Here is a 136,610-nt window from a genome sequence, read left to right on the forward strand (position 1 = left end):
GCTGTCTCTGATCATCCCACCCTGTCCTCCAAAGAGAGAGTGCCTCTGGCTGTGCGTCAGTTTCCTTGTCTGTAAGATGGGAGGAATCCTGTAGATGGGAGAGGTTCAGGGAGCATTCTTGGCACAAAGCAAGTGCATAATTAACATTGTCTGAGAGTCGGGCACCGTGGCTCATGCCTGTAATCCCAACACTTTGGGAGGCTGAGGCAGGAGGATCACTTGAGAGCAGGAGTTCAAGACCAGCCTGGGCAACATAGCAAGACCCCCTGTTTCTACAAAAATAGGAAAATTGACCAAGCATGGTGGCACACACCTATGGTCCCAGCTACTTGGGAGGCTGAGGCAGGAGGATCAATTGAACCCAGGAGGTTGAGGCTACAGTGAGCTAAGATCACACTGGTGCTCTCCAAGGCTCTGGGCAGCCACAGAGTGAGACACTGTCTCTTAAATAGGCCGGGTAGGGTGGCTCATGCCTATAATCCCAGCACTTCGGGAGGCCGAGGCAGGTGGATCATTTGAGGTCAGGAGTTCAAGACCAGCCTGGCCAACATGGTGAAACCCCGTCTCCACTAAAAATACAAAAATTAGCCAGGCGGTAGTGGTGTGCACGTGTAATCCCTGCTACTTGGGAGGCTGAGGCAGGAGAATCGCTTGAGCCTGGGAGGCGGAGGTTGTGATGAGCCCAGATTGTACCACTGCATTCCAATCTGGGTGACAGAGTGAGACCCTGTATCAAAACAAAACAAAACAAAAACAACAAAAACGTCAGCTGTAGGAAGGAAGGATGATTCTAGGAGTTGGGGCATCAAATGGGGGCAGAGGTGGCTGCAGCACCTGCCCTGTCTGGCTACAAACAGCCCAGGGACTTCCCAGCCCTTCATGTCTTCTCCCTTGCAGGTCTTAGCACCTAGGCTGTAAATTCAGAGACCACACCTGCCCAATGGGGCCCTGGGTGTCAGAGAGTAGTGGCATCCATGGGGCCACTGGGTGTCAGACATCCACGGGGCCCTGGGTGTCAGAGCTGAGCTTTATAGAGGTGACAAAATCAAAATCTGTTTGCCACCACCTCCTCATAATGTAGCCTAATCTGGGCATGGGTACTTCCCTGTCTGATAAGTGGCGGGTACATGGCACCTCCTAGTAGCTTTTATTTGCCTTCCTCGGGACACAAATGAGGCTGGGCACCTTTTAAAATGAAGAAGGCATCTGGGCATGGTGACTCATGCCTGTAATTCCAGCACTCTGGGAGGCCAAGGCCTCTCACTCTGGGAGGCCACTCTGGGAGGTGGATCACTTGAGGTCAGGAATTCGAGACCAGCCTGGCCAACATGATAAAACCCCATCTCTACTAAAAATACAAAAATAAGCCAGGCGTGGTGGTGGGCGCCTGTAATCCCAGCTATTCGGGAGGTTGAGGCAGGAGAATCTCTGGAGCCCAGGAGGAGGAGGTTGCAGTGAGCTGAGAACATGCCACTGCACTCCAGCCTGGGAGACAGACTCCATCTCAAAAAAGAAACCAAACAAACAGGGCTGGGCGCATTGGCTCACGCCTGTAATCCCAGCACTTTGGGAGGCCCAGGCCGGTGGATCACTTGAGGCCAGGAGTTCGAGACTAGCCTGGCCAACATGGTGAAACCCCATCTCTACTAAGAAAACAAAAATTAGCTGGGTGTGGTGGCAAGTGCCTGTAATCTCAGCTACTCGGGAGGCTGAGGCAGGAGAATTGCTTGAACCTGGCAGGCAGAGGTTTCAGTGAGCCAAGATGGCGCAGCTGCACTCCAGCCTTGGTGACAGAGCAAGACTCCGTCTTAAACAAACAAAAACAACAACAAAAAAAAAACACACAAGCAAACAAAAAAGCGCAGAAGGCACTTTTCCCAGGTGTGGCCTCCTAACTGCCCAGCCTTCCAGAGCAGGTGTGACGTGACCTATCTCAGAAGAGTGAATTCCAAGAGAGGGCGCGGAACCCGTTAAACCTGCCAACCCCGGCAGGCGTGATGCCATTATGCAGTTTACATGCCCTGGTCTCTTCCACCCGGGTGGCCTTAAAACCTCAGCTGTGGTACAGAGTGATCCATTGGCACAGCACCATCAACTGGGCCACGTGTCAGAGGCCACCCCCAGCTGATAAGTGGCCTAATTGGATTTTCTTTTGAGCTGAAATTCACAAAACAAAAAATGAACCACTTTAAAATGAACAATTCAGTGAGTTTCAGTATATTCATAATATTGTGCAACCACACCCTTTATCTAATTTGTGCACATTTTCATCCCCTCCGAAAGGAAACCCTGTCCCCTTCAGCAGTCATGCCCCATTTCCCCTTCCACAGCCGCTGGCAACCACTAATTAGCTTCCTGTCTCTGGATTTGCCTGTTCTGGGCATTTCATATAAATGGAATCATACAACATGTGGCCTTTTGCGTCTGGCTTCTTTCACTCAGCATCGTGTTTTTTATTTCATCCCTGTTGTAGCAGGGATCAGGACTTCAATCTCTTATCAGGACTTCAATCTCTCTTTTTTTTTTTTTTTTTGAGACAGAGTCTCGCTCTGTCATCCAGGCTGGAGTGCAGTGGCATGATCTCGGCTCACTGCAACCTCTGCTTCCTGGATTTGAGCAGTTCTCCTGCCTCAGCTCCCCGAGTAGCTGGGATTACAAGCATGCGCCACCATGCCCAACTAATTTTTGTATTTTTAGTAGAGAGGGATTTTGCCATGTTGGCCAGGCTGGTCTCGAACTCTTGACCTCAAGTGATCTGCCTGCCTCAGCCTCCCAAAGTGCTGGGATTACAGGCGTGAGCTACTGGCCAGGACTTCAGTCTTTCTGATGGCTGAAAAAGACTCCAGGCAGGGCACAGTGGCTCACACCTGTAACCCCAGCACTTTGGGAGGCTGAGGCAGGTGGATTGCTTGAGGTCAGGGGTTCAAGACCAGCCTGGGCAACATGGTGAAACCCCCGTCTCTACTGAAAATACAAAAAGTAGCCAGGCGTGGTGGCAGGTGCCTATAACCCCAGCTACTCGGGAGGCTGAGACAAGAGAGTTGCTTGAACCTGGGAGGTGGAGGTTGCAGTGAGCCAAGATCCTGCCACTGCACTCCAGCCTGGGCGACAGAGCGAGACTCTGTCTCAAAAAAAAAAAAAAAAAAAGACTCAAGACTCCACTGATGGACCACATGTTGTTTATCCATTCATCCACTGGACACTTAGGTGGGTTATCACCACCCAAGCAGCTGAAAAGAACACTGTGAATCATGCTGCTATGAACTTCCCTATGCAAGCATTTGTTTCAACACCTGTTTTCAACTCCTTTGGGTAGATACCTACGAGGGCAATGGCGGGATCATAGGGTCATTCTAGTCCGGATTTGAACCCGGGCCCTCCAGCACCAGAATTCACTCTATTGCGTCCAGTGAACCCCGGAAGCACCCGGTTTAAAAGGGCTGGGGGCTCAGGTTGTCTGTATGTCTTACACATGGGAAAAGGGTGGGAGGGTTCAGTTTCCCTGGGTGCGTGGGGCGGGGCTAGAGCTCACATCCTCCCAGCAGCCTGAATTCTGGAGGGCCAGTACCTGGTGGAGGAGGGGATGGGTGGGGACCCTGTCACAGGATGGTACTTTTTTTTTTTTTTTTGAGATGGAGTCTCGCTCTGTCGCCCAGGCTGGAGTGCAGTGGTGCGATCTTGGCTCACTGCAACCTCTGCCTCCCAGGTTCAAGTGATTCTCCTGCCTCAGCCTCCTGAGTAGCTGGGATTACAGGCGCCCGCCACCACACCTGGCTAATTTTTTTGTTTTTTGTTTTTTTTTGAGATGGAGTCTCACTCTATATCCCAGACTGGAGTGCAGTGGCATGATCTCTGCTCACTGCAACCTCTACCTCCTGGGTTTGAGTGATTCTCCTGCCTCAGCCTCCCGAGTAGGTGGGATTACAGGCACCCGCCAGTATGCCTGGCTAATTTTTGTATGTTTTAGTGGAGACGGGGTTTCGTCATGTTGGCCAGGCTGGTCTCAAAGTCCTGACCTCAGGTGATCCACTCACTTTGGCCTTTGGAAGGTGCTGGGATTACCGGCATGATCTGCCCACCTCGGCCTTCCAAAATGCTGAGATTATAGGGGTGAGCCACCCCGCCCGCCCAGGATGGGACTTTTGGTTCCGGCTCCTTCCCGGCCGACAGATCCCTTCCTGGGGCCATGACTTGGTGAACCCAGGGACCCAACAGGGTGAGCATAGACTCTGAATCAAACTCCAAGGATGTACCACAGTAAGAAAGTGTGTGCATCCGGAACCGAGGCCAGTAGTGCCACATTTGACACTATGACATTTCCGGTAATTGCCCTCCATACAGTTTTAATCATGCATTTGCTCTGAGGGTTCACTCCCCAGACCTCTCCCATCTAGAGGACCCAGGAGCTATTTCTTACATTTTACAGGTGAGGAAACTGAGGCACAGCCAGGCCACATATACACCTCGGCTTCCTCCTCGGGAAGAAACAGGGATGAAGGCGGAAGGAGGGGTTTCCTGAAACCATAGCCCAGCTCACACACCTGGACTTCCCCAACCCCGGAGCTCCCAACGCTGGGTCCAGGCTAGAATCTCCTAGAGATTCAGAGGCAGCACAGGGCAGGGTTCGAATCCTAGCCAACCCCAACCCTAAAAATCTACAAATCTGAGGCCAGGTGCAGTGGCTCACATCTATAATCCAGCACCTTGGGGATCTGAGGCAGGCGGGTCACTTGAGGCCCACAGTTAAGACCAGCCTGGGCAACATATCAAAACCCCATATCTAGAAAAATGACAAAAATTAGCCAGGCATGCTGGCAGGTGCCTGTAGTCCCAGCTACTTGGGAGGCTGAGGTGGGAGGATCGCTTGAACTGGGGAGGTCGACATTGTAGCGAGCCAAGATCACACCACTGTACTCTAGCCTGGGTGACAAAGCGAGATCCTGTCTCTCAAAACAAGAAAAAAAGAAAAAGAAAAGACTACAAATCTGTCTGATTGTTGACTTCCAGAACCCTTCCAAATGCCAGCAGGTGGCATCTGGATGTCTGGGGGCACATCGTAGGTTTTCGGGTCCTGGAATTATTTTAAATATAGAGATGGAATCTCACTATGTTGCCCAGGCTGGTCTCAAACTCCTGGGTTCCAGCGATCCGTCCCCCTCAGCCTCTGGAAGTACAGGAGTGAGCCACTGCGCCGACCCCAGCTTCAGGAATCTTTGAACTCCCGGCAGAGAGCAGAGGTGCCGCAAGGTTTGACCTGCCTCCCTCCCTCCTTATCGCCATGGCCTTATCCAATCATTTCTTCACGGAACGCACGTGGGCCAACGCTGACCGGGCTCTGTGCCAGGAACCCGCAAGGCGCTGCTTGTTCATCTCCAGCCACGGGGAGCTCATTCCCTAGCAGCGGGCCAGACCCAGGGTGGGGTCGTGAGCCCCGAGAGGGGCGAGGGTGGCAAGAGCGGGATGGCAGAGGTGGCAGCCGGGACCGGAGAGGGGAAGAGGCGTGGCCGGGGAGGGAGGAGCCGGCAGAGAACTTGGCCTGGGCCACCAGGAAACTCAGCCGAGCTGGGAAGAGGGGGACTGGCAAGCGGCCAAGGCGGAGGGAGGCAGGAAGGCGTGAGGCCAGGTGGGAGGGAGGAAGCGGGAGAGGGGCGGGAGCTCTGGCTCAGGTAAAAACTCTTTCTTCGGCTCGCGAGCGGAGAGGAGCAGGTAGAGGGGCAGAGGCGGGACTGTCGTCTGGGGGTGAGTGTCGGCAGCCCCCGGAGGATCTGGCGGACCCCAATGGTGGGGGTTTGGGGGTGGGGAAGTTGGGGCTCTGGAGAAGCCCCTGCCGGTCTCCACCGCGCATACCCTGCAGATGTGGGAACATTCGGGAGCCCCGAGTCTCGAGAACCCGGTTGCCCTCACCCATCCGTAATTGTCTCCGGCGTTCCCAAGGCCAGCTCGGACCTGGGTCGGGGAGGAAGCCTCCCCCACAGCTGGCGACCCGGGACCCCGGCGCACCTCCCAGACTGGGCGGGATCAGACCCCCGAGGCGGATGCCGCTTAGTCAGCCTTGGCTGTTACTGTTACCTGTGTTGTTGAGATTATTGGCCCCTTGGTTGGGAGTATCTGGGCAAGCCAGCGCTGGGGTCCCCGGTTGGGTTTGGGAACTCCGGGTGACCCCCAGTCTCTCCCTGCGGTTCCGGTGCTGCAGGCCCTGCCAGGTGGCTGGGCGGCATTCCAGGGTCCCTGGCTGCGTGGCATGGACACATTGCTGTTGGTCTCTGAACCGGCCTCAGTTTCCCCTCCGTGAGGTGGAACAATGAACCAGCTGGGATGAGGATGCCCGAAGCCTTTAGTCAAAGGAAATTTTTGTGATGAGGTGTGCTGCTGGCCACTGGGGGCCCTCGCGTGACTGGCGTTAGGTCTCTGAGCCTCAGTTTCCCTGTGTGTTAAGGGGGGGGTCTCATGGCATGGGACCTTGGCGAGGATGAGTTGAGTGGATCAGAGCTGTGGCCACTCAGTGGGTGCCCAGGGACAGTCAGCTGTCATCATAATTGTATTAATTATGTCTGTAGCCGCTGTTCAGATTCATTCCTGCTCCAAGAATCCTGACCATCTTTTCCTCTGGGTCAGATTTAAACTTTTTGTTTGTTTGTTTTATTTGTAGAGGTGGGGGTCTCACTTTGTCACCCAGGCTGGAGTACAGTGGCTCCATGCACTGTACTCACTGCAGCCTCAACCTCCTAGGCTCAAGTGATCCTCCCACCTCAGCCTCCCGAGTAGCTGGGACTACAGGTGCACACCACAGGCAGCTAATTTTAACATTTTTTTGTGTGTGGAGACGGGGTCTCACTATGTTGTCCAGGCTGGTCTCAAACTCCTGGGCCCAAGCAATCCTCCTGCCTTGGCATCCGAAAGTGCTGGGATTTCAGGCATGAGCCACCATGCCCAGCTCTGATTTTTTCTAATGGACACTTCTCAAGAGGAAACTGAGGTCCCCCCTCAACTTGGGCCGGGGACTCCTGCAGTCCAGATCTGGGATTCAGGGCCCAGGGGAAGCCACCTGGCTGTCTAGGTCTGGGGCCAGCCCTGGGGGCTGTCACTTCCTCCCACTGGCCTGTTCTCAAGGTGACACCAGGCAGGGCTGGTATCAGGAGGAAGAGGTGTGGCCCCCAGGTCAGGCAGCTGGGCCCCCACATGGCCTAGGTGAGCAGTTGGGTGTTTGCTCAGTCCAGCCTGGACACCCTCCCTCACTCTCACCCCTAGGGTGTGGCAGTTCCTGGCAGGTGCTCTGGGTGTGGGAGAACCAAAAGGGGGCCTTGGTGCTTCTCTGTTCCAGGCCGGAGTTCAGGAATCCAGACAAGCTAGGTCAGCCCAGGAGGAGCAAGTAAGGGCTCACTGAGTGACATTTCCTCCTGCCACCAGCCTCTGAGGCCCAGAGCAAGCAGGAATTTGCTCACTCCCCCAACCCCATGAGCCAGGGAGGATGCCTATTGCGGACCCTCTTCCTGGTGGGAATCTGGCTTGCCTTGATTGCTCCTCATGATGGTGAGCTCACTACCAACGTGGCAAACTAAAGGAAATCTCATCAGCTGGGAGTTAAAGACAGGAACTAGGCTCCCACCCAACCTTTCTTAGGTGGATTTCTAGGCCTCTTTGTGCCTCAATTTTCCTATCCATAAAAATGGAGCTAATGCAGCCCTACTTCTCAGCACAGATATAGAGTTTAGATGGACAGACGGTGGCCAGGCTGCACACAGGACCTGGCATATTGATCCTAGTCCTAATTATGCAGCTCATTATGTTCTCATTTATAACATGTATCTTTGCACACAGAGATAATATCATGAATCTTTCTGAGCTCTAAGTACAAGACTTGGAGAAGAGCTCTGACCAGCCTGAGGGTGTGGGGGTCCAGGAAGTCCCCAGAGGAGGGGCCCAGGTGACCTCAGTTCCCCCATCACTCCTGGATTGTGGGAAGGGTCTGAGGTTGAACTGCGATGCACAGCCTGGCTTCCCAGCCTGTTTCCCCACCTATGGAGTGAGCCCAGAGATGCCCTTTGAGACTCCACTGGGCCAGGGCTGGTGTTATTCAGGGGCCCCTTTCCAGTCTCACATAGGTGCCCCAGGCAGTTCCTGCAATGGGGTAGGGCTGGCATGGATGACATACAATTAGTCATCCATGACAGAGCCTCGGGACCTAGAAACCCGGGACACCAAGGTCTAAAGCGCATGTGTCACCCTGCCCAACCCCACCCCTTTTTCCATACCCAGGCACTCCCTGGTGCAGTTATTGAGTATATATTGACAGAGAACTCACTAGTACACGTGGTTTCACTAAAGCAGGGTCCGGCCATTGTGAACCTAAAGGATTTACTGGGCTATTTCTTCTTCTTTTCTTCCCCTTCTATTTGCAAAAGCAACTCCTGCTCCTTGTAAAAAGGGACCAGCCTATCATTACTGGGAAACCCAAACTGGTAAGAACTGGTGAGGAACCACCCACAGGGGCTGGCAGATCAGGGTTCAAATCCCACCAACCCGCCCTGGCCTCAGTCGGCTGTGTGACCTTGGACAGAGGTGCACCCTCTCTGCACAGATCGTCCACCTGGACCCTAGGCTCCCCTCTGGAAGGCTCAGTGAGACTCCTTGGGTTCCTCCACAGGCCAGGGGCTCACACCCTCTCCTGCAAGCGTCCCCAACTTCCACCCTGGAGTTTCTTCACCGCTAGAGGTTGCACTCCTCTGGAAAATTGTCCTGTTTGCCACTTCTCTGTCCCCTGTTAGTGGTGTATCAGCGTCCTGGGCACACGAGTGTTTCTCTCCATCATCTTGGCTGTGTCCTCGGAACCTAGACCCAGATGTGGCATACGCTAGGTGCTCAGCACTTGCTCAGAGCAGTCACAACTCTGCAGGTGATAAGGGTGGTGGCAGCTGCTATTAAATCTCATCGTGGCTGGGCGTGGTGGCTAACACCTGTATTCCCAGCACTTTGGGAGGCCGAGGCGGGCGGATCACCTGAGGTCAGGAGTTTGAGACCAGCCTAGGTGACGTGGTGAAACCCCATCTCTACTAAAAATACAAAAATTAGCTGGGCATGGTAACGCACACCTGTAATCCCAGCTTCTCTGGAGGCTGAGACAGGAGAATCGCTTGAACCCTGGAGGCAGAGGTTGCAGTGAGCCAAGATAGCACCAGTGCACTCCAGCCTGGGCAACAGAGTGCGACTCTGTCTCCAAAAAAAAAAAAAAAATCTAACTGTGGCTGGGTGCAGTGGCTCACAACTGTAATCCCTGCACTTTGGGAGGCTGAGGTGGGAGGATCACTTGAGCCCAGGAGTTGGAGACCAGCCTGGGCAACATAGCGAGACCCATCTCTACAAAAATGAAATTAGCCAGGGGTGGTGATGCATGCCTGTGGTCCCGGCTACTCAGGAGGCTGAGGCAAGAGGATCAGTTGAGCCCTGGAGTTGGAGGCTGCAGTGAGCTATGATCGTGCCACTGCACCACTCCAGCCTGGGTGACAGAGCAAGATCCTGTCTCAAGAAAAGAAAAAAAAAATCTCATTGTTGGCACTTCACATATGTGCCACTTGGAGAAAAGGCCACTGCTTGGAGCTACCACTTGACCCTCTAGCCTTTCCCAGGACTCAAATCCTTATGTATTCAAACAGGATTCTTCCAGAAGCTTCTCTCACCCTCCACCTCTTGCCTTGCCTTTTGGCGGCCTCAGAATGTTCCACACCTCCATCCAAATCCCAATTTAGGATTGGTGAGAACTGGAGAAACAGAGGCCACACAATGCTGATAGTCAGTTGGTGGTTCTGCCACCATTCCAGCTTTTTTTTTTTTTTTTGAGATAGAGTCTCATTTACCAGGGCTGGAATGCAGTGGCGCAATCTCGGCTCACTGCAACCTCCGCCTCCTGGGTTCAAGCAATTCTCCTGCCTCAGGCTCCTGAGTAGTTGGGATTACAGGCGCCCTCCACTATACCTAGCTAATTTTTTGTATTTTTAGTAGAAATGGGGTTTCACCATGTTGGCCAGGCTGGTCTCAAACTCCTAATCTCAGGTGATCTACCCACCTCAGCCTCCCAAAGTGCTGGGATTACAGGTGTGAGCCACCGAGCCCGGCTGACCATCCTAGCTTTGCAGAGGAGGATGCTAAGGTCTGGGTGGCCCCAGCTACTCGGCCCAGGTCCCATGGAAGGTCAGTAGCTGGGTCAGAAGGCCCTTCCTCAAGGGCTGTCGGGGATCCCCATGGCTGCTTCAAAGGCATCAGCTTACAGACCAGTCCTCCCAGCTGCAGGCAAGGCAGAGACTGAGAGCCAGCGACCAGGCTGGTTAGGGGTATCCAGGCCTGGGAGTCCCTGAAGAGCGATCCAGAAGTAGTCCTATCTGGGCCTCAGTTTCCTCATCTGGAAAGTGGGAGTTTCACAGGGAGAATTACCTTAATGCTATGGAGACCTCTGAGTCAGTGTCAGGCAGGACATCCCCCGCCCCCTGTGCCACTCCCCATCACCTGTGGTCTCCAAATAGTCCTGGGAGTGAGGGGGGCAGATCTAGCCCTAGGTGGTGCCAGCAGGGTCCTTGATGGCTTTCACATGCCCCACATCTCTTGCAGACAGTGACAAGAACAGGGTTGAGACTGGGCGCAGTGGCTCACTCCTGTAATCTCAGCACTTTGGGAGGCCGAGGCGGGCAGATCACTTGAGGTCAGGAGTTTGAGACCAGCCTGGCCAACGCGGTGAAACCCCGTCTCTACTAAATATACAAAAATTAGCTGGGTGTGGTGGCTCACACTTGTAATCTCAGCTACTTGGGAGGCTGAGGCAGGAGGATCACTTGAAACCAGGAGGCGGAAGTTGCAGTGAGCCAAGATCACACCACTGCACTTCAGCCTGGGGGGACACAGCGAGCGAGACTCTGTCTCCAGAATAAAACCAAAAAAACAGGGCTGACGGCGACAGAGGTGCCTGGAGCCACTTGCACCTGGGGCAAGGGCCCAGCCTTGACTGCCCCCTGGGAGTGGCAGAGGACATTGGGCCAGGGTGCAGCTGCCAATGCCTACGATTCTGCTGAGCAGACAACCCTTCTGCATATTTAGTGGTCATTAATTTTCAGTGAGTCATTAATACTTAGTATCACCTGTGCATTGAAGCATGAATATTCAGTGACCATGAATATTTAGTATCTGAAGACTGTTTGTGGCTTGTTAATATTCCTCATGATACTATTAGGCCGGGCGAGGTGGCTCATGCCTCTAATCCCAGCACTTTGGGAGGCTGAGGTGGGTAGATCACCTGAGATTAGGAGTTTGAGACCAGCCTGGCCAACATGGTGAAACTCTGTCTCTACTAAAAATACAAAAATTAGGCGGGTGTGGTGGTACCTGCCTGTAATCCCTGCTACTCAGGAGGCTGAGGCAGGAGAATCACTTGAACCCAGGAGGGTGCAACCTCCAGGGTGCAGTGAGCTGAGATCATGGCGCTGCACTCCAGCCTGGGCGACAGAGGTTCTATCTAATATATATATATATATATATATATATTCCTCATGATAATATTCAAGTATCATGTATGTGACTTGCAACTTTAAAAAAAATTCAGTATATTTGGGCACAACTTGCAACTTTTCATTATTGCTTTGCAACTATTTTGTATATGACGAATAGTAGGCACCTCCTCTGTAGTTAATGGATTGTTAATGCTCAGTACTTCACTAACACGCAGCACTTTTTTTGTTTGTTTGTTTGTTTTGTTTTTGAGACAGGGTCTTGCTCTGTTCCCCAGGCTGGAGTACTGTGGCGAGATCATGGCTCACTGCAGCCTTGACCTCCTGGGCTCAAGCGATCCTCCCACCTCAGCCTCCCAAGTAGCCAGGACTACAGGCGCACACCACCATGCCTGGCTAACTTTTGTATTTTTTGTAGAGATGGGGTTTTGCCATCTTGCCCAAACTCTTGGGCTCAAGTGATCCTTCCTTCTCAGCCTCTCAAACAGCTGGGATTATAGGTACAAGCCACCACACCCAGCTGTTTTTTTGTTTTTTTGTTTTGAGACAGGATCTTGCTCTGTTGCCCAGGCTGGAGTGCAGTGGTGCTATCATAGCTCACTGCAGCCTTGAACTCCTGGGCTCAAGCGATTCTCCTGCCTCAGCTTCCCAAGTAGCTGGGACTACAGGTGCACGCCACCACACCTGGCTAATTTTTACACTTTTTGTAGAGACAGAGTCTCACCATGTTGCCCAGGCTGGTCTTGAACTCTTGGGCTCAAGTGATCCTCCCACCTCAGCCTCCTGAGTAGCTGGGACTATAGGCACTCACCACCACCACACCAGGCTAATTAAAAAAATTTTTTTTGGCTGGGCATGGTGGCTCACGCCTGTAATCCCAACACTTTGGGCGGCTGAGGTGGGCGGATCACTTGAGGTCAGGAGTTTGAGACCAGCCTGCCCAACATGGTGAAACCCCGTCTTTACTAAAAATAACAAAAGTAGCCAGGCGTGGTGGCACATGCCTGTAGTCCCAGCTATTCAGGAGACTGAGGCAGGATAATCGCTTGAACCTGGGAAGCGGGGGTTGCAGGGGGCTGAGATCATGCCATTGCACTCCATCCTGGGTGACCTAGAAAGATTCTGTCTCCAAAAAAAAAAAAAAAAAATCATTGTAGAGACAGGGTCTTGCTGTGTTACCCAGGCTGGTCTTGAGCACCTAAGCTCAAGTGATCCTCCTGCCTCGGCCTCCTAAAGCACTGGGATTACAGGTGACTTATCTTGACTCAATCACGGGTGCCCAAGGCTTACTAGTCTCCCAAGCTATAAATCTGTCTTCTGAGGTAGAACGTGTGCAGCAGGGGACTGTGGCTGCTGCCTCGTGGAGTGGGGGCGAGGCTGCAGTGAGATAGGAGGTGATGGCTATCGTACTTTTTCCCTTCTGCAACAAACTAGGTAGCATCCTGTGGGAGCACAGTTGCAGGAGATAAGATGCCCAGCCCTGGGGCTTCAGGCTGGCTGGGCAGATGGACAGGAGAGAAGCGAAGAGATTTCCCGTGTCTGATGGTGGTGAATGCTACAGACATCAGCAGTGCTGGGGCTAGGTGTTTTAGCCGGGAGGTCGAAGCCTCTCGGAGGTGACATTTCAGGGGAAGCCTAAATATGAAGACTACGGAAAGAGCTGGAAAGGAAGGGGGTCCTAGGTGGAGGCAGTGGCAGGTGCAAAGGCCCTGAGGCAGGGCTGAGTTTGGGTGGTTTTTGTTTGTTTTGAGAAAGGGTCTCGCTTTGCCACCAGGCTGGAAGTGTGATCACAGCTCCCTGCAGCCTCCACTTCCAGGGCTCAAGTGATCCTCCCACCTCAGCCTCCCGAGTAGCTGGGACTAAAGGCATACACCACCATACTCAGCTAATTTTTTTACATTTTTTTTTAATTTTTAGCACAGACAGGGTCTCCCTTTTTTGCCCAGGCTGGTCTTGAACTCCTAGGCTCAAGCAACCCTCTTGCTTCAGCCTCCTAAAGTGCAAAGATTATAGGCATGAGCTACTGCATCCAGCCTGAGCCTGGGTGTTAAAGGATTTTTTTTTTTGAGACAGAATCTGGCTATATTGCCCAGGCTGGCGTGCAGTGGCACGATCTCGGCTCACTGCAACCTCCACCTCCTGGATTCAAGTGATTCTCCTGCCTCAGCCTCCTGAGTAGCTGGGATTACAGGCGCGTGCCACCACACCTGGCTAATTTTTGTATTTTTAGTAGAGACAGAGTTTCACCATGTTGGCCAGGCTGGTCTCAAACTCCTGACCTCAGGTGATCTGCCCTCCTTGACCTCCCAAAGTGCCGGGATTACAGACGTGAGCCACCGCTCCCGGCCATGTTTAAGGAGGCTGGTGCAGCTGGAGCAGATGAGTGAGGGCAGAGATTGTGTGGGAAAGATGGCAGCAGAGAGGACCCACATCCTGCAGCCACACCCCAGGCGGCGGCTTCTGGGTCTTGGCAGGGGAAATAAATGGCTTTTCTGTGCATTTGAGGAAGTGGGTTCTGGAGGATGGCAAAATCGCACTGGCACGTGAAGTGCAAACAGCTCCAGGCAGGACCGACTGGTCTGGCAGCGGGCGGCCAGGCGAGGGTCCCCAAGAGTCAGCCTGGATGTCACTGCTGGACACTGGTGGCACCGTGTCTGGCTTGGGGTGAAGTTTTTTCACCCACCTTGAACAGGAGTGCAGGGGAGGCGCTGTAACATGCAGGGAACATATGACAATTGCCTGTTGGCGCCGGGCGTGGTGACTGGTGCCTGTGGTCGCAGCTACTCGAGAGGCTAAGGCAGGAGGATCACTTGAGCCCAGGAGCTGGAGGCTGCAGTGAGCTATGATCGCCACTGCACTCCAGCCTGGACAACAGAGCAAGTGAGATCCTATCACTAAAAAAAAAAAAAAATTTTTAAATTAGCTGGCAAGGTGGCTTATGTCTGTAATCCCAGCACTTTGGGAAGCCAAGGCAAGAGGATTGCTTGAGGCCAGGAATTCAAGACCAGCCTGGACAACACAGTGAGACCCTGTCTCTTAAAACACAGCACACACAATCAATACCTGTTGGGCCTTCCTGGCTTATAGGCCATGGTGTGCCAACAGCTCTCACCTGGATACCAGACTGAGCCTCCCACTGCCCAGAGGTTCCTCACATTCTGCTCCTTCTGCTCCTTCTTTTTCCACCCCCTAACATCTGGGCTGTAATCGAAACATTGATGACTTTCTTCATCTTATTTTCCTTTTTTTTTTTCTTTTCTTTCTTTCTTTCTTTCTTTTTTTTTTTTTTTGAGACAGAGTCTTGTTCTATCGCCCAGGCTGGAGTACAATGGCGTGATCTTGGCTCACTGCAACCTCCGCCTCCCAGATTCAAGCGATTCTACTGTCTCAGCCTCCTGAGTAGCTGGGATTACAGACACACACCACCACACCCGGGTAATTTTTGTATTTTTAGTAGAGACGGGGTTTTGCCATGTTGGCCAGGCTGATCTCGAACTCCTGAGCTCAAGTGATTGCCTCGGCTTCCCAAAGTGCTGAGATTACAGGCGTGAGCCACCGTGCCCAGCTTTTTTTTTTGAGACATAGTCTTGCTCTGTTGCCCAGGCTGGAGTGCAGTGGTGTGATCTTGGCTCACTGCAACCTCCGCCTCCTGGGTTCAAGCGATTTTCCTTCCTCAGCCTCCTGAGTAGCTGGGATTACAGGCATGAGCCATGAGCCACCACGCCCTGCTAATTTTTGTATCTAATATTTTGTATTTAGTAGAGACGGGGGTTTCACCATGTTGGCCAGGCTGGTCTCGAACTCCTGGCCTCAGGTGATCCACCCACTTTGGCCTCCCAAAGTGCTGGGATGACAGCTGTGAGCCACTGCACCCAGCCCTTCACCTTATTTTCTAAACCTGCCTACTCTCCTATACCCCAGCAGTCAGCCTCTGTCTAGGCCACCAAACTCTTCCACCTAGATGTTACCCAATCTCCCCCCACCCAGCCTCCTGAGTAGCTGGGACTACAGGTGTACACCACCACACTCAGCTAATTTTGTTTCATTTTTTTATTTTTAGCAGAGACAGGGTCTCCCTTACTTGCCCTGCCCTGATTGAAATGTCCCTAATCCCTTAGTGACCACAGGGAATTTTTTTTTTTTTAAATGACAGTCTCTCTCTGTTGCCCAGGCTGGAGTGGTGTGATTATAGCTCACTGCAGCCTCAAACTCCTGGGATCAGGCAATCCTCCCACCTCAACCTCCCGAATAGCTAGGACTGCAAGTATGCATCATCACGCCGGCTAATCTTTGTATTTTGGGTAGAGATGGGGTTTCACCATGTTGCCCAGGCTGGTCTCAAACTCCTAAGCTCAAGCGATCCTCCTACCTCAGCCTCCCAGAGTGCTGGGATTATAGGCCTGAGCCACCTTGCCCAGCCCACAGGGGACTTCTTAAAGGCATAAATCAATCTGATCCCTCCCCTGCTCATAGACCCTCCATGGCTCCTCATTGCTTCTCACAGGAAACATAAGACATTCTTTCTGGCCTGCCCATTCTATTCTTGTACCCTAGCAGGGTCCCATAACTCCATCATCACCTCCTTTCTCTCCCCCTGTCCCAACCACATCAGCCTCCTCGCTCTGCCACCAGCACCCTAAATTTGTATCCATCTCAGGGCCTTTGCACGTGCTCCACTCTGGAATGCCCTTCCCCACAGTCTGCCCAAGTGAATCCCCATCATCCTTCAGGACCTCCCTGATCCTAGGTTGCTCAGGTCCCCTCTGGACCTGCCTCAGTAGCAATTAGTATGGCTGTCACTAATTGTTAGTATCATTTACATTTTTTTTTTTTTGAGACAGCATCTTGCTCTGTTGCCCAGGCTGGAGTGCAGTGGTGTGATCATAGCTCACTGCAGCCTTGAACTCCTGGGCTCTGGTGATCCTCCCACCTCAGCCTCCCAAGTAACTGAGACCTCAAGCACATGCTACCACAGCCTGCTAATTTTTTGTTTTGTTTTGTTTTGAGACAGAGTCTTTCTCTGTCATCCAGGCTGGAGTGCAATGGTGTGATCATAGCTCACTGCAGCCTCCACCTCCTGGGTTCAAGTGATTTTCCTGCCTCAGCCTCCTGAGTAGTTGGGACTACAGGCGCCCATCACCATGCCTGGCTAATTTTTGTATTTTTTTTTTTTTTTTTGTAGAGAGTGGGTTTCCCCATGTTGGCCAGGCTGGTGTTGAACTCCTGACCTCAAGTAATCCACCTGCCTTGGCTTCCTAAAGTGTGGGGATTATGGGTGTGAGCCACTGCGCCCAGCCCAATTTTTGTGTTTTTTGTAGAGACAGGGTTTCACCATGCTGCCCAAGCTGTTCTACTTATTATTATATTGAGGGCAGGGCTGGCTTGGTCACAGCTGTATCCCCAGCATCTAGCATACAGTAGGTGCTCAGTTAACACTCTAGGGCTGATGAGTCACTGTGACAGTTAACAGGATTGGACTCATGCACGTTCACGGATATTCACCTGTCTGTGCCCCAGGTGGCCGAGAGTTGGCCAGGTTCTCTTTGAGGGATGTTTGGTGCCATCCATGACGCAGTCCCTTGTGACAGATTCTGGGAGGCCCTGAGGTCTTGGAAGGGAGTCTCCCAGTGACCCCGAGTTGAGGGATGTATGAGATGGGCATACTGCACCCATCAAAGTTCTGGGTTCCGGCTGGGGACGGTGGCTCATGCCTGTAATCCCAGCACTTTGGAAGGCTAAGGTGGGCAGATCATGAGGTCAGGAGATCGAGACCATCCTGGCCAACACGGTGAAACCTTGTCTCTCCTAAAAATACAAAAATTAACTGGGTGTGGTGGCGCGTGCCTGTAGTCCCAGCTACTCCGGAAGATGAGGCAGGAGGATCGCTCGTATGCAGGAGGCGGAGGTTGAAGTGAGCTGAGATTGTGCCACTGTATTCCAGCCTGGGCAACTCCATCTCAAAAAAAAAAAAAAAAAAAAGTCCTGGGTTCTGATACAGCTCCATGCTGAGCCTCAATGTCCCTGTCTGTAAGTGGGAATAGCTGGGGAATCAAGGTAGCCAGGATGGTGGACTCATGGTCACTGAGGCGGTCACCACACAGCTAATATGCATCAAGCCCTTTTGCAGTCAGGGAGCAGTGGCCCCTGCGTGTGTGTGTGTGTGTGTGTGTGTGTGTATTGGAGCAGGGAACCTCGGCACCCCCATGTCCTAATAAGGAAACTAAGACTTCACACAGAAAGGCAGGGCACAGTGACTCATGCCTGTCATCCCAGCCCTTTGGGAGGCCGAGGCAGGTGGATCACTTGAGGTCAGGAGTTCAAGACCAGCCTGGCCAACATGGTAAAACCCCGTCTCTACTAAAAATACAAAAAAATTAGCCAGGCATGGTGGCTCACACCTGTAATCCCAGCTACTCAGGAGGCTGAGGCAGGAGGATCGCTTGAACCCATGAGGTGGAGGCTGCAGTAAGCTGAAATTACACCACTGCACTCCAGCCTGGGCAACAGAATGAGAGAGAGAGAGAGAGACGCTGTCTCAATAAATAAATAAATAAATAAATAATTTAAAAAATTAATCCCCAGCAGGGAGGGCCAGGGCACCTGTCAGAGCCAACAGGGGTTGGAGTGCTTTGAAATGGGTCTTGCAAGGGGTGGAGGAGTTAAGTGGGGGGTGAATTTCAATATTTTGCCAACCTGAGCAACTGTACAGGTGCAACCAGATGTTGGGGGCCACAGGAAAAGCGCCTTGCTCATGGTGAGTGTTCAGCGAGTTTTGTTTTCCACAGGAGCCGCCCAGGAGGCTCCTCAGGCCGACCCCAGACCCTGGCTGGCCAGGATGAGGTATCTCCGGCACCTGCGGCCCAATGCCACCCTCATTCTGGCCATCGGTGCTTTCACCCTCCTCCTCTTCAGTCTGCTAGTGTCACCACCCACCTGCAAGGTCCAGGAGCAGCCACCGGCGATCCCCGAGGCCCTGGCCTGGCCCACTCCACCCACCCGCCCAGCCCCGGCCCCGTGCCATGCCAACACCTCTATGGTCACCCACCCGGACTTCGCCACGCAGCCGCAGCACGTTCAGAACTTCCTCCTGTACAGACACTGCCGCCACTTTCCCCTGCTGCAGGACGTGCCCCCCTCTAAGTGCGCGCAGCCGGTCTTCCTGCTGCTGGTGATCAAGTCCTCCCCTAGCAACTATGTGCGCCGCGAGCTGCTGCGGCGCACGTGGGGCCGCGAGCGCAAGGTGCGGGGTTTGCAGCTGCGCCTCCTCTTCCTGGTGGGCACAGCCTTCAACCCGCACGAGGCCCGCAAGGTCAACCGGCTGCTGGAGCTGGAGGCACGGACTCACGGAGACATCCTGCAGTGGGACTTCCACGACTCCTTCTTCAACCTCACGCTCAAGCAGGTGCGCTGGACTGGGGTCACCTGATCGGGGCCACCTGTCCTTCTTGTCCAAATTACCACCCACTCCTGAGGGACCCAGGGGACCAGAAACCCTCGTCAGTCCATCACAGCCCATTCTGCCCCTCTGCTGTCCTCACCAGCCTCGTGGAGACCCAAAATGGTCTGCTTCTAGAGGAGGCTAGGGGGAAGGGCAGAGGAGCTAGGTTACTAGCACAGAGCTCAAGCCTGATGATGCGGGTTTGAATCCAAGCTCTGCCTCTTACTTGGTGTTCGACCTTGGAGGAGTTCATTCACCTCTCTGTGCCTCAGTTTTCTCACCTGGAAAATGGGATGTGAATGAGTCCCACCCACCTCTGAGGGCTACTGTGAGGTTTACAGGAGATGGAGTTTATAAGGCACCCAGACCAGTGCTGGATGTCCAACTCAACTTGGCAATGACGGGGGACACATCTCCTTGTTTATTTTTATGTTTATTTATTTTTAATGGAGTCTTGCTCTGTTGCCCAGGCTGGAGTGCAGTGGTGCGATCTGGGCTCGCTGCAACCACCTCCTGGTTTCCAGCAATCCTACTGCCTCAGCCTCCCAAGTAGCTGGGATTACAGGCACTCACCATGCCCAGCTAATTTTTGTATTTTGAGTAGAGACGGGGTTTCACCCTGTTGGCCAGGGTAATCTCGAACTCCTGACCTCAGGTGATCTTCCCGCCTCGGCCTCCCAAAGTGCTGGGATTACAGGCGTGAGCCACTGCGCCCGGCCAACATCTCCTTGTTTATTTGTTCCGGTTCTGTCTCCCCATGAGGCTGGGGGCCTTGTCTGTTTCACTCACTGCTGTGCCCCTAATGCCTAGAATAGATTCAGGTGCACAGCATGTGCTCAGTCAAGACCTTTTTGATGGACAAGAACCCATGAGAGGTAGCTAGGCTTGGTGGCTCATGCCTGTAATCCCAGCACTTTGGGAAGCTGAGGAGGGAGGATCGCTTGAGCCCAAGAGTTTGAGGCCAGCCTGAGCTGCATAGCGAGACCTCATCTTTTTTAAAAAAAACATTTAATTAATTAATTTTTATGTTTTTTTAATTAATTTTTTTTTTTTAGATGGAGTCTGGCTCTGTCCCCCAGGCTGGAGTGCAGTGGTGCAATCTCGGCTCACTGCAACCTCCACCTCCCAGGTTCAAGTGATTCTGCCTCAGCCTCCTGAGTAGCTGGGAATACAGGTGCATGCCACTATGCCCAGCTAATTTTTTTGTACTTTTAGCAGAGATGAGGTTTCACCATGTTGGCCAGGCTGGTCTCAAACTCCTGACCTCAAGTGATCCTCCTGCCTTGGCCTCCCAAAGTGCTGGGATTACAGGTATGAGCCACCACGCACAGCCTCGTCTCTAATTTTTTAAAAAAAGAAGCCATGAGAGGTGAGAAAATCCTGCCCATCTGCAGATGAGGAAATGGAGGGGCTCTAAGAACCCCTCCTAGGTCCTCGAGTAGAGCAAGACAAGTAGAGACAACATTTTCAAGGAGGAACAGGGAACTCTGCAGGTTCCTGCTCATAGGAGGTACAGACAGGCCTGGGTTCAAGGCCTCTGGTAGCTGTTTCTCTGCGGGTGACCTCACTGCAGTTTTCTCTGGAGAGCCTCTGTTCCCTCATCTGTAAATAAGATTGAGGACCACTTCTGCCTCCTAAGGGTGCATTCAGGATTCAAGGTAGGGTAAGCACCAAGCACAGCGCCCGGCAACAAACAGATACCCAGCCTGTGTAGGTTACCATAGGGGAAACTGAGGCTGAGGCGGGTAGGGGCCATGGCCTTTTAACATGCTGTGTTCTGAAAACACAAAAGTGGCCAGGCACAGTGGCTCACGCCTATAATCCCAGCACTTTGGGAGGCCGAGGTGGGCGGATGACTTGAGACCAGAAGTTCGAGACCAGCTTCTTGGGAGGCTAAGGCAGCAGGATCGCTTGAACCCTGGAGGCGGAGGTTGGAGTGAGTCAAGATTGTGCCACTGCACTCCAGCCTGGGTGACAGAGTGAGACTCTGTCTCAAAAACAAAAACAAAAAACCCTTTAAAAGTGTGTGATAAACATCAGCTTCACAAATATGAACCCAGTACCCGTGAAGCACCGGCACTATGCTGGGTGCTGAGGGAGATGGCATGAATAGAAAAGAGACACAGGCCCAAGGAGGGAAGCCCAGTGTTTGGTGGGAGAGGTGGATGTTAACAATCACACAGGTCAGGCACGGTGGCTCACACCTGTAATCCCAGCACTTTGGGAGGCTGAGGCAGGTGGATCACCTGAGGTCAGGAGTTCAAGACCAGCCTGACCAACATGGTGAAACCCTGTCTCTACTAAATACAAAAAATTAGCCAGGTGTGGTGGTGCATGCCTGTAATCCCAGCTACTTGGGAGGCTGAGGCAGAAGAATTGCTTGAACCTGAAAGGCGGAGGTTGCAGTGAGCCGAGATTGCACCACTCCACTCCAGCCTGGGCAACAAAAGCGAAAACTCCATCTCCAAAAAAAAAAAAATAATAATAATAATAAAATAAAAGTCACACAAAGGCCAGGAGTGGTGGCTCATGCTTGTAAGGTCAGCATTTTGGGAGGCTGAGGTAGGAGGATCCTTTGAGGTCTGGAGTCTGAGACCAGCCTGGGTAGCATAGCAAGATCCCATCTCTTAAAAAAAAAAAAAATTATTAGCCAGGAGTAAGTAGTGGCATGTGTCTGTAGTACCAGCTACTTGGGAGGTTGAGGTGGAAGGATCACCTGAGCCCAGGAATTTGAGGCTGCAATGAACTATGATCATACCGCTACACTCTAGCCTGGGCAATAGAGCAAGACCCTGTCTCAGAAATAAACAAAATTCATACAAATGATTATTTAACAACAGGGCTTGGCCAGGCAGAGTTGGAAGGAACAGCAATACATGTAAATGTAACAATTTTCCAGCATTTCTTGGTGCTTCATGGAGCATGGTCTCCATGGATTCCCCAACACTCCTAGAGGCACATGATAAGGCCTGTTTGGAGAGTTGAAACCAAGGCACAGAGAGGGTTTCCCAAGTAACCCCACAGGGCAGGGCCTTAAACCCAGGCTGGATTGTGGACACTTCCTTTCCTGGGCTCAGTGGGCTGGAGTGGCTAACAGAGACCCAAGGCCAATTTCTCCAGCCCTCAAGCAAGCATGCCCTGTCCACCCTGCCTGCAGGTGCTGTTCTTACAGTGGCAGGAGACAAGGTGCGCCAACGCCAGCTTCGTGCTCAACGGGGATGATGACGTCTTTGCACACACAGACAACATGGTCTCCTACCTGCAGGACCATGACCCTGGCCGCCACCTCTTCGTGGGGCAACTGATCCAAAACGTGGGCCCCATCCGGGCTTTTTGGAGCAAGTACTATGTGCCAGAGGTGGTGACTCAAAATGAGCGGTACCCACCCTATTGTGGGGGTGGTGGCTTCCTGCTGTCCCGCTTCACGGCCGCTGCCCTGCGCCGTGCTGCCCATGTCTTGGACATCTTCCCCATTGATGATGTCTTCCTGGGTATGTGTCTGGAGCTTGAGGGACTGAAGCCTGCCTCCCACAGCGGCATCCGCACGTCTGGCGTGTGGGCTCCATCGCAACGCCTGTCCTCCTTTGACCCCTGCTTCTACCGGGACCTGCTGCTGGTGCACCGCTTCCTACCTTATGAGATGCTGCTCATGTGGGATGCGCTGAACCAGCCCAACCTCACCTGCGGCAATCAGACACAGATCTACTGAGTCAGCATCAGGGTCCCCAGCCTCTGGGCTCCTGTTTCCATAGGAAGGGGCGACACCTTCCTCCCAGGAAGCTGAGACCTTTGTGGTCTGAGCATAAGGGAGTGCCAGGGAAGGTTTGAGGTTTGATGAGTGAATATTCTGGCTGGCGAACTCCTACACATCCTTCAAAACCCACCTGGTAACGTTCCAGCATCTTCCCTGGATGGCTGGAGGAACTCCAGAAAATATCCGTCTTCTTTTTGTGGCTGCTAATGGCAGAAGTGCCTGTGCTAGAGTTCCAACTGTGGATGCATCTGTCCCGTTTGAGTCAAAGTCTTACTTCCCTGCTCTCACCTACTCACAGACAGGATGCTAAGCAGTGCACCTGCAGTGGTTTAATGGCAGATAAGCTCTGTCTGCAGTTCCAGGCCAGCCAGAAACTCCTGTGTCCACATAGAGCTGACGTGAGAAATATCTTTCAGCCCAGGAGAGAGGGGTCCTGATCTTAACCCTTTCCTGGGTCTCAGAGAACTCAGAAGGGTGGGGGGATACCAGAGAGGTGGTGGAATAGGACCGCCCCCTCCTTACTTGTGGGATCAAATGCTGTAATGGTGGAGGTGTGGGCAGAGGAGGGAGGCAAGTGTCCTTTGAAAGGTGTGAGAGCTCAGAGTTTCTGGGGTCCTCATTAGGAGCCCCCATCCCTGTGTTCCCCAAGAATTCAGAGAACAGCACTGGGGCTGGAATGATCTTTAATGGGCCCAAGGCCAACAGGCATATGCCTCACTACTGCCTGGAGAAGGGAGAGATTCAGGTCCTCCAGCGGCCTCCCCCACCCAGTATGTTTTACAGATTACAGGGGGACTGGGTGAGCCAGTGACCCCCTGCAGCCCCCAGCTTCAGGCCTCAGTGTCTGCCAGTCAAGCTTCACAGGCATTGTGATGGGGCAGCCTTGGGGAATACAAAATTTTGTGAAGACTTGGAGATCTTTTTTTTTTAAGCAAATTTACAAGTTTTAACAGACAAGTCCACATTCATCCCTAAAAGTCTCATTTTCCAGTAGAAAATATACACTGGTAAAAACGGGGCATGGGGCCGTGGCTCAGGGCTGTAATTCTAGCACATTGGGAGACCAAAGTGGGAGGATCACTTGAGCCCAGGAGTTCTGGATCCTGTCTCTGCACAAAATAAAAAATTACTGAGGCGTGGTGGTGCTCACATGCCTGTAGTCCCAGCTATACTTGGGAGGCTGAGGCGAGAGGATCGCTTGAGCCCAGGAGTTGGAGGCTGCAGTGAACCATGATTGTGCCACTGTACTCCACTGGGCAGCAATAAGAAGACAAAAACGTAAAACAGGACATGTGTGAGGCAAAAGCTGCAGGAATTTCTATCAGGCAGATCTGACCTCATCCCACCCACCCCCTGCTCAGATACCCTTCATAGCTCCTTATTGCTTTCAGCTCATATCCCCACATATCCCCAAAGACAGATTCTTTTTTTCTTTTTTTTTTTAAGACGGATTCTCATTCTGTTGCCCAAGCTGGAGTGTAGTGGCGTGATCTCAGCTCATTGCAACCTCCGCCTCCCAGATTCAAACAATTCTCCTGCCTCAGCCTCCCAAGTAGCTGGGATTACAGGTTACAGGCATGTGCCACCATGTCCAGCTAATTTTTGTATTTTTGATAGAGACGGCATTTCACCATGTTGCCCAGGATGGTCTCAAACTCCTGACCTCAAGTGATCCACCCGCTGGCCTCCCAAAGATGCTGGGATTACAGGCGTGAGCCACAGTGCCTGGCCAGCCAAAGATAGATTCTTGCTTCCAGGTTGTCAGCAGACTCAGGAGTGGGAGGTACAGGGTGAGATGCTCTTAGCTGGATTGGATGCTGGGCCCACCTTGGCCTCCTGCTTCCAGCAAGGCCCCCTCTGAATACCATCCCAGCCACCAGCAGCCTCCCTCTCCTTACCAGGCTTGCCTTCCCTGGTTGGAACCTCAGATCTACTGCTCTCTGTAGCTCATCCTTTCCTCCCCTCCTCAAGTACTTATTATGCACCTGCCGTGTGCTACATGCCTTGCCCTGTACTCCTCCTCCCTCCTGTGGGAAGCGTCAGCTGATACAGACCCACCTTATGATGAGGAAACAAACCTGAAAACGATCAAATGGGAAGTTCCCAGGAGCAATAAGAGCTTTGAACAGAATTTTTTTTTAATTTAATTTAATTTTATTTTATTTTATTTATTTTTGAGACAGAGTCTCGCTCTGTTGCCCAGGCTGGAGTGTGGTGGCACGATCTCATCTCACTGCAACCTCCGCCTCCTGAGTTCAAGTGATTCTCATGCCTCAGCCTCCCAAGTTGCTGGGATTACAGGCATGCGCCACCACGCCTGGCTAATTTTTGTATTTGTAGTACAGACAGGGTTTCACCATGTTTTCCAGGCTGATCTCGAACTCCTGGCCTCAAGGGATCCACCTGCCTCAGCCTCCCAAAGTGTTGGGATTAGAGGCATAAGCCACTGCACCAGCCTGAGCAGAATTTAAATGGGATAACAGGGCCAAACACAGTGACTCATGCCTATAATTCCAGGGCTTTGGGAGGCAGAGGTGGGAGGATCACCTGAGCCCAGGAGTTCGAGACCAGCCTGGGCAACATAGCGAGACCCTGTCTCTACAGAAAAAAAAATTAGCCCGGTGTGGTAGTGCCCACTTATGGTCCCAGCTACTCGGAAAGCTGAGGTGGGAGGATCACTTGAGCCTGGGAGGTTGAGGTTGCAGTGAGCCAGGACCATACCACTGCACTCCAGCCTGGGTGAGAGAGAGACCTTGTTTCAAAAATAAAATAAGGCTGGGCATGGTGGCTCACGATTGTAATCCCAGCAGTTTGGGAGGCCGAGGTGGGCGGATCACCTGAAGTCAGGAGTCCAAGACCAGCCTAGACAAGGCGAAACCCCATCTCTACTAAAAATACCAAAATTAGCAGAGTGTGGTGGCATATGCCTGTAATCCCAGCTACCTGAGAGGCTGAGGGAGGAGAATCACTTGAACCTGGGAGACGGAGGTTGCAGTGAGCTGAGATTGAGCCACTGCACTCCAGCCTGGGTGACAGAGTGAGAATCTATCTCAAAAAAAAGAAAAAAAAAATAGGCCAGCCATGGTGGCTCACACCTGTAATCCCAGCACTTTGGGAGGCCGAGGTGGGTGGATCACGAGGTCAGAAGACTGAGACCATTCTGGCCAACATGGTGAAACCTTGTCTCTACTAAAAATATGAAAATTAGCCAGGTGTGGTGGTGTGCACTTGTAGTCCCAGCTACTCAGGAGGCTGAGGGCAAAAGAATCGCTTGAACTCGGGAGGCGGAGGTTGCAGTGAGCCGAGATCATGCCACTGCACTCCAGCCTGGGCGACAGAGTGAGACTCAGTCTCCAAAAAAAAAAAAAAAAAAAAAAAAGAGGTGGTTAAAAATGGCTGCTCTGGGGACTGGAGGGAGCTGGGAGGCTGAGACACCATCCTGCAAATCAGGCCTGGATGAGATGGGGCTGCAGGGCTTTCTGACAGGCACATCTGACCTCATTCTGCCCCTGCTCACACAGCCTCTGTGGCTCCCTATTGCCATCAGGGGAGAGTCCCAGCTCCCCTGCTCCACTGGATTGAGTAGTGTCTGGCAAGAATTCATGTCTGAGAATCCATATTCATATTCTGAGAATTCATATTCTGAGAATTCACCTCAGAATATGGGCTTATTTGGAAATAGGGTCTTTGTAGACAGACATGAGGTTATCATGGATTAGGGTGGACCCTAAATCCGATGACTGGGCCAGGCACAGTGGCTCATGCCTGTAATCTCAACACTTTGGGAGGCCGAGGTGGGCGGATCACCTGAGTTCACGAGTTCAAGACCAGCCTGGCCAACATGGTGAAACCCCGTCTCTACTAAAAATGCAAAAATTAGCTGGGTGTGGTGGCGGGTGCCTGTAATCCCAGCTACTTAGGAGACTGAAGTGGGAGGATCACTTCAGCCCAGGAGTTGGAGGCTGCAGTAAGCTATGATTGTGCCACTGCACTCCAGCCTGGGCAACAGAGTGAGACCCTGTCTCAAAAAAAAAAAAAAAAAAAAAGACTAATGTGTTTTGTGATGATCATTTTCAGACATTTGTTTTGTGTCTAATGTCTACCATTCTAAGTCCTCAATGCTAAGGACTCCCATGAGCCTTGGTAGAGACCTTGGTTCAAGTCCTGCACTTACCCTTCCCTGTCTGACCTTGGCAAGCAGCCCTCTCCCTGGGCCTCAGTTTCCCCACTTTGCGTTGCAATGCCTCTCTAGTTATCAAGCTCCTGGAAGTGCCGGTGGGTGCATGGCTGCTGGGGGACAAGCCCACACAGGGACTGACTGAGGCTTGTCCCTTTTTCTAGAGAAAATGCAGGAAGCTGCTTTGGGTCGTTTATTTACTAAGAGACAGCAAGAAGGGGTGTTACACATGCAGGGAGCGGAGCGTCTGGGGCTCCTCTGGAGTGAGGACATTTGGCTGTCAGTGTCCAGCATCTGTGAAAGCGGGAATCCTCCAAGCCAGGGCTAGGGTGTGATTTATTCTGCAGTTGACTCCACAGGCCGCAGGTGTCATTGGCCTGGGGTAGATAGTGAGCACCCCATCCCAGGAGGTAATCAAAGGCCTGCAGACGCGAGACTTTATGGTGCTGTGTGGCCTCAGGAGCTCACCAGACCAGACCCTCTGGGCCTCAGGCCACTCTGAGGCTGCACCCAAGGAGGAATCAGTAGGGACAGAGGGTCAGCAGGTCTTGTTGGGTACAGCCACTGAGGCAGCAGTAGCGTGCAGGGTTGGTGGCAGCTGCACGGTGGTGGCGGTGATGGTGAGAGGTCTGGGGCAGGGGCTGCAGGCCAGTTCCCAGTGTGAGATTACTGTCGGCCACCAGCCCATGGAGCAGATGTCGTCTCTCCAGCCACTGTAGCATCTCACCTGGGGACAGAGTGAAACTCAGCTGGAACGGAAACGACAGAGGACATGCTACCCCATGCTGCATGTGCACGAATCCACACACATCCCACTGAGTAACCCACCAAACACTCATGCATGCAAATAAAAAGTGAGCACTGGCTGGGTGCAGTGGCTTACACCTGTAATCCCAGCACTTTGGGAGGCCGAGGTGGGCGGATCACGAGGTCAGGAGTTTGAGACCATCCTGGCTAACACAGTGAAACCCCTTCTCTACTAAAAAAAAAAAAAAATACAAAAAATTAGCCGGGTGTGGTGGCGGGCGCCTGTAGTCCCAGCTACTCAGGAGGCTGAGGCAGGAGAATGGCATGAACCCAGGAGGCAGAGCTTGCAGTGAGCCGAGATCATGCCACTGCACTCCAGCCTGGGCGACAGAGTGAGACTCTGTCTCAAAAAAAAAAAAAAAAATGAGCACTGGCCGGGCTCAGTGGTTCACGCCTGTAATCCCAGCACTTTGGGAGGCCGAGGTGGGTGGATCACTATCACTTGAGGTCAGGAGTTTGAGATCAGCCTGGCCAACATGGTGAAAACCTGTCTCTACTAAAAAATACAAAAATTAGTCAGGCATGGTGGTGGGCGCCTGTAATCCCAGCTACTGGGGAGGCTGGGGTGGGAGAATCACTTGAACCCAGGAGGTGGAGGTTGCAGGGAGCTGGGATCATGCCATTGCACTCCAGCCTAGGTGACAAGAATGAAACTCCATCTCAAAAAAAAAAAAAAAGCAAGCACTTATTAAGCACCTACTGTACGCCAGGCACCTGGTTAATCCTCTCATCCACTCAACTCATGTCCACACTCACATCCCCAGCTGCGTGGGTCCCCATATGCCACCTGAGTGCCCCATGCCCTGCCCAGGGAGTGTCGGGGATCTTGGAGCTACAGATGGTGTCAGTTTCCCCAACAGGTCCAAGAGTCCATGAGACACCCAGAGCAGGTCAGAGACCCACCCACAGACTCCTCGTGGTACAGAGACATGCAGGGGTGTACCTGTGTCTGTGGGTCCACTTCCTGGTCACCCACGCATGTGTGGTGGACCCACAGACACACACACACCCCTCCGAGGACACACCCTTGCAGACCGCCTCCCCTGGATCCCTAACACCACAAGTGGAGTGGCACACAGAGACATGTGGACACGTGTTAACACATCTGCACAAACTTGTCTTATATCCCTGCACCAGGGCCAGGACTAGGGTACGGACAGGGAGGCACGAAGCCATCAGGATATTTTTTTGAGGCCAGGCACCGTGGCTCACACCTGTCATCCCAGCATTTTGGGAAGCCTAGGTGGGTACCTTGCTTGAGCCCAGGAGTTCATGACCAGCCTTGGCAATACAGCAAAACCTCGTCTCTGCAGAAAATACAAAAATTAGCTGGGCATAGTTCTGCATGCCTGTAGTCCCAGCTACTTGGGAGGCTGAGGTGGGAGGATCGCTTGAGCCTGGGAAGGCAAGGCTGCAGTGACCCGAGATTGTGCCACTGCACTCCAGCCTGAGTGACAGAGCAAGACTGTCTCAAAAGAAAAAAAAAGGACTTATGAAAATTTAGAGGGTTGTTTACGCTCTACCCAATCTGCAGTTTACAATGGACACCAGTGGTTCTCAAACCAGGGTGATTTTGTTTCCAGGGGATACTTGTCTGGGGAAAGTTTTAGATGTCACAACTTGGGTGGGGTGTGAGGCTATTCATGGCATTAGGGGGCAGAAGACAGAGATGTTATCTAACACCCTACAATATACAGGACAGCCCCACTACCATATACATCCCCAAATGTCATCATCAGCTTTTTTTTTTTTTGAGATGGAGTTGCCAAGCTGGAGTGCAGTGGCGTGATCTTGGCTCACTGCAACCTCCACCTCCCGGGTTCAAGTGATTCTCCTGCCTCAGCCTCCTGAGTAGCTGAGACTACAGGTGTGCGCCACAACGCCCGGCTAATTTTTGTACTTTTAGTACAGACGGGGTTTCACCATGTTGGCCAGGATGGTCTCGATCTCTTGACCTCAGATCCGCCTGCCTGGGTCTCCCAAAATGCTGGGATTACAGGCATGAGCCACCGTGCCCAGCCAGCCTTAGCTTTTTTAAATAAAATAGAGATGGGGTCTCCCTATGTTGGCCAGGCTGCTTTTGAACTCCTGGGTTCAAGTGACCCCCACCTCCTCAGCCTTCCAAAGTGTTGGGATTACAGGCATGAGGTCGGGAGTTCAAGACCAGCCTGACCAACATGGAGAAACCCCTTCTCTACTAAAAATACAAAATTAGCCAGGCATGGTGGCACATGCCTATAATCCCTACTACTGGGGAGGCTGAAGCAGGAGAATCGTTTGAACCCGGGAGGCAGAGGTTGTGGTGAGCCGAGATTGCACCATTGCACTCTAGCCTGGGCAACAAGATTGAAACTCCGTCTGAAAAACAAAAAAACAAAAAAACAAACTTGGTGGCCAGGCCTTGTAATCCCAAGCCTTTGGGAGGCTAAGGTAGGCAGACTGCCTGAGCTCAGGAGTTTGAGACCAGCCTAGGCAACATGGTGAAACCCCCATCGCTACTAACAATATAAAAATTGGCCAAACATGGTGACATGTGCCTATAGTCCCAGCTAGTCAGGAGGCTGAGGTGGGCAGATTGCTTGAGCCTTGGAGGCAGAGGTTGCAATGAGCCGAGATCATGCCACTGCACTCCAGCCTGGGTGATAGAGTGAGACCCTGTCTCAAAATATATATATATAATAATAATAATATTAATATTTTTCCTTTTTTCTAGACAAGGGTCTCTGTCTCAGGCTGAGTCTCATATTGCCCAGGTTGGTCTCAAACTCCTGGCCTCAAGTGATCTTCCCTCCTAGCCTCCTGAGTAGCAGGGATTACAGGCATGAGCCACCACGTCCAGCAAGATAAGTATTTTAATGCAATACTTTTAAAATAAAATTTAAAATATTTGTAAAAAGGCCAGGCACAGCGGCTCACGCTTGTAATCCCAACACTTTGGGAGGCTGAGGCGGGCAGATCACCTGAGGTCAGGAGTTCAAGACCAGCCTGGCCCGGGCACAGTGGCTCATGCCTGTAATCCCAGCCCTTTGGGAGGCCGAGGCAGGTGGATCACGAGATCAGGAGATTGAGACCATCCTTGCTAACATGGTGAAACCCCATCTCTACTAAAAATACAAAAAAATTAGCTTGGCGTGGTGGCAGGCGCCTGCAGTCCCAGCTACTCAGGAGGCTGAGGCAGGAGAATGGCGTGAACCCGGGAGGCGGAGCTTGCAGTGAGCCGAGATCACACCACTGCACTCCAGCCTGGGGGACAGAGCGAGACTCAATATCAAAACAAAACAAAACAAAACAAGACCAGACTGGCCAACATGGTGAAACCTGTTGTTTCACCTGTTCACCTGTCTCTACTAAAAATACCAAAAAAAAAAAAATCAGCTGGGCATGGTAGTGGGTGACCTGGGGAGTGGCCTGTAATCCCAGCTACTTGGAAGGCTGAGGCAGGAGAATTGCTTGAACTCAGGAGGCGGAGGTTGCAGTGAGCTGAGATCGTGCCACTGCACTTCAGCCCGGGTGACAGAGCGAGACTCCATCTCAAACAAACAAACAAAATACAGAAATTAGCCAGGTGTGGTGCGTGCCCACAGTCCCAGCTACTCTGGAGGCTGAGGCAGGAAAATTGCTGGAACCCGGGAGGCAGAGGTTGCAGTGAGACGAGATCACGTCACAGCACTCTGGTTTGGGTGACAGAGTGAGGCTATGTCTCAAAATAAATAAATAAAAATAAAATAATAAAATAAAGTAAAATAATTGTGAAAAGCAATACTTTTCAAAAGCAATACTTTTAAATACTTTTAAGGCTGGACACAGTGACTCAGTTGCTAATCCCAACACTTTGGAAGGTCAAGGTGGGAGGATTACTTGAGCTCAGGAGTTTGAGACCAGCCTGGGAAACAGAGTGAGACTCCCTCTCTACGAAAAAGAAAAAAAAAATTAGCCGGGTGTGGTGGCAGCACCTGTATCCCAGCCACTCCGGAGGCTGAGGCAGGAGGATGGTTTGAGCCCAGGAGGTTGAGCCTGCAGTGAGCCGAGATCTCACCACTGCACTCCAGCCTGGGCGTCAGAGTGAGACCCTGTCTCAAAAAACAAACAAACAAACAAAGCAAAATTAAGGCAAAAATTCATGAAGATCAAAATATTGAAATTTTAAGACAGGATCTCACCATGTACTTGCAAGAGCCTACCTCTCCTGCCTCACTCTGTTTCTGGCCCCTCAGGGGACTCATGCTCTGGGGACTTTCTTTTTTTTTTTTTTTGAGACGGAGTTTCACTCTGTCGCCCAGGCTGGAGTGCAATGGCATGATGTCGGCCCACTGCAACCTCTGCCTTCCGGGTTCAAGCGATTCTCCTGCCTTGGACTCCCAAGTAGCTGGGATTACAGATGTGCATCATTACCCCCGGCTAATTTTTTTTAAAATTATTTGTAGTATAGATGGGGGTTTCACCATTTTGGCCAGGCTGGTCTCGAACTCCTGACCTCTGGGGATCCACCCGCCTCAGCCTCCCAAAGTGCTGGGATTGCAGGCGTGAGCCACCGCGCCTGGCTAATGGCTCCGGGGACTTTCACACGCGCGCTCACACACACTCCAGTGCGGACCCACGATCTGTGCACGCAGCCGGCAGGTGAGCCCTGGGCACATGCATGCAAACCTGCCCACCTCCCTGCACGTGTGCATCTGCGCCTGCGTGCACCTGCCCCACCTCGGCTTCCCAGAGCGCTGTCCCTGCCCGTCCCCACTCACGGTCGCCTCCGGCCGCAGGCCTCCTGGCTTCGGTGGACCAGCGGGGGCCCCCGCACACGCGCACCAGCGCGCGTACAAAGTGGTGGCCGCACAACTTCTCACGCATCTCTGGGGTGGGCGCGGGGCCCAACGCGAACACCAGGGCAGGGCCCAGCAGCACCAGCGCCCAGGCGGGCAGACGGGGGTCCATGGTGGTGGGTGGCGCCGGGGCCAAGCAGGGACCCCCTTTATAGGCGCCTGGGCCGTCCCAGCTGGGGGCCTTGGAGAAGGGACAGAACATTCTTCAGGACCGCCCAGGAAAAAGATCAAGGGTGGGGTTAGTGCCAGGGCCTTTCTCCCAGGGCCAGGGCCTTGGATGTACTTCTCCCAGAGGGAGCACTGGGCAACGAGTCTTTCTTTTTTATTTTCTTCTTCTTTTTTTTTTTTTTTTTGAGATGGAGTCTCACTCTGTCACCCAGGTTGGAGTGCAGTGACTTGATCTCGGCTCACTGCAACTTCTGACACCCGGGTTCAAGCGATTCTCCTGCCTCAGCCTCCTGAGTAGCTGGGATTACAGGTGCGCACCAATATGCCTGGCTAATTTTTTTTTTTTTTTTAGTAGAGACTGGGGTTCGCCATGTTGGCCAGGCTGGTCTCCAACTCCTGACCTCAAGCGATCCATCTGCCTCGGCCTCCCAAAGTGCTGGGATTACAGGCATGAGCTGTGCCTGGACTATTATTATTTTTATTATTATTATTGAAACAAAGTCTTGCTCTGTCTTCCGGGCTGGAGTGCAGTGATGCGATCTCGGCTCACTGCAACCTCCACCTCCTGGGTTCAAGTGATTCTCCCACCTCAGCCTCCCAAGTAGCTGGGATGACAGGTGTGAGCCACCACGCCCAGCCACCTATTTTTATTTTTTATTTTTGAGATGAGGTCTTGCTCTGTTACCCTGGCTGGAGTGCAGTGGCACGATATGGGCTCACTGCCACCTCCCTATCCCTGACTCAAGCAATTCTCCCACCTCAGCCTCCTGAGTAGCTGGGACTACAGGCCCATGCCACCACACCTGGCTAATTTTTTGTATTTTTTTGTAGAGATGGGGTTTTGCCATGTTGCCCAGGCTGGTCTCAAACTCCTGGACTCAAGTCATCTTCCCGCCTCAGCCTCCCAAAGTCCTGGGATCACAGGCGAGAGCGACCACACCAGGCTATTTATTCATTTTTGACATAGGATCTCTCTGGGTTGGCCTGTAATGGCAGGATCATAGCTCACTGTAACCTCATTCCCCTTGGCTCAAGCAATCCTTCAGCCTCTGCCTCCTGAGTAGCTGGGACTACAGGCCTGCAATACAATGCCCAGCTAATTTTCAATTTTTTTTTATTTTTATCTTTTTAGACAGAGTCTTACTCTGTCACCCAGGCTGGAGTACAGTGGTGCAATCTCGACTCACTGCAACCTTTGCCTCCTGGGTTCAAGCGATTCTCCTGCCTCAGCCTCCTGAGTAGCTGGGATTACAGGCGCCCACCACCAAGCCTGGCTAATTTTTGTATTTTTAGCAGAGACGGGGTTTCACCATGTTGGCCAGGCTGATCTCAAACTCCTGACCTCAAGTGATCCACCCGCCTCGGCCTCCCAAAGTGCTGGGATTACAGGCGTGCACCAATGCGCCCGGCCATTTTTAATTTTTTAATTGTAGAGGCAGGGGTCTTGCTATGTTGCCCAGGCTCATCTAGAACTCAAGTGGTTCTCCCTACTCGGCCTTCCAAAATGCTGGGATTACAGGTGTGAGGCACCACACACGGCCAAGTCTTCGCTATTGTCTTAACCATTTTAAAGAGATGAAATAGATTAACTGAAAAGTAATAATCCTGCATTTTCTGGGGGGCAGGGGGGAAGACAGCGGGCATCTTCCAAGACCAGAAATGTTCAGAATTTTGTTGTTTCTATTACTGTACAAATGAGAAAACTGGGGCACACAGGCCAGGTGCAGTGGCTCATGCCTGTAATGCAAGCACTTTGGGAAGATGGGGCAGGTGGATCACTTGAGGTCAAGAGTTCGAGACCAGCCTGCCCAATATGGTGAAACTCTGTCTCTACTAAAAATACAAAAATTAGCCAGATATGGTGGTGCATGCCTATAATCCCAGCTACTCGGGAGGCTGAGTCAGGAGAATCACTTGAACCCAGGAGGCGGAGATTGCAGTGAGCCGAGATGGTGCCGCTGCACACCAGCCTGGGGGACAGAGACTCCGTCCCCTCACCAGAAAAAAAGAAAGAAAAGAAAAAGAGAAAAAGAAAACTGAGGCACAGAGAAAGGACCCCAAACTTGCCCAAGGTCACAGGAGGCCAAGCAGAGCCCGAGTCTTCTCAAGGCGCCTGACACGCAGGGCTGGGGGTGTCCCATCCGAAGCTCTGTCTCCCCAACACGGTTGTCCCCTCTGGGTGAGCAGGGGCTGGGGGACCCAGAATAGAGCAGGATTTATTTGTTCAGCGGATGCTTGGCCCCCGCTTCATGCCTAGGGGGTCTTATAGCTTTGTTTTCCCAAGGAGGGAATCTGAGGCTGAGAGAGGGAAGGATGCTTGACCCTAGGCAGGAGAGAACCTGGGCTGGAACTAGAGTCTTGCTTGACCCCAGAGCAGCTCCCTCCCTATTTCTACCAAATTAGGGGGCCCTCTGGGGCTAAGAGAGCAGGGACAGGGATCTCTCTCTCTCTCTCTCTGAGTCTCTCTCGGCCTTCATCTCTCAGTTTCCTTCTGTATGTCTGTCTTTGTCCGCGTTTTTCTTTTTTTTGAAACGGAGTCGCTCTGTCGCCCAGGCTGGAGTGCAATGGCATGATCTCAGCTCACTGCAACCTCCACATCCCAGTTTCAAGCAATTCTTCTGCCTCAGCCTCCTGAGTAGCTGGGATTACAGGCATGTGCCAGAACACCAGGCTAATTTTTGTATTTTTAGTAGAGACGGTTTCGCCATGTTGGCCAGGCTGATCTCATACTCCTGACCTCAAGTGATCCTCCTGCCTTGGCCTCTTAAAGTGCTGGGATTACAGACGTGAGCCACTGAGCCTGGCCACTCTCCACATCTTTCCAGCAGTTATGAGGTGCATATGACGGGGGCCGGTCGGTGGGGAGGTGGTCCGGCCCCAGTGATGCTGGTCCTCTCCCCACAGCCTCGCTCCCCCAACCTGGCCTTGTCCTCTGACCACCGGGAGAGCATCCTGTTCCTTCCCCACCCACAGAGAGCCTGTAATCAGCTCCCCCAGGCTGCAGCCAAGGCCAGCAGCTGGGGCTGGGAGTGAGGGGGCTCTGTCCTCGAGGGCCCCAGCCAAGCCCCACCCAGTGGTCCTCCTCCACCAGCCTGCCCTGGGGCCCCCACTGTGGCTCCCTGAGAGGTCTCTGGCCCACAGCTCTAACCACATCCCTCCCAGCTCACACACCCTCTGAGGCTCCCCATCGCCCCAAGTCCAGCACAAAGCATCTTTTCCACTGAATTCCTTTATTCAGTCAACAAACACTTCCAGAGCCCCCTCTGTATTGAGGCCTCAGCCCAGCCCCCAAGGAACCCTGAGGTCAGGGGAGACAGCTGGACACAGACACTTCCCCAGCCCCAGGGTCAGAGTGGGGCTGGAGGGAAGGACAGGGCTACAGTAGTAGTGGGGGTATATGAGGGAAGGCTGCAAGGATGTGGTAACTGGAGTTTTGAGAGACGGATAAGAGTTTTCCAAGGAGGCAAAAGTGGCAGAAAAGCTTTGCAGGTGAGGAGGAGCAGCAGAAGCTTAACCTGCATGAGAATCCCTCTCACCAGTCAGAAAGTTGACCCTGCACAGCCAAGGGGTAAGCTCTGACCATTTTGCAGGGGACAGAACTGAGACCCAGAGAGGGAAAGGAACTTGCCCACTGTCACACTGCATGGAAGGGGCAAAACTGTAGGCTCCAATACTTGGGCTCTTAACCTCCTTACTCTGAGCCTTCTCACGCTTGGCATGCTGTTCCCTCTGCCAGGAATGCCTTTCCTTCCCTTGATTGCGTGAAAAGTTCCTGCCAGGTTTGGTGTCATCCCTTTGTGCCCCTTGTAGGGTGAGGACAGAAAGGGTCCCATTGGACAGGTGGGAAAACTGAAGCCCTAGGACACTCAGATACCATTAGGGTGGACTGGGACCCCAGCCTTTCCTGCCCCCTTTCAGGATCCCAAAGAGATACACGGGCTCCCCTAAAAGGCAGAGTCCCAGCCACAGCAACTGCTCTTGTCCTTGGCTTCCTTCAGAGAAACAGAGATCGGGGAGCAGAAGTCAGATCATACATTTAAAGCTACATGAGGGCCAGGCGCGGTGCCTCATGCCTGTAATCCCAGCACTTTGGGAGGCCGAGACGGGCAGATCACGAGGTCAGGAGATGGAAACCATCCTGGCTAACAAGGTGAAACCCCGTCTCTACTAAAAATACAAAAAATTAGCTGGGTGTGGTGGCGGGCGCCTGTAGTCCCAGCTACTCGGGAGGCTGAGGCGAGAGAATGGTGTGAACCCAGGAGGCGGAGCTTGCAGTGAGCCGAGATTGCGCCACTGCACTCCAGCCTGGGCGACAGAGCGAGACTCCGTCTCAAAAAAAAAAAAAAAAAGCTACATGAATATCCCCATTGGAAATAAGACAGGAAACTCAAAACTAGGTGCCTGTAGTCCCAGCTATTTGGGAGGATAAGGCAGGAGGATCACTGTAGCCCAGGAGTTCAAGACCAGCCTGGGCAATGTAGCAAGATCCTGTCTCTTAAAAATAATAATAATAAATTTAAAAAAATAAAAGCCTGGGTGTGGTGGCTCATGCCTATTATTCCAACACTTTGGGAGGCTGAGGTGGGAGGATCACTTGAGGTTGGGAGTTCGAGATCAGCCTGGCCATCATGGTGAAACCTCATCTCTATTATAAAAAAAATTAGCTGGGTGTGGTGGTGCACACCTGTAATCCCAGCTACTTGGGAGGCTGAGGCAGGAGAATCGCTTGAACCTGGGAAGCAGAGGTCGCACTGAGCCGAGATCGCACCACTGCACTCCACCCTGGGTAACAGAGCGAGGCTCTGTCTCAAAAATAAAAATAAAAATAAAAAAAATAAAAAGAGACAGAGAGAAAAGGAAACTCAGGGGACCAGGGCTTAAGGGGTTGGGAAGATGCGAGAGTCTTAAATTTGGTTCCTTGCTTCTTTGGGCCAGGACTCAGAGAGCCCCACTGACACATATGCCCATCTGTCTTGAACCTTAACAAACTGCAAAGGCCACAGGCTATTCTACAGGCCACGGGAGCCCCCCCAAATGCAATGTCATGGGGGTGTTCCTGAAGTAGAGGACCCTCATAAGGCCTCCGAGGCCCAGAGAGGGGCAGCTCCCTGCCTAAGGTCACACAGCCAGTCAACAGAGACCTAATCCAGAGGTCTGCAGGCAGGAGCTATGAAAAGGACAGGGAGTGGTGTTTGCCCTCTGGGTGAGCAGTGAAGGCATGAGTCTCACACCCCCGTCTTCCGCTCCACAGCATGTCCAGCTGGGGGCCCAGGGCACTGAATGATGGCCGGTCCTGTGGGCTAGGGGCCCAGCACAGCTTCATGAGCTCGTGAACCTGAGGGGCGGGGGACAGATAATGGGGTCGTGCCTGAGCAGTCCAAAGGACACAACTCCCATTCAGTGTATTTGTTTTTGTTTTTTGAGACGGAGTCTAGCTCTCTTGTCCAGGCTGGAGTGCAATGGCATGATCTCGGCTCACTGCAACCTCCGCCTCCCGGGTTCAAGCAATTATCCTGCCTCAGCCTCCTGAGTAGCTGGGATTATAGGCATGTGCCACCACGCCTGGCTAATTTTGTATTTTTAGTAGAGACAGGGTTTCACCATGTTGGCCAGGTTGGTCTCAAATTCCTGACCTCAGGTGATCCACCTGTCTCAGCCTCCCAAAGTGCTGGGATTATAGGCATGAGCCACCGCACCCATTCAGTTTTAAAACACAAATTAAATTCCATCCCATCTCTGCAACAAAAACTCCCATGGCTCCCTATGGATCTTATTTATTTATTTATTTGAGATAAAGTTTCGCTCTTGTTGCCCAGGCTGGAATGCAGTGGTGCGATCTCGGCTCACTGCAACCTCTGCCTCCTGGGTTCAAGCGATTCTCCTGCCTCAGCCTCCCAAGTAGCTGGGATTACATGCACACACCACCACACCTGGCTAAGTCTGTATTTTTAGTAGAGATGGGGTTTCACCATGTTGGTCAGGCTGGTCTTGAACTCCTGACCTCATGTAATCCACCCACCTCGGCCTCCCAAAGGGCTGGGATTACAGGTGTGAGCCACCGTGCCCAGCCCCTATGGATTTTACAACACACTTCTCCTTTCGAGACCACCCTGACCAACATGGAGAAACCCCATCTTAACTAAAAAAAAAAAAAAAAAAATTACAGGTGGCGTGTGCCTGTAATCCCAGCTACTGCGGAGTCTAAGGCAGGAGAATTGCTTGAACCTGGGAGGCGGAAGTTGTGGTGAGCCGAGATTGCGCCATTGCACTCCAGCCTGGGCAACAAGAGCAAAACCACGTCTCAAAAAAAAAAAAAACCACCTCTCCCTGATGCCCTCCTTCGCTCATCTCCATCCCTCCCTCCCTCATTTGTTCCAGGCAGTCACACCTGCCTCCATCGCACTGGTGCTTAAAGGCACCCAGCTCATTACCTCCCCAAGGCCTTTGTCCCTTCCGTGTCCTCCACTGGAAATTTCTTCTCCTAGCTTTACTCATGTGTAGGCTCCTCCTCCTTCCGGCGTCGGCCCCGTAAGAGGCCCTCTTTGACCACCCCACCCCGCCATTTCCCTCTGTTCATCTCTTTCAAGGCACTTATCACTACCAGATTTTTGGTTTTTTTGTTTTGTTTTGTTTTGTTTTGAGACAGGGTGTCACTCTGTTGTCCAGGCTGGAGTGCAGTGGTATAATAATGGCTCACTGCAGCCTTAACCTCCTGGGCTCAAGCAATCCTCCTGCCTCAGCCTTCCTGGTAGCCGAAACCACAGGTGCATGTCACCACACCGGCTATTGCTTGTATTGTTTGTAGAGACAAGGTCTCACTATGTTGCCCAGGCTGGTCTTGAACTCCTGGGCTCCAGTGATCCTCCTGCCTCAGCCTCCCAAAGTGTTGGGATTATAGGCATGAGCCATCGCACCCAGCCTAGAATGTTCTTATCAGATTTTGCTAGTTACTGGGAGGACAGGGTCTTCAGCACCCAACAAGTCCTGGCACACAGTTGGCACTCAATAAATGTTTTTGGCCTGAGCGAATTAATTTATCAATGACCAACTGCATGTCAGACACTTCCACAAAGGTTATGATTATATGATTATAAACCATGAGAGGGTGGGATGTGGTGGCTCACGTCTGTAATCCCAGCACTTTGGGAGGCCGAGGCAGGAGGATCACTTGACCCCACGAGCTCAAGACCAGCCTAGGCAACACAGAGAGACCCCATCTCTTTAAAAAATTTTTTTAAATTAGCCAGGCACAGTGGCTTATGCCTGTAAATCTCAGCACTTTGGGAGGCCAAGGCAGGAGGATCGCTTGAGCCCAGGAGTTCAAGACCAGCCTGGGCAACATAGTGAGACCTTGTCTCTTAAAAAAATTATTTTTATTTGTTTATTTATTTATTTATTTATTTTGAGATGGAATCTTGCTCTGTCGCCCGGGCTGGAGTGCAGTGGCATGATCTCGGCTCACTGAAACCTTCCCCTCCCAGGTTCAAGCAATTCTCCTGCCTCAGCCTCCCAAGTAGCTGAGGTCACACGCACCTACACATGGGTAATTTTTGTATTTTTAGTAGAGACAGGGTGTCACCATGTTGGCCAGGCTAGTCTCGAACTCCTGACCTCCGGTGATCTGACCGCCTCAGCCTTCAAAAGTGCTGGGTTTACAGGTGTGAGCCACCACACCTGGCCAAAATTACTTTTAAATTAGCCAGGCATGGTGATGTACACCTATAGTCCCAGCACTTTGGGAGGCTGAGGCAGGAGAATCGCTTGAGCCCACGAGTTCAAGACCAGCCTGGGCAATATAGTGAGGCTCCCATCTCTAAAAAATTATTTTTAAATTAGCCAAGTGTGGTGGTGTACACCTGTAGCCCCTGCTACTAGAGACACTGAACTAGGGGGATCACTTGAGCTCAGGAGTTGGAGGCTGCAGTGAGCTATAATTGCGCCCCAGCCTGGGCAACAGAGTGAGCCCACATCTATTAAAAAAAAAAAAAAAGAAAAAAAAAACCATGAACTTCACCACCATTTATGGAGCATCGACTGTGTGCTCGGCTTTGAGCTGAGCCCTCACAGGCACAGGTGTTCAGGAGTTTGATCTTCCCTCACCCTATAAGGCATTACTATTCTCATTTTGGAAAAGGGTAAACTGAGGCTCTGAAAGTGCTCTGACTTGCCACACAGTGAGAGAGTAGCCAAGTGGGGGCCAGGATCCTCATCGGCCTCACACTCTAGCCTTTCTTCTCAGTACAGAGACTCAGGCGCCAGCTGGCTTGCCCGAGACCCCGGCCCAATCTACAGACTGGGAAACTGAGGCTAGCCCTGCGGCGCTCACCTCAGCAGGGCAGGCAGGAGGCGCCGGCAGCCTCTGGCCCTCCTCCAGCAGTTCCAGGAGGCGGCAGAGGGCGGGGACATCCCGCTCACATCCCATCATCCGCAGGAACTCCTGGAGCCAATGTGGAGCGCATGTGGTGGGGGAGGGGCCTCCGTGGGTGGAGGGGGAGGGGCCACCCGTGGTGGGGGTAGGGGCCATCTGTGATGGAGCGGGGAGGGGCTGCCTGCACCGTGAAGGGGTCAGAAAGGTGAGGAAGGGTCCTCCCCACTGGGGCCTATGATGCTGGGACCAGGTGACCCCATGCTAAAGAGGGACGCAGGCGCAGACAGGTTGGAGATTGGCCACGAGGGGCGTGGAGGGAGAAGAAGGCTGGGGGCCCTGGGAAGCCGACTCACGGCCGAGGGGCTGCAGCTTTTGTCGCAGTAGGTGAAGAGCTCGTACAGGACGACCCCGAAGCTCCAGACGTCTGACTGGCGAGAGAAGATGTTGTCCGAGAGGGATTCGGGGGCATACCTGGAGAGGGGACAAGGTCTTGAGATGCGACGGTGGGGAAAGGACAGGAAGAGGGGGGCAGCCTTGGAATGGGGAACTAGTCAGGGTAGGTGGGGACTGTGAGCAGGTCAGTCCCGTCTCCAGGGTCTCGGTTTCCCTGGCTGTGGGATAGGTGGATTCTCCAGCCCTGGGAGGTGCCTGGGAAGAGCTAAGGCTGTGGGGAGGAGGCGGGGGCAGCACGGAGGGGCGGAGATGGGGCGGGGCCAGAGCCGTGGGAGGGGGAGGGGCCAGAACTGGGCGGGGGGAAGGGCGGAACTAAGAGGGGGGCCAGCCCTGAGGGGCGGAGCCAGGGTGTTGGAGGGGTGGGGTTCTGAAGCTTGGGCGGGGCGAGAGCTGAGAGAAGGGCGGGGCTAAGGCTGGGGGCCGCTGACAGCAGGGCAGCGGGAGACTGAGGAGCCAGTGCTGTTGAGGGGGCGGGGCTCTGGGGAGTGGGAGGGGCCAAAGCTGCAGCGGAGGAAGGGCGGGGCTAATGCTGGGGAGCAAAGCAGCGGGAGGGGGCGGGGGCATGTCTGGGGGCGGAGCCAGAGCAGTGGGGAGTAGGGGCGGAGCCTGGGCGCGGGTTCCCCACCAGAAAATGGGGCTCTGGCCCGGCTCGCGAACCACGTAGTAGTCTTTGTCAAGCGGCAGCAGCTTAGCTAGGCCGAAGTCAGCGATCTTGACGTGTGCCTCGCTCTCCACGAGGATGTTTCGGGCAGCCAGGTCGCGGTGCACGCAGCGGCGGGAGCCCAGGTACTCCATGCCCTGCGGGCGGGCGGTGTGAGCGTGCAGAGAGGATCCCAGGATAATCCGGCAGGTACCCCAAGCGTGACCTGGCACCCCAACCCAGACCCCAACTATCACCCTACCCCCGAGCCATCCTCCACTGAAGTTCTGATCCTGAGCCCTAAGCCAACCCCACCACCCCCGAGACCTGGACCCCAAACCACTCCTCAGCCTTCACCGCGACCTCCAAGCAGACCCCTGCCCAGGCCGAGCCAGCTGAATCCCCACAAGTCCCGGGGCGCCCCCTCGCACCTTGCAGATCTGCGAGGAATAGAGAAGGAGGCGGCTGGCATCGAGGCGCGCGCGGTGCCGCTGCAGGAAGTCGCGCAAGCAGCCGCTGGGCAGGTACTCCATGACCAGCCGCAGGCTCTGGCGGCCTGGAGAAGGCAGGAGCTGTCACAGCAGGGCCCAGCCCTGCTCGTCCCCCCATTCTTCCCCCCTTTCACAGTGGGACCTTGTGTCCCTCTCGACCTCAGTTTTGCTGACTGTAATATGGGAACCGCAACAATGGCACATTGTTAATATCTCTTGAGTACTTTCTACAACATACATTGATGTGTTTATATATCACGGCCAGGTGCAGTGGCTCACGCCTGCAATCCCAGCACTTTGGAAGCCTCACTTGAGGTCAGGAGTTCAAGACCAGCCTGGCCAACATGGTGAAAACCCATCTCCACTAAAAACACAAAAATTAGCCGGGTGTGGTGGCACGCTCCTGTAATCCCAGCTACTCTGGAGGCTGAGGCAGGAGAATCACTTGAACTTGGAAGGCAGAGGTTGCAGTGAGCCGAGATTGAGCCACTGCTTCCAGCCTGGGTGACAGAGCGAGACTCTGTCTCAAAAAAACAAACAACAACAACAACAAAGTGAATATCACAATGGCCCATTTTTCAGCTGGAGAAACTGAGGCTCAGAAAAGTTAAGGTTTCACAACTGGTAAGGGGTAGAGTCAGGATTCAAACCTGTAACCCATGTGAATCTGGATCAATAATCACGTTCCCAGCCCACCTAAAGTGGCCTGGCAGGAGGGTAAGAATGTGCACTTTGAAAAGCACCCATACGTCTTGGTTCACTCATCCGGGAGCTGGCTCACCCGGGCCATAGCTGACACCACGATACTTGACAATGAAATCACTGTGCAGTGCTTTGAGGATCTGAATCTCCCGCTGAAAGTCCCTCTGCTGGTCTGGCCCGCTGTGCTGCAGCTGTTTCACGGCCACCAGGGCACCTGTATTGTCGCCTAGCGGGTCATAGCGGCACAGCTCCACGCTGCCAAAGTTGCCCTGGGGGATAGCGGGACTGATGTCCAGGCACCTGGATGCTGCCCTGCCCTCTCTAGCCCACCCTGGCCCTGCCCACCTTACCTTGCCCAGCTGTGAGATGTACTTGAGGTGTCTCTCCTCGAAGATCGTGGGGTCTTGGCAGGCATAGAGCTGGGCACCATTCCACAGCCCATCACGAGGTGCCAGGGCACCAGGTGTGGGGTCTGAGAGGAGCTCATAGTCTGGGGTGGGGGCATGGGCAATGGTAAGCAGCGCCTCTCATCCTGGGCCCCACTCCTGAGTTGACTTGCTGTGCAACCTCCATCTGCATATTGACCCTCTCTGTGCATTATGGCAGGGCCATTGCAAGCCAAAGGGTACCTTGTGGAGACTGGAAAAAGGTGTCTCCCACTCCGTCCCAGGCAAAGGAAGCCTCCTTGTGCAGTGCACACCCTGTGCAACTCCACATGGCTACAAAGATGGAGGACATGATGAGAACTCATTTCCCCAGTTCCACTGCTATGAGATGTGGCCACATGACTGAGCTCAGGCTGATGGACAAGATATGCTGGGTGCCCCTCCAGTCCTGACCCATGGAAACCTAATACGGGGCCCTCCACACTCTCTCTTTTATCTGCAGAGGATCCAACGGGGACCCAACGCCTGCGGTGAGTGCAGCCACTAAGTGAGAGGTTCCTGTGGGCCTGGACACCCTCATTGAATGAAGACTAAATATCACACTGGGCATGGTTGTGTGTGCCTGTAATCCCAGCTATTTGGGAGACTAAGGCAGGAGGATTGCTTGAGCCAGTAATTCAAGACCAGCCTGGGGAACATAGCAAAACCCCATCACAGAAAAAAAAAAAAAAATCCAGCCTGGTGTGGTGGCTCATGCCTGTAATCCCAGCACTGGGAGGCTGAGGTGGATGGATCTCTTTGAGACCGGGAGTTCAAGACTAGCCCAGCCAACATGGCAAAACCCTGTCTTTACGAAAAAATACAAAAATTTAGCCGTGTTTGGTGGCACACCCTTGTAATCCTAGCTACTTGGGAGTCTGAGGTGGGAGAATTGCTTGAACCAGGGAGGCAGAGGTTGCAGTGAGCCACGATCACGCCACTGCACTCCAGCCTAGGTGACAGAGGGAGATAGTGTCTCAAAAATATAAAATAAAATAAAATAAAAATGCATACAGGCATGCATCACCATGCCTGGCTAATTTTTTGTTTGTTTGTTTGTAGAGATGGAGTTTTGCCATGTTGCCCAGGCTGGTCTTGAACTCCTGGGCTCAAGCGATCCACCTACCTATAGCTGGAACTATAGGCATGAGCCACTGTGCCCCGCCAAACATTTTTTTAAAAGAATGAAATAGACCAGACACGGTGGCTCACACCTGTAATCCCAGCACTTTAGGAGGTAGAGGTGGGTGGATCACCTGAGGTCAGGAGTTCGAGACCAGCCTAGCCAATATGGTGAAACCCCATATCTGCCAAAAATACAAAAATTAGCTGGACGTGGTGGCACACACTGTAATCCCAGCTACTCAGGAGGCTGAGGCAGGAGAATCGCTTGAACTAGAGGTTCAAGGAGGTAGAGGTTGCAGTGAGCCGAAATTGTGCCACTGCACTCCAGCCTAGGCAACAGAGCAAGACTCTGTCTCAAAAATAAATAAATAAATAAAATTTCATCATGTTGAACCTTGAACTGAGGGGACTGTTCGTTACAGTAGCCGTTGAAGCTCACACTGACTGTCACAGTCACCAACCCCTCCAACCTCGCCAGACACACAGGGCGTGGCCTGCTGCAAACCACGCTCCTTCCACTGGGCCCAATATGACATCACAGCCCTTCCCACCCAACCCGTCCCAGCGGGCACCTGAAGAGATGAGGCTATTGAGGTCACGAATGACGGCTCGGAAGGAGGGCCTCTGGACCGGCTCATAGGCCATGCACTGTTGAATCAGCAGGGCCAGCTCTGTCCACTTGGGGGCCGGCAGCTGCTGCCGGTCCTCATAAAATTGGAGTTTCTGAGGTGAGAGGAGGAGTCGGTAATCCCCAACCCAACAGACCCACCCCAATCTCCCCAGACTGGATGTCAGTCTGCCCTTCTGTCAAAGTGGGGGTTCGGAGACCGATGCCAGGTGAGGGGCTCTGACCTTAGCAGGATCCAGGGCACTGATGGGCATGGTGACGCCACTAAACACTTCCCAGACCGTGGCGCCGAAGCCCCACTTGTCAGCTTCCAAGCTAAGTGTCTGGGCCTCCCGGAGACACTCGGGGGCCACCCAGGGGATCCTGTCGGTGAGCACTGAGGGAATGAAAGTGGGATCAGGGATCCACTTCCTTGCCCTGCTCAGCCCCTCCCTCCTCCGCCTCCAGGAACTTACTCTCCAGGCTTAACACAGCGGGGCTGACCCCAGGGTCACTCAGCTTGATGAAGGGCGGGCTCCCATCAGCCCCCTCCCGAGCCAGGAGCACCTTCCGGGCAGAGACATTGCCATGGGGGAGGCCTTTGTCCTCCTAAGGGGGCCAGGCACAGGAAAATGCCCGGGAGGGTTTGATGAATGAAGAGTCTGTTTGGCAAACTCCTATACACCCTTCAAAACCCACTTGGTACTGCTCAGACATGCTCCAGCATCGTCCCTGACTCCTGACATCCTGTCTTGCCCCTCTAGTTCACCCCCTACACTGACCTGGCTATGTCCCTCCCCTTCTCAAACACCACCCCATCCTGTGACTCCCCAGTGCCTTTGACACAAAGTGAAATCTCCTCAGCCTGGCATTCAAGGCCCTTGCGCAAGCTTCCAATGAACTTCCATTCCACACTTGCACCCTGGTCTCCTGCCAACAGAACTGCCTGATAGGCCCCAGGGGATGCAACACACTATTTAGCCTGCAGGCCTTTGCCTAGGCTGTTCCCTCAGCCTGACATTCCTTCCTTCCTTTCTTCTCTTGATGAACTTCTACTCAACTTTCAAGGCCCTATCTCCAGTGTTCCTTCTTCTAGGAAGCCTTTCTTCCTGCCCAGCCTCATCATTCACTACACGCCCTGACATCCAAGAATGACTTGTTCTCTTCTAGTGTTCTCACAACCTCAACCTAAAATGCCCTCCCCTCGAACCCTTACCAAACTCCTATGCATACTACAGAGCCCACTCCCAATTCCTCTTCCACCCAGAGAAAGCCTTCCCTGGGAATGGAGGGTGGAGCAGGCAGAGGAGCACTCACCAGATAGTTGAGGGCGTAGGCCAGCTGTTTGACCACCTGCAGTTTCCAGCTGGCTGGCACCAGGTGGCCACGTTTTCGCAGATACATGTCTATGGCCCCCAGGTGTACAAATTCCTGCACCATGGTGCCTGGTTGGCAGCAGGGAGAGGCGGGGTTGGGAGACTGAACTGCACTTGTGTTGAGCAGGTTCTGCCAACACCCTGGCTCTCAGGGTCTCTCAAACTCTCATCTCTGTCTGTTCCCTCCCCTGCTGCCTCTGTTCATACAGTACTCACCTCTCCTCCCACCTGATCTCTGAATGATTTGCCTGGAATGCCTGGAAGGTGCTGAGCCCTGTCTGTATCTGTATCTCACTTTTTTTTTTCTTTTTTCTTTTGAGACAGAGTCTTACTCTGTTGCCCAGGCTGGAGTGCAGTGGTGCGATCTCAGCTTACTGCAACCTCTGCCTCCCGGGTTCAAGCGATTCTCCTGTCTCAGCCTCCTAAGTAGCTGGAACTACAGGCGCATGCCACCACACCCGGCTGATTTTGTATTTTTAGTAGAGACGGGGTCTTGCCATGTTGGCCAGACTGGTCTTGAACTCCTGATCTCAGGTGATCCACTCACCTCGGCTTTTCAATTACAGGCATGAGCCACCATGCCCAGCCTCTGTATCTCACTTCTAACCCTTTGCATGTTCTGTGTCCTCTGCCTAGAACATCCCTCTTCCTTTCCTAATCCACACCTGTCCTTATCTTTCCAGGTTAGAATGCATCTCTGTCTTCCCACAAGCATTGCCCAACCCCCAGCCTGGCCCAGCAGCCTCTCTGACCATCCACAATGCTCTGTGCTGCCCTCCTCACACCTCATCACACCCTGCCTGTCATATTCTAGGCTCTGTCCCCAGCTCCTGGCCCATCCTGGACTCCCAACCAATGAAACCAAGGCTCAGAAAGGCTACGTGACCCGTACAAAGCTGCAGAGATTAGAAAGCCAGGTTTGTCTGACTTCAGGTCATTCTGGGGCTGGATATGGGTGGGAACCTGGAGCCGCTTTCCAAGGAGTGATGATGGAGAGACATAAATAAAGGGTAATGAACACGGCTCCCATCCAGGGTGGCCCAGTGTGTTGCTGGTGCTGTCATATAGCGGCTCAGAACAGAGGTGGGAAGAACAGCCTGGACTTGGGTGAGGCAGGGGTGGGGTGGGTGGGTGGGGGGCTCTCACTGTCTCCAGCCATGCACACGCCGTGGAGCAGCACGAGATGCCGGTATGACACTTGGCTCATCAAGCTCGCTGCTTCCAGGAATGACTGGGGAAGGTGGGAAGGGAGAGAAGATGCGTGGGTTTCTTCCACTCCAATAATCCCAAATTTTGTGCTCACAGACCTGCCTTAGGGGAACACCTGGCCACAGGTCACCTTTGGCCCTGGAGTCTGCCATTAGTGCACACAGTACTACCATGATTTTCTGATACGGGACAGAAGTTCCCACTATCATCTATGGTGTTTTTTTTGTTTTTGTTTTGAGACAGAGTCTCCCTCTGTCACCCAGGCTGGAGTGCGGTGGTGCAATCTTGGCTCACTGCAACCTCCGCTTCCCAGGTTCAAGCGATTCTCCTGCCTCAGCCTCCCGAGTAGCTGGGATTACAGGCATGCACCACCATGCCCGGCTAATTTTGTATTTTTAGTAGAGATGGGGTTTCTCCATGTTGGTCAGGCTGGTCTCGAACTCCCGACCTCAGATGATCTGCCCGCCTCAGCCTCCCAAAGTGCTGGGATTACAGGCGTGAGCCACCGCGCCCGGCCTAAAATTTTTTTGTAAAGACGAGGTCTCGCTATGTTGCCTAGGCTGTTCTTGAACTCCTGGCTTCAAACCATCCTCCTGCCTCAGCCTCCCAAAGTGCTGGGATTACAGGCATGAGCCACCACGCCCAGGTCCCCGTGTGTTTTTAAATTTCTCTGCATCCACGACCCCCTCTCCAGCCAGCCCTGACTCCAAAAGTCTGGTCCCCATCGCTCTCACCTCCATGCAGTTCTTGTGCTTGGCATCCATCACCTTCAGCAGCACCTCTGTCTTTCGGGCCTCCCCATCCACCACCTCATGGCGGCAGCCCCGGTAAATCTTGGTGAAGGACCCATGGCCCAGGTTCTCATGCTGAATGGTGAGGGGACAGCAGAAGAGGCCAGTGAGGGGGTTCCTGCAGGATCCCAGCCCAAGCGAGACATAGCTGCTGGCCCCATTTTACAGATGGGAAAACCGAGGCAAGGTAAAATTATAGCATATGCCTGAGGCCACACATCTGAGTCTCTGGACCCCAGACTGAGGTATCACCTCATTTCCCAGGGCCTCTTACCCACTCCAGGCTGTCAGCAGGGATCTTGTGAAATGTCATCTGACTCAGCTGGTATTGGGATTGGGGCTGAACCAAGGATGATGTGGGTGGGCTGTGACCTCTCTGGACCACGATCAGGTTGGACTTTTCTATGGGGAGAGGATGAGGGAGAAAAACCAGAAATCAGAGGTGAAAAGTCCCCAAGGGTTAGCTAACTCATGCCTTAGTTTGAGGTACCCTCTGGAAGCCGACCCTGAGATGAAGACTTCAGGGCACATGGCTTTTTGTTGTTGTTTTTGTTTTGTTGTTGCTGCTGCTGTTGAGACGGAGTCTCACTCTGTCACCCAGGCTGGGTGGGCAGTGGTGCGATCTCAGCTCACTGCAACCTCCACCTCCCAAGTTCAAGCGATTCTCCTGCCTCGGCCTCCCGAATAGCTGGGACTACAGGTGTGTGCCACCGTGCCCGGCTAATTTTTTTTTTTTTTTTTTTTTTGAGACAGAGTCTCGCTCTGTCACCCAGGCTGGAGTGCAGTGGTGCGATCTCGGCTCACTGCAACCTCTGCCTCCTGGGTTCAAGTAATTCTCCTGCCTCAGCCTCCCGAGTAGCTGGGACTACAGGAGTGTGCCAGCACACCCGGCTAATTTTTGTATTTTTAGTAGAGATGGAGTTTCACCATGTTGGCCACGCTGGTCTCAAACTCCTGACCTCAAGTGATCCATCTGCCTCAGCCTCTCGAAGTGCTGGTATTACAGACGTGAGCCACTGTGCCTGGCTGGCACATGGTTTATTTGAAAGGAGATCCAGAAAGCCCCCATAGGGATTTGGGATGAGCGACAAGGAAGGAAGGAGCCCTGCAGGGGGCTTTAATGAGCAAGTGGCACTGTGGACAACCAGGGATCGGTTCTACTAGGGATTCTGGGAGACTCAGAAGAACTCACATCTCAGAATTGTCCCATCAGAGGGGTTTGTCCAGGAGTGAAATTCACCCAGAGGAAGAGCTGAGAGCTGGAGAGAGACTAGGTGCAGATGACATGGCTCACATCTAGCTGTGCCTAGATCAAGCCAGACCTAAAGGTTATATATCTCTAACTTCCTGAGCCAACAAATCACCTTTTCTTCCCTAACCCACCTTGACCTGCAGTTTCTGCCACTTGCCACCCACACAGGAGCTGTCACAGACATAGAAAGCCAGGGTCCCAGATCAGCCACTCATTTCGGGGGAGGAAGGGGCTCACCTTTGGGTCTGGGGATACAGCAGGAAGTGAGGGTCACTGCCACCCCATCTACGTGCAGCCCCCCATCCCAGCAGGTTGCCAGGAGCTCTCGAAGACTGCTGTGGGGTCGGCTGAGGCCAACCAGAAGGAAGGTTCCTGTGGGGCTGCGCCGGATGAGGCAGCCCTTATAATCAGGACCAAGGGGTGTCTGCAAAGAAGAGTGGCCCCTGAGTGGGACTGAGCAACACTCTCCCTCTCAGTCCTTCTTCCTTTTTTTTCTCTTTTTTTTTTTTTTTTTTTGGAGACAGAGTCTGGTTCTGTCACCCAGGCTGGAGTGCAATGGCGTGACCTTGGCTCACTGCAACCTCTGCCTCCCAGGTTCAAGCGATTCTCCTGCCTCAGCCTCCCAAGTAGCTGGGACTACAGGTGCCCACTACCACGCCCAGCTAAGTTTTATATTTTTAGTAGAGACAGGGTTTCACCATTTTGGCCAGGATGGTTTCGATCTCTTGATCTCGTGATCTGCCTACCTCGGCCTCCCAAAGTGCTGGGATTACAGGCATGAGCCACCGTGCCCGGCCTTTTTTTTTTTTTTGAGACAGAGTCTCGCTCTGTTGCCCCAAGCTGCAGTGCAATAGCGCGAACTCTGTTCACTGCAATCTCCATCTCCCAGGTTCAAGTGATTCTCCTGCCTCAGCCTCCCGAGTAGCTGGGATTACAGGCTTGCGCCACCATGCCCAGCTAATTTTTGTATTTTTAGTAGAGACGGGGTTTCACTATGTTGGCCAGGCTGGTCTCGAACTCCTGACCTCAAGTGATCTGCCTGCCTTGGCCTCCCGAAGGCTGGGATTACAGGCGTGAGCCACCGTGCCCAGCCTCAGTCCTTCCTCCTAAAGCACCATGAACTCATTCCAGTCTTTAGACCTTTGAATATGCTGTTCTGTTCACCGGGGGTGTCTTTTCCCTCCTATTCTTCAGGAACCAAATGCTGACTGATCTTTTAAATCTCAACTCAAACGTCACCTCCTCCAGGCAGCCCTCCACTACCCACCCTAGCAGTAGACCGACCTGGACACAGACAGTGAGGAGGAAGCTGTCAAAGTCCTGGGGGCTGCGGCGGAGAACATAGGAGCCAGGACGTGAGCCCCCAGTCTTGAGCTTGTTGATGGCAAAGTCCAGACTGTGGGGGAAGGTGAGAGGGAATGGGGAGGAGTCAGAGATAGAAGACAGAGAGACCTGGGCTCAAATTCAGGTACCTCTGTAGCCCTGGGATCCTTGCCAGGTGACACCCTCCCCCCATTTATAAAATCAGCCATGGGCCAGGCGCGGTGGCTCACGCCTGTAATCCCAGCACTTTGGGAGGCCGAGGCAGGTGGATCACGAGGTCAGGAGATCAACACCATCCTGGCTAACACCGTGAAACCCCGTCGCTACTGAAAATACAAAAAATTAGCCGGGCGTGGTGGCGAGCACCTGTAGTCCCAGCTACTCGGGAGGCTGAGGCAGGAGAATGGCGTGACCCTGGGAAGCAGAGGTTGCATTGAGCCGAGATCGTGCCACTGCACTCCAGCCTGGGCGACAGAGCCAGACTCCGTCTCAAAAAAAAAAAAAAAAAAAAAAAAAGAAAATCAGCTGTAAGTCTTGGCCTCTTCTGGGAGATTGTTTGTTTGTTTGTTTTAATAGAGACAGGGTCTTGCTTGGTTGCCCAGGCTGGAGTGCAATCTCAGCTCACTGCAGCCTCCAACTCCTGGGCTCAAGTGATCCTCCTGCCTCAGCCTCCAGAGTCGCTGGGACTACAGGTCAACCACCACATCCAGCTATTTTTTTTTTTCTTTTTTTGTAGAGATGGGGTCTCTCCTGTTGCCTAGACTGGTCTCCAACTCCTGAGTTCAAACAATCCTCACGCCTTGGCCCCTCAAAGCGCTGCGATTGCAGGTGTGCCCCACTATGCCTGGCCCTTCCTGGGAGATTAAACAAGAGGCTGTAGGTGAAGGTGGGCGACTTGTCCATCTCCAGGAAATGGCCCTGGGGTCAGAGAGAGAGAGAGTAGTGGTCGCCCTGTGAAGCAGAAGGAATACTTCAGCTTCACTGAGTGCTGACTGTGCGGCAGGTGTGGTTTGAAAACTTGACCCCTGTCCAGGGCTCCTGGAAGGTGAGGACACCGAGGCATAGAGAAGGGGAGGGGCCCTGAGAGGCCACAGAGGCCGGGAATGGGGGACAGGTCCTTACGTGATGGGGCCGTGGCACTGCTCGGCCACTTCCTCCAGCAGCCTCGGCGGTGCCACCTCCTTGCAGAAGAAGTGCTGGGAGTCCGTGGTCAGCCGGAAGTAGCCGTCCACGAGCGCCACGAACGACAGAGCCTCGGGCAGCCCTGGGAACTCGGCCTCCTGCGAGGGACAAGCGTCAGAGCCCAGTGAAACCCGAGGGTGCCGGTCCCGCCCTCGGGGTAAGGCTGGAGGGGAGGGGAATCCTGCACCCACTAAAATCTGGTTGTCTGTCCTGGTAACAGTGACCAGGCGGTGCTCCCCGGCCGGGCCAACGCGCGGGGCCTGCTTGATGCTAATGTCTACGATTTCTGGAAAGTCGCAGAAGGGCTGGAGGACCTGGGAAGGAGGGGGAGTACCGAAGTGGGGGCCCTGCTGGACCCCGCCAAACCACGCCCATGAACCCACCCCCAAGCCACACCATCCACTCCCTATCCCTTTCCCACTCAACCCTTCCAAGCCGCGCCCCCTCCTATCAACTCCAACCTCTCAACACCTCCCCTACCCATCCCCAAACATCTCCCACCCCCTCTGCCAATCCCCGCCTCCTTCTCTCTGCCGGACCCCGCCCCTTGATCCCTGCCCCGCTTTGCAGCCTCCCAGCTCTCGGAGCCTCACTCTGTCTCTCAGTCTTGCCTCGTTCCAGCGCCCACCCACCCACTCCTCAACCCCTCCCATTTTCATTCCCGGGTCGCTCAGCCCAACCCTTCACTCAGTTTGCCCCTCCCACTCCCGCAGTCTCCTCCCTCACTAAGCCCCGCCCCTCATTAAGCCTCGCCCACTTCCCCATGTCTTTCGTTTTGGCTCCGCCCCACATCCCCTACCACTCTCCGGCCCCTCCCCGAGCCCCGCCCCCACGTTGGCCCCGCCCAGCGGGGGAGTCCGCCCTCACCTCCTGTTCTCCCTGGGTCCAGGCGATGCCGCCGTCACCAGCCACGCGGAGCAGCCCCAGCCCGTCGTGGCCACCAAGGGCCCCAGGGAGGCCCACGTGGAAGGTCTCGGCGGCCCCGGCTGGATCCAGCCGCTCCAGGTCCATGATGTACTTGGCCATGAGCGAGTGCCGGTCTGCCTGGCAGGCGGCCACGCGGCGCAGGGCTCTGCGCACCGTCCTCCGAATACGCCTCCGCGTCACGAAGCTCAGGCCCTGGATCAGGTCGCGCAGGCTTGGGGGTAGGCAGGCCTTGTAGCTGCAGGGGTTGGAGGGGAGGGAGCCGGCCCTCAGCGTCTGGAGGGGTCCCCGCGGGGACACACACAAACCCAGGCTTTAGCCCAGGGGCTGGGGTGCTGCCCTAGTTGGGGCATGAGGCACACACAGACTCTCATTCAGGGTCAGGTATGAGGACCGGACCTCAGAGTAGGGGAGGGCCATTGGCGCCCACAGGTCGGACAGGGACCCCACAGGCCTTTTAGCTGGGGGAGGTCAGGTGTCTGTCCAGCTGGAGCCTGGGGGTGGAGAGGGCTGGGTTCGTGGGAGGCCCTGGGTCATAGGAACACCCTGAAAGCTTGCAGGAGAACTCCATGGTGGGAGCCCGGCAAAGCCCCGATGGAGCCCACGTTGCTCATCCCAAGCAGAGGCCGTCCCCACAGCCTGGTGGCTCTCACCTGACAGTCTTCAGCAGCTCTCCCGGCCGCTGGGCCTGCTCTCGCGCCATCCGGGCCAGGTCCAACACGGCCAGGCTGAGACACTCACCCTGCTCCTTGAGACTGAGGCCCACGGGGAGGCGCCCACTCACCAGGTCACTGCGGTGCTGGGGGGCCGCCACGGGGAGCATCAGCTGAGGCCACCCAACTTCAAGCCCTGTTGTTAACCTGCAGACCCCCCTAATCCTGGGCTGACCCCCACCCCTGGACTGCCACAGGGAGGGTCAGAAGAGGCCCCACCTGATTGCATGCCAGCCCTGATGTTGCCCCTTGGGCCCCCAACCCCCTGGGTCAAACCCCAGGCAGAGCCCCACCTGGGCAAAGAGGTGCTCCAGGACTGGCAGGTCAAGGATAGCGCTGGCCAAATCCTTGCGTAGCCCGAAGCGGTGGCACTTCTCCAGCCCAAACCAATTGGGGAAGTAAAAGCTGTGAGGAGAGGAGAGAACCCTGGGATGAAAGTGCAACCCAACCTCAGTAGGAGTGACATTATGGTGGGGGCAAGGGACAGATTCTGCGGAGTCCTCACAGAGCCCAGCTTGTACCTTTAACTTGCTGTGTGACCTTGGGCAGGTGACCCACCCTCTCTGGTCTGTTTCCTCACCTGAGAAATGGGTAGTGATCATACCTCCCTGGGGCAGGGGTGTGGGCACCTCGAAATGCAAGGAGATGATAAAATTGTACAATCCCTGGGGGCTGGGGGGCACTTCCTACCGAATCCTGTAGAGCAGGACTTGGGTGCTGGCATCCTCCACGGAGAAGATGTGGCTCGGGGGGAACCAGCAGGACAGGTCCTCCGTGGCCAGAGCAAAAAGGGAGTGGTACACAGGCAGGATGCCTACAGGGGATGGTCCCATCAGCTCCCTCCTGAGTCACCCCATCTGTGCCCTTCAGGAGTGCCAGCATCATACCCAACCGTCCAGATCCTTCCATACCTCAAGGTATGACCAGCTGTTCCCTTCATGTGCCGTCACACCTCTCCGTCTGCACAGGCCATTCCCTCTGCCTCAGAAGCCAACCCTGCACACCTTTCTCCATTACCAAACTCCTACTCATCCCCCAAAGCCCCAGCTCCAATGCTGACTTCTGCAGGCAACTATTCCAGCTTCCAGTCTTGGCCCCACACAGCCCTATCCTTCCCTCTGGCCCGATCCACTAGGGATGCACTCACCGCTGGCCTTGGCAGCCTGCACGCACAGGTCCTCAGCCAAGTGGTCCCCAAAGGAGAAAGATAGGCGCTGGGGGGGCCCGGGGCCCCGAGCGGGCAGCAGCACATGCAGGGCACCAGCCTCCGTGGACAAGAGGCTGCATGAACGCTGAGGGATCAGGGGCGTCTCTTCACTTGGAGGTGCCATGAGTGCAACTTGCCTGGGGCACAGAGAGAAAAAGCCCCTCAGTCCTGGTCAGAGGGGATTGGACTTCTGAGCAGGGAGGGCATGGAAAGGAGTGCTGGAGGCCGGGTGCGGTGGCTTATGCCTGTAATCACAGCATTTTGGGAGGCCGAGGCGGGAGGATCACTTGAGGTCAGGAGTTTGAGACCTGCCTGGCCAACATGGCGAAACCCTGCCTCTAAAAAGTGCAAAACTTAGCCGGGTGTGGTGGCGCGTTCCTGTAATCCCAGCAACTCGGGAGGCTGAGGCAGGACAGTCACTTGAACCTGGGAGGCAGAGGTTGCAGTGAGCCAAGATTGCACCACTGCACTCCAGCCTGGACAACAGAGTCAGACTCTGTCTCAAAAAAAAAAAAAAAGAAAGAAAGAAAGAAAGAAGGAAAGCCTCCCTGGGATGGGCCCAGGAGGAAACTGGCCCCCTGCTTCCAGCCCCCAACACCTCCCACCCGCTCGCTCACTTGCTCTGAGAAACCTCAGCACTCAGGGCCCTCAGCTGGGTGGGGCAAGGGGTGGGGCTTCGAGTCCCCTGAGAAAAATTGGGGAGAAAAAGGAGGTCACTCAAATTGACCTGAATGAAGAAGATCTGAAGAAAATGTTGGGAAAAACAAACACAAACAAACAAAAACCTAAGTTCCAGCAGGGCGCGGTGGCTCATGTCTGTAATCCCATCACTTCCGGAGGCCAAGAAGGAAGGATAGCTTGAGACCAGGAGTTTGTTTTATGTTTTTTGCTTTTTTGAGACAGAGTCTCACGCTGTCACCCAGGCTGGAGTGCAGTGGCGCAATCTCAGCTCACTGCAACCTCCGCCTCCCAAGTTCAAGAGATTCTCGTGCCTCAGCCACCCCAGTAGCTGGGATTACAGGTGGGCACCATCACGCCCAGCTAATTTTCTTGTATTTTTAGTAGAGATGGGGTTTCGCTGGTCTCAAACTCCTGGCCTCAAGTGATCAGCCTGCCTCAGCCTCCCAAAATGCTGGATTACATGTGTGAGCCACCGCGCCTGGCCGAGACCAGGAGTTTGAAACCAGACTGGGCAATATAGCGAGACCTCCTCTCAAAAAGAAAAAAAAAGCCTTGTAATCCCAGCACTTTGACAGGCCGAGGCAGGTGGATCACTTGAGGCTAGGATTTTGAGACCTCATCTCTAAAAAATTAGCAGGGCATGGTGGCACACCCCCATAGTCCTAGCTACTTGGGAGGCTGAGGCAGGAGGATGCCTTCAGCTCTGCAGGTTGAGGCTGCATTGAGCTATGATCACACCACTGCACTCCAGCCTGGGCGACAGAGCAAGACCTTATCTCTAGAAAAAAAACACAATACAAAAACTATGATCCAAAATAATGCCCCGTGGCTGGGGTGGGGCAGCATTAATGAGGGTTTTTTTGTTTTTGTTTTTGTTTTGAGACAGAGTCTAGCTCTGTCGCCCAGGCTGGAGTGCAGTGGCACAATCTCGGCTTACTCTGCATCCTGGGTTCAAGTGATTCTCCTGCCTCAGCCTCCCAAGTAGCTGGGATTACAGGGGCACGCCACCATGCCCAGCTAATTTTTGTATTTTTGGTAGAGACGGGGTTTCATCATGTTGGTGAGGCTGGTCTGGAACTCCTGACCTCGAGTGATCCTCCTGCCTCGGACTCCCAAAATGTTGGGATTACCGGTGTGAGAAACTGCGCCCGGCCTAATGAGGTTTAAGACAATCAGAGGACTAGGACCCCTAGGACTCAGCCTTCGCAGCTGTGAAATGGGCTGACTCCCCAGCATCCTCATTGAGGTGGTTTGCTGAGTGCAATCCAGGCCTAAAGTGTCAACTCAATTAATGTGCATTAATTTGTATATTTCTTGATGATGTGCCGGTAAGTGATCAACAAACGCCTGTTAAACCAAACAGGAAGGGCAATTGGCACAGTGGTGTGGTGGTTACCGTGGGAAGGGAAGTCTTGTGGGGGAAAGAACCTTACCAAAGGGACACTTTGATGTCACCGATGCCCAGACCAAGAATGAGCACATTCCTAGTCCCAGGAACCTTGGAGGAGCCCCATCTCTCCCACAGAGAGATTGATGCCTAGTTTTGCCCTTTATAGAAATAAAATCACACAGCATAGCCTCTCTATCGTCCCCTCAACATCAGCCAATCAAGTTTGTTTGTTTGTTTGTTTGAGACGGAGTCTCGCACTGTCACCCAGGCTGGAGCGCAGTCGCACGATCTTGGCTCACTGTAGCCTCTGCCTCCTGGGTTCAAGCGATTCTCATGCCTCAGCTTCCCAAGTGGCTGGGATTACAGGCGTGCAGCACAGCGCCCAGCTAATTTTTCTATTTTTAGTAGAGACGGAGTTTCACCATGTTGGCCAGGCTGGTCTCAAACTCCTGGCCTCAGGTAATTCGCCTGCCTTGGCCTCCCAAAGTGCTGCGATTACACACGTGAGCCACATTGCCCAGCCTTTTTTTTTTTTTTTTTTTTTGTAGGGGGGAGGACGGATTCTTGTTCTGTCTCCCAGGCTGGAGCGCAGTGGCATGATCTCGGCTCACTGCAAACTCCACCTCCCAGGTTCAAGCGATTCTCCTGCCTTAGCCTCCTGAGTAGCTGGAATTACAGGCACCCGCCACCAAGCCTGACTAATTTTTGTGTTTTTAGTAGAGATAGGGTTTCACCATGTTGACCAGGCTGATCTCGAACTCCTGACCTCCAGTGATCCGCTGGCCTCAGCCTCCCAAGGTGTTGGGATTAAAGGCATAAGCCACTGTGCCCAGCCCCAATCGAGTTTAAAATAAGGCTTCGGTGGCAGTGGCGCCCCACTGCAATCCCAGCTACTCAGGGGGCTGAGGCAGCAGGATAGCTTGAGGCCAGGGGTTAGAGACCTGCCTGAACAACATAGCAAGACCCCCATCTCCAAAACAACAACAAAAAAATCTTAACAAAATATTATTATTTTGTAATATTGAACAAAAAAAAAAAAAAGAAAAGTCAGAGGTGATGTTTGGTCCCAGAAAACGCCATAGTTTTTTTGGTTTTTTAAAAATGTTTGTAGAAATGGAGGTCTGGCTATGTTGCCCAGGCTGGCCTTGAACTCCTGGCCTCAAGCTATCCTCCCGCCTTGGCATCCCCTGTTTATAATCCTCAACGTTCTGCATCCTGGCATGGTCGGGTACCCTGTGTCTGGACCGGGAAGGCCTGGAGGGTAGGGGCTGGGAACTCCGCCCCCCAATCCCTCCTCCCCAATCCCTCTTCCCCACCCCCCAACCCCGCAGCCCCCGTCGCGCATGCGCAGTGACTCCTCCAGGTCCGCAAGGCAGGCGTCTCCCGGCCTTAGTCAAAGCTGAAGCCCAGAGAAGCGAGCGATCAGAGGACGCGAGTCTCGGCTCACGTCTGTCTCGCAGCTTTCCTCCGAGGCCTGGAAGGCGAGCTAGCCTTTGCCCTGGCAGCACCCTGCCCCAGCCCAGCCATCCCCAGCCACCACCATCCTCCCCCAGTGTCTGGGCAGAGCCCTGCGGCATCGCCAGCTCTTACCTAGCGGGCAGGGACCCTGGACCTTCGAAGGGAGGGCAGAGCCGGGAGGCAGCGAGAGGAAAGTCCCACTCGGCTCCTTCCTGTGTGGGCCCCTTGGTTTCCTGAGCCACTGTCATTTACCGAAAGTCAGGGCCCTGCGGGAGCCGGGGGCGGGGAGGCGGGCAAGGAGGGGCAGAAAGTTCCGGAAGCCTCTGCATCAGCCGCCCCGTTCAGACAGGCTGCTTGAGACCCCTAAGCCAAAGGAACTGATGATAGCACAGAGAAGGGTCTGGGTCACACCAGGGGCTCAGCCGACTCTAGACCCACTTGTTAAGTGGGGCTCTGGCCCGGCCCTTATTGCCTCAGTTTACCCATCTGTAGCATGTGTGTGTTGGGCACCCAGTGGAACTAATTTTGCACCCAGGGAAGGAAACCAGGCTGGATTTGCCCAGGAGGGAAGCAGGGAAGTTGCCCCAGAGGAAGGTCAAGTTCTTCTTTGAGGTATTTCTCCCTTAAGACTCAGGGAGACGCTGGGCGCAGTGGCTCACGCCTGTCATCCCAGCATTTTGGGAGGCTGAGGCGGGCGATCACTTGAGGTCAGGAGTTTGAGACCAGCCTAGCCAACATGGCGAAACTCCGTCTCTACTAAAAATACAAAAATTAGCCAGGCGTGGTGGCCTGTAATTGCAGCACTTTGGGAGGCTGAGGCGGGCGGATGACTTGAAGTCAGGAGTTTGAGACCAGCCTGGCCAACATGATGAAACCCTGTCTCTACTAAAAACAGGAAAATTAGCCAGGCCTGGTGATGCCTGTAATCCTAGGTACTCAGGAGGCTGAGGTGGGAGGATTGCTTGAATCTAGGAGGCGGATGTTACAGTGAGACGAGATGGCGCCACTGCACTCCAGCCTGGCAACAGAGCGGGACTTCGTTTAAAAAAAAAAGAAAAGACTCGGAGAGATAATGACCCATTTCTGCCTGTGGTGCCCTGGGCCCAGCCCTAAAAAACCAGGTGGATCCGGCCTGGCCTCTTGGAACTTGTGATCTGGCGCTGAGACAATGAGCAAATGAAGGAGCCAAATCATCGCAGACAACAAAGAAAGCCAGGGTGTCAGGACAGGCACAGACTGGAACTTGGACCCGAGGCAGGACAGGGAGCTGGCCAGGGAAAGGGTGCTCCAGGAGGAGGGCACAGGATGGGCAAAGACCTTGAGAGGGCAGTGATCTTAGCAGCTTGAAGAGCAGTCAGGAGGCCAGGGGCAGGGGTGAGATGAGGGGGAAGGGGACTGCAGGGCGGTCAACAGGGGCAAGATTGTGGGGGGACAGGGGGATCAGGGTCTTTGGGAGAAGGGTGGGTTTTGCCCGGAGCATAATCTGGAGCCACAGGAGTGTTGGAAGTAGGAGCTGTTATAAATGGAAGAGGCAGAAGGCCCGGGCAGCATCCAGATGCAAAGAGACTTGGGCCAGTGTTCTTAGGATAATAGGATCAGAGCCCCGGAAGTAGAGCTTCAGGAATAGACTGATAAAGTGGTGACCAGGTGCAGTGGCTCACATCTGTAATTCCAGCACTTTGGAAGGCCCAGGTGGGAAGATTGCTTGAGCCTAGGAGTTCGAGACCAGCCTGGCCAACATGGTGAAACCCCATCTCTACTAAAAATATAAAAATTAGCTGGGCGTGGTGGCAAGTGCCTGTAATCCCAGCTACTTGGGAGGCTGAGGCAGGAGAATCACTGGAACCCAGGAGGCAGGCGGAGGTTGTAGTGAGCTGAGATTGTGCCACCGCACTCCAGCCTGGGCGACGGAGCGATACTCTGTCTCAAAAAAAAAAAAAAAAAAAAAAAGGAATAGATTTAAGAAGTTGTGGCCAAGAGCAGTGGCTGACACCTGTAATCCCAGCACTTTGGGAGGCTCAGGCAGGAGGATGGCTTGAACCCAGGTGTTTGAGACCAGCCTGGGCAACATGGTGAAACCCTGTCTCTACAAAAAATACAACAACAACAACAAAATAATAAGCTGGATGTGGTGGCATGTGCCTGTAGTCCCAGCTACTAGGGGAGGCTGAGGTGGGAGGATCACCTGAGCCCAGGAAGTTGAGGCTGCAGTTAGCTGTGGTCATGCCACTGCACTCCAGCCTGGGCAATGGGAGTGAGACCCCGCCTCAAAAAAAAAAAGACTTTTCATCTCTGTATCACCATCACAAGTCTTAACACAAAATGGTTTGGTAAGTATTTTGTTGATCTTAGCTGTTCAATCAGCCAGAGATGCTTATTGGGCACAGCCTGTGTGCAGGGAATCGGGGACAATGCAGACCCAATCCCTGTCCAGGGGAGCTGACAGTCCAGCAGGGGAGATGGCAATAAACAAGCTATTGCCCAATAATTATATCAGTTGCCCCTGGGACCAGTCTGCTAAGAGAGATGACTGGATCTGGGAGGGCTTCCTGGAGGAGGTGGCTTTGATACTGAAATCCAACAACAAGTGGGACTAGCCAGAGAGTGACCTGAGAATGTGGGAGTGTGGGCAGTTCTGGCAGGCAGAACAGCCCAGGCAAAGGCCGGGAGGCTTCACGAATTCACAGTGTTCCTGAGAAGAGCAGGATGTCAGGGACACAGGGGGGCTGAGACTCATTTGATGGCGTGGGTAGGGCCGCGTGGGTCAAGGGAAAGAGATATAGATATATCTATATCTCTAGAGATATAGATTGTGTCCTCAGCTTAGTGGAGCCACAGCTGACCTGCGGCAGGAAGTGCCAAGCAGAAGCTTAGTTGTAGTGTTTTCTTTCACTTCCTGGGTGGCTTCAGCAGACAGGAATGCAACCTTATGTTCTCATCCTTGGCCTGAGACTGAAGCCTCTGCTTTCCGGAAGTACAGTGAGTTTCTGGGTCTCTGCTACCTCCAGTGTGATGGTTTCTGCAATATTCTGAGAATAAGTAAGAGGAGATTGGGGTGAGGACCAAAGTGGTACCTTCAGCCCCAGAGAAGGGCATGTGAAGGCACTAAAAGGAAGTTCTGGCCGGGCGCGGTGGCTCACGCCTATAATCCCAGCACTTTGGGAGGCCGAGGCGGGCGGATCGCCTGAGGTTAGGAGTTCGAGACCGGCCTTGCCAACCTGGTGAAACCCCATCTCTACTAAAAATACAAAACGCAGCTGGGTGTGGTGGCGGGCGCCTGCAGTCCCAGCTACTCAGGAGGCTGAGGCAAGAGAATCACTTGAACCTGGGAGGCGGAGGTTGCAGTGAGCCGAGATCGTGCCACTGCACTCCAGCCTGGGCGACAGAGCAAGACTCCGTATCAAAAAATAAATAAATAAATAAATAAATAAATAAATAATTTTTTTTTAAAAAAGGAAGTTCTGGGGACAGAACCCAGAACTTGCCCGAGAAAAATGGGGCACGTCAGTGATGCAAACCCCCACATTTTTCTGCTGACAAGAAGTCCATAAATACAATCAAAGAATAAAATACAATCAAAGTGTAACTGGAAACAAAATTGAACTCATGGATAAAATATCCTCGTTATATAAGTAACATCTAGAAAGCAGTAAGAAAATGCCAACCACTTAGGCGGATATGAATCCAGAAGTCAGAGAAAATGGAGGACAAATAGCTCTTAAACCCAGAAAAAGTTCCTCAGCTTCACTTGCCAAATGAAAATTAAGAGTACAGTGAGGCAGGGCCGGGCGCGGTGGCTCATGCCTGTAATCTGAGCACTTTGGGAAGTCAACGTGGGAGGATCATTTGAGCTCAGGAGTTGGAGATTAGCCTGGGCAACATGGTGAGATCCGTCTCTACAAAACATACAAAAATTAGCCAGGCATGGTGGTGTGCACCTGTAGTCTCAGCTACTTGGAAGACTGAAGTGGGAGGATGGCTTGAGTCCAGGAGGCAGAGGTTGCAGGGAGCCAAGATTGTGCCACTGTACTCCAGTCTGGGCGACAGAGCGAGACTCCATCTCAAAAACAAAAACAAAAATGGTACAAGACTGAATAACTTCCTCCTGAGATTGGGAACAAGACAAGGATGTCCATTTTGACCACCTCTATTCAACATTGTTCTGGTGATGTTAGCCACTGTAATAAGAAAAGAAAAAGCAGGCCGAGGCAGGAGAATCGTGTGAACCAGGGAGGCGGAGCTTGCAGTGAGCCAAGATCGAGCCACTGCACTCCAGCCTGGGTGACAGAGTGAGACTCCGTCTAAAAAAAAAGAAAAAAAGAAAGAAAGAAAAGAAAAGAAAAGCTGGGCATGGTGGCTCACGCCTGTAATCCCAGCACTTCAAGAAGCCATAGTGGGAGGATCGCTTGACCCCAGGAATTGGATACCAGCCTGGGCAATATAATGAGACCCCATCTTTACAAAAAATTTAAAAATTGCTGGGTGTAGTGGCTCACACCTGTACTCCCAGCACTTTGGGAGGCCGAGGTGGGCAGATCATTGGAGGTCAGGAGTTCAAGACAAGCCTGGCCAATATGATGAAACCCCGTTTCTACTAAAAATACAAACATTAGCCCAGCGTGGTGGCACATGCTTGTGATCCCAGCTACTCAGGAGGCTGAGGCATGAGAATGGCTTGAACTGACAAGGTGGAAGTTGCAGTGAGCCGAGATCATGCCACTGCACTCCAGCCTGGGCTGGGCAACAGAGCAATACTCTGTCTCAGAAAAAAAAAAAAAAGGCCAGGCACGGTGGCTCACGCCTGTAATCCCAGCACTTTGGGAGGCTGAGGTGGGAGAATCACAAGGTCAGGAGTTCAAGACCAGCCTGATCAACATGGTGAAACCCCATCTCTACTAAAAATACAAAAATTAGCCAGGCATGGTAAAAATACAAAAATTAGCCAGGCGAGGTGATGCGCGCCTGTAATCCCAGCTACTCAGGAGGCTGAGGCGGGAGAATCGCTTGAACCCAGGAGGTGAAGGTTGCAGTGAGCCAAGATCGCGCCACTGCACTCCAGCCTAGGTGACAGAGGGAGACTCTGTCTCAAAATAAGAAAAAAATAAATAAAAATTGGCAGGGTGTGATAGCTCACACCTGTTGTCCCAGCTATTTGGGAGGCTGAGGATTGCTTGAGTCAGGGAGGACAAGGCTGCAGTAAGCCATCATCACACCATTACACTCCAGTCTGGGCAACAGAGCGAGATCCTGTCTTAAAAAAAAAAATAGATGAGAAAAATAAACAAGTCAGGTGTGGCTGGGCATGGTGATACATGCTTGTAGCCTCAGCTACTGGAGAAGCTGAAATGGGAGCCCAGGAATTTAAAGGCAACATAGCAAGATTCTGTATCAAGCGAAACAGAACAAAATAACTAATAAAAAAAAGTAAATAAAACTGTTGCTATTTGCTGATGATATGATTGTTTATGTCAAAAACCCAAGGGAATCTATAAGACAACTACTGAAATTAATACATAAATTCAGCAAGTTACCAGGTTTAAAAAGTCCGTTGAATTCAATACAAAAGTCAATTGAATTTTTATACACCAGCAGCAAACAATTGGAACATAAAAAAATTTTGAAAAATTTCCTTTGCAGCAGCACTGAAAAAGATAAAATACTGTGATGGTCTGAGAGTTTGCGTCTCCCCAAAATTAACACATTGAAATCCTAACCTCGAAGGCGATGGTATTCAGAAGCGGAACCTTTTAAGAGGTGATTAGATCATGAGGGTTGAGCTCTCATGAATGGGATTAATGCCCTTATAAAAGAGGCCCCTAGGCTGGGCATGGTAGCTCACGCCTGTAATCCCAGCACCCTGGGAGAATTGCAGGCTGGTCTCTGACAAACAACTTGTGTTTGAGACCAGCCTGGGCAATGTGGCAAAACACCACCTCTACCAAAAAAAACACAAAAATTAGCTGGGCATGGTGGTGCACACCTGTAGTCCCAGGTCAGGAGTTTGAGGCCAGCCTGACCAACGTGGAGAAACCCCATCTCCACTGAAAAAACAAAATTAGCCGGATGTGGTGGTGCATGCCTGTAATCCCAGCTACTTGGGAGGCTGAGGCGGGAGAATTGCTTGAACCCAGGAGGTGGAGGCTGCGGTAAGCCGAGATCGCACCATTGCACTCCAGCCTGGGCAACAAGAGCAAAACTCTGTCTCAAAAAAAGAAAAAAAAAAAAAAAAAAAAGGCCGGGTGCAGTGGCTCATGCCTGTAATCTTAGCACTTCGGGAGGCCAAGGTGGGTGGATCACCTCAGGTCAGGAGTTCAAGACCAGCCTGGCCAACATGGTAAAACCCCATCTCTGCTAAAAATACAAAAATTAGCTGGGTGTGGTGGCGCACGCCTATAATCCCAGCTACTCGGGAGGCTGAGGAAGGAGAATCGCTTGAACTTGGGAGGTGGAGGTTGCAGTGAGCTGAGATCGCGCCACTGCATTGCACTCAAGGTTGCGTGACAGGAAAGAGGCTACATCTCAAAAAAAAAAAAAAAAAAAAAAGAAGGCCAGGGACCTGGAGTCCGGAGTGCATACAAGTGGGTGGCTTTGCAGTGTTTTGAGGACAAAGGGTCAGAAACCAAGATTTGGGTGTCTTGGGCCCAGCCTTGGGAAGGCACTGGTGCCAGTAACTGAGATGAGGGAGAGAGTGGGAAGGATGAGGCAGATCAGCATTGTGAACGCTCCGTGATCCAAGCTGTGGCTTGGCCCAGGATCCTGGATGAACAAACTGGTGCCTTCAAAGTCCCTGGGAAAAAGACAGGGGGGACAGGGGTGCCCTTGGACAGCCCTGCCAACCAGGAACTCCTCGCCTGGGCCCCACTGGATGGTGATAACAGAGACACAGAGTAGCCCAGGACCAGCCTGCTCAGGTCAGATTCCTGCATGGCCCGAGGTGGGGGCAGAGGAATCCTGCCGGGCCAGGTGTGTCACCAGGAAGCCAGGGCCACGGCATCACTCAGGCATCGACAACATGTAAAAAAAAGAAAAATAATAAAGCTTTTTTTTTTCTTTTAAATTAAGACAGTTTCACTCTGTTGCCCAGGATGGAGTGCAGCGGCATGATCTTGGTTCACTGCAACCTCCGCCTCCAGGGTTCAGGTGATTCTCGTGCCTCAGCCTCCCGAGTAGCTGGGATTACAGGTGTGTGTCACTGCACCCAGCTAATTTTTGTATTTTTAGTAGAGACGGGGTTTCACCATGTTGGCCAGGCTGGTCTTGACTCCTGACCTCAAGTGACCTGCCCTCTTCAGCCTCCCAAAGTGCTGGGGTTACAGATATGAGCCACTGTGCCCAACCAAAAAGAAAAATAATAAAGCTCTGGGCCGGGCGCGGTGGCTCACGCCTGTAATCCCAGCATTTTGGGAGGCTGAGGTGGGCGGATTATCTGAGGTCAGGAGTTCAAGACCAGTCTGGCCAACGTGGTGAAACCCCGTCTCTACTAAAATTACAAAAATTAGCCGGGCGTGGAGGCAGATGCCTGTAATCCCAGCTACTCAGGAGGCTGAGGCAGGAGAGGATGGCTTGAACCCGGGAGGCAGAGGCTGCAGTGAACTGAGATTGTGCCACTGCATTCCAGCCTTGGCAATGGAGTGAGACTCCGTCTCAAAAAAAAAAAAAAAAAAAAAAAAGAAACAAGAAACCCTGTCTCTACAAAAATTAGCCAGGCATGATGATGGGTGCCTGTAATCCCAGCTACTCTGGAGGGCGAGGCAGGAGAATCGCTTGAACCTGGGAGGCAGAGGCTATGGTGAGCTGAGATCATGCCATTGCATTCCAGCCTGGGGAACAGAGTGAGACTCCATCTCAAAAAAAAAAAAAAAGAAACTAAAGAAACATAATAAAGCTTTGAAACAAACAGTCAGCACATCACAACCCGTGCCCTTCCCCACCCTGGCATGCCCCTCCCTCCGCCCAACCCAGGCCTTGAAGGCAGAAGCACGAGGCCCCAAGGCCAGGGCTGGGTCTCAGGGATCTCCCTCTCGTCTTCTTCCTCCTCCCCTGTCCTCCCTAAATTCCTTTTCCTGCCCCTCTCCTGCTGTCCCAGGATCCAATTTGTGCTCCAGGCTGCGCTCTGCCCTTTCCAGGATCTCTTTCCACCTGCTTGTAGCCGCTCAGCACTTTGGGGAAACTGAGGCCAGAGCGGTGAGTTCCAGCACAGAGGGAAGGGCAGGGCCTCAACCTTCCCAGTCCAAACAATCATGCGCCATTTAAATCTCACAACAACCCTAAAAGCTGGCGACTATTATTGGCCTCATTTTGTGGAAGGGGAAACTGAGGCCCAGAGCGGCAACGCGGCCAGCGAACCATCGGTAAGATTTGAACCTGGTTGTGTGTCATTCAACGGTCTCGCGCTTGGCCTCAGCTGGGCCACCGCAGATGGGACATGGTTCTGCTGCCACCTGGTGGACACTCGCGGCAGCGCTGTTGGGATAGAGCCGCCTCTCACCTGACGTCCTGCCCCGAAAACCCCAGCCAGAGGAGGGCTGACCTGCTCCCCTAGCCTCCCTGCCCCTCATCACACCCATCAGTTTTCCGAATTTTCACAGTCTAAGTGTCCACCAGGAAGGGACTGGGTAACTAACCACCTGTGCTACAGTTGGGCTAAAGATTTTAGTGCAAAAGTTAATTTGCCCACCTCACAAGAAATACTAAAAAATATGTATATTTTTTCGAGACAGAGTCTCACTCTGTTGCCCAGGCTGGAGTACAGTGGCACGATCTCGGCTCACTGCAACCTCCGACTCCCAGGCTCAAGCGATTCTCATGCCTCAGCCTCTCAAGTAGCTGGGACTACAGGCACCCGCCACAATACCCAGCTAATTTTTGTATTTTTTAATAGAAGCGGGGTTTCACCATGTTGGCCAGGCTGGTCTCGAGCTCCTGACCTCAGGTGATCCACCCACCTGGGCCTCGCAAGGTGCTGGGATTACAAGCGAGAGCCACCGTACCCACCCAAAAGAAGTTCTTTAGGCTGAAAACAAGGGACCCCAGACATGTATTCCAATCCACGTGAAAATCTGAAGAACACATATAAAGGTAATGTATGTAATTTTAAAAGATTGCATAAGGCCGGGTGCTTTGGCTCACGCCTGTAATCCCAACACTTCAGGAGGCTGAGGTGGGCAGATCAATTGAGCCTAGGAGTACCAGCCTGGGCAACATAGAGAGACCTTGTCTCTACAAAAAATACAAAACTTGGCTGGGCACGGTGGCTCACACCTGTAATCCCAGCACTTTGGGAGGCCGAGGCGGGTGGATCACGAGGTCAGGAGTTTAAGGAAAAAAATGTAAAACTTAGCTGGGTTTCATGGCATCCGTCCTAACTACTCGGGAGGTCTGAGGTGGGAGAATCTCTTGAACCTGGGAGTTCGAGGCTGCAGTGAACAGAGATCTCGCCACTGCACTCCAGCCTGGGCAACAGAGTGAGATCCTGTATCAAAAAAATAAGGCTGGGCACAATGGCTCACGCCCGTGATCCCAGCTCTTTGGGAGGCCGAGGCAGGCAGATCACGACGAGGTCAGGAGATCGAGACCATCGTGGCTAACATGGTGAAACCCCATCTCTACTAAAAATACAAAAAATTAGCCGGGCGTGGTGGCGGGCACCTGTAGTCCCAGCTACTCGAGGGGGCTGAGGCAGGAGAATGGCGTGAACCCGGGAGGCGGAGATTGCAGTGAACTGAGATCACGCCACTGCACTCCAGCCTGGGTGACAGAGTGAGACTCCGTCTCAAAAAATAATAATAAAAAATAAATAAAAACAAAATCTGCCAGTGACAGTGGCTCATGCCTGTTATCCCAGCATGTTCGGAGGCCATGACGGGCAGACCACTTGAGGTCAGGAGTTCAAGACCAGCCATAGCCAACATGGCGAAACTCTGTCTCTACTAAAAATTAAAAAAAAATTAGCCAGGCATGGTGGCACACATCTGTAATTTCAGCTACTTGGGAGGCTGAGGCAGGAGAATCATTTGAACCTGGGAGGCAGAGGTTGCAGTGAGCCAAGATTGCACCACTGCCCTCCAGCCTGGGTAATGGAGCGAGACCCTGTCTCAAAATAAATAAATAAAAATAAAATATAGCATAAATGCAAATTTCTTCTCTCTTTGCCTCTTAACACATTTAAAAAGCAATTGTACAAAACTATATATTGGCCGGGCCCGGTGGCTCATGCCTGCAATCCCAGCATTTTGGGAGGCTGAGGTGGGCATATCACCTGAGGTCGGGAGTTCGAGACCAGTCTGACCAACATGGTGAAACCCCCTCTCTACTAAAAATACAAAACATTAGCCAGGTGTGGTGGTGCACGCCTGTAATCTCAGCTACTCAAGAGGCTGAAGCAGGAGAATTGCTCGAACCTGGGAGGTGGAGGTTGCAGTGAGCCGAGATCATGCCACTGCAATCTAGCCTGGGTGACAGAGCGAGACTCCGTCTCAGAAAAACAAACAAACAAACAAACAAAAAAACAGGCTGGGTGCGGTGGCTCATGCCTGTAATCCCAGCACTTTGGGAGGCCGAGGCGGGTGGATCACCTGAGGTCAGGAATCTGAGACCAGCCTGGCCAACCCAGTAAAACCCTATCTCTACTAAAAATACAAAAATTACTTGGGCATCGTTGTGGGCGCCTGTAATCCCAGCTACTCTGGAGGCTGAGGCGGGAGAATTGCTTGAACCCAGGAGGCAGAGGTTGCAGTGAGCCGAGATAGCGCCACTGCACTCCGGCCTGGGGAAAAGAGTAAGACTCAGTCTTAAAAAAAAAAAAAAAAAAAGAAAAGAAAAGAAAATCACACCCAGTAGTGACTTGAATCCACAAAACCAGATTAAGAGAACCAGAAATGCAAAATAAGAAAATGAAAATAAAAAATTGCATGCTTGCTGTCCTTTATTTTCTTTCTTTCTTTCTTTTTTTTCTGAGTCGGAGTCTCGCCCTGTCTCCCAGGCTGGAGAGCAATGGCCAGATCTCGGCTCACTACAACCTCCATCTCCCAGGTTCAAGCGATTCTTCTGCCTTAGCCTCCCGAGTAGCTGGGATTACAGGCGCCCGCCACCACGCCCGGCTAATTTTTGTATTTTTAGTAGAGACGGGGTTTCACCATGTTGGCCAGGCTGGTCTCGAACTCCTGACCTCAAGTGATCCACCCGCCTCGGCCTCCCAAAGTGCTGGGATGACAGGCGTAAGCCACCGCGCCTGGTCTTTTTTTTTTTTTTTTTTTTTTTTGAGACAGAGTCTCACTCTGTTGCCCAGGCTGGAGTACAGTGGCGCAATCTCGGCTCACTGCAACCTCTGGCTCCTGGGTTCAAACGATTCTCATGCCTCAGCCTCCTGCCTCTTTCCTCTTAATTTTACTTCATAGCCTTGTCATCAGGGAGTTGTTTGCGGGTGTTTCTTTTTTCATATCTGGTCCCCGTCCTCATCCCCAGGAGGGCTTCTTTCTGCCCGAGCAAACTGCTAAGTCCAAGCCCCTCAAAGTGGGCGGCTGGATCTTGATCCATTCTCCGGCTCTCCGCGCGCTCTCCCCCAACCCCCGCTCCCTCAGGTTCTTATGAACTGGAGGCAGACAGACAGAGTTTGAATCCCAGCTACTACGAAACACAAATCGGACCCCAAATTAACAAAAACAGCATTCCAGCGCTTATTCAATATTCGTGCTGCAACATCGCTAGGAGAAAAATATATTATTTGTATTCCCATTTTACAGATACCCTCAGGTATCTGGTGGAGACCTCCGTAACACACCTCCCCGGAGGATGAGGCCCCGAGTGTGAAGCATCGGGATCTCACGGTAAACACCGCAGCCACCCGAGGTCCGGTTCAATGCTTAGGCATCCTGCAGGCGGCGCGCGCCGCCGCCCCCAGTTGCAGCCGGGACTGGCGGAGTGCCTACAACTCCCGACGTGCCGCGCGCGCCGACGCTTCGTTACGGTCGTGGTGGAACAGGTGGAGCTTGCCTCGTTGCCTTCTGGGAAACGAAGTCTCGCTGAAGAGAGGACGAACTTTGAGAAGCAGGTGGATCCGTAGCCAATGAAGACGCGGGTCGCTTTGAGTGCGGGGCAGAGGAGCCAATGGACGTGCGGCATTGAGAGGGCGGGTCTTCCGGTAGTGAAGGCCTGGTGAACGGCTGCGCGAAAAAGGACACTTCCTTTTGCGGGTGACGGCGAACGGGGAGAGTACGCCATGAAGGCCTCGGGCACGGTAAGGCGGGCGCGGCGCGGCAGGGGGCCGAGAGATGGGGCACGGGCCCCATCAGGGACCTGCATAGGTGGCGTGGGTCGGGTTGGTGCCGCGCGCTTCTGTTTGGGCCCCCCTTGGCCGCGCGCCGCCTTCTCTTGTTGCACCCAACATGGCGGCCATCGTGGGAGCCGCGTGGAGAGAGCGATGCGTGACCTGGGCCAGCTCAGGGATCGCGGGGGCCCAAGGACTCCGGGTCATCTTCCCGGGGGAAGGAATAAGTCGCGCAGCATAGAGGCCCTAGCCCCGGCACCTCGTCGAGCCGCCAAGTTTCTGTTTTCCTTTCTGCAACGTGGACGTGGCGGTAGAGCAATAGTGTTTTCTTTCTGCCGGAATGGCTGTGAGAAGCAGATGAAAATTGCTAACAGTGAGCCGAAACGGGGAGCGCGAGGCTTAACGCTGTGGTACATACTGGATAGAATCAAACGGCTCTATGGCGCAGAGATAGGAGAACCTGGACTTCCATGGAGTGGGTGTATTATGTCCAGATCTCCAGCTTCGGTTTCCTTGCTGTCAAAGGGGCGGGCCCCATTGTTCACTTCCTGAACGTGTGCCGAGGCCGGTGGGTCAGGTTCACAGTAAAAGTAGGAACTGCGATAATTTGTGACTATTTCTCATTGATACTAGTGAAAAGCTGGCGAGTCAGTTTCAGAGGTGGTTTCTTTGTGCCATATCACAGAGCCTGGACTTGACCAAAGATTCTCACCTCTGCATCTGTAAACCGGGAGTCTTCCCTGGGCCAAACGTTTGGATTGCAGTTGGGAAAACGGAGGCAGCCGCAGCTCGCGTGGCGACAGTGCAGGGATCCCAGGGCTGGGGAGAGACCTGAGGTCTTGTCCTAGTTCTGCCTGGAATGGGCTGTGAGATCCCATGCTGGTCACTGGGCCTCAGGGTGAAAGAAGATGTTGGCTGGATGTTTTGAGGTGCAGAGTGGCTGTTTGACGGCGACTGCAAAGCAATTCAGGACTGCAGCATGAAGAAAGGAGGCTGTGGGCCCAAGCCACAGCTTTCCTGGTCTGAAACCCTTAGCCCAGGCGAAGGAGAGGCAGGCAACTCAATTAATCCTCCCTGGAGACCTCCCTCTCCTCAGTTCATTTTGTGTATAAAGTTGTGGTCGGGAGTGTGACCCACAGTCACCAAGAATCCACATGGAGGCCCTAGGGTGGCCCTGCCTCCTGCTTCCCGAATCTGTGGTCACTAGGTGCAGGAAAGGGAGTGAGGTGGATCTCCACAGTTGCCTCTGGGTGCTGGCCTTAACCTCACTCCTGTTTCCTTTCAGCTACGAGAGTACAAGGTAGTGGGTCGCTGCCTGCCCACCCCCAAATGCCACACGCCGCCCCTCTACCGCATGCGAATCTTTGCGCCTAATCATGTCGTCGCCAAGTCCCGCTTCTGGTACTTTGTATCTCAGTTAAAGAAGATGAAGAAGTCTTCGGGGGAGATTGTCTACTGTGGGCAGGTATGGAGAGGCTGGGGCTACGTGGGGTCTGGAGTGGATTTGCGCCTCTTGGGACATCGTGCATCTCAAGAATTAATCAGATATCGACCGGGTGCGGTAGCTCACGCCTGTAATCCCATCACATCAGACATCAGAGCCCCGGCTTGTGTTTCTGCCTGGGTCACAGGACTGGAGCAGAGCTTATGTGCCATTTCCCTGATTAGAAAGCCAGGGACCCAGGGAGCGGGTGGGTGGCATGGTGGGACACCTTGGTTGGTGCTGTCTTCCCTGGGCCCTGTCTGCTAAGTGAGGAGAGGTGATGGCTGTCTGGTCAGTGGGTGGTAGCTAGGTTGGCCCAGACAGGTTCCAGGAGACTTGAGTTCAGGAACTGCATCTGGGGCTGGGTTGGTGTCCGTGGCAGAAGCCTGGACTTCAGGCTGTTGCCATGGGAAGTTCCCTTACCTCACGCTCCCTGAGGGTGCCTGAAGGTAGGTGGGGCTGGGAAACTGAGGCACAACAGTCTGGCCATAGAGTAGGCCTGGAGCCTGGGGTGTGCTTTAGAGGCCGAGGGTTCAGTGAGGATGGGGCTGGGGCACATCGGCTTGCTGCTCTCACATCTCCCTGTGGCCTCTCCTTGGCAGGTGTTTGAGAAGTCCCCGCTGCGGGTGAAGAACTTCGGGATCTGGCTGCGCTATGACTCCCGGAGCGGCACCCACAACATGTACCGGGAATACCGGGACCTGACCACCGCAGGCGCTGTCACGCAGTGCTGTAAGCCGCCTGTCCCGCCTCCAGCTTTTTAGACCCTCCTTGACTCCCTCACACTGAGGCAGGGCAAATGCCAGAGGTTCCCAGCTCAGGAGAGTCTCAGGACTGGTGGCGGGACACAGGAAGACGAGAGGATGCCCCAGGCCCCAGATGGCGCTTTTCTGAGAGCCCTGCCAGGCTCGGTTGTAAATCACATCGCATCTGGAAACTCCCTTTTTGGGTCTGCACCTTGTTTAGACTGGGATCCACATCACCACTGTTTTCTGGGACCCGCTTAGAACCGAATTGAACCCCTGCCTGGTGTTGGGAGCTGGCACCTTTTCCCTGGCTCACCTGCCAGGGTCTGTGAGACCCCCACACCTCCCTGATTGCACCTAAACCCAAGAATCACTGTTTCTTATAGCGGTGGTTTAAACAGAGGTGCAAACAGCAGGCGGATCTCGTCGCCTTTGGGGGGCTGTGGCCGTGCCCCTCAAAGTGAATTTGGAGGTTCCACAACTCTAGTGGCCAGTGACTGCAGGGACCCAGGCCTTGGGCTATCTCGCTTCCCCACCACCACCTTCCCGTGAGCCCCGAGCCCTCAGGCAGTTGCTGTGACCAACAGGATGTGTCAGGTCATTGGGCAGGCACTCAGGAGGTTTGCTGAATGCCCAGAGCCCAGGCAACACCGTCACCCTGGCCCCACTCCTTTCCACAGACCGAGACATGGGTGCCCGGCACCGCGCCCGAGCCCACTCCATTCAGATCATGAAGGTGGAGGAGATCGCGGCCAGCAAGTGCCGCCGGCCGGCTGTCAAGCAGTTCCACGTGAGTGCCCTGGGGGACTCCCCTGGAGGGAAGTGCCTGCTCTGACGCAGGAGCCCAGTGGGGGGCGGCTACACCTTGGTGGCCCCACAGGATGGGGTGTTAAGAGGTTTCCAACCCCCTCAACATGCCTCCCTTCCTCACAGGACTCCAAGATCAAGTTCCCACTGCCCCACCGGGTCCTGCGCCGTCAGCACAAGCCACGCTTCACCACCAAGAGGCCCAACACCTTCTTCTAGGTGCAGGGCCCTCGCCCGGGTGTGCCCCAAATAAACTCAGGAACGCCCCGGTGCTCGCCGCGTGTTTTCTTTGCACACTGCAGAGCTCAAAGGGGTGCTATGAGAGGCCGGCTCAGTCACCTCCTGGGGTGCAGCTGAGCTGCCATTTCTCTGTCCTGGGAGGGGTCTTCAGTGCAAACAAACAAACCCTCACATCCTCCTGGAGGATGGGCCCTCCAGGCGCCCCCACCCCTGAGCTCCCTCTTGCTTGGTCAGTTCTCAGCCCTGCTGGCAGCCCTGGGCTATGAGCTGCAGGGGTACTGTCTGTCCTGGGCCCTAAATCTGTCCCAACTGCCTTGTGAGACACAGGCCTCCCAGGCTCCCCTGCTGAGTCTGGACCAGGGAGAATCTCCCTAGATAGTGGGGTTGGCATTCACTCCCTGGGGATTCCCCTAAGTCTCTGGTTCCCAAAGTTCTCAGAGTAGACGCAAGAGGGCACCCGAGGGGCGCACTCTGCCGCTTGGGGGCTGTTTCCCTTTCACTGGTTGGGGGCCTCTTAGATGACGCCCTCATCTTGCCCAAGGAGGTCAAGGACTCACCACAGGTACTTGTCTCCAGGAAACTGCTTCAGGCCTGGAAAATTCCAGGCATGACACTAATCCCACCCTGGCTGAGTCCTTCTGTCAGGTGGAGGCTAAGCTGGCATTGGAGAAGCTTGAGACACAGCCAAGAGCTCAGGCTCTGGGAGCCTCCCATCCTTTGTTGCGTGACCTTGGGCAGCCCTGTTCTGGGCCAGCGGCCCTTCTGGGGATTTCTGGGGCTTGCTGTCTTGATCTCAACATCGGGTTCCACATTGATGTGGGAAGTGACGCTGTGCAGGTGCTGGGGGCAGCCTATGGGGCCCTCCTTTGTCCCAGAGAGCCCAGGATCAGGAGGAAGCCAGGACTAGGTAGTAGTTACGGCTTTTTGAAACAGGGTCTTGCTCTGTCGCCCTGGCTGGAGTGCAGTGGAGAGATCATGGCTTACTGTAGCCTTGACCTCCTGGGCTCAAGTGGTCCTCCTGCCTCAGGCTCCCAAGTAGCTGGGACTACAGGGGCACCACCACACTCGGCAAGGACACAGCCTTTCCTCCACCTGTGGAGGAGCTGTGTGGTTTCCAGGAAACCAGGCCTTTTCCAGCCTCACCTGTGGGGTGTTGTAACACCCAGGAACTTGGAGAGGCGCCCAGAACCTGGGCAGGGTCAGCACACAAGCACCCATTCTGCGTAAGACCCAGGCCTGAGGACAGCCCTGTAGACCATGGAACCCCACGGGTCCCATCCCCAACAACTGGCTCCTTCCCACCCTAGGGCCTTCGCGCTTGCCTGGAATACCACAGATTCCCCCAGGCTGGCCTCACTCGAGTTTTACAAACTGCACGTGGGTTCCCGGGACTGGGCTATATTTGATTTCTATCCCCCACTAGTTCTGAGAGGGCAGGGGCCGTGTGTGTCACCCAATGTATCCAGGAGGGGCTCAGCTTTCCATGGTATCCTTTTTGTTTCGTGAAAGCTCTTTACATATGCGGGGCAAAAGCTTGGGAAAAGTCATACGTTTTCCCAGGATATCTTTCTTTTTTTGAGACGGAGTCGCGCTTGGTTGCCCACGCTGGAGTGCAGTGGCACAGTCTCAGCTCACTGCAACCTCCGCCTCCCAGGTTCAAGGGATTCTCCTGCCTCCGCCTCCAGAGTAGCTAGAATTACAGGTGCCTGCCACCACGCCTGGCAGATTTTTTGTATTTTTAGTACAGACAGGGTTTCACCATGTGGGCTGGGCTAGTCTCGAACTCGACCTCATGCCACCTGCTTTGGCCTCCCAAAGTGCTGGGATTACAGGTGTGAGCCACCCCGCCTGGCCCAGGATATCTTTTGATGTTCCTTAGAGTATATTGGATGGGGGGTGCTAGCTGGAAATTTTAAAATTTTGCCTGAATTTCATTCATCTTGTGGTTTCTAGTACAAACTCTCCTTTCTCCATAAGGGAATCTTCATTCCGGTGTGGGTGATTGAAGGAATTAACAGACCCTGGTTCTTTCTCAGGAGGGAGAGGAACAGTCACAACCCCATGCAGAGGCTGGGCGTGGTGGTGGTGTGCCCGTAGTCCCAGCTACTTGGGAGTCTGAGGCAGGAGGATCACTTGAGCCCAGAAGGTTGAAGTTGCAGTGAGCCGTAACCTCTCCACTGCACTCCAGCCTGGGCAACAGAGCGAGCCCCTGTCTCAGAAAAACAAATAGAAAAAATAAGCAAACAAAAGAACCACCCCTGGCTGTTGAGCAGAGAAGGTACAAGACCAACCAGAGCGAAAGCCCTGGGGCTGGGCAGAAATGGATCCTTTCACGTGGCTGTGAGTGGGGCTGATAAGGCAGAGGCTGGCCAGCGAGAGCCTGGATGTCCGCTGGGGTCTGGAGCAGGACAGGTCCTACCCGGGCTCACCCAGTTAACCCAAGGATAAGCAAGGGCAGGAATCCAGGAACTCCTCCCACCTCCTCAGGTGCTGAGGCGCTCCTGGGTCTCGTTCCTGGGCTTGTCAAGGTGCCAGGTGTCACCTCGGTAGGGCCATGATCCCTGGGGGAGCGACATTCAAAGCCTCCCCTCCCTGACCTGCCCTGCACTTCTGCTCCGAGTCAGAACCAGTGGGGACAAGGGCAGTGCCAAAGCAGGACAGACGAGTAGGGACCCCAAGAGACCCCGGCCCCAGTTCCTGCAACCAAGAGAGACTATATGAGAATCACAGAATCTGAGACTCAGAGTTGAGTCTCAGGACTTAGAATTATGGAATTTTTTTTTTTTTTTTTTTTTTTGAGATGGAGTTTCACTCTTGCTGCCCAGGTTGGAGTGCAATGGCATGATCTCGGCTTACTGCAACCTCTGCCTCTTGGGTTCAAGCGATTCTCCTGCTTCAGCTTCCTGAGTAGCTGGGATTACACATGCCTGCCACCATGCCTGGCTAGTTTTTTGTGTTTTTAGTAGACACGGGGTTTCTTCATGTTGGCCAGGGTGGGCTTGAACTCCTGACTTCAGATGATCCACCTGCCTGGGCCTCCAAAAGTGTTGGGATTACAGGCGTGAGCACCGTGCCCAGTCGAATTATGGAATCTTACAGACAGCAGCAGCAACAAGGAAGAATAGTTTGCATTTATTTATTTTTTTAGAGACAGGGTCTCCTTCTGTCGCCCAGGCTAAAGTGCAGTGGCGCAATCACCGCTCACTGCAGCCTCAACCTCCCCAGCTCAACCAATCCTGCTTCAGCCTCCTAAGTAGCTGGGACCACAGGTGCACACCACCAAACTCGGCTAACTTTTAAAAATTTTTGGCTGGGCATGGTGGCTCACACCTGTAATCCCAGCACTTTGGCAGGCAGAGGTGGGTGGATCATGTGAGGTCACGAGTTCGAGACCAGCCTGGCCAACATGGTGAAACCCCTTCTCTACTAAAAATACAACAAACAAAATTGTAGAGTTGGGGTCTCACTATATTGTTCAGGCTGGTCTCCAACTCCTAGCCTCCAGCCATCTTCCTGGCTTGGCCTCCCAAAGTGCTGAGATTACAGGCATGAGCCACCGAAACTGGCCTTTTTGCACTTGTTGAGTGCAGAGTTGAAGTTCAAGGACAGATTCTGGCTCCCCATGGCATGGGTTCAAATCCCACTGTCGCTCCTAGCTCACAGAAGGGGAATTGATGTCCAGGGCCACCCAGCAGGTCGTGCTGCAGTCACAGCAGCTCACAACTTCTCACCCCAACCCCTGCTGCATCTCCCAGGGAACCAAGGGGCAGGGGACAGCGCCCCGACACTGCCGCCACTCTCCCATTCCTGCACATTCTGCTCACATTGTCTGCCGCGGCCTTGGGCCCTTCCTAACTCACATCCTGGGGTCCTGCTGCCCGCTCCTGTCATTGGAATCACAGTCAAGGAAGGTGTGACCTGATTCTCCCCACTCTGCTGCTTTTCCTCTCCAGGCTCACAATTCCCTCTGCTAGGGCAGGAGATGGTCCTGCCCACTCTGCAGGGGCCTTCACTCCAGGCCTCCTTAGGAATTCCAAAGTGCATTCCAAATCCACCCCCCTCTCCCCACTTGGCAGCCACCCCACTCCTGCCACTTGGATATGACCCATTTTCCAGAATCTAGAAATCTCATCAGACTCCTCACCTGCTGCAAACTCTCCTAGAGTTCCCCAGCACCCTCAGAACAAAATCCACACCCCTTCCGGAGGCCCAGAAGATACCCCGTGATTGTCTGTCTCTGGTCAACCTGTATCCAGGCTGGAATTCACTGGTGTGATCACTGCTCACTGCAGCCTTGACCTCCCGGGCTCTGGCGATCCTCCCACCTCAGCCTCCCAAAGTGCTGGGATTATAGGTGTGAGCCACAGTGCCTGGCTGAAATGAGTATTTATCTGCTGGTGAGGTCAGGGCCATCACCACCCTGGGGTGGGTCCACCTGGATCATGCTGTGTCCCCAGCACCTGCCGGAGGGCCCTGCACACAGTATGCACTCAATTAACTGGCCTCAGCCCAGGCCTCTGGCCGCAGCCTGGACCCCACGGTGGGAAGAAGAGAAGCTATGCCTTCCCAGAACTTCCCTGGAGAGAAGGGGTCCATTTACATGTATTTGCACACTTTGCATATGTTTACATTGGTCAGCAGGGCTTTGCAAGTAGGGGATCCCGCTCGGATCTCCCATTGATTGATTGATTGAGACAGTCTCACTCTGTCGCCAGGCTGGAGTGCAGTGGCACGATCTCGGCTCACTGCAACCTCCGCCTCCCGGGTTCAAGCGATTCTCCTGCCTAAGTCTCCCGAGTAGCTGGGACTACAGGCGCGTGCCATCACGCCCGGCTAATTTTTGTATTTTTAGTAGAGACGGGGTTTCACCACGTTGGCCTGGATGGTCTCGATTTCCTGACCTCGTGATCCGCCCGCGTCGGCCCCCCAAAGTGCTAGGATTACAGGCGTAAGCCACCGCGCCCGGCCTTGATTTTTATTTATTTGTTTATTTATTTATTTTTTGAGACGGAATCTCTCCTGTCGCCCAGGCTGGAGTGAAGTGGCGCGATCTCGGCTCACTGCAACCTCCACCTCCCGGGCTCAAGCGATTCTCCCGCCTCAGCCTCCCAAGTAGCTGGGATTACAGGCGGCCGCCATCACGCCCGGCTAATTCTTGTATTTTTAGTAGAGACGGGGTTTCACCATGTTGGCCAGACTGGTCTTGAACGGATCTCAAGAGACCCGTCCGCCTCGGCCCCCCAAAGTGCTGAGATTACAGGCCTGAGACACCGCACCCGGCCGGATCTCCCCTTTTCCAACCGAGTTTCCAGGAGGATGCCTGACCAGGGTGGAAGGAGAAAGAACTTGGTACCTAACCCACTCTCCTGGCGAGGGCAGGAGGTACGCTCCAGCCGGCAACAGGTGCCCGTGTAGCCGCCGCAGTGTCACAGCCCCGGGGGAGGGACAGGTCCACCCTGCACAGCAGAGAGGGAGCAAGAGGACTGTCCGGGGGTTACGTGGGGACGCGTTGAGAAACGCTGGACCCAGCTGGAGCGGCCAGGGCAGAGGGTAGGCCAGAGGAGGCCACCAGGGGGCAGCAGAGGCTGGCGAGAAGCGCTCGAAAGCCTTTTTTTTTTTTTTGGAGACGGGGTCTTGCTGTGCTGCCCAGGCTGGAGTGCTGTGCGGTTCTTGACCACAGCTCATTGCAGCCTCGACCTTCCACGCTCAAGCGATCCTCCCACTTCAGCCTCCTGGGACTACAGGCATGTGCCACCACGCCTCGCTAATTTTTGTATTTTTCATACAGACAGGGTCTCACTATGTTGCTCAGGGTAGTCTCGAATTCTGGGACTCAAATGATCCTCCCACTTCAGCCTCCTAAAGTGCTGGGATTACAGGCATAAGCCATCATGCCCGGCCCCTGACGCTGTTTCATTCAACCCCCAGGATTTCAGATTCCACCAGCTTATGGAGAAGGGAACCAAGTTTGAGATGCGTGATTGCCCAGAAAGTTGGAGGCTGAGCTGATACTTGAACCCAGAGACCAGAACCTCCAGAGGTCAAAGTCCTCCTGGGTCCCCCAGAGAAGGGCCCTGAGATGACAGCTCGTTGGTCCTCATGGTAGCGTGACCCCCCCCAGTAGACTTTCTCCCACACCCAACCTTGGTTTCCTCATCTATATGAGGGACAAGCCAGACTCTACCTCCCTGGTGGTCATGGTCTCCGCTTATTCAGGTTCATAACCTTAAAGGCCCCTTGCACCACCTCAGTGAGCCATTTATGCCTGGCACAGGGCCAACTCTCAGTGCATATCTGCAAAGGAACCAATGAATGAATGAATGAAGTGATAAATGAATAAAGGAGTAAATGAATGAGGCACTTATCATGTACCAGGCTTTTGTTACCACGTCCCATTTATTCCTCTGAGGCAGGGTCTATTTTATCCTTGTTACAGATGGGGAAACTAAGGCCCAGGGAGAAGCAAAGTCTTCCCCAAGTATGTACCCACTGAGGACTTGAGCTCTGAATGTCTCCCACCCAGCTTAGCCCAAGAGCGGGGTTCAGTGATGCCCACCCCCTAAGGCTCTAGAGAAAGGGGGTAGGCCCACATGCCAGTTTGGGGGTGGTAAAGCCAGGTAAGTTTTCTTTATGGGTCCCCTGAAACCCTGAAAGTGAACCCCAGTCCTGCATGAAAGTGAGCTCCCCATAGCTCAAGGTATTCAAGCACAATATGGCTTTGAGTGCTGAAGCAGGCTGTGCAGGCTTGGATAGTGACATGCCCTCTCTGAGCCTCAATTTCCCCACCTGTCAACAGCAGACAGTGACAGCTGTGATCAGGGGATCACAGTGCATGGGGATGGGTGGGTGCATGGGGATGGAGGGGCATTTGGGAGCCCTCCCTGATACCACCCCCTGCAGCCACCCAGGTAGCCTGTCCTGGCCTGTCTGTCCCAGTCCAGGGCTGAAAGGGTGCGGGTCCTGCCCGCCCCTAGGTCTGGAGGCGGAGTCGCGGTGACCTGGGAGCCCAATAAATCTGCAACCCACAATCACGAGCTGCTCCCGTAAGCCCCAAGGCGACCTCCAGCTGTCAGCGCTGAGCACAGCACCCAGGGAGAGGGACAGACAGCCGGCTGCATGGGACAGCAGAACCCAGAGTGAGAGGCGAGGTGGCAGGACAGACAGACAGCAGGGGCAGACGCAGAGACAGAGAGCGGGGACAGGGAGGCCGACACGGACATCGACAGCCCATAGATTCCTAACCCAGGGAGCCCCGGCCCCTCTCGCCGCTTCCCACCCGACGGAGCGGGGACAGGCTGCCGAGCATCCTCCCACCCGCCCTCCCCGTCCTGCCTCCTTGGCCCCTGCCAGCTTCCCCCGCTTGAGCACGCAGGGCGTCCGAGGACGCGCTGGGCCTCCGCACCCGCCCTCATGGAGGCCGTGGAGACCGGGGAACGGCCCACCTTCGGAGCCTGGGACTACGGGGTCTTTGCCCTCATGCTCCTGGTGTCCACTGGCATCGGGCTGTGGGTCGGGCTGGCTCGGGGCGGGCAGCGCAGCGCTGAGGACTTCTTCACCGGGGGCCGGCGCCTGGCGGCCCTGCCCGTGGGCCTGTCGCTGTCTGCCAGCTTCATGTCGGCCGTGCAGGTGCTGGGCGTGCCGTCGGAGGCCTATCGCTATGGCCTCAAGTTCCTCTGGATGTGCCTGGGCCAGCTTCTGAACTCGGTCCTCACCGTCCTGCTCTTCATGCCCGTCTTCTACCGCCTGGGCCTCACCAGCACCTACGAGGTACCGGACAGAGGCCCGGGGGTAGGACCCGCCCCACTGGCAGTGCTGGGACTCCGTGTGGGGGAGGCGCTGGGGCTTTGGGCCGCTGTACAGGAGGACGCGGATGGCACCTCGGTGCTTTAACGAAGGGGGCCCCTAGGCAGACACGTGGGGAGGGTTCTAGGAAGAGGCCCCAGGCGCCCGGCGAGGGGCAGGAAGGAGGAAGAGAGAGCCTGGCGTCCTGCTCCTTCGGTGGAAGCGCGCGCGGGGCGGGGCCTGGCTCGACCAGGTGTGTCCTCACGGGTGGACACACACGTGCCCCCCACCTGCCCGGGCGTGCAGACCCACGTGTGCGCGCTAGAGGGGACTGCTGACGGCTCCGAGGTTCGAAACCCGGCTTCACTGCTTTCTTCTATCTTGGGCAAGGGGCGTGCCTCTCTGTTTGGGTTTCCCAGCTGTCCAATGGGCGAATTACAGGACCTCCCTCCAGGGGAGAGGGTAAAGCGATTAAAATCGTGACCGGGGCCCGGCGCGGTGGCTCACGCCTGTAATCCCAGCACTTTGGGAGGCCGAGGCGGGCGGACCATTTGAGGTCAGGAGTTAGAGACCAGCATGGCCAACATGGTGAAACCCCGTCTCTACTAAAAATACAAAAATTAGCCGGATGTGGTGGTGGGCACCTGTAATCCCAGCTACTTGGGAGGCTAAGACAGGAGAATTGCTTGAACCCGGGAGGTTGCAATGAGCCGATATCGCGTCACCGCACTCCAGCCTGGGCGACAGAGCGAGACTCTTGACTCAAAGGAAAAAAAAATATTGTGGCAGGGCGCAGTGGCTCACGCCTGTAATCCCAGCACTTTGGGAGGCCGAGGTGGGTGGATCACGAGGTCAGGAGTTCAAGACCAGCCTGGCTAACATGGTGAAACCCCGTCTTTACTAAAAATACAAAAATTAGCCGGGCATGGTCGCGCGCGCCTGTAATCCCAGCTACTCAGGAGACTGAGGCAGGAAAATTGCTTGAACCTGGGAGGCGGAGGTTGCAGTGAGCCGAGATCGTGCCACTGCACCCTAGCCTGGGCGACAGAGCGAGACTCCGTCCCCCCCCGCCAAAAAAAAAATCGTGACAGGTATATCCTAGGCGGCCAACACCATTGGCCCGGGGCACTGTCTACACTGTGCGCTTGCGGGTCACGTCGGTGTCTGCTGAGCGGTGGCTGCTCCAGGAGCCCGCGCCCGTCAGGCGCAAGTGGGAGGGCGCGTGCACACGCATGGACCAGTCCTCCAGGTCCACGGGGTACGCACAGGCATGGGATGGCACCTGTGCACGGGTGTGTGCGTGCGGCGGGGCCCCCACGTGCAAGAATCTGGCGGGCGCGGTTGGCTTCCGGAGGGAGGGGCCCACCTAGAGAGCAGACCAGGGACCCGAGAGGCCTCGGCTCCTGGGTAAGGACTGTCCAGGTGACCTCGAGTCCCTCCTTGCAGTACCTGGAGATGCGCTTCAGCCGCGCAGTGCGGCTCTGCGGGACTTTGCAGTACATTGTAGCCACGGTGAGTGGCCTCGGCCCCGCTCTCTGCTCAGGGCCCGGAGAGCGTCAGCCTTCACTAGCCCCGCCCCCACCGTTCAAGACCCCGCCCAGACCCCGCCCATGCTCCCATTCTGACCCCGCCCCCATCAGTCCCCTCCCACACTACAGCCGGCCTGACCCCGCCTGCACTCTGGAAGACCCGGCCTATCTGCCCCGCCCATATTCTGGGACCACCCTTCTGCCTCCTCTCCCTATCCCCAACTCGCCCAGACGCCCTCCCTGCTCACCCGCCCCACACTCTGTCTACAGATGCTGTACACCGGCATCGTAATCTACGCACCGGCCCTCATCCTGAACCAAGGTGTGACTCTGGGAGATTAGGGAAGCGTGTCTGGGAAGAGAGAGGGAGGGAGAGGAGAACCCAAGACTAAGTTTGCGCCCCGCCCGGGGGCCTAACAGGGGGACCTCTTTTTGCATAGTGACCGGGCTGGACATCTGGGCGTCGCTCCTGTCCACCGGAATTATCTGCACCTTCTACACGGCTGTGGTGAGTGGCCCTGGGAACTCACTCCATACGGGGGATCGGGCCCACTGTGTCTCTTGTGGGGAGACTCTGGGCTTGCCCCTTTCTCCTGAGGAAGCCTCTGTCCCAGCTGGGACCCAGTGTCCTCATCTTTATAGTGAAAAATGATCTGAAAAGCTTATTGCTGAGGATCTAGAGGTATGGTAGCTTCAGGCATGGCTGGATCCAGGCTTCCACCTCTTCTGGCTTCCCGTCCAGCAGGAAGTGAGCTCCTGCTTCATCCTGGGGCTGGCTGAGGTCCCAGGGAGGGCTACCTTTGGCTGGCTCAGGTCTGACCTTGATAGCGATATTATCATCATAGTGATAATAATAGTAATGGCGGCCGGGCGCGGTGGCTCACGTCTGTAATCCCAGCACTTTGGGAAGCAGAGGCAGGCGGATCACCTAAGGTCAGGAGTTCGAGACCAGCCTGGCCAACATGGTGAAACCCCGTCTCTACTAAGAATACAAAAATTACCTGGGTGCAGTGGCACGCGCCTGTAATCCTAGCCTCTCAGGAGGCTGAGGCAGGAGAATCGCTTGAACCCGGGAGGTGGAGGTTGCAGCGCGTGGAGATTGCGCCATTGCACTCCAGCCTGGGCGACAGAGCAAGACTCCATCTCAAAAAAATATAATAATAATAATAATAGTAAAGGCAGCAATCACTCACTGACACTCGTATATGTCAAGTCATATTCCAAATCTTTTTCACTTATTAACTTGTTTAATTCTACTGGGCACAGTGGCTCATACCTGTAATCCCAGCACTTTGAGAGGCCAAGGTAGGAGGATCACTTGAGGCCAGGGGTTCGAGACCAGCCTAGGCAACATAGTGAGACACACCCCCCTTCTCTACAAAAAAATTTTTTTAAATTAGTCGGGCATGGTGGCACCTGCTGTAGTTCCAGCTACTCCGGAGGCTGAGGCAGGAGGATCACTTGAGCCTAAGAGTTCCAGGCTGCAGTGAGCTGTGATCACACCACTGCACTCCAGCCTGGGCAACAGACAGAAACCTTTTCTTTAAAAATAAAATAACTAACTTAATTCTTACAACAACACAGTAAGAAGGTATTATTATTAATCCCACTTTAGAGAGGAGGAAACTGAGGGATAGAAGGGCATCAGTCCTAGGCACCACTGAAGGCCAGGTCCCCCATCTAACCGCCCCTCTCCCTCTCTCTGTCCCATGCTGCAGGGCGGCATGAAGGCTGTGGTCTGGACTGATGTGTTCCAGGTCGTGGTGATGCTAAGTGGCTTCTGGGTTGTCCTGGCACGTGGTGTCATGCTTGTGGGCGGGCCCCGCCAGGTGCTCACGCTGGCCCAGAACCACTCCCGGATCAACCTCATGGAGTGAGTGAAAATGCAGAGGATACTCCAGCAGGATGGGGCTGGGACCGGTGTGGTGGCTCACGCCTGTAATCCCAGCACTTTGGGAGGTCGAGGCGGGCAGATCACTTGAGCTCAGGAGTTCGAGACCAGCCTGGGCAACATGGTGAAAGCCCATCTCTACAAAAATACAAAAATTAGCTGGGCGTGGTGGTGCACCTGTGGTCCCAGGTAGTTGAGAGGCTGAGGCTGGAGGATTGCTTGAGCCCGGTAGGTGGAGGCTGCAGCAAGCTGAGATCACACTACTGCACTCCAGCCTGGATGACAGAGCTACACCCTGTCTCAAAAAAAAAAAAAAAAAGAGGCTGGGTGCAGTGGTTCATGCCTGTAATCCCAGCACTTTGGGAGGCCAAGGCTGGGGGGTCACCTGAGGTCAGGAACTTGAGACCAGCATGACCGACATCGAGAAACCCCATCTCTACTAAAAAATACAAAATTAGGCTGGGCGCGGTGCCTCACGCCTGTAATCCCAGCACTTTGGGAGGCCAAGGAAGGCAGATCACGGGGTCAAGAGATCGAGACCATCCTGGCCAACTTGGTGAAAGTCCGTCTTTACTAAAAATACAAAAATTAGCCGGGCATGCTGGCGGGCGCCTGTAATCCCAGCTACTCAGGAGGCTGAGGCAGGAGAATTGCTTGAACCCAGGAGGCAGAGGTTGCAGTGAGCCGAGATGGCGCCACTGCACTCCCGCCTGGCGACAGAGAGAGACTCCGTCCCCCCCTCAAAAAAAGAAAAAATTAGCAGGACGTGGTGGCGCATGCCTGTAATTCCAGCTACTCGGGGAGGCTGAGGCAGGAGAATCGCTTGAACCCAGGAGGCGGAGGTTGCGGTGAGCCGAGATCACACCATTGCACTCCAGCCTGGGCAACAAGAGCGAAACTCCATCTTTAAAAAAAAAAAAAAAAGAGGATGGGGCTGGGCTCCCTTTGTGCCCTGGGATGGTAGAAATCAGCCAATGCCTCCTGCTCCAGGAGGCCCTCGCTGCTCTCTTCTCCTCCCCTCAGACGAGACTGGGGGCTAAAGCCTCTCTGAACTCTCAGCTGGGCAAAGAAAGAATGGTTTTTAAGTGTGTGGATAGATGATTCGGTAAACAAATACGTGAATTTTCAATCTGGCAAATGCCTATGCATATGTCAAACCCACTCCATTTATTATTTATTTATTTTTAATTTAATTAATTTTTTTTTTTTTTTGAGATGGAGTCTCGCTCTGTCACCCAGGCTGGAGTGCAATGGCACGATCTCAGCTCACTGCAACCTCCGCCTCCTGGGTTGAAGTGATTCTCCTGCCTCAGCCTCCCAAGTAGCTGGGATTATAGGCACCCGCCATTATTCCCAGCTAATTTTTGTATTTTTATAGAGATGGGGTTTCACCATGTTGGCCAGGCTGGCCTTGAACTGTGACCTCAGGTGATCCATCCGCCTTGGCCTCCCAAAGTGCTGGGATTACAGGCATGAGCCACTGCGCCCGGCCAACAAAACCCACTCCAAATGTCCCCTATAAGGTCCAGAAGCGCTGTCTGGGGCCCTTGGGAGGGTGAAGTCAGTGTGACATCTCCACGGGGCTAACTTGCCCTGTCCCCACCCAGCTTTAACCCTGACCCGAGGAGCCGCTATACATTCTGGACTTTTGTGGTGGGTGGCACGTTGGTGTGGCTCTCCATGTATGGCGTGAACCAGGCGCAGGTGCAGCGCTACGTGGCTTGCCGCACAGAGAAGCAGGCCAAGCTGTGAGTGTTTCGGGGAGCAAGGTCGGGGTTTCTGGGACATGCTGCCCCCCCTCCACCAGCCTGAGGCTATCCCCTAAGCCTGAGGCTGCCTCTTCCCCCAGGGCCCTGCTCATCAACCAGGTTGGCCTGTTCCTGATCGTGTCCAGCGCTGCCTGCTGTGGCATCGTCATGTTTGTGTTCTACACTGACTGCGACCCTCTCCTCCTGGGGCGCATCTCTGCCCCAGACCAGGTGAGTCCCACCCAGGCTCCTGGTTGGCTCTGCACTCCCTCACTACCTTGGTGGGATTGAGGTCAAAGAGCATTCCTAGCAGAGGGAATGGCCTGTGCAAAGGCCAAGAAATAGGAAAGAGCTGACAGGAGGCCAGGTGCGGCGGCTCATGCCTGTATCCCAGCACTTTGGGAGGCTGAGGTGGGTGGATCACCTGAGGTCAGGAGTTTGAGACCAGTCTGGCTAACATGGTGAAACCCCGTCTCTACTAAAAATATAAAAATTAGCCGGGCGTGGTGGCACGCACCTGTAGTCCCGGCTACTCGGGAGGCTGAGGCAGGAGAATCTCTTGAACCCTGGAGGCAGAGGTTGTGATGAAGGGAGATCGCACCACTACACTCCACCTTGGATGACAGAGTGAGACTCTGTCTCAAAAAAATAAAATAAAATAAAAATAAAGAGCTCAGAGGAGGATCTGCAAGGAATGGGAAAGGTGAGTCTGGGAGGCAATGGACCGCCCTCAGTAGGTGTGAGCAGACGAGGGCCACATTCAGATCTAGAGTTCCAGAGAGTTCCAAAGATCCCCTGGGAGATGCTCAGGAGGAGATGAAACCATGACCCAGGCGGGGCATGTTGGCTCACGCCTGTAATCCCAGCACTTTTGGAGGCCGAGACGGGCAGATCACTTGAGGTTAGAAGTTCGAAACCAACCTGGCCAACATGGTGAAACCCCCCTCTACTAAAAATACAAAAATTACTCAGGCCTGGTGATGCATGCCTGTAATCCCAGCTACTCGGGAGGCTGAGGCAGGAGAATAGCTTGAACTCAGGAGGTGGAGGTTACAGTGAGCAGAGATCGCGCCATTGCACTCCAGCCTGGGTGACAGAGAGAGACTCCATCTCAAAAAAAAAAAAAAAAACAAGGCTGGGTGCGGTGGCTTACGCCTATAATCTCAGCACTTTTGGAGGCTGAGGCGGGGGGTCACCTGAGGTCGTGAGTTGAAGACCATCCTGACCAACATGGAAAAACCCCATCCCTACTGAAAAATACAAAATTAGCCGGGTGTGGTGGTGCATGCCTGTAATCCCAGCTACTCGGGAGGCTGAGGCAGGAGAATAGTTTGAACCCGGGAGGCGGAGGTTGCGGTGAGCCGAGATGGCGCCATTGCACTCCAGCCTGGGCAACAAGAGAGAAACTCCGTCTCAAACAAAAACAAAAACAAAAACAAAACAAAACAAACCCAAAAAAACAAAAACAAAAACTATAATCCAGCGGCAACTAATCATGTTGGTGATAATAATATTGACCAGCTCTGGTCTCCCATGTCCCAAGCGTCTACTCTGTGCCTCATGCTGTTCCCTTCACCAGCAGTTAGTTCTCCATCTAATCTTTCTTCTGAGAAAGGCAGGGCAGTCACGGCTCCAACTTTACAGATGAGGAAATTGAGGCTCGGGGGGAAGTAACTGCCTGAGGTCAATGGGCAAGTCGGGGGGCGGTGCCAGGACCCATGCCTAGGTCACACCCCAAGTAGAGTTCTGACCATGGGGTTCAGAGTTAGCAGAGGGTACGGGGGACCACCCCATCTGCAGTCCTCCCTGGAGGTCAGATCTGGGACTGCTGGACTGTGTAACTTCAGGGAGGGACTGTACTCTCTGCCTCACAGTCTTCATCAATAAAATGGAGATGACACGGGTCCCTGCTTCACAGAGATCCCAGGGCTCAGAACACAGTGGGGCTCAGGGACAATTCTCAGGTTCGTGCAGTTGATCAACAAATGCACATTATAGCCTGAGGAACATAGGGAGACCCCATCTTTACACAATTTTTTTTTTTTTTTGAGCCAAAGTCTCACTCTGTTGCCCAGGCTGGAGTGCAGTGGTGCAACCTCGGCTCACTGCAACCTCTGGCTCCCAGGATCAAGCCATTCTCTTGCCTCAGCCCCCGAGTAGCTGGGATGACAGGCATGCGCCACCATGCCCAGCTAATTTTTTTGTATTTTTTGTAGAGGTGGGGTTTTGCCATGTTGGCCAGGCTGGTCTCAAACTCCTGACCTCAGGTGATCCACCTGCCTCAGCCTCTGAAAGTGCTGGGATTACAGGCATGAGCCACTGTGCCCGGCCTTTCTTCCTTTTCTTTCTTTTTTTTTTTTTTGAGACAGAGTTTGGCTCTGTTGTGCAGGCTGGAGTGCAATGGCGCGATCTCTGCTCACTGCAACCTCTACCTCTCAGATTCAGGCGATTCCTCTGCCTCAGCCTCCCAAGTAGCTGGGACTCCAGGTGCCAACCACCACACCCAGCTAATTTCTGTATTTTGGGTAGAGATGAGGTTTCACCATGTTGGCGAGGCTGGTCTTGAACTCCTGAGCTCAAGTGATCCACCCGCCTCAGCCTCCCAAAGTGTTGGGATTACAGGCGTGAGTCACCCTGCCCGGCCAGACCCCTATCTTTACACAAAAATTTAAAAAAATTAGCCAGGCATGGTGGCGCACACCTGTGGTCTCAGCTACTGGGGGACTGAGGCAGGAAGATCGCTTGAGCCCAGGAGTTCTAGGCTGCAGTGAGCCACGTTCATGGCACTGCACTCCCGCCTGGGCAACAGAGCAAGATCTTTTCTCAAAACAAAACAAAACAAAACCACAGACAAAAACTAAATGCATATTAAATGCCGACTCTGAGCCCTGTCCGTCCTGGGTGCCGGGGACGTGCAGCATCAGGACAGATAGATGCCCCGGTCCTCGGGGTGCTGCTGTCTGGGAGGCTGACGCCCAGTTCTCCCCAGTACATGCCTCTGCTGGTGCTGGACATCTTCGAAGATCTGCCTGGAGTCCCCGGGCTTTTCCTGGCCTGTGCTTACAGTGGCACCCTCAGGTGAGCACCCCTGCTTGTTCATGGAGCTTTATTTCAGCCCCTGGGAGCCTCCTTATCCTGGCCTGCCATCCCCCTGGGGCATGGAATGTTCTGGACCTGTCCATCAGTCCCAGTTCCTGCTTGATCCCTAGAAGACAGCTCAGGTAGGCGCTGGCAGAGAGCATGCCCTGGGCACAGGGACCCCAACTGCAAGGGTTTACCTTCTTACCACCGGTCAGGGCCACGCCTGACTCTCCTTTCTTCTTCTTCCTTCTTTCCTTCCTTCCTCCCCAGACAAATATTTATTGAACATCTACTATGTGGCAGGTACTGTTTTTTTTGTTTTTTTTTCAGGATAGAGTCTTGCTCTGTCACCCAGGCTGGAGTGCAGTGGTGCCATCTCGGCTCACTGCAACCTCCACCTCCTGGGTTCAAGCGATTCTCCTGCCTCAGCCTCCCAAGTAGCTCGGATTACAGGTCCATGCCACCACAGCCGGCTAATTTTTGTATTTTTAGTAGAGACGGGGTTTCGCCATGTTGGCCAGGCTGGTCTTGAACTCCTGACCTCAGGTGATCTGCATGCTTTGGTCTCGCAAAGTGCTGAGATTGCAGGCATGAGCCAACATGCTCAGCCCAGGTACTGTTGTTCTAAACCCTGGGGCACAGCCATGACCAAGCAGTCCCCTGCTTCTGCCTTCCAAGGCCACACACTCAGGTGGTTTCCACTCTTCCGGGACTTCTGGTCACATGCCCTCACTGTCCCTTTTGCAAATCTCCCACATGTGACTGCAGTCCCTCTGGAACCAGAACCCGCCTGTCTGTCCCACCTGCCCTTGGTCACAGGTGTCCTTGCTCCTGTAGGGATGTCTCAGGTCTTCGGGGAGGGGAGGGGCAAATATCTCCTTCACCTTTGCAGGACTGGGTTACCCCCACCGTTGCCCTCAGGCTGCGTGAGGTCTGGCAGGCCAGATGGTGTGGACGGTCTCTCCATATGGCCTGAGGACCCCCCGCTGCCTTCCTCACACAGCACAGCGTCCACCAGCATCAATGCTATGGCTGCAGTCACTGTAGAAGACCTCATCAAACCTCGGCTGCGGAGCCTGGCACCCAGGAAACTCGTGATTATCTCCAAGGGGCTCTGTGAGTTTCAGGGAGACCTGGGTGGGAGGCCAGGGCAGTCCCTCCCCGTTGACCGTGCCATCCTCATCCACTACAGCACTCATCTACGGATCGGCCTGTCTCACCGTGGCAGCTCTGTCCTCACTGCTCGGAGGAGGTGTCCTTCAGGTGAGACCCCACCTGCCCCCTGCCCTGGTCTCCCTGAGAGGTGGGGGCATCTTTCCCTCTTTCCCATTAAACTGAGGCTCAGAGAGGTCACATGTGTCAGTGGCAGAACTCACTTCTATGTTTTTTTTTTTTTGAGATGGGGTCTCACTGTGTTGTCCCAGGTTGGAGAGCAGAGGCCCGATCATAGCTCACTGCAACCTCCAGCTCCTGGGTTCAAGCCATCCTTCCACCTCAATCTCCCAAGTAGCTGGAGTTACAGGTGTGTGCCACCATGCCTGGCTAATTTTTTTTCTTTTTTCTTTTTTTTTTTTTTGAGGTGGAGTGTCACTCTGTTGCCCAGGCTGGAGTGCAGTGGCATGATCTCAGCTCACTGCAACCTCCACCCCCTGGGTTTAAGCAATTCTGCCTCAGCCTCCAGAGTAGCTGGGATTACAGGTGCACGCCACCATGCCCGTCTAATATTTTTGTATTTTTTTTTTCTTGAGACAGAGTCTCGCTCTGTTGCCCAGGCTGGAGTGCAGTGGCGCCATCTTGGCTCACTGCAAGCTCAGCCTCTTGGGTTCACGCCATTCTCCTGCCTCAGCCTCCCGAGTAGCTGGGACTACAAGCGCCCGCCACCATGCCTGACTAATTTTTTGTATTTTTAGTAGAGACGGGGTTTCACCGTGTTAGCCAGGATGGTCTCGATCTCCTGACCTCGTGATCCACCCTCCTCGGCCTCCCAAAGTGCTGGGATTACAGGCGTGAGCCACCGCGCCTGGCTTATATTTTTGTATTTTTATTAGAGATGGGACTTCACCATGTTGGCCAGTCTGGTCTCAAACTCCTGACCTCAAGTGATCCACCCGCCTCTGCCTCCCAAAGTGTTGGGATTACAGGTGTGAGCCACCACGCCTGGCCTGGCTAATTTTAAAACTTGTTTTTAGAGACAGGGTCTCTCTTCGTGCCTAGGCTTGTCTTGAACTCCTGGCCTCAAGCAACCACCCGCCCCAGCCTTCCAAGTCGCTGAGATTAAGAACTAGGTTCTATTTGATGCCAGAGGCCATCAGGGGACTTTTTTGCAGCTGGCTGGCTTGGGGCGGGGGAATTGGGAAGGTGGGGGGTGGCGACAGAAAGGGCCTCCCTATGGAGGTTGCAGTGAGCCAAGATCGCGCCACTGCACTCCAACCTGGACAGCAAAGTGAGACTCTGTCTAAAAAAAAAAAAAGAAGAAGAAAGGGTCTCCCTGGCTTGAGGGTGAGACTGCCACCCCCAAGAGAGAATCAGTGCCTTTGCCTCCAACCCAAGGGAGATAGGCAGGAACAAGGGGGGGGGGTCCTCTCCCGTTTAGGGAAACTGAGACACAGAGGAGTCCTTGAGACCCACAGTGGAGTTCCTGAGGTCTCGCTTTCCCAGCGGGTAAACTGAGGCCCAGAGAGGTGGGAGGGCTCCGCCCTCAGCCCCACTTCCACCTACTCTCCCAGGGCTCCTTCACCGTCATGGGAGTCATCAGCGGCCCCCTGCTGGGAGCCTTCATCTTGGGAATGTTCCTGCCAGCCTGCAACACCCCGGTGAGTGGGGGCGGGGGCGAGGGGCGGGGAGGGGGCGGGGCCGCACAGGCTCCTCCCCTTCCCTGACGCCGGCTCTGCCCCCAGGGCGTCCTCTCGGGACTGGGCGCGGGCTTGGCGCTGTCGCTGTGGGTGGCCTTGGGCGCCACGCTGTACCCACCCAGCGAGCAGACCATGAGGGTCCTGCCGTCGTCGGCTGCCCGCTGCGTGGCTCTCTCAGTCAACGCCTCTGGCCTCCTGGACCCGGCTCTCCTCCCTGCTAACGACTCCAGCAGGGTCCCCAGGTGAGCAGACTTGAGGGTGGGGGGGGTACCCGAGCCCTGGATGGTGTGATCTTGAAGGGAAACTTACTTGCCCTGCACTCTGTGTAAGAAGCCTGATTAGTAAAATGCATTCCTGGTGGAGGGAATGGTAGGTGCAAAGGCCCTGAGGCCACAATCGGGTTAGTCCCAGTCCAACTGCACTGAGGTTAGGGTGCATTTAATGGGAGGAGAGATGGGTGGGAGATATGGTGCAGCCAGAGGAAGCTAGTACTTTTTTTGTTTTGTTTTTCTGAGACAGAGCCTCGCTCTGTTGTCCAGGCTGGAATGCAGTGGTGCAATCTCAGCTTACTGCAGCTTCAACCTCTCAGGCTCAAGCAATCCTCCCAGCTTGAGGGAGGCCCAGAATTTGGTTTGGTTCTATATTTTATTGAGATAAATTAGCCATTTAAAAGTGGCATTTAGGCCAGGCAGGCACAGTGGCTCACACCTGTAATCCCAGCACTTTGGGAGGCTGAGGCAGGTGGATCACCTGAGGTCAGGAGTTCAAGACCAGCTTGATCAACATGGGGAAACCCCCGTCTCTACTAAAAATACAAAACTTAGCCAAGCGTGGTGGCAGGCGCCTGTAATCCCAGCTACTCGGGAGGCTGAGGCGGGAGAATCGCTTGAACCCAGGAGGTGGAGGTTGCAGTGAGCTGAGATCGCACCACTGTATTCCAGCCTGGGCAACAAAAATGAAACTCTAACTCAAATAAATAAATTAAAGTGGCATTTAGTATATTTGTGCAACCATCACCACTATCTAACTCAAGAACGTTTCCTTTTTTTTTTTTTCTAATTTTGTATTTTTAGTACAGATGGGGTTTCACCATGTTGGCCAGGCTGATCTCGAACTCCTGACCTCAGGTGATCTGCCCACCTCAGCCTCCCAAAATGCTGGGATTACAGGTGTGAGCCACTGTGCCTGGCCCCAAAAACATTTTCTTTTTTTTTTGGAACAGGGTCTTGCTCTGTTGCCCAGGCCGGAGTCCAGTGGCACGATCATAGCTCACTGCTGCCTCAACCTCCTGGGCTCAAGGAATCTTCCTACCTCAGCCCCCCTAGTTGCTGGGACCACAGGCGCACACCATCATGTCCTGCTAGTTTTTATTTTTATTTTTTGTAGAGATAGGGTCTGGCTATGTTGCCCAGGCTGGTCTGGAATTCCTGGGCTCAAGCGATCTGCCCACCTCAGCCTTGCAAAGTGCCAGGATGACAGGTGTGGGCACCCAGCCAACCAAAAACATTTTCTGTTTTGTTTATTTATTTATTTATTTTTTGGGTTTTTGGGTGGGTTTTTTTGCTTTTTGTTTTTTTGATTTTTTGGAGACAGGGTCTAACTCTAACACCCAGGCTGGAGTGCAATGGCACAATCACAGCTCACTGCACCCTTGATCTCCAGACTCCGATGATCCTCCTGCCTCAGCTTCCCAAGTAGCTGGGACTATAGGCATGTACCACCATGCTGGGCTAAATTTTTTGTATTTTTTATAGAGACGAGTTTTTGCCATGTTGCCCAGGCTGGTCTCAAAGTACTGGGCTCAAGTGATCTGCCTGCCTCTGCCTCCCAAAGTGCTGGGATTACAGGTGTGAGGCACTGTTCCTGGTCATAAGAACATTTTTATCACCCCAGAAAGAAGCCCTGTCCCCATCAGCAGTCACTTCCCACTTCCCCCTCTCCCCAGCTCCTGGCAAGCACGAATCCACTTTCTGTTTCTATGAATTTGCCTGTTCTGGGCATTTCATGTAAATGGAATCATAAAATATGTGATCTTTTGTGTCTTAGCATAATACATATATATTTTTTGAGACGGGGTTTCACTTTGTCGCCCAGGCTGGAGTGCAGTGGCGTGATCTCAGCTCACTGCAACCTCTGCCTCCCAGGTTCAAGCAATTCTCCTGTCTCGGCCTCCTGAGTAGCTGGGGTCACAGGCATATGCCACCATGCTTGGGTAACTTTTGTATTTTTAGTAAAGATGGGGTTTCACCATATTGATCAGGCTGGTCTTGAACTCCTGACCTCAGGAGATCCACACACCTTGGCCTTTCAAAGTACTGGGATTACAGCAGAGTACAGTGGAGCCACTGCACTCCAGTCTGGGTAACAGAGTGAGACTCCACCAAAAACAAACAAACAAAACCAAAAACATTTGTGAACAAGTTTTGGTATGGACATGTTTTAATTTCTCTAGGTATATACCTATGAGTGGAATTGCTGAATCATATGGTAATTCTTTAACTTTTTAATTTTTTTAGATGGAGTCTTGCTCTGTCGCCCAGGCTGGAGTGCAGTGGTGTGATCTCCGCTCACTGCAACCTCCGCCTCCTGGGTTCAAGCGATTCTCCTGCTTCAGCCTCCCGAGTAGCTGGGACTACAGGCATATGCCACCACGCCTGGCTAATTTTTATATTTTTAGTAGAGAAGGGGTTTCACCATGTTGGTCAGGGTGGTCTCAAACCCCTGACCTCAGATGATCCGCCTGCCTTGGCCTCCCAGGGTGTTAGGATTACAGGCCTGAGCCTCCACGCCCGGCCTATGTTTAACTTTTTGAGGAACTACCAGACTGTTTTCCACAGCGGCCACATCATTTTACATTCCCACCAGCAACATATGAGAATTCTAACTTCTCCACGTCCTCGCCAATACTCATTATTCTCCATCCTAGTGGGTGTGAAGTGATACCTCACTGTGGTTTTGATTTGCATTTCCCTGATGAATAATGATGTTGAGCATCTTTCTTTTCATTGGCCATTTGTGCATCTTCTTTGGAGAAATGTCTATTCAAACCCTCTGCCCATCCAGCCTGGGTAACATAGAAAGACCCTATCTCTATAAAAATAAAAATGAAAAAATTAGCTGGGCATGGTGGTGCACACTTGTAGTCCCAGCTCCTTGGGAGGCTGAGGCAAAGAGGATCGCTTGAGCCTGGGGGGCCGAGGCTGCAGTGAGGCATGATCCCACCACTGCACTCCCTCCTGGGCAACAGAGCAAGACCCTGCCTCAAATTAAAAAGCAAACAAACAAAAAAACACCCTTTGCCCGTTTTTAAATTGGGTGATTTGTCTTTTTATTGTTGAGTTATAATTTACATATTTTTATATCTTTATGTATTCTGGGTACAAGCCCCTGATCAGATGTATAATTTGCATGTGATATTTTCTCCCATTCTGTAGGTTGTCTTCATTCTCTCGATAGAATCCTTTGATGCACAGAAGTTTTTAATTCTTTTTTTTGGTGGGGGGATGGAGTCTAACTCTGTCACCCAGGCTGGAGTGCAGTGGTGCGATTTCAGCTCACTGCAACCTCCACCTCCCAGGTTCAAGGGATTCTCCCACCTCAGCCTCGTGAGTAGCTGTGACTACAGGTGCACACCACTATGCCAGGCTAATTTTTATATTTTTAGTAGAGATGGAGTTTCACCATGTTAGCCAGCCTGGTTTCAACTCCTGACCTCAGCCTGCCTCAGCCTCCCAAAGTGCTAGGATTACAGGCATGAGCCAACATGCCTGGCCAGAAGTTTTTAATTTTTTTTTTTTTTGAGACGGAGTCTCGCTCTGTTGCCCAGGCTGGAGTGCAATGGTGTGATCTCGGCTCACTGCAAGCTCCGCCTCCCGGGTTCATGCCATTCTCCTGCCTCAGCCTCTCAAGTAGCTGGGACTACTGGCACCCGCCATCAGGCCTGGCTAATTTTTTATTTTTTTTTATTTTTAGTAGAGACAGGGTTTCACCATGTTAGCCAGGATGGTCTCGATCTCCTGACCTCGTGATCCACCCGCCTTGGCCTCCCAAAGTGCTGGGATTACAGGTGTGAGCCACCACGCCCAGCCAGTTTTTAATTTTTGATGAAGTCCAATTGATTTATTTTTTTCTTTGGTGGCTTTTGCTTTTGGCGTCATATCTAAGAAACAATTGCAGTCAGGAAGATTCCCACCTATGTTTTCTTCTGAGAGTTTAATTTGGTTTGATTTTGAGGGTGACAGGGAGCCACAGAGGGTGACGGGCAGCAGCAGGTGATCTGAGTTACATTTTAGTAATGTGCCCTCTGGCTGTGTGTGGAGGACGTCTAGGGTGGGGATGGGATACCTGGAGGGAAGGAACATTGGCTACTGCACAGATCTGGGCAGACAGTAATGGAGGCCTGTGTTAGGCCATGGCAGTTGGGGGAAGGAAGCAGGGAGTGAGGTGGGAACAGCTTTTGAGTGCAGGCAGGGGATAAAAGAGGAGGTTCAAGTCTGTCTCTCCCAACCTGCAGCTCAGGAATGGATGCCAGCCGACCCGCCTTAGCTGACAGCTTCTATGCCATCTCCTATCTCTATTATGGTGCCCTGGGCACGCTGACCACTGTGCTGTGCGGAGCCCTCATCAGCTGCCTGACAGGTAGGTAAACAGAACATGTGGCCTCAGAGGTCATCCCATTCATCTCTCTGCCTCAAGGCTCCACCCAGCAGGGAGGGGAGAAAGGACGCTCCCATTGGCCGAACTGCCACTGTGTGCTGTACACATTTGCACCTTATTATTATTATTATTGTTATCATCATCATCATTTTTGAGATAGAGTCTCACTCTGTCACCCAGGCTGGAGTGCAGTGGTGTGATCTCAGTTCATTGCAACCTCCACCTCCCAGATTCAAGCGATTCTCATGTCGCAGCCTCCCGAGTAGCTGGGATTACAAGTGTGTGCCGCCATGCCTGGCTAATTTTGCGTTTTTAGTAGAGATGGAGTTTCGCCATGTGTCTCGAACTCCTGGATTCAAGTGATCCGCCCACCTCGGCCTCCCAAAGTTCTGGGATTATAGGTGTGAGCCACTGCACCTGGGCTGTACCTATTTTTTTAAAAGGAAAAAAAAAGTTTGTGAGGAAAAAAGAAGTGTGTGTGTATATATACACATACATGCACACTTTTGTATATATATACATAAAAGAAATTATGAATATATATAAAAATTATGACTATATATATACATAAAAGAAAGTGTATACATATATATATAGTTTCTTTTAAAGGGACGGGGTCGACTGGGCGTAGTGGCTCACGCCTGTTATCCCAGCACTTTGGGAGGCCGAGGCGGGTGGATCACCTGAGGTCAGGAGTTCGAGACCAGCCCGGCCAACATGGTGAAACCCCGTCTCTACTAAAAATACAAAAAAATTAGCTGGGCATGGTGGCAGGTGCCTGTAATGCCAGCTACTTGGGAGGCTGAGGTAAGGGAATCGCTTGATCCTGGGAGATGGAGGTTGCAGTGAGCCATGATTGCATCACTGCACTCCAGCCTGGGCAAGAGAGTGAGACTCCATCTAAAAGAAAGAAGGAAGGAAGGAAAGAGAAAGAGAGAGAGAGAAGGAGAGAAAGAGAGAAAGAAAGAAAAGCGACAGGTCTCACTATTACCCAGACTGGAGTGCAGTGGCACAATCATGGCTCACTGCAACCTTCAACTCCTGAGCTGAAAGCAATCCTCCCACCTCATCCTCCCGAGTAGCTGAGACTACAGGTGCGCGCCAACGTGCCCGGCTCACATTTACACCCTTTAAAGCTATGTTGCTTTCTTGACAACCCTGCACCTCTCAGAGCTTGCCCTATTTTGCAGAGGCAGAAACGGAGGCATCGCCTGCAACTCCTCTCCCCCACAAGATTAAGTCCTCAGTAGAGGATATGGGATGGGGCGGGCGGCGCTATCCCTGGTGCTGAAATATCTTCTAAAGCTGCCGGTGACTCCGCACTTGTTAGGGAATTCTAAATTCCACGGAAAAGTAGAAGGAGACAAAGAGGGGAAAATCAGTAGTGATAACAGCACCTGCTCACACTTCTTGAGTCTCAGACTTCACATTCATCAGGCCTTTATCGAGTCCTCCTCTGTGCTGGGCGCTATTTTAGGCACTGGGGATGCAGCTGTGAATGGAACCGTGTGCTGGACCCTCCCAGCCATCCATTAATGTCTTTGTTTTGTTTTGTTTTGTTTTGTTTTTTGAGATGGAGTTTCACTCTGGTCGCCCAGGCTGGAGTGCAATGGTGCGGTGCTGGCTCACTGCAACCTCTGACTCCCGGGTTCAAGCAATTCTCTTACCTCAGCCTCCCGAGTAGCTGGGATTACAAGCGCCCACCCCCACGCCTGGCTAATTTTTGTATTTTTAGTAGAAATGGGGTTTCGCCATGTTGGCCAGACTAGTCTCAAACTCCTGACGTCAAGCGATCCCCTGCCTTGGTCTTCCAAAGTGCTGGGATTACAGGCGTGAGCCACCGTGCCCAACCGCCAATGATGTTTTTGTTTTGTTTTAGAAACAGGGTCTCACTCTGTCACCAAGCTGGAGTGCAGTGGCACAATGACGGCTCACTGCAGCCTCGACCTCTTGGGCTCAAGCAATTCTCCTGCCTCAGCCTCCCAAGTAGCTGAGACTAGAGGCACACACCACCATGCCTGGCTAATTTTTTAATATTTTGTAGAGATGGGGTCTCGCTATGTTGCCTAGGCTGGTCTCCAACTACTGGGCAACTCTAAGCAATCCTATTGCCTTAGACTCCCAAAGTGCAATTATGAGCCACCATGCCTGGCCTCACTGATGTTTTATTACAACTTCACTGTGTAGATGAGGAAACTGAGGCTCAGAGGCTTGCCAGGGTCCCTCAGTGGGACTGGAGCCTGTTAGACTTCATAGACCAGGGATCTCCTTTCTCCTTCCCAGGGCCTGGTCTCCAACCCCCATGACCCCTTCACTGAATGCCTGGATTTCTCCATTTCTCCCCGCCTCTCAGGCCCCACCAAGCGCAGCACCCTGGCCCCGGGATTATTGTGGTGGGACCTCGCACGGCAGACAGCATCAGTGGCCCCCAAGGAAGAAGTGGCCATCCTGGATGACAACTTGGTCAAGGTCAGTCTTAGGCTGGGTTCCCAGAGCTAGAGGCAGCCAAGTGACTTTGGGGCATGACCGCAGCTCAGGGGAGGGACATGGTATATCAGCACCTTTCTCCATCGCTCATTATCTCCAGTCAAAAGACTCTATTGGGAGCTGATTCATCCTCAACAGTTTTTATCTCCCTTCACAAGGACTGAACAGAGTTTAATACTATTCCTTTTTGTTTGTTTGTTTTTTGAGACAGAGTCTCGCTCTGTTGCCCAGGCTGGAGTGCAGTGGTGCAACCTCGGCTCACTGCAACCTCCACATCCCGAGTTCAAGCGATTCTCCTGCCTCAGCCTCCTGAGTAGTTGCTACTACAGGCATATGCCACCGCACCCAGATAATTTTTATGTTTTTAGTAGAGATGGGGTTTCACCACGTTGCCCAGGCTGGTCTCGAACTCCTGACCTCAAATGATCCACCCACCTTAGACCCCCAAAGTGCTGGGATGACAGGCATGAGCCACCGAGCCCGGCCTCATCTTCAAGTTTTTGTTATCTCCCTTCATAAGGACTGAACAAAGTTGAATACTATTCCTTTTTGTCGTTATCTGTTTTTACAGTGACTTCCAATCTTTGGCAGGTGAAACTGGTGTGCTGTTAGGGTATTGATGTAAAGTCTCTTCTTAAAATAAAATTACTTAATTCAAAAGTGAGTCAACTTGGGGAAAAAATCTTACATAAGAAACACAACAGATGGTAAACCGATTTTGGCTAAAACCGCGTGGTTGCTTTGTGAATTCCCAGAGTTTGGAAAGTGCTGTCCCTGGGGGACCTGATCCCATGCCTACCCCTGTTTTGGAATCCCTGTTCCATTCTCTCATTTATTGAGCACCTGCTGTGTACCCAGTCCTGCTCTGGGCTATGGCCTAAGACCCCCACCCCACCCTTATCTAGCAGGGGCAGGTGAAAACTAAAAAGAGAAACATGTAAGGTCTGTCTCAGTATGTGATAAGCATTCAAAAGATAATACAACCGGATGCTGTCAGGCCGGGCACGGTAGCTCACGCCTGTAATCCCAGCACTTTGGGAGGTTGAGGCAGATCGCTTGAGGCCAGGAGTTCAAGACCAGCCTGTCGAACATGGCGAAACCCTGTCTCTACTAAAAATACAAAAATTAGCCAGGCATGATGGCGTGTGCCTGTAATCCCAGCTACTCAGTGGAATGAGGCAGAAGAATTGAACAAGTGAACCCGGAAGGTAGAGGTTGTAGTGAGCTGAGATCGCACCACTGCATTCCAGCCTGGGTGACAGAGCAAGACTTCATCAAAAAGGAGGACAGCAGGAAGGGAGGGAGGGAGGGAAAAGAAGGAAGGAAAGGAAAGAGCCGGGTGTGGTGGCTCACCCCTGTAATCCCAGCACTTTGGGAGACCTAGGCAGGTGGATCACCTGAGGTCAGGAGTTTGAGACCACCCTGGCCAACATGGTGAAACCCCATCTCTACTAAAAATACAAAAAATTAGCCGGCTGTGGTGGTGCGTGCCTATAATTCCAGCTATTCAGAAGGCTGAGGCAGGAGAATCAATTGAACCCAGGAGGTGGAGGTTGCAGAGAGCAGAGATTGTGCCATTGCACTCCAGCCTGGGCAACAACAGCCAGACACTGTCAGAAAGAAAGAAAAGACAGAGAGAGAAAGAAAGAGAGAGCGAGCAAGCTAACAAGAAAAACATGTAGGGTCTCAGCATGATAAATATTCAAAGGATAATAAAACCGGATGCTGTGATGGGGAGCAACTTTAGCCAGGGAAGTCAGGGGTGGCCTCTTGGGAGAGGTGACATTGATTGACCCTGAGTTAGGAGAAGAGGAACCAGCCACAGACAGGAACAGCTTTGACTGAGAAGGGGATTGGGAGGGGAGGGGTTTGCCTGAAGGTGTTTAAAGCTCCCTCCAGCTGCCCTAGAGAAGTGTTTATCTTTTCTTTCTTTCCTCTTTTCTTTTCCTTTCTCTTCTTTTCTTTTTTTTCTTTCTCTCTCTTTTTCTTTTTTTGTTCTTTATTATTTTATTTATTTTTCTTTTTTGTTGTCTTTGTTTTCTTTGTGGTTTTTTTTTTCTTTTTGTCTTTTTTTTTTTCCTTTTTTTGAGATAGGGTCTCACTGTATTGCCCAGGCTGGAGTGTAGTGGCATGACCATGGCTCACTGCAGCCCCAACCTCCATGGTCCGAGAAATTCTCCCATCTTTCAACCTCCTGAGTAGCTGGGATTATAGGCATGCACCACCGAGTCTGGTTAATTTTTTTATTTTTGGTAGAGATGGGGTTTTGCCATATTGGCCAGGCCGGTCTTAAACTCCTGGGCTCAAGTGATCTGCCCACCTTGGCCTCCCAAAGTGCTAGGATTACAGGGGTGAGCCACCGTGCCTGGCCAGAAATATTTATTTTCTTGAAGGTGAACAGGCAGAGAAGCAGAGAAAGGAGGGAGGAACTATAGCAGGCATCTGAGAAAGCGTTGATGGCCTGGGCTGTAGGTGACATGTGAGTGGGGAAGAGAAGCGCATGGAAATTTTGGAGGCAGAGGGGGCAGGACTGGCCCGTGCACTGAGCAAGGGGATAGTGTGCAATTCTGTGCACACCCCGTCCCGCCAGGTCATCAGTGGCCCATCTGGAAGATGAGCTGACACGGAACAGGGTGGGGACAGGGTCTCTGATGGGGTCTCTTTTTCCCACTTTTCCCCAGGGTCCTGAAGAACTCCCTGCTGGAAACAAGAAGCCCCCTGGCTTCCTGCCCACCAATGAGGATCGTCTGTTTTTCTTGGGGCAGAAGGAGCTGGAGGGGGCTGGCTCTTGGACCCCCTGTGTTGGACATGATGGTGGTCGAGACCAGCGGGAGACAAACCTCTGAGGACAGGGCCAGCCGCGGGACTGACACCCTGGGATGGAACCTCAGGATGGGCCAAACCCAGACAACGGGCCCATGGCTTTGGGCTCTGATTGGCTGGATTGCCTTGTATGCAAATAGGTTCAGGACTACAATACCCTACCCTATGGGGAGGCCCTGCCTCCGGGAGGTCATTTTTTAAATCCAGCCCCTTGCTTCAACTGTCCCCAGTATTAGATGCTGCAGCCCCGACGGCTCCCCCAAAATAAGGCTGGGTTTTTCTCTCTCTCATTTTTTTTTTTTTTTTTTGAGACAGAGTCATGCTCTGTCGCCCAGGCTGGAGTGCAGTGGTGTGATCTTGGCTCACTGCAACCTCTGCCTCCCAGGCTCAAGTGATTCTCCTGCCTCAGCCTCTTGAGTAGCTGGGATTATAGGTGCCCACCACCATGCCCAGCTAACTTTTTGTATTTTTAGTAGAGACAGGGTTTCACCATGTTGGTCAGGCTGGTCTCGAACTCCTGACCTCAAGTGATCCACCTGCCTCGGCCTCCCAAAGTGCTGGGTTACAGGCGTAAGCCACCATGCCCAGCCTACCGTTTTTCTCAATCTACAATAGAAAGCCACCACGCCCAGGTAATTTTTGTAATTTTGTATTTTTGTAGAGACGGGGTTTTGCCATGTTGGCCAGGCTGGTCTCAAACTCCTGATCTCAGGTGATCCTCCTGCCTTGGCCTCCCAAAGGGCTGGAATTACAGGAGTGAGCCACCACGCCCCACCTCTTTCTTATTTTCTTCCTGGGATTGGGGAGGGGATGATTCAGACCCCACATGGCCTCCAACCTTGGCCCACACACCTGCCATGGCTCCCATCATCCTGAGCCTGCTAGCGTCCCCTCCTCACCTGACAATGGAGGCTCTGGAATTGGGTTGTGTCCCCCCAGAATTTATGTCCACCCAGAACCTCAGAACATGAGCTTACTTGGAAATAGGGTCTTTGCAGGTGTAACTGGTTAAATTAAAAGAGGTATTACTGGAAGAGGATGGATGAATCCAGTGACTGGTTCCTCACATGAAGTAGAGAAGAGATGCAGAGAAACACATGGGGAAGATGCCACGTGGAGACAGAGGCAGTGGTTGGATCAATGCATCTACGAGTCAGAGAACCCAAGGATTGCCAGCAACAACCAGAAATCAGGAGGGGGGCATGAGATGCATTATTTCTTAGAGCCTTTAGAGGGAACATGGCCCTACTGACACCTTGATGTCAGACTTCTGGCTGCCAGAACTGTCAGAGAATAAATTTCTGTTGTTTGATGCCACCAGGCCTATAGTGGTTTGTGACAGCAGCCACAGGAGCTCAGACACACTTTTTTTTTTTTTTTTTTTTAAGGCAGAGTCTCGCTCTGTCGCCCAGACTGGAGTGCAGTGGTGCGATCTTGGCTCACTGAAACCCCTGCCTCCCAGATTCTCCTTCATCAGCCTCCGGAGGAGCTGGGATTACAGGCATGCGCCACCATTCCCGGCTGACTTTTGTATTTTTAGTAGAGACGGGGTTTCACCATGTTGGTCAAGCTGATCTCGAACTCCTGACCTCAACTGATCTGCCTGCCTCAGCCTCCCAAAGTGCTGGGATTACAGGCGTGAGCCACCGCACTCAGCCTGGACTACAGAAATTTAACCAGCTTGAGCATATGAGCCTGTTTTACAGCCCCGTGCCCCATAGCTTGTTTTTTTCCAAACCCCATGTAGAATGTGGTCACCTGGTTGGCTGGAACCAGTTTATGACAGACCTCAGCAACTTATAGACGAACTGGTGAACTCTAATTTTTACCGTGCTAAAGTTTCCACCCTAAGCCAGGAGCAGTGGCTCACACCTGAAATCCCAGCGCTTTGGGAGGCAGAGGAGGGAGGATCACCTGAGGTCAGGAGTTCAAGACCAACATGGCCAATATGGGGAAACCCCATCTGTACTAAAGACACAAAAATTAGCCGGGTGTGGTGGCGCATGTCTATAATTCCAGCTACTCGGGAGGCTGAGGCAGGAGAATCACTTGAACCCTGGAGGCAGAGGTTGCAGTGAGCCAAGATCGTGCCACTGCACTCCAGCCTGGGCAAGAGAGTGAGACTCTATCTCAATCAATCAATCAATCAATCAATCAATAAAGTTTCCACGCTGGGAGGAACTACAGCTCAATGCCTTCACAATGCAACCTACATGCTGGCATGACGGCTCATTGTATCTGCGCCACTGCGACACTTTCTATGCGTGCAATAATGTACCCTCTCCCCTCTCCATTGCCCCAGAAAACCCTCCTGTCACTTTCCCTCTTGGGGACACTGCTTTGGAAAAAAAGCAAGGCCCACTCCTGATTCTTTGCTTACTTGGGACAAGTAATAAAACCCCTATTGATCAAAACCTGCATTCTTTTGGAGAGTTGTTTGTTACTAGGCAAATGAACCCCTTTTTTCTTGGGTAACATTTTCATTTTTCTTGGGGTATCTAGAAGTAAAATGGCTGGATCTGACAGTAGATATATGTTTGACTTTTTAAGAAACTGCAAGCCGGGCACAGTGACCCATGCTTATAATCCCAGCACTTAGGGAGGCTGAGGCGGGAGGATCGCTTGAGCCTAGGAGTTTGAGGCCGGCCTGGGCAACATGGAGAAACCCTGTCTCTAGAAAAAAAAAATAGCTGGGCATGATGGCATGCACCTGTAGTCCCAGCTACTCGGAAGGCTGAGGTGGGGGGATCTCTCGAGCCCCAGAGATCAAGGCTGCAGTGAGCCATGATTGTACCCCTGCACTCCAACCTGGGCGACAGAGCAAGACCCTGTCTCAAAAAAAAAAAAAAAAAAAAAGGCTGGAGTGCAGTGGTGCAATCACAGCTCACTGCAGCCTCCACCTCCTGGGTTCAAGCGATTCTCATACCTCAGCCTCCCGAGTAGCTGGGATTACAGGCGCTCACTACCATGCCTGGCTAATTTTTGTATTTTTAGTAGAGATAGGGTTTCGCCATGTTGATCAGGCTGGTCTGGAACTCCTGACCTCAAGTGATCTGCCTGCCTCAGCCTCCCAAACTGCTGGGATTACAGTCATGAGCCACTGCACCTGGCCGCAAGAAAAGGGGAAATTTAGTTTCATTTTGGGTTAATTTTTGTATATGAGGTAAGGGTCTGATATGGTTTAACTCTGTGTTCCCACCCAAATCTCATCTTGAATTGTACTCCCATAATTCCCACGTGTTGTGGGAGGGAGCTGGTTGGAGATAATTGAATCATGGGGGCGGTTTCCCCCCATACTGTTCTTGCGGTAGTTGTGGTAGTGAATAAGTTTCACGAGATCTGATATTTTTTGTTTGTTTGTTTGTTTTGCTTTGTTTTTTTTTTTTTGAGACAGAGTCTTGCTCTTTTGCCCAGGCTGGAATGCAGTGACATGATCTCAGCTCACTGCAACTTCCACCTCTAGGGTTCAAGCGATTCTCCTGCCTCAGCCTCCCAAGTAGCTGGGACTACAGGTGCCTGCCGCCAAGCCCGTCTAATTTTTTGTATTTTAGTAGAGAGTAGAGGGTTTCACTGTGTTGCCCAGGCTGGTCTCGAACTCCTGAGCTCAGGCAATCCGCCTGCCTCGGCCTCCCAAAGTGCTAGGATTACAGGCATGAGCCACCGTGTCCGGCCGAGATCTGATGGTTTTATCAGGGGTTTCCACTTTTGCATCTTCCTCATTTTCTCTTGCCACTGCCATGTAAGAAGTGCTTTTCACCTCTTGCCATGATTCTGAGGCCTCCCCAGCCGCGTAGAACTGCAAGTCCAATTAAACCTCTTTTTCTCTTAGTCTCCGGTATGTCTTTACTAGCAGTGTGAAAACAGACTAATACAGTAAATTGGTACTGGGAGTGGGGCATTGCTGAAAAGATACCTGAAAATGTGGAAGTGACTTTGGAACTGGGTAACAGGCAGAGGTTGAAACAGTTTGGAAGGCTCAGAAAAAGACACAAAAATGTGGGAAAGTTTGGAACTTCCTAGAGACTTGTTGAATAGGTTTGCCTAAAATGCTGATAGTGATATGGACAATAAGGTCCAGGCTGAGGTGGTCTCAGATGGAGATGAGGAACATGTTGGGAACTGGAACAAAGGTGACTGTTGTTATGTTTTAACAAAGAGACTGGCAGCATTTTGCCCCTGACCTAGAGATATGTGGAATGTTGAACTTTGAGAGAGATGATTTAGGGTATCTGGTGGAAGAAGTTTCTAAGCAGCAAAGCATTCAAGAGGTGACTTAGGTGCTGTTAAAAGCATTCAGTTTTAAAAGGGAAACAGAGCATAAAAGTTTGAAAAATTTGCAGCCTGACAATGTGATAGAAAAAAAATTCCATTTTCTAAGGAGAAATTCAAGCCAACTGCAGAAATTTGCATAAGTAATGAGGAATCGAATGTTAATCCCCAAGACAATGGGGAAAATGTCTCCAGGGCATGTCAGGGGTCCTCACAGCAGCCCCTCCCATCACAGGGCTGGAGGCCTAGGAGGAAAAAGTGGTTTTGTGGGCTGGGCCCAGGGTCCCCAAGCTATGTGCAGTCTAGGGACTTGGTGTCCTGTGTCCCAGCCGCTCCAGCCATGGCTGAAAAAGGCGAATGCAGAGCTCAGGCCATGGCTTCAGATGGTGCAAGCCCCAAGCCTTGGCAGCTTCCACATGGCATTGAGCCTGTGGGTGCATAGAAGTAAAGAATCAAGGTTTGGGAACCTCCACCTAGATTTCAGAAGATGTATGGAGATGCCTGGATGCCCAGGCAGAAGTTTGCTGTAAGGGTGGGGCTCTCATGGAAAACCTCTCCTAGGGCAGTGCAGAAGGGAAATGTGGGGTCAGAGCCCCTACATAGAGTCTCTACTGGGGTACTGCCTAGTGGAGCTGTGAGAAGAGGGCCACCATCCTCCAGACACCAGAATGGTAGATCCACCGACAGCTTGCACAATATGCCTGGAAAAGCCACAGACACTCAACACCAGCCCGTGAAAGCAGCTGGGAGGAACGCCGTACCCTGCAAAGTCACACGGACGGAGCTGCCCAAGACCATGGGAACCCACCTCTTGCATCAGCATGACCTGGATGTGAGACATGAAGTCAAAGGAGATAATGTTGGAGCTTTAGGATTTGACTGCCCCGCCGGATTTCAGACTTGCATGGGGTCTGTAGCCCTTTGTTTTGGCCAATTTCTCCCATTTTGAATGGCTGTATTTACCCAATGTCTGTACTTCCATTTCCATCTAGGAAATAACTAACTTGCTTTTGATTTTACAGGCTCATAGGCAGAAAGAACTTGCTTGTCTCAGATGAGACTTTGGACTGTGGACTTTTGAGTTAATGCTGAATCGAGTTAAGACATGAGGGGACTGTTGGGAAGACATGATTGGTTTTGAAATGTGAGGATATGAGATTTGGCAGGAGCCAGGGGCAGCATGATATGGTTTGGCTCTGTGTCCCCACCCAAATCTCATCTTGAATTGTACTCCCATAATTCCCATGTGTTGTGGGAGGGACCTAGTGGGAGATAATCGAATCATGGGGGCGGTTTCCCCCATACTGTTCTCGTGGTAGTGAGTAAGTCTCACGAGATCTGATAGTTTGATCAAGGGTTTCTGCTTTTGTGTTTCCCTCATTTTCTCTTGCCACTGCCATGTAAGAAGTGCCTTTTGCCTCCTGCCATGATTCTGAGGCCTCCCCAGCCATGTGGACCTGCAAGTCCAATTAAACCTCTTTTTCTTCCCAGTCTCAGGTATGTCTTTATTAGTAGCATGAAAATGGACTAATACAGGGTCCAACGTCATCATTTTGCTGTGGATATCCAGTTTTCCGCAGAATTTGTTGAAAAACACTTGTCCTTTCCCATTTAATGGTCTTGGCATCCTTGTCAAAAATCATCTCACTGTATATTAAGGGTTTATTTCTGGGCTCTCCATGTCTTTTACTGATCTATATGTCTGTCTATGTAATTTTGACCTCAAGGTTCCTTGAGATGAATTTAAGAATGGATTTTTCTCTTTCTGAAAAAAAATTGAGATTTTGATAGGATTGCTTTGAATCAATGGATCACTTTGGGTACTATAGCCATCTTAACAATATTAAGTCTTCTAATTCATGAACATGGGATGTCTTTCTGGTATTTTTGTCTTTAATTTATTTCAGCGATGATTTGCAGTTTTCAGTGTACAAGTCTTTCGGCCCCTTGGCTAAGTTTTTCTTAAGTTTTTTATTCTTTTGGACACTACCATAAGTGGAATTTTTTTCTTACAGTGAGCTGTGATCTTGCAGTGAGCCTCAGTTGTGCCACTTCGGGTTTTTTTTTCTTTTCTAAAGCAAATAACAAGACACAGTTTACCATTTTTACTTTTTAAAACCTAACTTTGGCCGGGTGCAGTGGCTCATGCCTGTAATTCTAGCACTGTGGGAGGCCAAGGTAGGTGGATCACTTGAGGCCAAGAATTCAAGACCAGCCTGGCCAACACGGTGAAGCTCCATCTCTACTAAACATATAAAAATTAGCTGGGTACCTATGATCTCAGCTACTTGGGAGGCTGAGGTGGGAGGATCACTTGAACCCGGGAGGTGGAGACTACAGTGAGCTGAGATCGTACCATTGCACTCCAGCCTGGATGATAGAGTGAGACTCCATCTCAAAAAAACAAAAATCATACAAAAAAAACCCCACCCAACCTTAACACTACATATTTTTATTTTTACTTTTTTAAGACAAATTCTCACTCTGTCTCTCAGGCTAGAGTGCAGTGGCCCGAACTCACTGCAGCCATGAACCCCTGGGTTTAAGTTATCCTCCCACCTCAGCCTTCCAAGTAACTGGGACTACAAGCATGCACCATCACACCTGGTTAATTTTTTAAATTGTTTGTAGAGATGGGGCCCCACTATGTTGCCCAGGCTGGTCTCGAACTCTTGGGCTCAAGTGATCTTCCTGTGTCATCCTCCCAAAGTACTGGGATTATAGGCGAGAGCCACCACACCCGACCTCATATGCCTTTTTCACATCCTGGGGTGAGGCATGTCTCTGCATGCCTGGAACTTAGTGGTAAGCCTCCATGTTGTAACAGATGGTGGGACCAGGTCCAAGAATGCAGGCAGCCAGTGGTGGGAAGCAGGGGAGGCTGAAGGCGACCCGGGTATCCTCTGGGCTTCTGCAGGGTTGTGCTGGTGGTGATAGTGGTGGAGATTCTTTGTGCTTTCGTTTTTCTCCTTTCTCCAACAACAAACTGGAATTGGTTTCTTTTTTCATTGTTGTTGTTGTTGTAGAGACAGGGTCTCTGTCACAGAGGCTGGGATGCAGTGGTATGATCATAGCTCACTGCAGCTTCAACCTCCAGGGCTCAAGTAATCCTCCAGCCTCAGCGTCCTGAGTAGCTGTGACTACAGAAAGCACCAGCATGCCTGGCTAATCTTAAAATTTTTTGTAGAGACGGGGTCTTGCTATGTTGCCCAGGCTGGTCTTGAACTCCTGGGCTCAAGTGATCCTCCCATCTCAGACTCCCAAAGTGTTGGGATTACAGATGTGAACCACTGTTCCTGGCCTGTTTGCCTAATTTCCTTTTCAGATTGTTCTTTGTTAGTGGTGTAGAAATACAATTAATTTTTTTTTTTTTTGAGATGGAGTCTCGCTCTGTGGCCCAGGCTAGAGTGCAGTGGGGTGATCTCGGCTCACTGCAACTTCCGCCTCCTGGTTTCAAGCAATTCTCCTGCCCCAGCCTCCCGAGTAGCTGGGACTACAGGCGCGCGCCACCATGCCCAGCTAATTTTTGTATTTTTAGTAGAGACAGGGTTTCCCCATGTTGGCCAGGATGGTCTTGAACTCTTGACCTCGTGATCCACCTGTCTCAGCCTTCCAAAGTGCTGGGATTACAGGTGTGAGCCACCGTGCCCAGACGATAAAATCGATTTTTTGGGGTTGATTTTTGTATTCTGCAAATTTGCTCAATTTGCTTATTTTAACAGGTTTCTGTGGACATGTGTGTAACTTCTGGGATACTCTATGTATAAGATCATGTCATCTGCAAACAGAGATCATTTTATTCCTTCTTTTCCAGTTTGGATGCAGAAATTTTCAATTTCTGTTTCATGCCTAGTCACAATGGCTAAAACTTCATAGAGAGAGAGAGAGAGAGAGAGAGAGGGATACGGAATCTTGGTCTGTCACCCAGGTTGGAGTGCTGTGGTGTGATCTTGGCTCACTACAACCTCCACCTCCCACGTTCAAGCAATCCTCCTGCCTCAGCCTCCCCAGTAGCTGGGATTACAGGCATGTGCCACCACGCCTGGCTAATTTTTGTATTTTCAGTAGAGATGGGGTTTCACCACGTTGGCCAGGCTGGTCTCGAACTCCTGACCTCAAGTGATTCGCTCATCTTGGCCTCCCAAAGTACTCGGATTACAGGCATGAGCCACCACACCCGGCCTGTAGGATGTTTAGCAACATCTCTGGCCTCATCCCTCTAGGTGCCAGTAGCACCACCATCCACTCCAGTTGTGACAATCAAAATTGTTTCCAGACATGGCGATTGTTCCCTAAGGCCTGGGGCAGAGTAGGAGAGCGGAATCATCCTTGCTTGAGGATCACTATTCTGCGCTAAAAAAGAATCAAAAAGGATATGTAGGGTTCTCTTTTCCATAATATGTATTTATTTTTTTTTATTTTTTCGATACGGAGTCTTGCTCTGTTGTCCAGGCTGGAGTGCAGTGGCACAATCTTGGCTCACTGCAACCTCCGCCCTCTGGGTTCAAGCAATTCTCCTGCCTTACCGTCCCAAGTAGCTGGGATTACAGGTGCATGCCACCACGCCCAGCTAATTTTTGTAGTAGAGATGGGTTTTCGACATGTTGCAGGCTGGTCTCGAACTCCTGACCTCGTGATCCGCCTGCCTCGGCCTCCCGAAGTGCTGGGATTACAGGCGTGAGTGACCATGCTCAGCCTATATTTAAATTTTTATTTCCCCCGAGATGGAGTTTCGCTCTTACTGCCCCAGCTGAAGTGCAATGATGCAATCTCGGCTCACTGCAACCTCCGCCTCCTGGGTTCAAAGTGATTCTCCTGCCTCAGCCTCCCGAGTAGCTGAGATTACAGGTGCCCGCCACCACACCCGGCTAATTTTTTGTATTTTTAGTAGAGATGGGGTTTCATCATGTTGCCCAGGCTGGTCTCAAACTGCTGACCTCAGGTGATCCACCCTCCTTGACCTCCCAAAGTGCTGGGATTGTAGGCGTGAGCCATCGCGACTGGACTATTTTTAATATTTAAAGTGATTCATTTTTATAGCCAGAAAAGAACATTTTGAAATTATTGGCCAGGTACACTGGCTCATGCTTGTAATACAAAAATACAAAAATTAGCCAGCTGTGGTGGCTTGTGCCCATAGTCCCAGCTACTTGGGAGGACCACTTGAGCCCAGGAGGCGGAGGTTGTAGTGAGCCAAGATCATGCTACTACACTCCAGCCTGGGCAGCAGAGTGAGAACTTTTCTCAAAAAGAAAGAAAAAAAGAAATTATTTACATTTATTGAGCACACAATATGTGCCAAGCAGTTTACCCATATATTAAAAGTATTGATATTTGCCGGGCTCAGTGGCTCACACCTGTAATCCCAGCACATTGGGAGGCCAAAGCAGGTAGATTACCTGAAGTCAGGAGTTCGAGACCAGCCTGACCAACATGGAGAAACCCCGTCTCTACTAAAAAAAAAAAAAAAAAAAAAAAAAAAAAATACAAAATTAGCCGGGTGTGGTGGCACATGCCTGTAGTCCCAGCTACTCGGGAGGCTGAGGCAGGACAATCACTTGAACCCAGGAGGTGGAGGTTGCGGTGGGCCAAGATCGTGCCATTGCACTCCAGCCTGGGCAACAAGAGTGAAACTCCGTCAAAGTCTGTTTTGTTTTGTTTTGTTTGAGATGGAGTCTTGCTCTGTCACCCAGGCTGGAGTGCAGTGGCGCAATCTCAGCTCACTGCAAGCTCCATCTCCCACATTCACGCCATTTTCCTGCCTCAGCCTCCCGAGTAGCTGGGACTACAGGCACCCGCCACTATGCCCGACTAATTTTTTGTATTTTTAGTAGAGATGGAGTTTTGCCGTGTTAGCCAAGATGGTCTCGATCTCATGACCTCGTGATCCACCCCGCCCCGCCCCCCCGCCCTTGGCCTCCCCAAGTGCTGGGATTACAGGTGTAAGCCACCATGCCCGGCAAAAAAATAAAATAAATAAAGTATTGATGTTTATTGCTGGATTTGGTGGCTCATGCCTATAATCCCAGGGCTTTCAAAGGCTGAGGCAGGAGGATCACTTGAGGCCAGGAATTTGAAACCAGCTTGAAAAATATAGTGAGACCTCCATCTCTAAAAATAAAAAAATTAACAGGCAGGGTGGTGTGTACCTATAGTTCTAGCTACTCAGGAGGCAGAGGCAGGAGAAGCTTGAACCCAGGAGATGGAGGTTGCAGTGAGCCAAGATGGCACCATTGCACTCCAACCTGGGCGACAAGAGTGAGACTCTGTCTCAAAAAAAAAAAAAAAAAAAAAGTGTTGATGTTTATCGAGCAGAGACTCAGTAGGATACACTTTTTCTTTTCTCTTTTTTCTTTTTGAGACAGAGTCTCACCCTGTCGCCTAGGCTGGAGTGCAATGGTGCAATCTCAACTCACTGCAACCTTGGCCTCCCAGGTTCAAGTGATTCTCCTGCCTCATCCTCCTGAGTAGCTGGGATTATAGGTGCACACCACCATGCCCAGCTAATTTTTTTTTTTTTAGATGGAGTTTCATTCTTGTTGTCCAGGCTGGAGTGCAATGGCACAATCTCAGCTCACTGCAACCTCCACTTCCCTGGTTTAAGTGATTCTCCTGCCTCAGCCTCCCGAGTAGCTAGGATTACAGGTGCACTCCACCACGCCTGGCTAATTTTGTATGTTTTTTTTTAGTAGAGACAGGGTTTCTCCATGTTGGTCAGGCTGGTCTCGAACTCCCGACCTCAGGTGATCTGATCACCTCGGCCTCCCAAAGTGCTTGGATTACAGGCGTGAGCCACCACACCCTGCACTATTTTTTTTTTTAATCTTTAGTAGAGATTGGGTTTCACCATGTTGGCCAGGCTGGTCTCGAACTCCTGACCTTGTGATCCTCCTGCCTCAGGCTCCCAAAGTGCTGGGATTATAGACATGAGCCACCGCACCCAGCCAAGACTCAGTAGGATACACTTTTTTTGAAGTAATTATTTTATTGACGTTTAAAAAATTAATAGGCTTTATTTTTTAGAGCAATTTTAGGTTTATAGTAAAATTAAGCAGAAATTTCAGAGAGCTCTCATATATGTCTTCTATTCTCCTTCACCCCCACAATTTCCCCTATTATTAATATCTTTCATTAGAGTGGTATATTTGTTACAATAGATGAACAAATATTAATACATTATTATTATTATTATTATTATTATTATTTGAGACAGAGTTTTGCTCTGTCACCCAGGCTGGAGTGCAGTGGCATGATCTCAGCTCACTGCAACCTCTGCCTCCTGAGTTCAGGCAATTCTCCTGCCTTAGCCTCCCAAGTAGCTAGGATTACAGGTGTGTGCCACCACGCCCTGCTAATTTTTTGTGTGTTTAGTAGAGACGGGGTTTCACTATGCTGGTCAGTCTGGTCTCAAACTCCTGACCTCAGGTGATCCACCTGCCTCGGCCTCCCAAAGTGCTGGGATTACAGGTGTGAGCCACCACACCCAGCCTAATACATTATTATTACTGAAGTCTACCTTTTACATTAGGGTTCACTCTTGGGTTGTGTATTCTATTGGTTTTGACAAATGCACAATGATGTGTATCCAACATCACAACCTATCATACTGAATAGTTTCACTGCCCTAAAAATCCCCTGTATTTGGCTGGGTGCAGTGGCTCATGCCTGAAATCCCAGCACTTTGGGAGCCCGAGGCGGGTGAATCAAGAGGTCAGGAGTTCAAGACCAGCCTGACCAATAAGGTGAAACCCTGTCTCTACTAAAAATACAAAAGTTAGCCGGGAGTGGCGGCGCTCGTCTGTAGTCCCAGCTACTTGGGAGGCTGAGGCAGAAGGATCACTGGAACCCAGGAGGTGGAAGTTGCAGTGAGCTGAGATCATGCTATTGCATTCCAGCCTGGGTGACAGAGCAAGACTCTGTCTCAATAAATAAATAAATAGTCCCCCATGGTTAATCTATATTGGTCTTGCTTTTAGCATCCTCCTCAGTTCTATTCATTTTGTTAATTTATTCTTTTTTATTTTCTGTATATGGTCATATCATCCAGTCTCAATTCTTTTTCTTATCTTATTGCATTGTCCAGCACCTCCACATAAGCACTAAATATTAGCCATGATTTGAGACATTCCTGCCTCATTCTTAAATATGTTGCACATCCTGTTTTACCATCTTTTTTATTTTGTGTGTGTGTGGAGGGGGGGACAGAGTCTTGCTATGTCACCCAGGCTAGAGTGCAATGGCACAATCTCAGCTCACTGCAACCTCTGCCTCCCAGGTTCAAGTGATTCTCCTGCCTCAGCCTCCTGAGTAGCTGGGATTACAGGCACATGCCACCATGCCTGACTAATTTTTGTGTTTTTAGTAGAGGCAGGGTTTCACCATGTTGGCCAGGCTGGTCTCGAACTCCTGACCTCAGGTGATCTGCCTGCCTCTGCCTCCCAAAGGGCTGGGATTACATGTATGAGCCACTGCACCCGGCTCTGTTTTACCATCTAACAGGACGCAGGTGATTCCTTTCTAATCACCATTGATGGTGATTAGAACTTTTAAGAAAAATTCTAAGAACTTAAAAAAAAAAAAAAAAGGAAAGTGGTTTCTGAATGTTATCTAAAGTTTTTCCATGGTGAAATAATCACGTGGAATTTTTCTCCTTTTATCTTTTCATTGAATAAATGAAGCTTTCTAAAGCTGAACTTTCCTTGTCTCTTTGGAATAAGACCCTGCATACTCCTAGTATAGTGTCTTTTAAAGCACAGCTGAACTCAATTTGCTAATGTTTTATTCAGCATTTTTGCATGCACCAAGAGCCCTGACTTCTTCCTGGCAGCTCAGTACCCTGCAGCTGAGCTGATTCCCACAGGAATCCTGGAACTTCTGCATAAGGTCAACTGGGTGACTTCAACCAAGCAGCTCCAGAGGCCTCCTCCCAGAATCTCCTCTTCCTCTGGGCAAACCTGCTGCCTACCCCAGCACCCCAGGCAGTGCCCTTGCCTCCTGTTCCTCCTTGCCCTAGGAGCCCTGTCCTGCAGCCCCGTTGAATGTTCTCCTAAATGGCTGGGAGGTGGGGCCCCTCCCCTTCAGGTCCACAGGCTTGTCTCTGTCTCCCCTGCTGATCTTGGTATCTGTAGCTTAAGCCAATACTGAGGCCCCGAATTCCTATTCTTTCTGGTACAGCGGGAGAGTTGTCAAGAAGCCAGGTGGAGCAGAAGACAAGACCAGGCAGGAAGCAGGTAAGTTTCCACTGGAACGACTCCACTTGCCTCCTACCGAGGTCCAGGGCTGTGTCAGCTTCAGGTGCAGCTGCCTCCAGGCCCACCTGGGGCACAGCACGGCAAGGATGGAAGGTCTCCCCTACATCCTATTCTCCCCAGAGCCAGGTCTGAGACTGGGGCTGGGATTGAGGATCATCCCAAAACTGGTGGCTCTCAGGAGGTAGCTCACCTCATGCCACCTACCCCACCAGGATGGAATCTTTTTTTTTTTTTTTTTTTTTTTGAGACAGACTCTTGCTCTGTCACCCAGGCTGGAGTGCAGTATCGTATTCTTGGCTCACTGCAACCTCCGTCTCCCGGGTTCAAGCGATTCTCCTGCCTCAGCCTCCCGAGTAGCTGGTATTACAGGCACCCGCCACCACGCCCAGCTAATTTTCGTATTTTTAGTAGAGACAAGGTTTCGCCATGTTGGCCAGTCTGGTCTTGAACTCCTGACCTCAAGTGATCTGCCCACCTAGGCCTTCCAAAATGCTGGGATTATAGGCGTGAGCCACCACTCCTGGCCTAAGGATGGAATCTTGATGAAATTGCTGTGTGGCCTGCAGCCAGTCGCTGCCCCTCTCTGGGTCATCCACATTGCTTTCTCCAAGTCCTGACCTGGCAATGGATTCTTCAAGGAGCTGGTCAAATCCACAGTTGCCCCAGCAATGCAGAGCCCTCAAACATGAAAAAAAAAATCTAGACAGAAAGATTTTTTTTTCTTAGAAAAATGAGCCAGGTGCAGTGCCTCACGCCTGTAATCCCACCACTTTGGGAGGCGGGACGATCATCTGAGCCCAGGAGTTTGAGACCAGCCTGGGCAACATGGTGAAACTGCATCTCTACAAAAAATACAAATATTAGCCTGGTATGGTGATGCATGCCTGTGGTCCCAGCTACACAGGAGGCTGAGGTGGGAGGATTGCCCGAGCCTGGGAAGTTGAGGCTGCAGTGAGTTGTGATCACGCTACTGCACTTCAGCCTGGGTGATGGGAGTGAGACCCTGCCTCAAAAATCTAAAAAAAGAAAAAAAAAGAATATTAGATTACAAAATTCACATTACTGTGGAAATTGCTTTTGCCCTTCCAAAACAAATCATAAAACATGTTTCCTGGTGAATACATACAAATCTTACTAAATCTTCTTTTGAATACATATAAATCTTATTAAATCTTCTTTTAATTTATTTTTTTAAATTTGGCTTTTCTTTTTTTTTTTTAATCACAAAATAATTTCAAGAGCCAATTTGTCCTGGAGGCCTTGTTATGAAAATCTGCAGACCCCCGCGGCTCTCATGTTTGACGAAATCAAGAAAAACATTAATACAATCGTTGCAGGAAGGGTGACCAATGCGGTTGCTTTGCGGCTGAGTATTGGTTTTATTTCAAAACACAATGTAAGAGGAACAAACAAAACACACACCCCACTCAACACCACACTTCTGACACCAGCTGTGTGGGTTGTTTTTATTTTTTCCACGTAGTAAGCAATTCTCCAGTGGACACCAGCTGGGATTCCTCTGATGCAATTTGGTTCCGATGCTATCTACTCGGACGCAGCATCAGATCCCTCAGGTTAAGGGCTCAATCCCACAAAACAGCCCGCCTTGAGACACAATGGTCTCTATAGAGTGGGATACCCCACCCTTGCAACCTGCAGATGTGTTCATCAACTCGGAAGCTCTTCAAACCCCATCTTTTGGGGATTTTTATGGGGGCTTCATTATGAAGGCGTGATTGATTATTAACTCAGTCCCCAGCCCCTCTCCGGTCTCCAGAGAAAGGGGGTGGGGCTGAAAGCTCCAAGTTTCTAATGACGGCTTGGTCTTGTTGGTCCCCACCCAGGAACCCACCAAGAGTCATCTTTTTAGAACCAAAGACAAAATTAGCTGGGGGTAGTGGTGCATGTCTTTTTAGAACCAAAGTCATCTTTTTATCACCCAGGAACCTCTAGGGGATTTAGGAGCTCTATGTCAGACACTCCCATCACTCTGTCAGGAACTGGGGTCAAAAGACCAAATATTTATTTATTTATTATTATTTTGAGACGGAGTCTCATTCTGTTGTCAGGCTGGAGTGCAGTGGTGCGATCTCAGCTCACTGCAGCCTCCGCCTCCTGGGTTCAAGCGATTCTCCTGCCTCAGCCTACCGAGTAGCTGGGACTACAGGTGTGCGCCACAGGCCTGGCTAATTTTTGTGTTTTTAGTAGAGATGGGGTTTTGTTATGTTGGCCACCCTGGTCTCAAACTCCTGGCCTCAAGTGATCTGCCCACTTCCACCTCCCAAAGTGCTGGGATTACACGCATGAGCCACCCTGCCCAGACTATTTATTTTTATTTTTAAACTTTTCTTTAGAAAAAGAATCTTGCTGTGTTGCCCAGGGTGGAGTGCAGTGGGGAGATGTTGATTCACTGCAGCCTCAAACTCTCAGGCTCAATCAATCCTCCCACCTCAGCCTCTCGAGTAGCTGGGACTACAGGCACACACCACCATGCCCAGCTAATTTTTTATCTTTTGTAGAGACAGCAACTCACTAAGTTGCCCAGGCTGGTCTTGAACTCCTGGGCTGAAGCAATCCTCCTGCTTCAGCCTCCCAAAGTGCTGGGATTATAGGCATGAGCCACCACACCCAGCCCCATGCCCTGTTTTTCACTGGTGCATATTTTCTACCGGAAATGAGAGTTTTAGGTATGAATGAAGACTAGTCTGTGTGAAAACCTGTAATTGTGCTTTTGAAAAAAGATCTCCAGGTCTTCACAAAACTTTTTATTCCCTGATGATGCCCCACTGCAAACGCCTGTGAAGCTGGAGTGCCAGACACTGAGGCCTGAGGCTGGGGGACACAGAGGCTACCAGCTTGCTTGGACCTCCTCAATCTGTCAAACAAACTGGCTTGGGGACCACTGGAGGACCCGAATCTCCCTCTTCTCTGGGCAGTGGGGCTTGTGCATGCTGGCCTTGGACCTACTGAAGGCCCTTCCAGCCCCAGTGCTATTCTCTGAATTCATGGGGAGCAGAGGTGTTGGGACTGAGTCCTGTTGGAGACTCCAGAAACACTGACGTTTCTTATTTGGTCCTGGGGTTAGGTAACGACGGCTGTTTCTTTTTTTCTTTCTTTCTTTTTTTTTTTTTTTTTTTTGAGGTGGAGTCTTGCTCTGTCACACGGCCTAGAATACAGTGGTGTGATCTTGGCTCACTGCAACCTCCACCGCCTGGGTTCAAGCGATTCTCCTGCCTCAGCCTCCCGAGTAACTGGGATTACAGGCATGCACCACTACCCCCAGCTAATTTTGTATTTTTAGTAGAGATGGGATTTCTCCATGTTGGTCAGGTTAATCTCGAACTCCTGAGCTCAGGTGATCCACCCACCTTGGCCTCCCAAAGTGCTGGGATTACAGGTGTGAGCCACCACACCTGGCCAGCAATTTATTTTTAGTCAGTTGTGGACTATCCTGGGTGGCTCCTGCCTAGATTATTCTAAGAATTTCTTTTTTCTTTTTTTTTAAGACAAGGTCTTACTCTGTCGCCCAGGCTGGGGTGCAGTGGTGCGATCTTGGCTCATTGCAACCTCCACCTCCCCAGTTCAAGCAATTCTCCTGCCTCAGCCTCCCAAGTAGCTGGGATTACAGGCACCTGCCACCGTACCCAGCTAAGTTTTGTATTTTTAGTAGGGACGGCATTTCACCATGGTGGCCAGGCTGGTCTTGAACTGCTCATCTCAGGTGATCCACCCGCCTCGGCCTCCCAAAGTGCTGGGATTACATGCTTGAACCACCGGCGCCTGGCCTATTCTAAGAATTTCACCATTTGGACAGCTATTAGCCAGCTTTGGTTGGTCATGTGGGTCCCCACTGCATTCAACTCAGTCCTAGCCTGATCTTCAGTTTCCAACAATATCATAATATCATTGAGATAGTGTATTATTACACTTAAGATCTGCATCAAGTCCAAATCCCACTTCTGACACCAAAAGTAAAAAGAAAACATAAATTAATTTCTTTTTCTGCTCACACATCACTCAACACAACATTTCTTTCTTTTCTTTTTTCTTTTTTGAGACGGAGTCTCATTCTGTCGCCCAGGCTGTAGTGCAATGGCGTGATCTCTGCTCACTGCAACCTTCTGCCTCCCGGGTTCAAATGATTCTCCTACCTCGGCCTCCCGTGTAGCTGGGACTACAGGTATGCACCACCATGCCCAGCTAACTTTTGTATTTTTAGTAGAGATGGAGTTTCACCATGTTGCCCAGGCTGGTCTCGAACTCCTGACCTCAGGTGATCTGCCAGCCTCAGACTCCCAAAGTGCTGGGATTACAGGCATGAACCACTGTGCCCAGCCTTAACACAACATTTCTGACACCAGATGTATGGGAACTTTTCCAAACGTCAAGTAGTTCTCCAGCAGACACCAGCTGGGTGGGGTTTTTTGTTTGATTTTTTGTCTTTTTATTTTTTTAGGTGGGTGTTTTTAAATTCAATTCAGTTCAGAAGCTATCTACCTGAAGGTAGTATCAGATCCCATAGGTTAAGGGCTCAGTCCCACAAGATGGTCCCTACTGCAGATGCCATCTGCAAACAGTAGGTTTTCACCTGTACTTCTAATGCACTGGCTGTAAATCAAGACTCCCTTAGGCTGGGCACAGAGTCCCCTCCTGTAATCCCAGCACTTTGGGAGGCCAAGGTGGGAGGATCACTCGAGCTCAGGAGTTTGAGACCAGCCTGGGCAACATGGTGAAACCCCATCTTTACAAAAAATACAAAAAATTAGCTGGGCATAGTGGTGTGCACCTGTGGTCCCAGTTACTTAGGAGGCTGAAATGGGAGAATCGCTTGAGCCCAGGAGGTGGAGGTTGCCGTGAGCCGAGATCGCATCATTGCACTCCAGGCTGGGCAACAGAGCAAGACCCCATCTTAAAAAAAATGGTGGCTGGCCGCAGTGGCTCATGGTTGTAATCCCAGCACTTTGGGAGGCCAAGGCGGGCAGATCACCTGAGGTCAGGAGTTCAAGACCCGTCTCTACTAAAAATACAAAAATTAGCTGGGTGTGGTGGCATGTGCCTGTAATCCCAGCTACTCAGGAGGCTGAGACAGAAGAATCACTTGAACCCAGGAGGCGGAGGTTGCAGTGAGCCGAGATTGCACCATTGCACTCCAGCCTGGGCAACAAGAGTGAAAATGTCATCTCAAAAAAATTTTTTTAAGTATTTTTTTTTAAAGAAGTGGGGGTGGCCAGGTGCAGTGGCTCACACCTGTAATCCCAGCACTTTGGGAGGCCAAGGTGGGAGAATCAGTCAAGCTCAGGAATTCAAGACCAGATAGCACAACATGGTGAAACCCTATCTCTACAAAAAATACAAAAAAATAGCCAGCTGTTGGAGGCACACACCTGAGGTCCCTGCTACATAGGAGGCTGAGGTGGGAGGATTGCTTGAGCCTGGGAGATGGACACTGCAGTGAGCCAAGATCACCCCAGCACTCCAGCCTCGGCGATAGAACAAGACCCTGCTAAAAAAAAAAAAAAAAAAAGTTGGCTAGGCACAGTGGCTCATGCCTCTAATCCCAGCACTTTGGGAGGCTGAGGCAGGTGATCACCTGAGGTCAGGAGTTTGAGACCAGCCTGGCCAACATAGTGAAACCCCGTCTCTACTAAAAAAAAACTTAGCCGGGCATGGTGGCACACATCTGTAATCCCAGCTACCTGGGAGGCTGAGGCAGGAGAATCGCTTGAACCCAAGAGGTGGAGGTTGCAGTGAGCCGAGATTGCGCCATTGCACTCTGCCCTGGGCAAAAAGAGTGAAACTCCATCTCAAAAAAAGAAAAAGAAAACAATAATACTCACACCTGTAATCCCAGCACTTTGGGAGCCTGAAGCGGGCGGATCACCTGAAGTCAGGAGTTCAAGACCAGCCTGACCAACATGGAGAAATCCCGTCTCTACCAAAAATACAAAATTAGCCAGGCGTGGTGGCACATGCCTGTAATCCCAGCTACTCAGGAGGCTGAGGCAGGAGAGTCGCTTGAACCTGGGAGTGGGAGCTTGCAGTGAGCCGAGATCCCACCACTGCACTCCAGCCTGGGCAACAGGCTGCCTAAAAACAAAACAAAACAAAAAAGTGTGCCCTTGGCCGGAGATGTGGCCAGAGTAAAGACCCCAGCCTCAGTTGCTGGTGGGGAAGGTCATGTTTGATATAGGGAAAGAGGCACCAGATTGGCAGCTATCAGAACAAAGGGAAAACACACCCAAGGTGATCAAAGGCTGCAGGGAGCCCACAGTTTACTGGGGAGAAGTGTCAAGTTCAGAAAGCAAACAGAGGCTTTGTGTCTCTGAGGGGCTTGGTCGCACGTTAATGCCCGGTTCCTGCCCCAGCCCACCCTGGCCCAGCCATCCTGCACGGAAGCACAGGCTGTTTGCTGAATTCAATCCTTGCCTAAACATTTGTTTATTTGAGACAAGATGCCTGCGGGGGCCTCATGCCCTCCGGCCAGGTCAGAGCTCACAGCTGGGGCAGAGGAGGAGAGGCTGCAGAAGGCTGGACCTGTAGGTTTGTCTCCAACTCTGAGACTCCAGGCGGGGAGTCCTGGGGTCAGAGCATGGACAGGGCTCATAGTGTTGGGTCACAGACTCAAGACTCTCCAGGTTTCCTCATAAAAAGGAAGGAAACAGCCGTGCGCAGTGGCTCACGCCTGTAATCCCAGCACTTTGGGAGGCAGAGGCAGGCAGATCACTTGACGTCAGGAGTTTGAGACCAGTCTGGCCAACAAGGCAAAACCCCATCTCTACAAAAAAAAAAAAAAAAAAAAACACAAAAATTAGCCAGGTGTGGTGGCACGCACCTGTAATCCCAGCTACTCAGGAGGCTGAGGCACAAGAATCACTTGAACCTGGAAGGTGGAGGTTAAAGTGAGCTGAGATCCCACCACTGCACTCCAGCCTGGGCAACAGAGTAAGGCTGTCTCAAAAAAAAAAAAAAAAAAGAGAGAGAGAGAAAATCTAATGCCTGATGATCTGTTACTGTCTCCCATCACTCCCAGATGGGACTATCTAGTTGCAGAAAATAAAGCTCAGGGCTCCCACTGATTCTACATTATGGTCAGTTGTATTATTACAATGTAATAATAACAGAAATAGGCCAGGTGCAGTGGCTCATGCCTGTAATCCCAGCACTTTGGGAGGCCGAGGCAGGTGGATCATGAGGTCAGAAGTTCGAGACTAGCCTGGCCAATATGGTGAAACCCCGTCTCCACTAAAAATACAAAAATGAGCTGGGCAAGGTGGAGGGCGCCTATCCTGGCTACTTGGGAGGCTGAGGCAGGAGAATCGCTTGAACCTGGGAGGCAGAGGTTGCAGTGAACCAAGATTGCAAATTTCCCTCCAGCCTGGTCAACAAGAGCGAAACTCTGTCTCGAAAAAACATATATATAATAATACTAAAGTGCACAATAAATGTAATCTGCTTGAAACATTCTGAAACCATTCCCCTCCCTGCCTCCTGAGTAGCTGGGACTACAGGCACATGCAGCACACCCAGCTCATTTTTTAAAAAAAATGATTTTTTTTTTTTTTTTTGGTAGAGATGGGGCTTTACTATGTTGTCCATGCTAGTCTTGAACTCCTAGCCTCAAGGGATCCTCCTGCCTTGGCCTCAGAAAGCACTGGATTCCAGGCCATAAGCCACCACACCTGCCGAAGAAAAACTGGTTTTTTTTGTTTTTTTTTTTGAGACGGAGTCTCACTCTGCCGCCCAGGCTGGAGTACAGTGGTGCGATCTCAGCTCACTGCAAACTCTGCTTCCTGGGTTGAAGCAATTCTCCTGCCTCAGCCTCCTGAGTAGCTGGAATAACAGGCATGCACCACTAATTTTTTGTATTTTTAGCAGAAACGGGGTTTCATCATGTTGGTCAGGCTGGCCTCAAACTCCTGACCTCAAGTGATCTGCCTGCCCTGGCCTCCCAAAGTGCTGGGATTACAAGTGTAAGCCACCACCGCCAGCCCTTTTGCTTATTTATCTAGCATTAAGAAATCCAGAACGAGGTAGCTTCACAAGTTTCTTCTTGGTTGTTTTGTTGTTGTTGTTTTTGTTGTTGTTTAGACAGAGTCTCGCTCTGTTGCCCAGGCTGGAGTGCAGTGACGTGATCTCGGCTCACTGCAACCTCTGCCTCCTGGGCTCAAGCAATTCTCCTGCCTCAGCCTCCCGAGTAGCTGGGACTACAGGTGTGTGCCACCATGCCCGGGTAATTTTTGTATTTTTAGTGGAGATGGGGTTTCACCATGTTGTCCAGGCTGGTCTTGAACCCCTGACCTCAGGTGATCCAGCCACCTCGGCCACCCAAAGTGCTGGAATTATAGGTGTGAGCCACCACACCTGGTCCACATGTTTCTTCTTTACCTGCTCCATGATGCCACAGATTTTCTTTTAGTTTCTGCCATCTCTAGTGTGTTCCCTTTATCCTCATGCTTGTTGCCTCTTGTTGCAGAATGGCTGCTGCAGCTCCAGACATCACATTCAAGGCAGAAACAAGAGGGTAAGGGGGAAAGCCAGCTGCATTTCCCTTTGATCATATAAAGGCATAAAAATATTTCCTAGAAATTCCCATGGCATCCTTCCTCTTAGGGCTCATTGGTCAGAACTGGGTCCTGGGCCACCTCTACCTGCAGAGGCAGCTGGGAAACTGGAGAATAGAAAGCCATTGTCTTTTAAATCTAATTTCAGAAGTGATGGCTCCTTGCTTCTATTGCATAATATTGATTAAAAGGCAGTCAGTAAAGGCCGGGCGTGGTGGCTCACACCTGTAATCCCAGCACTTTGGGAAGCCAAGGCAGGCAGATCCCTTGAAGCCAGGAGTTCAAGACCAGCCTGGCCAACATGGTGAAACCCCATCTCCACTAAAAATACAAAAATTAGCCAGGTGTGGTGGTGGGCACCTGTAATCCCAGCTACTCACTTGGGAGGCTGAGGCAGGAGAATTGTTTGAACCCAGGAGGCAGAGGTTATAGTGAGCCAAGATCACCACTGCACTCCAGCCTGGGTGACGGAGTGAGACCCTGTCTCAAAAAAAAAAAAAAAAAAAAAAAGGCAATCAGCTCACATTCGAAGAGAGGGAATTCTAGAAAAGTCAGAATGCCAGGAGGTGGGGATCACTGCAAACCATCTTAAAGGCTTCTCCCATGGCCAAGTGCACTGGCTCATGCCTGTAATCCTAGTGCTTTGGGAGTCTGAGGCAGGAGGATCGCTTGAGTCCAGGAGTTCAAGACCAGCCTGGGCAACGCAGAGTGACCCCATCCCTACCTCAAAAAAAAAGAAAAAAAAGAAACATTTAGCTGGGCATTGTGGCCCATGCCTTTGGTCCCAGCTACTCGGGAGGCTAAGGCAGGAGGACTGCCTGAGCTCAGGAGTTTGAGGCTACGGTGAGCTGTGACAGTGCCAATGCACTCCAGCCTGGGCAACAAAGCAAGACTCTGTCTCAATAAACAAATAAATGAGTGAGCCACACAGTAATCCCTTAAGGGAAGGGGTTTTCTTTTTTTTCTTTTCTTTTTTTTTTTTTTTTTTTTTGAGACAGAGTCTCACTCTCTTGCCAGGTTGGAATGCAGAATGTACTGTGAGACAATACATTTCTGCAGTTTTTTTGTTTTTCTGCTTTTGGTTGTTGTTGTTGAGACAGTGTCTTGTTCTATCACCCAGGCAGGAGTGCAGTGGCACGATCTCGGCTCACTGCAACCTCCGCCTCCCGGGTTCAAGCAATTCTCCTGCCTCAGCCTCCCAAGTAACTAGGACTACAGGCATGCACCATCACATCCGGTTAATTTTTGTATTTTTAGTGGAGACGGGGTTTTACCATGTTGTCCAGGATGGTCTCAATCTCCTGACTTCGTGATCCGCCCACCTCGGCCTCCCAAAGTGCTGGGATTACAGGTATGAGCCACTGTGCCCGGCCGGGGAAGGGATTTTCTAAGGTCAGTTAAACAGTTCCTGCAGCTGCTGAGGCATCCCTAAGAACACATTGACTATTATTACAACAAGGATAATCCCAATATTTGTTTCCAGTCTTGATGGGCTGGGCTTACTGATAGGGTTGTAATGACTTCAGCAGAAGCAGTTTGTGGACATAAGATTAAGATCCAATTTTGAAGGATGAAGGTTGAGATTAAGTATGTGAAGAAAATGTACATTCTAGGAGGGGCCTAAAGAAGGAAATCTATGACATGAGGTTCCTGAGGCTGATGTAACCCAGCTCCACAAACTAGGTGGCTTAAAACAGCAGAAAAGGCCGGACATGATGGCATACACCTGTAATCCCAGCACTTTGGGAGGCCGAGGCAGGAGGATTGCTTGAGCCAAGGAGTTCAAGACCAACCTGGGCCACATGGCGAAACCCCGTATCTAAAAAAATACAAAAAGTTAGCCAGGTATGATGGTGCACACCTGTAGTCCCGGCTACTAGGGAAGCTGAAATGGGAGGATTGCTTGAGCCCAGGAGGTGGAGGTTGCAGTGAGCTGAGATCGTGCCACTGCACTCCCGCCTGGGTGATAGAACAAGACACTGTCTCAACAACAACAATAACAAAAAGCAGAAAAACAAAAAACTGCAGAAATGTATTGTCTCACAGTTCTAGAGGCCAGAAGTCCGAAATCAAGGTGTGGGCAGTGCTGGTTCCTTCTGGAGACTCCGAGAGAGAATCCATCCCAGGCCTCTCTCCTGGCTTCAGCCATCCTCGGCAATACCTTGGCTTGTGGCCACATCTCTCCAGTCACTGCCTTCTTCATCACATGGCCCCATGTTCCAAATTCCCTCGTCTTTGTTTTTTGGTTTTTTATTTATTATTTATTTATTTATTTATGAGATGAAGTTTCGCTCTTGTTGCCTGGGCTGGAGTGCAATGGCGTGATCTTGGCTCACTGCAACCTCCGCCTCCCGGGTTCCAGCAATTCTGACTCAGCCTTCCGAGTACCTGGGATTACAGGCTCGCGCTGCCACGCCCAGGTAATTTTTTGTATTTTTAGTAGAGATGAGGTTTCACCGTGTTGACCAGGTTGGTCTCGAACTCCTGACCTCAGGGTGCCTCTGCCTCTCAAAGTGCTGGGATTACAGGCACGAGCCACTGTGCCCAGACTGATTTTTTATTTTTTAGACAGAGTCTCTGTCACCCACGCTGGAGTGCAGCGGCACAATCATGGCTCATTGCAGCCTCAACCTCCTGGGCTCAAGCAATCCTCCCACCTCAGCCTCCTGAGTAGCTGGGACCACAACTATGCGCCATCACACTTGGCTTTTTTTTTTTTTTTTTTTTTGAGATGGAGTCTCACTCTGTCGCCCAGGCTGGAGTGCAGTAGCGTGATCTCGGCTCACTGCAACCTCCACCTCTCAGCTTCAAGCGATTCTCGTGCCTCAGCTTCCCAAGCAGCTGGGATTACAGGCGACCACCACCATGCTGGGCCAATTTTTGTATTTTTAGTAGAGACAGGGTTTCGCCAGGTTGGTCAGGCTGGTCTGAAACGCCAGACCTCAAGTGATCCGCCCACCCCAGCCTCCTAAAGTGCTGGGATTACAGGCGTGAGCCACAGTGCCCAGCCCCACACTTGGCTAATTTTTTAAATTTTTGTGTAGATGGGGTCTTGCCATGTTGCCCAGGCTGGCTTTATTTATTTTAAGCCCTTCTTTTTTGCCCAATTCATTTAACACTTTATTTATTATTTTTGAAATTATTCTTTCTATTTTTATTCATTTTTTTAGGAGACAGTGTCTCACTCTGTCACTCAGGCTGGAGTGCATTGGCATGATCAATGCTCACTGCAGCCTCAACCTTCTGGGCTCAAGTGATCCTCCTGCCTCAGCCTCCTGAATAGCTGAGACTACAGGTGCATGCCCCCATGCCTGGCTAATTTTTTTTTGACATGGAGTCTCGCTCTGTCGCTCAGGCTGGAGTGCAGTGGCACAATCTCGGCTCACTGCAAGCTCTGCCTCCCGGGTTCACGCCATTCTCCTGCCTTAGCCTCCCCAGTAGCTGGGACTACAGGCGCCCGCCACCACGCCTGGCTAATTTTTTGTATTTTTAGTAGAGACAGGGTTTCACCGTGTTAGCCAGGATGGTCTCGATCTCCTGACCTGTTGACCCGCCCGCCTTGGCCTCCCAAAGTGCTGGGATTACATGCTTGAACCACCAGCGCCTGGCCTATTCTAAGAATTTCACCATTTGGACAGCTATTAGCCAGCTTTGGTTGGTCATGTGGGTCCCCACTGCATTCAACTCAGTCCTAGCCTGATCTTCAGTTTCCAACAATATCATAATATCATTGAGATAGTGTATTATTACACTTAAGATCTGCATCAAGTCCAAATCCCACTTCTGACACCAAAAGTAAAAAGAAAACATAAATTAATTTCTTTTTCTGCTCACACATCACTCAACACAACATTTCTTTCTTTTCTTTTTTCTTTTTTGAGACGGAGTCTCATTCTGTCGCCCAGGCTGTAGTGCAATGGCGTGATCTCTGCTCACTGCAACCTTCTGCCTCCCGGGTTCAAACGATTCTCCTACCTCGGCCTCCCGTGTAGCTGGGACTACAGGTATGCACCACCATGCCCAGCTAACTTTTGTATTTTTAGTAGAGATGGAGTTTCACCATGTTGCCCAGGCTGGTCTCGAACTCCTGACCTCAGGTGATCTGCCAGCCTCAGACTCCCAAAGTGCTGGGATTACAGGCATGAACCACTGTGCCCAGCCTTAACACAACATTTCTGACACCAGATGTATGGGAACTTTTCCAAACGTCAAGTAGTTCTCCAGCAGACACCAGCTGGGTGGGGTTTTTTGTTTGATTTTTTGTCTTTTTATTTTTTTAGGTGGGTGTTTTTAAATTCAATTCAGTTCAGAAGCTATCTACCTGAAGGTAGTATCAGATCCCATAGGTTAAGGGCTCAGTCCCACGAGATGGTCCCTACTGCAGATGCCATCTGCAAACAGTAGGTTTTCACCTGTACTTCTAATGCACTGGCTGTAAATCAAGACTCCCTTAGGCTGGGCACAGAGTCCCCTCCTGTAATCCCAGCACTTTGGGAGGCCAAGGTGGGAGGATCACTCGAGCTCAGGAGTTTGAGACCAGCCTGGGCAACATGGTGAAACCCCATCTTTACAAAAAATACAAAAAATTAGCTGGGCATAGTGGTGTGCACCTGTGGTCCCAGTTACTTAGGAGGCTGAAATGGGAGAATCGCTTGAGCCCAGGAGGTGGAGGTTGCCGTGAGCCGAGATCGCATCATTGCACTCCAGGCTGGGCAACAGAGCAAGACCCCATCTTAAAAAAAATGGTGGCTGGCCGCAGTGGCTCATGGTTGTAATCCCAGCACTTTGGGAGGCCAAGGCGGGCAGATCACCTGAGGTCAGGAGTTCAAGACCCGTCTCTACTAAAAATACAAAAATTAGCTGGGTGTGGTGGCATGTGCCTGTAATCCCAGCTACTCAGGAGGCTGAGACAGAAGAATCACTTGAACCCAGGAGGCGGAGGTTGCAGTGAGCCGAGATTGCACCATTGCACTCCAGCCTGGGCAACAAGAGTGAAAATGTCATCTCAAAAAAATTTTTTTAAGTATTTTTTTTTAAAGAAGTGGGGGTGGCCAGGTGCAGTGGCTCACACCTGTAATCCCAGCACTTTGGGAGGCCAAGGTGGGAGAATCAGTCAAGCTCAGGAATTCAAGACCAGATAGCACAACATGGTGAAACCCTATCTCTACAAAAAATACAAAAAAATAGCCAGCTGTTGGAGGCACACACCTGAGGTCCCTGCTACATAGGAGGCTGAGGTGGGAGGATTGCTTGAGCCTGGGAGATGGACACTGCAGTGAGCCAAGATCACCCCAGCACTCCAGCCTCGGCGATAGAACAAGACCCTGCTTAAAAAAAAAAAAAAAAAAGTTGGCTAGGCACAGTGGCTCATGCCTCTAATCCCAGCACTTTGGGAGGCTGAGGCAGGTGATCACCTGAGGTCAGGAGTTTGAGACCAGCCTGGCCAACATAGTGAAACCCCGTCTCTACTAAAAAAAAACTTAGCCGGGCATGGTGGCACACATCTGTAATCCCAGCTACCTGGGAGGCTGAGGCAGGAGAATCGCTTGAACCCAAGAGGTGGAGGTTGCAGTGAGCCGAGATTGCGCCATTGCACTCTGCCCTGGGCAAAAAGAGTGAAACTCCATCTCAAAAAAAGAAAAAGAAAACAATAATACTCACACCTGTAATCCCAGCACTTTGGGAGCCTGAAGCGGGCGGATCACCTGAAGTCAGGAGTTCAAGACCAGCCTGACCAACATGGAGAAATCCCGTCTCTACCAAAAATACAAAATTAGCCAGGCGTGGTGGCACATGCCTGTAATCCCAGCTACTCAGGAGGCTGAGGCAGGAGAGTCGCTTGAACCTGGGAGTGGGAGCTTGCAGTGAGCCGAGATCCCACCACTGCACTCCAGCCTGGGCAACAGGCTGCCTAAAAACAAAACAAAACAAAAAAGTGTGCCCTTGGCCGGAGATGTGGCCAGAGTAAAGACCCCAGCCTCAGTTGCTGGTGGGGAAGGTCATGTTTGATATAGGGAAAGAGGCACCAGATTGGCAGCTATCAGAACAAAGGGAAAACACACCCAAGGTGATCAAAGGCTGCAGGGAGCCCACAGTTTACTGGGGAGAAGTGTCAAGTTCAGAAAGCAAACAGAGGCTTTGTGTCTCTGAGGGGCTTGGTCGCACGTTAATGCCCGGTTCCTGCCCCAGCCCACCCTGGCCCAGCCATCCTGCACGGAAGCACAGGCTGTTTGCTGAATTCAATCCTTGCCTAAACATTTGTTTATTTGAGACAAGATGCCTGCGGGGGCCTCATGCCCTCCGGCCAGGTCAGAGCTCACAGCTGGGGCAGAGGAGGAGAGGCTGCAGAAGGCTGGACCTGTAGGTTTGTCTCCAACTCTGAGACTCCAGGCGGGGAGTCCTGGGGTCAGAGCATGGACAGGGCTCATAGTGTTGGGTCACAGACTCAAGACTCTCCAGGTTTCCTCATAAAAAGGAAGGAAACAGCCGTGCGCAGTGGCTCACGCCTGTAATCCCAGCACTTTGGGAGGCAGAGGCAGGCAGATCACTTGACGTCAGGAGTTTGAGACCAGTCTGGCCAACAAGGCAAAACCCCATCTCTACAAAAAAAAAAAAAAAAAAAAAACACAAAAATTAGCCAGGTGTGGTGGCACGCACCTGTAATCCCAGCTACTCAGGAGGCTGAGGCACAAGAATCACTTGAACCTGGAAGGTGGAGGTTAAAGTGAGCTGAGATCCCACCACTGCACTCCAGCCTGGGCAACAGAGTAAGGCTGTCTCAAAAAAAAAAAAAAAAAAGAGAGAGAGAGAAAATCTAATGCCTGATGATCTGTTACTGTCTCCCATCACTCCCAGATGGGACTATCTAGTTGCAGAAAATAAAGCTCAGGGCTCCCACTGATTCTACATTATGGTCAGTTGTATTATTACAATGTAATAATAACAGAAATAGGCCAGGTGCAGTGGCTCATGCCTGTAATCCCAGCACTTTGGGAGGCCGAGGCAGGTGGATCATGAGGTCAGAAGTTCGAGACTAGCCTGGCCAATATGGTGAAACCCCGTCTCCACTAAAAATACAAAAATGAGCTGGGCAAGGTGGAGGGCGCCTATCCTGGCTACTTGGGAGGCTGAGGCAGGAGAATCGCTTGAACCTGGGAGGCAGAGGTTGCAGTGAACCAAGATTGCAAATTTCCCTCCAGCCTGGTCAACAAGAGCGAAACTCTGTCTCGAAAAAACATATATATAATAATACTAAAGTGCACAATAAATGTAATCTGCTTGAAACATTCTGAAACCATTCCCCTCCCTGCCTCCTGAGTAGCTGGGACTACAGGCACATGCAGCACACCCAGCTCATTTTTAAAAAAAAATGATTTTTTTTTTTTTTTTTGGTAGAGATGGGGCTTTACTATGTTGTCCATGCTAGTCTTGAACTCCTAGCCTCAAGGGATCCTCCTGCCTTGGCCTCAGAAAGCACTGGATTCCAGGCCATAAGCCACCACACCTGCCGAAGAAAAACTGGTTTTTTTTGTTTTTTTTTTTGAGACGGAGTCTCACTCTGCCGCCCAGGCTGGAGTACAGTGGTGCGATCTCAGCTCACTGCAAACTCTGCTTCCTGGGTTGAAGCAATTCTCCTGCCTCAGCCTCCTGAGTAGCTGGAATAACAGGCATGCACCACTAATTTTTTGTATTTTTAGCAGAAACGGGGTTTCATCATGTTGGTCAGGCTGGCCTCAAACTCCTGACCTCAAGTGATCTGCCTGCCCTGGCCTCCCAAAGTGCTGGGATTACAAGTGTAAGCCACCACCGCCAGCCCTTTTGCTTATTTATCTAGCATTAAGAAATCCAGAACGAGGTAGCTTCACAAGTTTCTTCTTGGTTGTTTTGTTGTTGTTGTTTTTGTTGTTGTTTAGACAGAGTCTCGCTCTGTTGCCCAGGCTGGAGTGCAGTGACGTGATCTCGGCTCACTGCAACCTCTGCCTCCTGGGCTCAAGCAATTCTCCTGCCTCAGCCTCCCGAGTAGCTGGGACTACAGGTGTGTGCCACCATGCCCGGGTAATTTTTGTATTTTTAGTGGAGATGGGGTTTCACCATGTTGTCCAGGCTGGTCTTGAACCCCTGACCTCAGGTGATCCAGCCACCTCGGCCACCCAAAGTGCTGGAATTATAGGTGTGAGCCACCACACCTGGTCCACATGTTTCTTCTTTACCTGCTCCATGATGCCACAGATTTTCTTTTAGTTTCTGCCATCTCTAGTGTGTTCCCTTTATCCTCATGCTTGTTGCCTCTTGTTGCAGAATGGCTGCTGCAGCTCCAGACATCACATTCAAGGCAGAAACAAGAGGGTAAGGGGGAAAGCCAGCTGCATTTCCCTTTGATCATATAAAGGCATAAAAATATTTCCTAGAAATTCCCATGGCATCCTTCCTCTTAGGGCTCATTGGTCAGAACTGGGTCCTGGGCCACCTCTACCTGCAGAGGCAGCTGGGAAACTGGAGAATAGAAAGCCATTGTCTTTTAAATCTAATTTCAGAAGTGATGGCTCCTTGCTTCTATTGCATAATATTGATTAAAAGGCAGTCAGTAAAGGCCGGGCGTGGTGGCTCACACCTGTAATCCCAGCACTTTGGGAAGCCAAGGCAGGCAGATCCCTTGAAGCCAGGAGTTCAAGACCAGCCTGGCCAACATGGTGAAACCCCATCTCCACTAAAAATACAAAAATTAGCCAGGTGTGGTGGTGGGCACCTGTAATCCCAGCTACTCACTTGGGAGGCTGAGGCAGGAGAATTGTTTGAACCCAGGAGGCAGAGGTTATAGTGAGCCAAGATCACCACTGCACTCCAGCCTGGGTGACGGAGTGAGACCCTGTCTCAAAAAAAAAAAAAAAAAAAAAAAGGCAATCAGCTCACATTCGAAGAGAGGGAATTCTAGAAAAGTCAGAATGCCAGGAGGTGGGGATCACTGCAAACCATCTTAAAGGCTTCTCCCATGGCCAAGTGCACTGGCTCATGCCTGTAATCCTAGTGCTTTGGGAGTCTGAGGCAGGAGGATCGCTTGAGTCCAGGAGTTCAAGACCAGCCTGGGCAACGCAGAGTGACCCCATCCCTACCTCAAAAAAAAAGAAAAAAAAGAAACATTTAGCTGGGCATTGTGGCCCATGCCTTTGGTCCCAGCTACTCGGGAGGCTAAGGCAGGAGGACTGCCTGAGCTCAGGAGTTTGAGGCTACGGTGAGCTGTGACAGTGCCAATGCACTCCAGCCTGGGCAACAAAGCAAGACTCTGTCTCAATAAACAAATAAATGAGTGAGCCACACAGTAATCCCTTAAGGGAAGGGGTTTTCTTTTTTTTCTTTTCTTTTTTTTTTTTTTTTTTTTTGAGACAGAGTCTCACTCTCTTGCCAGGTTGGAATGCAGAATGTACTGTGAGACAATACATTTCTGCAGTTTTTTTGTTTTTCTGCTTTTGGTTGTTGTTGTTGAGACAGTGTCTTGTTCTATCACCCAGGCAGGAGTGCAGTGGCACGATCTCGGCTCACTGCAACCTCCGCCTCCCGGGTTCAAGCAATTCTCCTGCCTCAGCCTCCCAAGTAACTAGGACTACAGGCATGCACCATCACATCCGGTTAATTTTTGTATTTTTAGTGGAGACGGGGTTTTACCATGTTGTCCAGGATGGTCTCAATCTCCTGACTTCGTGATCCGCCCACCTCGGCCTCCCAAAGTGCTGGGATTACAGGTATGAGCCACTGTGCCCGGCCGGGGAAGGGATTTTCTAAGGTCAGTTAAACAGTTCCTGCAGCTGCTGAGGCATCCCTAAGAACACATTGACTATTATTACAACAAGGATAATCCCAATATTTGTTTCCAGTCTTGATGGGCTGGGCTTACTGATAGGGTTGTAATGACTTCAGCAGAAGCAGTTTGTGGACATAAGATTAAGATCCAATTTTGAAGGATGAAGGTTGAGATTAAGTATGTGAAGAAAATGTACATTCTAGGAGGGGCCTAAAGAAGGAAATCTATGACATGAGGTTCCTGAGGCTGATGTAACCCAGCTCCACAAACTAGGTGGCTTAAAACAGCAGAAAAGGCCGGACATGATGGCATACACCTGTAATCCCAGCACTTTGGGAGGCCGAGGCAGGAGGATTGCTTGAGCCAAGGAGTTCAAGACCAACCTGGGCCACATGGCGAAACCCCGTATCTAAAAAAATACAAAAAGTTAGCCAGGTATGATGGTGCACACCTGTAGTCCCGGCTACTAGGGAAGCTGAAATGGGAGGATTGCTTGAGCCCAGGAGGTGGAGGTTGCAGTGAGCTGAGATCGTGCCACTGCACTCCCGCCTGGGTGATAGAACAAGACACTGTCTCAACAACAACAATAACAAAAAGCAGAAAAACAAAAAACTGCAGAAATGTATTGTCTCACAGTTCTAGAGGCCAGAAGTCCGAAATCAAGGTGTGGGCAGTGCTGGTTCCTTCTGGAGACTCCGAGAGAGAATCCATCCCAGGCCTCTCTCCTGGCTTCAGCCATCCTCGGCAATACCTTGGCTTGTGGCCGCATCTCTCCAGTCACTGCCTTCTTCATCACATGGCCCCATGTTCTAAATTCCCTCGTCTTTGTTTTTTGGTTTTTTATTTATTATTTATTTATTTATTTATGAGATGAAGTTTCGCTCTTGTTGCCTGGGCTGGAGTGCAATGGCGTGATCTTGGCTCACTGCAACCTCCGCCTCCCGGGTTCCAGCAATTCTGACTCAGCCTTCCGAGTACCTGGGATTACAGGCTCGCGCTGCCACGCCCAGGTAATTTTTTGTATTTTTAGTAGAGATGAGGTTTCACCGTGTTGACCAGGTTGGTCTCGAACTCCTGACCTCAGGGTGCCTCTGCCTCTCAAAGTGCTGGGATTACAGGCACGAGCCACTGTGCCCAGACTGATTTTTTATTTTTTAGACAGAGTCTCTGTCACCCACGCTGGAGTGCAGCGGCACAATCATGGCTCATTGCAGCCTCAACCTCCTGGGCTCAAGCAATCCTCCCACCTCAGCCTCCTGAGTAGCTGGGACCACAACTATGCGCCATCACACTTGGCTTTTTTTTTTTTTTTTTTTTTTTTTTGAGATGGAGTCTCACTCTGTCGCCCAGGCTGGAGTGCAGTAGCGTGATCTCGG

At 52.0% G+C, this 136,610-nt stretch overlaps 5 protein-coding genes and 1 non-coding gene across 6 annotated transcripts; 4 read left to right on the forward strand and 2 right to left on the reverse strand.

The window, feature by feature from the left end:
- The first annotated feature begins 5,596 nt into the window (after positions 1 to 5,596).
- B3GNT3 (UDP-GlcNAc:betaGal beta-1,3-N-acetylglucosaminyltransferase 3) lies at positions 5,597 to 24,192 on the forward strand. Its single transcript, XM_055372132.2, has 3 exons — positions 5,597 to 5,739; positions 18,275 to 18,891; positions 22,085 to 24,192. Exons 2-3 carry the CDS (start codon positions 18,325 to 18,327, stop codon positions 22,634 to 22,636), a joined length of 1,119 nt encoding a protein of 372 aa, XP_055228107.1. The 5' UTR covers positions 5,597 to 5,739; positions 18,275 to 18,324; the 3' UTR covers positions 22,637 to 24,192.
- A 2,845-nt stretch (positions 24,193 to 27,037) lies between these two features.
- Positions 27,038 to 32,711, reverse strand: INSL3 (insulin like 3). The gene is made up of 2 exons (XM_055372133.1): positions 32,405 to 32,711; positions 27,038 to 27,585 (listed from the first exon to the last, which is right to left on the reverse strand). Exons 1-2 carry the CDS (start codon positions 32,682 to 32,684, stop codon positions 27,380 to 27,382), a joined length of 486 nt encoding a protein of 161 aa, XP_055228108.1. The 5' UTR covers positions 32,685 to 32,711; the 3' UTR covers positions 27,038 to 27,379.
- A 3,152-nt stretch (positions 32,712 to 35,863) lies between these two features.
- Positions 35,864 to 59,258, reverse strand: JAK3 (Janus kinase 3). The gene is made up of 24 exons (XM_055372134.2): positions 59,100 to 59,258; positions 55,379 to 55,575; positions 54,922 to 55,045; positions 54,525 to 54,636; positions 54,172 to 54,317; positions 53,462 to 53,756; positions 52,786 to 52,908; positions 52,535 to 52,692; positions 51,374 to 51,485; positions 50,327 to 50,513; positions 49,112 to 49,239; positions 48,781 to 48,912; positions 47,984 to 48,068; positions 46,779 to 46,906; positions 45,938 to 46,070; positions 45,707 to 45,858; positions 45,427 to 45,577; positions 43,655 to 43,794; positions 43,384 to 43,573; positions 42,543 to 42,667; positions 42,097 to 42,269; positions 41,372 to 41,489; positions 40,977 to 41,087; positions 35,864 to 37,985 (listed from the first exon to the last, which is right to left on the reverse strand). The coding sequence occupies exons 1-24, from the start codon at positions 59,213 to 59,215 to the stop codon at positions 37,818 to 37,820; spliced, it is 3,504 nt and encodes a 1,167-aa protein (XP_055228109.1). The 5' UTR covers positions 59,216 to 59,258; the 3' UTR covers positions 35,864 to 37,817.
- An 11,784-nt stretch (positions 59,259 to 71,042) lies between these two features.
- Positions 71,043 to 74,540, forward strand: RPL18A (ribosomal protein L18a). The gene is made up of 5 exons (XM_004060282.4): positions 71,043 to 71,202; positions 72,518 to 72,697; positions 73,318 to 73,447; positions 74,142 to 74,251; positions 74,395 to 74,540. Exons 1-5 carry the CDS (start codon positions 71,185 to 71,187, stop codon positions 74,485 to 74,487), a joined length of 531 nt encoding a protein of 176 aa, XP_004060330.1. The 5' UTR covers positions 71,043 to 71,184; the 3' UTR covers positions 74,488 to 74,540.
- On the forward strand, positions 73,812 to 73,944 carry LOC115931681 (small nucleolar RNA SNORA68). The gene has a single exon (XR_004068126.1). It is a non-coding gene; the product is annotated as a small nucleolar RNA SNORA68 (small nucleolar RNA).
- Positions 74,541 to 80,142: 5,602 nt separating the features above from the next.
- On the forward strand, positions 80,143 to 105,753 carry SLC5A5 (solute carrier family 5 member 5). The gene is made up of 15 exons (XM_019015106.4): positions 80,143 to 82,275; positions 83,737 to 83,802; positions 84,090 to 84,141; positions 84,260 to 84,327; positions 85,538 to 85,692; positions 87,318 to 87,458; positions 87,560 to 87,689; positions 90,448 to 90,536; positions 91,543 to 91,655; positions 91,732 to 91,802; positions 93,266 to 93,352; positions 93,437 to 93,633; positions 97,905 to 98,029; positions 100,401 to 100,516; positions 103,216 to 105,753. Exons 1-15 carry the CDS (start codon positions 81,919 to 81,921, stop codon positions 103,378 to 103,380), a joined length of 1,932 nt encoding a protein of 643 aa, XP_018870651.1. The 5' UTR covers positions 80,143 to 81,918; the 3' UTR covers positions 103,381 to 105,753.
- Positions 105,754 to 136,610: the final 30,857 nt, after the last annotated feature.

Source organism: Gorilla gorilla, chromosome 20 (genome assembly GCF_029281585.2).
Source record: "Gorilla gorilla gorilla isolate KB3781 chromosome 20, NHGRI_mGorGor1-v2.1_pri, whole genome shotgun sequence".
NCBI lineage: Eukaryota > Metazoa > Chordata > Mammalia > Primates > Hominidae > Gorilla > Gorilla gorilla.

Bases quoted from the DNA above. Each gene is read 5' to 3' on its own strand.
- B3GNT3 (XM_055372132.2), top strand. From the start codon at position 18,325: ATGAGGTATCTCCGGCACCTGCGGCCCAATGCCACCCTCATTCTGGCC. The intron at 18,892-22,084 runs GTGCGCTGGACT...CCCTGCCTGCAG, and splicing joins TCAACCTCACGCTCAAGCAG to GTGCTGTTCTTACAGTGGCA.
- INSL3 (XM_055372133.1), bottom strand. From the start codon at position 32,684: ATGTTCTGTCCCTTCTCCAAGGCCCCCAGCTGGGACGGCCCAGGCGCC. The intron at 27,586-32,404 runs GTGAGTGGGGAC...CTCTGTCCCCAG, and splicing joins GCCTGCGGCCGGAGGCGACC to GTGAGATGCTACAGTGGCTG.
- JAK3 (XM_055372134.2), bottom strand. From the start codon at position 59,215: ATGACAGTGGCTCAGGAAACCAAGGGGCCCACACAGGAAGGAGCCGAG. The intron at 52,909-53,461 runs GTGAGGGCGGAC...CCTCCTTCCCAG, and splicing joins GGACCCAGGGAGAACAGGAG to GTCCTCCAGCCCTTCTGCGA. The intron at 50,514-51,373 runs GTCGGTCTACTG...TCTTCTTTGCAG, and splicing joins TCCTCACTGTCTGTGTCCAG to ACACCCCTTGGTCCTGATTA.
- RPL18A (XM_004060282.4), top strand. The intron at 72,698-73,317 runs GTATGGAGAGGC...TCTCCTTGGCAG, and splicing joins AGATTGTCTACTGTGGGCAG to GTGTTTGAGAAGTCCCCGCT. The intron at 74,252-74,394 runs GTGAGTGCCCTG...CCTTCCTCACAG, and splicing joins CGGCTGTCAAGCAGTTCCAC to GACTCCAAGATCAAGTTCCC.
- SLC5A5 (XM_019015106.4), top strand. From the start codon at position 81,919: ATGGAGGCCGTGGAGACCGGGGAACGGCCCACCTTCGGAGCCTGGGAC. The intron at 87,459-87,559 runs GTGAGTGTTTCG...CTCTTCCCCCAG, and splicing joins ACAGAGAAGCAGGCCAAGCT to GGCCCTGCTCATCAACCAGG. The intron at 91,803-93,265 runs GTGAGACCCCAC...CTACTCTCCCAG, and splicing joins TCGGAGGAGGTGTCCTTCAG to GGCTCCTTCACCGTCATGGG.